Source organism: Larus michahellis, chromosome 2 (assembly GCF_964199755.1).
Source record: "Larus michahellis chromosome 2, bLarMic1.1, whole genome shotgun sequence".
NCBI lineage: Eukaryota > Metazoa > Chordata > Aves > Charadriiformes > Laridae > Larus > Larus michahellis.
In genome coordinates this window covers 144,424,202-144,567,140 of record NC_133897.1, presented here as the reverse complement: position 1 = coordinate 144,567,140, position 142,939 = coordinate 144,424,202, and the positions used below count along the sequence as shown (strand labels likewise).

Here is a 142,939-nt window from a genome sequence, read left to right as displayed (position 1 = left end):
GATCCCAGAGGTACCGTGCAGCCCACACTCGTGCTGGGTAGCAGGGCAGGGATGCCATTCATTTTTCACAGTCTCTCAGCCCTCTGCGGCTCGCTCCGGTTCTGCCTTTGCTCAGCAATCGCTTTCACTGGATTTTGTTAACACGAACTGGAAGCTGGCGAAGAGCTAAAGCCTATTTCTGGCAGGCAAGCAGCAGTTGATGAAAAACGCAACTACTCCGTGCTTCTTCATGTATGCTTTTTGCAGGCCGTGTGTAAGACATGACGATAAGAAAGGAAGCGGTTTCCTTGCCCCGGGGTGTGGGTTAGAGCTGCGCGGAAGGCACAGTGCTTCAGACCTTGCTTCGGCGATAGCTCTTCCTCGCATGCCCGTGCTGCTGAACCTCTCCCTGCATCCCTCCTCCCTCACCATCCCTCCCCGTGCCTCCTGCAAAGGTCTCCGGTACCTTTTGCCAGCATTTCTCAGCAAAAAATCCTGCCCAGTGCTGGTAACATCCAAAAGCATGGGGTGAGCATCGTCGCTCCTCTGCTTCCAGCTGTGTTGAAGCACGTGGTGGCCGGTTGTCCTCTCTCCCGCAGCCCTGCTCCCCAAGGCAGGGGCACGTCGGGGAGGTATCAGAGCTTCATAGGAGATGACCGCAAAAACCTTGCCCAACTCAGAATCTCAGGCAGCCCAGAAAGGTCACAGCAGGCTGCCCTAGAAGTATTTCCTAGGTACCACACTCCGATTTTTCCATGCTAATAAAATGGTTGTTGCTGCGGGCTGTGGATACCTTGTCCTGGGGGGTGGTTAGCAGGGCAGCGTGTGAGCCCCCACCTATTTCTTCGTATGTATTTCTTATTCTTAAGCGGTCACGGAACTGCTTGGACAGAAGATTTGCAGATTACAGGTTGTACATAAAGGTTTTTTTTGTTTGTTTCAGCCAATGCCTACCCAGGACTTGTTTTGTGGGATTGGCAATTTAAGTGACACGGTGTCATTTCTGATCCCGGATTAGGCGGCTGAAGTATTTTAAAGAGAAGAGGCGAGAATGGCAGACAGAAAACAATGCCGTTCTGCTGCGAAGACACATTTCTTCTACAATTCATCATCAACTTCCCCGGGATTTTTGTAGGCACCAACAGGGGTCTAAACACTGTCAAAATGTCAGTAAGATAATTCCACCATTCGCAGCAAACTGAGCCCAGGGTATTAAAAAATATATTAAAAATGTAGATTTGTTTTACCAATGAGCCTTGAGTGTGTGCATACACATGTGCACGTTTGTGTAGGGGTGCATGCGGACACACAAACATAAAAAGAAAATATTAACCTTGTGCAAATACTGTGTGCACGGACAGCTTCTAGGCTTTTGCTGTGATTGCAACCCCTCTGCAGTGTTTGAAGAAAAGTTTGAAGAAATGTTTAGTGTCACCTGTTACGGTACCAAATCTCTGAATGCTGCCTTGATTTAGTGCTCGGTTAGCAGCCAAAAATCCTTGGCAGAAAAAATCAGAGCGCTGAATTTTTATTTGTCATTGATTTCCTTAATGTTGGTGCTCAAAATCAAACAACATTTAGACACTGCAATGGTACCTAATTATTTCTGCTTTAATTCAGGACTTTGGGGTGCTCTAGAGAGCTTGGATAATGAGAGTGAAGATTTGTGTTGTCATTTAAAGTTATTACCATCAACAGAAGCCCTGATATAACATAAAACCATAAAACATATTCATAAAAATGGATATTTCCAAAAAAGGGTGATATTGATCCCAGGCATTTTGGGGCAGGGCAGCAACGCACCGTGTTCCCTCAGTGCTTCACAACTCTTCCCACCAAGGGCTGGGCAGGTCTGGTGCCCAGCGGGATTTCGAGGCTGTGGAGAAGCAAAGCTCAGCCGCGCATCCATCCCACGAGTATGTCCGTCCCACACCAGCACGTTTCAGGGATAACAAAAAGCGGGGGTTTGGGCGTGTTTTCTTTTGAGGGTTCCTTTTCACCTCGTTGGTGATCTAATGATCACATTCATTTTACCAAACTAGGAAGGATGTGTTTAAAACAAGGAAAGTGAATGCCTTCACTGGAAAATTTAGATTCTGAAGAGTTATCAAAAATTTTTGTCACATGGGTGGGAGGATTTCCCCATACAGCTTATGAGATGATATTGCAGAGAGAGTACATATAAGGGTACTATTAAGCAATGGTCATATTTTTAGCAAAGTTTTAAGCAATTGACCAGCTGGAAGTAAGGAGGGAGAATCACTGCCATGTGATTCACGCCGTAGGATCTGCTTTGTAGGCCGCAGTTTGGGATGCTCTTTGCTACCAGTAGCTATTTCTGCAACAGGCCCCAGCGTGACACCGTGAATCATTGGGCACCAGCCTGTAGTACTTTCTCATCGGTGCGTATTGTTGTCACTACTTCCTTAGAAACCCAACTCCAACGGCAAAGCTTTCACAATAGGACCTTCAGACACGAGACTGTGTCTCAACCTGGAAAATACCCTTGTCCATAAATCTAACGGTGAGGAATTCCTTAACGACAGCTATTTCTCAGGCATTCCCATGGCACTGGGGGGACAGGAGAAAGGCTATGGCCCCGAACAACGACGATGGAGAAAGTTAAACAGTATCAGTTCCCCCACTGGAAGTCCTCTTGCAGGTTTTAAATCCTTCTTGCTTGGCTATTTTTATTTAAGTAAGTGCAATCTAAATTAACAAATAAGTTACTGAGCATTTTGAAACAGATTTCAAAACTTTATAACCGGCTGATATCATCAGTTATTTACTCAGTTATGATTCTCCCTGCATTTGTTGAGGAATGGAGGGCTGGGATACTTATGGAATTCATTTTCATCTTACCAAACCCAGGAGTACTCGATGTCAGTTGCTGGCAGCGCCGCCCCACATACTCTGTCCTCGCTGAGCAGGGCTGCAAGCAAGAGCTGCAAATGGGGCCGTGAGCCAAATTCAGCTCTTCTCCCGTTAGACCCAGCCCCTGGCCGCATCCAGGTCTTGCCTCTGCTCCTTCCCATGCATCCCCCTTGCCAAGCCTCCAGCCAGAAGCCCTCAGGTAGCGCTGGGGATATTGGCACGTCTCTGGGTGCCGTGGTGGAGAGCACCAGGTGGTGGGCAGGGGGAAACCCTCTTTGGTGGCCACGTGCTTTGCCCATGCAGCAGGATGAAGCCTGCAGGACCCCCCTGTCATGGCAGAGCTGTGACAATATGGTAAATTGATGTGCTGAGAGGTAAGGAGGATGGGAGGAGAAGGACCTATTGGGCCCCAGCAGGTGCTTTGGCTGCCTGTGCACAGGGTCCAGCCTGCTACCGTGACATGGTGAATTATCGCCTCAGGTCCTTTTTTCAGTGTGCAAATATTACACCCCTTGCATTCAGGTATTGCTCATGTATTTTATTTTTAGCTGAAAGCCTTGGTAGCGTAGGGATTGTACCACAGAGAGAGCACAGAAAATAAATGAAACCCTCCTTTTCCACAGCTGGATGCTGCAGCATCCGTAGTGCCCACCGCTGGGGCCTCCAGCCAAGCCCGGCAATTCATTGACATAATAGATCAGTCGTAGGCACCGGCAGCTAGTTAGGCACAGCGTGAAAGCTTCTAATTCCTGCCTTTTATCATTTTATCTCATCACCTGGACATCATTGAGGCAGCATTTTATCGGTAAGCTTTGGAAGCCAGTAAATAACAGCACGTAGAAAAGCGGTATGAGTTAAGCGCTGGTAATGCGAGTGGGCTGAGATTTCCAATACCTCCGCAGACGGTAGATAGAGGCAGGAGATGGTCACAGGGATGCTTGCTTTTTTGTTTGTTTAAACTGCTGCAGGTTGTGTAGTTCATTTGCAACTAAAATACCAAAGACCGAGCGGCCCCGGGAATACAGTCATTTTCGACTGCAGCAGGGAAAGACGAGAACGTTGAAATTTCAGTGAATGTCGTTCGCAGCCTCTTACTTATCAAAAGAACCCTGCTATTTAAAGGTAACTAATGGATAAAATATGAATAAAGATTAAACTACAAAGGCTAAAAAGGATTATTTAGAGCACTTCCATTATGCAGCGTCCTGACATTAATATTTAGGCACTCATGAACACTTACATAACCGCAGCTTATTTTTAATGGTCTTCTATCTTGCTTTGTTAACGGGCTGACAAAATGTAATTTAGGACTATAAGCTGTGAGCCCCACATGGAGAAGAAAAGCCTATAATTCACATCGTGCTCTGGCTTTTAAGACTTAGGAGACGCTGGCGATTGTATGGCAGAATGCAGCTTGCAGGGCAATATCCATTTATGTGCCATTCCGGACCCTCAGGCTAGGCGAAGCACTGCAGAGTGCATCATAAAAAAATAAAAAAAAAAAATTAAAAAAAAAGGAAGAAAAGAAGCCAGGTTAGTTACAATTGAACTGACATGATGGCAAACTAATTCATAAGGTAAGGGGAAGAAAAGAAGCCCCGGTTCCGTCAGCACGGCCGTGCAGCCGCTGACTTGGCCATGTGTCTGACTTCACTTTGCATCATTGATTCATCACTCCAGGTTTTCTGTCCTTCCCTCGCTATAAAACTGCAGGAAGGAGGCAAAGCATCCGATCGGCGTTTCCCAGGCAAATAGAAAGTCAAGCGGAGCCAGCATTAAAAAAACACTCTGGTTTTGTGTATACTAGGAAATCAAGGTTATTAGTTAACGTTTGTTTTCTCCTCCTCCAGCCTGAGGTTAATAATTATTAAGCCTGTTTTGAGAAAGGCAGGGCTAGGGCTTGACCCGTGTTAAGCGCAGATGTCACCAGTAATTAGCCAGGACCGTACCTGACGTGCTCCCCAGGGACCCGGTGTGGGTGACACGCCGCGGAGGTGCAGCTGCAGCACCTGAGTGGCTGATCCGCCTCTAATGTGCAGTGCTGCAGCTATTTTCCTCTTGGAGGCACCCGTTAATGTCATTAGCGGTTCCTTGAGGGAGACCCTCAACACCCTGTGTGTGCTCGGGCTCTGAAGCGTGAAGGCGAAGTGCTGCCCCTGCTGCCTGTGCTCAGGGGCAAGGAGCTGGGCACATGGGGCTGAGGACACTGGGGCCGGGTGGCTGCTGCAAGGACAGGAGCCCCAGCCAGCCTGGGGTAAGGGCTGACGCTGTCACCAGTCCTGGGACACATGCAGATGGTGGCACATCTGGAGGGTGGCGGGAGGGGCGTGCCGCCTCCCTCTCAGTGCCCTCAGGAGCCAGTGGCCTCTAAGGAGATGAGTGGGGGCGTTTCGTCTCTTTTCTTGTTCCATTCATCTCCAATTTCATGGCCACACTCCTTGGCCTTAAATTTATATGCATGAAAATATGTGTTTATATTCCCAGTCTAGCAGAGGTTGGCTCTATTCACCTATTATAAGAAGAGAGAGTGAATGTAAAAGTAAGTTGAAGACAAAAGAGATGACCACGTTTTACGCTCAGTCAACGTATCTGCTGCCATTAGAGTCAGTGTCTATCACTGCACCACATCCTAGTTTCCAACCTCCTTCTCAACTGAACTGCCAGTGAAGACCCACAGAGTCATGTAGGTCTGGCTCTTGGATACTGTCGTTGGGGAGACCTCAGACATTGTTCCTCTCATCCTCCTCCAGGAGCTCCTCAGGGATCAGAGCAAAGCTCTGATTTCTTACCAGTCTTTCCTTAGCCAAGCCCTGGAGCCTGGGCTGCTGGGACAGCCTCTGCCGTACGGATGACCACCAGTGGCCAGCACCTTCTCCTCCTTGTCCCATTTCACAGTTGTTCTCAGATGGGTAGCTTGCTTTATGTTGTCTTTGCAATAACTGCTTTAGTCAACATCTTCACCCACTGTGTCTGGTTCCAAGGAGGTCACAGGCACAGAATCATAGAATCATAGAATGGTTTAGGTTGGAAGGGACCTTAAAGACCATCTAGTTCCAACCCCCCTGCCATGGCCAGGGACACCTCCCGCTAGACCAGGTTGCTCAAAGCCCCATCCAGCCTGGGCTTGAACACTTCCAGGGAAGGGGCATCCATAGCTTCCCTGGGCAATCCGTTCCAGTGTCTCACCACCTCACAGTAAAGAATTTCTTCCTTATATCTAATCTAAATTTCCCCTCTTTCAGTTTAAAACCATTACCCCTCATGCTATCGCTCCATTCCCTGATAAAGACTTCCTCCCCATCTTTCATGTAAGGCCCCTTTAGGTACTGGAAGGGGCTAAAATATCTCCCTGGAGCCTTCTCTTCTCCAGGCTGAACAACCCCAACTCTCTCAGCCTGTCTTCAGAGGAGAGGTGCTTCACCCCTCTGATGATTGTGGCCCTCCTCTGGACCCACTCCAACAGGTCCATGCCCTTCCTGTGCTGAGGGCTCCAGAGCTGGACACAGTGCTCCAGGTGGGGTCTCACCAGAGCAGAGTAGCGGGGCAGAATCACCTCCGTCTAACTGCTGGCCATGCTTCTTTTGATGCAGCCCAGGATATGGCTAGCTTTCTGGGGTGCAAATACATGTTGCCAGCTCATGTTGATGTTCTCACCAACGAACACTTCCAAGTCCTTCTCCTTAGGGCTATTCTCAATCCATTCTCTGCTCAGCCCCTATTTGTGCTTGGGACTGCCCTAACCCAGGTGCAGGACCTTGCACTTGGCCTTGTTGAACTTCATGAAGTTCACACAGGCCCACCGCTCAAACCTGTCCAGGTCCCTCTGGATGGCATCCCTTCCCTCCAGTGTGTCAACCACGCCACACAGCTTGGTGCCATCAGACAACTTGCTGAGGGTGCACTCAATCCCACTCCATGTCACCGACAAAGATGTTAAACAGCACCGGTCCCAGTACTGACCCCTGAGGAAGAACGCCACACATTTATGATCCTCATCACCTTTACTGAGAGGACCCGTGTCTTGAAGACATTTGTAATAGGGAGCTGGAAGCCCCAGGTTTATCTTGTCAAAGGCAAAAGAAATCATTCAATGCAGAATTAGCTTTACAGAGGAAAGGCGTTGCCCCGGTCCTGCAACCAGAGCAGGTGCCCCTACGGCTCTGTCAGAAAGAGGCATCAGGCAGAAAAGTCTGGAAAACCTGAAGTGGGATTACAGACAGAAATGTCACCAAATGGTGCCATTCCCATTCTGGGAAAAGCCACGTTGCCCTACACAGAACCGTGGAAAGCACAAGGGCGGAACAGGTTCTCCACAAATCAAGGACATTGTGAAGAGCATGACATGAGCCTGGGGCATGGCTGTCATGCACCCATTCTGAGGTCTGCTGGCTTCAACCAACAGATAATGGTGCAAGACAAGATGAACAAACCATTGGCTGAAAAGAAAATTAACATCTCCTGCACCAAAGCTGGAGAACGTGCTTGGGGGACCTTGCTCAGACTATATGAGGATGTCACTTTGGGTGGGCAAAGTGGCAACTTCTCCAGACCCCAAGAGGTGGAGGAAATGCTGCTGAGACAGCCACTCTATCTGAGAAGGCTTCAGAGACAGCTGTGGCCGCTGGTGTCCTTGTGCCTGGGAACATGATGCGATGTGACGTTACAGAATGGAGCTCATGAACTCCTTCCCTGATGACACTGGGGAAACCTCGCAGGCCCAAGCCATGGCAGAGGACTGCAGAAGGCAGCAGCGCTGATGCAGGACTGGGACAGCCGCTGCCTGCCCTTGGACCATGAACCTGAATCACACCAGAAATGCCGATGTTGGGGAGGAAGAGGCAAGAAACTCCTGAGCCTGCACTGACATCTTGGGCAAATATGGCAAATCATAATGTTTTTCATGTGTGCTAGGACTTCTGTTGTGCTAACAGCAATGTTAGTGGCCTTTAGGTTTGGATGGGAAGGGCAAGGAAGAGATTGGTGACAGCCCTACAAGAGTCACACCAGAGCTAGTTGCCACCTTGTGCAGCAGCTCATGTTAGCCTTCATGAAGTAGTTATGAATCGGCCTCAGCAGAAGCAGATCTCTGCCAATTCTGTTGCTAAAGGAGGTTTCTGAGCAACAGCTCTACAACCTGCCTGTATTTTTATAGATGGAAATACATAAAGGTATCACTCCAGCTCAGGACAAACTATGCAAAAGTCACAGGTAGAGCCCAGGTTAGCCCAGGCACTTCAACAGAGTTGGAAAAAGGACGTGACAAGAAATGCTGGGGACTCCACTCATTTTACACGAGCTTTTAGGAAGCTGGTTGTCGGTGCTGTTTGTGAAGACAAGCTTGCTCATTAAAAGCTTGATGCTGCTGTTAATGGGTAAACCTAAAATTTCTTTCTAATCTACTGATGTCTGAAGAAGCAACATGGGTTAGCTGATGTAGGGAGGTCATACTTCTAACATGGCAGTATCACGTACTCACCTGATAAATTCAACTGAGGAATCTTATAAGCAACACTGTACAAAATTAAACATATTCCTGTTACTGAACATTTCTGTTGCTTGGGTAGTGTTAAACAGGAGAATTGTTTAGGCTTTGAAAAGAAACAGTTATAAAGAACACAAAAAAAACTTGCTGCAGCTCTTTTCCTGTGGTTCTTCAGGGGCTCTGGAAATCCATGGTAAATAATAATATTTATTAATAATATTTAACATTCACCACATGGTAAATAATAGCAATGAGTTGGGCATGCTGTTCAATAATGTTCTGCTACTGCTTTGAATTCTTGTAACATAGCGTGCCCCCAAAGCTTTAAAGTATCATCATTTTAAAGAAATGCCTACTAGTGCCATGGACGGAGGCTTTGCTGTGCAGGCTTGTACCAAAGTCAGCAGATGCCAATGGAAACAATCCCATATCACAGAATCACAGAATCGTAGGGTTGGAAGGGACCTCTGGAGATCACCTAGTCCAACCCCCTGCCAGAGCAGGGTCACCCAGAGCAGGTTGCACAGGAACGCGTCCAGGCGGGTTTGGAATGTCTCCAGAGATGGACAGTCCACCACCTCTCTGGGCAGCCTGTTCCAGTGCTCTGCCACCCTCAAAGTAAAGAAGTTCCTCCTCATGTTTAGGTGGAACTTCCTATGCTCAAGTTTGTGCCCATTACCTCTTGTCCTGTCCCTGGGCACCACTGAAAAGAGCCTGGCCCCATCCTCCTGACACCCACCCTTTAAGTATTTATAAGTGTTGATAAGGTCCCCCCTCATTTGTCTTTTTTCCAGACTGAAGAGACCCAAATCCCTCAGTCTTTCTTCATGAGAGAGGTGTTCCAGTCCCCTAATCATCTTTGTAGCCCTTTGCTGTCAGCTAATGGACTTTGGAACAGCCAAGGCACGGCTGGAACAAGCACCTTTGGTCAGAGAAAAGACTAATTCTGCCCTGGTAGCCAGTGCTGGACACTGTCATTCACTCAGTTTCCCTTTTTGTTTTCTATCTTCTTGATGCAAGGTAGTCCATTAAATATCAGATGACAAATCAATGATTTGTAAATGCTGTGTGCCGCAGAGAGACTTGCTCATTTCCTGTGTGAAACTGTTTATTTATTTCCTACAAAAACTGTAGACTGGAAATTCAGGCTTTTAAATTGAACATAATTCTTCCATCACAGCAGGATAGCCATCATATTCCACACAAAACCATCTGTAGTAATAAAAATACAACATAAAACCCAGACCTCACAATGAAAAAGCGCTCTTCTTTTCATTTTTTAAACCTTCTTCTTCTCAACAGTGATAGTCTTCACTTCCCTCTTGCCTACTGATACTGCGAGACCAGATGGGTCTGCCCCACTGGTTTAATTTTCTTCTTAGGTTGTGAAAAAAAATTCACTACCGAAGATACGTTGTTATCAACCTGCCAAAGAAGGGCTTTTCCGTGGTACGATGGCTGCTGCTTTCTCCTGTCAATCTGAATTTTTAACTCCTCTCTTTATGACAGAGGGGGCACCAAAGGGTGGGGATTATTTTGGGGTGCTGCAGAGTAAGAGGTTTCAAGGATGTTCGGGTTTATATATTTCTTTCCTTGATGAACTCTCAGCTCCCAGGCCACAGGGCAGCATGAGGAGCAAGGAAGACCCTCAGGACTCCTGTCCCCACTGTGAACGGCAGAGCAGCCCGAATGACCGCTCAAAGGTGAGAGCCCGCACAGTCTGCAGGCAGCCCAAACGCCTGAAACCTCCCTCCTCCTGAGGTCCTGATCCCAGCTGGAGCATCCCCACAGCATAGGCTCGAAGCTTCACTGAGTGTTGATGGAAAGTGAGTCTTCTCTGGGGAATAAAACACAGGTTTGGGGTCCATGAACATCCTCTGTGTCCAGTTCTTCAGGCTTCTGGTAGGCAATTTTGCCTTGAATTTCATCAGGGTTTTGTCTTGATGCTCTCTGGGTCATTTCCTTGGCTTTACCCGCCGGCGTAAGGACTGTGGCTAGAGGCAAAATTATTGTCTGATGTCCTTGCAAATGAATTAAAAAATCATTTCAAGTGGAGTTGAGAAAGGTTGTTCAGGCTCCCGTGAACAGCTACCTTTCAATGCTAGATGATTCTGGCTCCAGATCTTTTGTCTTGAAAATACCTTGAAAATAAACATGCAGAATCCCATAAAATCGGTTGAGTAAGGCTGAATGCATTATTGCTGTTCATAATAAATGATGAATCTAATGAAGGAAATCTTAGCATTACCTCTGTTTTAATATCCAAAATAGAAAATTAGATCCAAGAAGAGAATGGAATGACTTTTCTAACACAGAAATTACAGGAGCGGGATTCCCCCTCCTTTGCGCAGACATGGAGTCCCTCCCGCCAGGGGAGTGAGGTATCAATTAAGAGAAGAGCCCAACTTACAGATTCAGGTGCAACCAGACCCTGGACTGTTGCAGTAGGATGCTTCAGGATGTGTAGGCTCTGACTTTTAGATGCCTATTTTCCTTTAAAGTAATTGCACGCCAGCTAATTGTTTGTGTGTGTGTGTGTATGTATGTGTATGTGGACCAGATGCACAGATTTGTGGACCCCAGAGAATTTCAGCACTTTCAAAGGATGTGATGTAAAATTCTGTGCACTAAATTTATTTCTTCCCATGCAACTGTGTACAATCAGTTCTAATAGGAACTAGACACTTCCTGCACGTCTGTTTTTTAATGGAATCTGCTAAGTTTTATAAGGGCCATATTTAGCTGTACATCCTCTCAACTGTTAACTGTATTATCCTTTTAAGGAAGTCATTAACTGTTCACTAAACACTCTTCCTATAGTGGTTTTACAATGCATGCATGTTGAAATGTGGGTCTCTGTGGGCTAAATAGCTCTTCATAGTAAAAGAATCGGTGTGTACGTATGTGACTAGAATAAATGAGGAGAACCTCTAAAATGTATGGCAAGATTAGCAAATAATTTCTGCTCGTCTGCCCTCCAACAGCTCCTAATACAAACTTCATATTTAAAGAATTTCCTTTTTTTACAACTGATCCCTGGACTATTGCTCATGTCGCCCAAAGATGATATTTTCAGTTACATTTTTGTTTCAGCTTGAAGGAGAGAAATGATTTTCACATCCTGACTGGTTCAGCATTTGCAGCTGAAGCTGTTTTCTTCCTTGCGTCATTCTGGACTAGCTCCTACATTTCATCTCACCCTGTTCTGTTATGCTTTCCATGTACAAAGTGGAACCATCAACTTTCAGCCCAAAAGGTCTATTTTAAGACGAAGGGGAAATCAAATGAGGAAGATCGTAAGTGAAGTCTCCATGAAGAAGTTCACTGCACTTCCTCTATATGAAAACAAACTGGAGGCTGCCCCTGGCAAATGTGAGGTTTGTTTTAATGTAACTGTACAGTTAAGACCTTAATCCTTGAACCCGCCACAGTCCTGCTCTGTGAAGTCTGCATAGCATTTACATGGGAGTTGTAAATCAGAAAGACATGGCACTGAAATAAATGGTCTATACTTCCTATGGGGTAATGGTATTGTGCTCTGCCAAGCTGCAGGTTAGTTTTTTGCTGTACCTCTTATGCACTTGAGTAATCAAATGTCAAGAAATTAGAAACTGCATTCCTTTCTTCACTTACCTGCACCCGCTTCCTTTGCAAAAGCAAAAAGAATCCAGCAATTCTTACTTTCCAATGTATATGTTTTCTTCCTGTGGCTTGTGGTTCTTTCTCCCCCTAACCGAGACTCGTGGAAGTATGCGAGCAGGTGCCCAAAAAATTTCAGGCATTCCCACGTCAGGAAAACTTCCCTTTCCGATTCTGTGGGACTCTGCAGCCCCCAGAGGTGGGTTGGCAGTAATGGGAACTGAACACAGGATCTCATAATCCACCTACTTTGCCGTCCGCTTCTGCGGGCTTCTCCTCCCACAGCAGTGGTTGACTGACGACAAAAATAAATGGCAGAAAGTTAATTATTCTACCTTATATTTTTGAGAATGTTGAGAATCTTTTCTCCTCTCCGATTCTGTCAAGGGGAAGGCAGGAGTAGATGGGGTCACAACCCCAGGGCAGTATGGACTCACAAATAAGACCTGCTACCCCAGCTGGCTGCCAACGTGTATTTGAAGACAAAGAATCATAGAATCATAGAATGGTTCGGGTTGGAAGAGACCAAGGGACCAAGATCATTTAGTTCCAAGCCCCCTGCCGTGGGCAGGGCCATCTCCCACTGGAACAGGCTGCTCAAAGCCTCATCCAGCCTGGTCTTGAACACTTCCAGGGATGGGGCATCGACAGCTTCCCTGGGCAACGAGATGGCTGGGGAAGATGAAACCTTGACAGTGTATGTGCTCAGACCAGGCTAGTAACAAGCCTTGGGAAGGTATTTGCATGTGTCTACATATGGCAGAGGAAAAGAAGAGAAACATGAGCAACGACATCAGCTGAGACCAGCCCAGCAGGGCCGTGTTTCCCAGGCAGTTCCCCAGCCTATCCACACAGGTACTTACAGTCAGTGCCAGGATTTCTCGGCTCATCCCTGGAAGCTGGTGGCATCATGACCTCAGCTGTGGTCACTCTGCCATGCTCTGCCCAGCCGAGGGGGTGGGGGAGTGGGAAGGAGGTGGTAGGTCTTGTCTTCAGTCTGGCAAAAGGACACCTCATGCGCTCTCAGGCTCTGCAAAGCCAAGGGGCCACACCACATCCTTCTTCCCAAAACTGCAAATCCCAGGGGTCTGATAACTGGGAAAACCCAAAGTAAAACATGGGGAAACTTCTTAGAGAGTTTTCCCTTCATCTGCTTTTTTAGGAGGCATGACCAAGCTCTCAAGGTTGTTAGCCTAACATTTGGTATCCATTTAAAAAGTATTTATTTTCAATGTCCACATAAACAGAATCCTCCCTTCTGAAAGAAAATAAAATATTGGGTGATATGTTTCTAGGAAGCTAACAGGGAGTGACAGTACGAAGCTGTATGTGTCTGCTTCCTATAACACTTGGTCCTTTATGAATGAAAACAAGAGAAATTCATTGAACTCAACACGCCTCAAAACAAAGATCCCTGGAGGAATAATGTAAGAACAATGGAAACAAAATACTTCAATTTTTACAGAAACTAATGGAAAAAACTACTTTTCCAAAAAAAAAACCCAACACCCTTTTCAAGAAATAGTCAGAGCTTAATTTTTCAAAAATTCTCCTACATTTTGTTTTGCTGGTTGGGGACTACATCCCTCTATGGAGCAAGGAAAATGTGGGGATGGCAATGTGTGCAGCAGACGCGATCTGAGTCACACAGAAGGGCTGTCATCTGCTTGGTAGGCTTTCAGGGGGATCCCAGAGGCCTCATTCACAGCTTGGACCCCACTGAACAAGGCCCTGTGTAAACTCCCTGAGACATGCACAGCCAATTTACTTTTAAGAGCAGAAGTATACAATGAGTCGTTATTATTATACCATAGGAAATGGATGCGGAGGGTACGGTTTTGATTAAGGAGCAGTTTACGTCTATTACGTGCAGGAATAAATGACTACTCAGAGAGTGGGGTGGTTGGGAGAACAGTCTTTTTGATGGAGAACTTCAGTCTAAAAGCTGAAGTCTGGTGTTTGGGGTAAAGGCAGTTCCCTGCATGGTGGAGCCGGTGGAGGAAGCGCTGCGCACTGACTCTTGGCAGATGCAGAGAATCAGACCTTCTTGACCAAGGGCTTCTGACAAAACCCCTCACCAGTGCCTGGGGGAAACTGCAGGCTTGGTTACAAGAGCAAACAAAACATAACTTTTGGAGGAAGGTGGCCAAGAGACTTTTGCAATTTGTGCCGGGACCTGCTGCTCAGTAGGTTGGCACAAGGAGGTGGCCAGCAAGGTGAAAGCGTTTTCCGATGAGAGCAAGTATTCCGATTGCAAGGCGGCCTGCATTCCCCAGGGCAGAGTAGCAAAGTTCAACCCGATGCTTAAAACTTAGGAGGTAAACTCCTGAACATGTATCTCCTAGTGGCAATGCTGGTAGCTCTAGACTGCCAATGGCGCGTCATCTGTATAACTACACTGTAAATAGATTTATTTCAGTTTATCTTTTAATTAAATTCATATCTGTAAGCTGCAAAAACCAAACACTTCCTGGGGACTCAGAAGAGCTGTGCCGGATGGAATGACGTTCCTCAGCTTTGAATCAGATCTTGCAGCTAGTGAGAAAGTATGATTAAGAAAGACTAAAACATCTGGAAAACAGCTGATGATGATGTCCCCCCAAGAGACATAATCAAAATATCCTGAAAGAATATTTTTGTTGCAGAAGCAAGGCCAGTATTGCACACAGAAAAGTAATTTTTCTTGGGAAAATATAAAAGTGTCCTTGTCCAAAAGGCTTTTTTTTCCTCTCTCCATTAAAATTTAGAAGAAAAAAAAAATGGAAACAGTAATTCCTCCTTTTTCGGACAATGAAAACAAATGCTTACTAATATCTCCATATTTAGACAGGCCAGCATACTTGGGGGATATAGTCATTCATTTAGTACCAAGGGCTCCTTTGTTTGCCAAAGCAAAAATAGCATTTGAACAGCCCTCGTGGACACTTCTGCCTTCAAGCGTAACGTGGCTGTAATACAAAATTGTAAGTGATTCAAACCTCCTTTGAAATCAATGTCAAGATCCGGCTCTTTAAAAAGTGGCTGTAAGAGGCTGACTCCGTAGGGGTTTGCGGGGCGTTTAGGTAAACGTCAGCCAAGTCCCATCGGGTTCGTCCCCAAAGCTGCGCTTCTGGGCTCTGCAGATGGACAGAAGCCTTCTGGCAGGGCAGTCCTCATTAGCCTTGCTTCTTAATTGGACAGAGAGATAGCTGCACATCAAAGCTCCTTTCCGCCAAGGAAGAGTGACCTGCCACTGTCATCTTTAAGGCCTGAACTCATTTCCTCTTTGGCAGAGCCAGAGACTTGGTCTCGTTCGGCAGCACAGGGCTCGGCTCTGCCCTCCGTGGCCACGTGCTTCACAGGACGGCACGCAGATGGGTGCGTTGGTCTCCATCACAGCTTAGACCAGGATGATGAGCAGAATCAGTGGAAGCCTGAAGGTGACCAGGGACAGCCTCTTGGCTGGCCCTGTGCCATCCTGGCAGAGCCATGCCCTTTCCCACCCGCTCTGTGCCTTGTCTTCTCCCTGCAGGGTGTAGATATCCCCTCCAAGTTTTGATCGAAGATGCTCGGTCAACCCACCTTTTGCATCGTTTAGCCACCCGTGATGTCAGGAGGAGAAGCAGTACGCGGAGAGCTCAGTCTGCTCAAGTTCTCTTCCAAGACCTGCCCTGCAAAAGTGATGATTTGATAGTTTGAGGAAGAGGAGGCTGGGGAGAGACCTCATCACTCTCTACAACTACTTGAAAGGGCACTGGGCGGCTGGAGAATTAAGAGAATGAAAGCCCTATATTTAAAAAGGGACCAGAGGGGAAAACAATCGAGGTAGTCCCCAGGCTATTTCCCTAACCCCCATTAAGTCCAGTTCTGGAAGGCTCTGCACGATCTAAAACACTTTTTGCAAGGAAAGGTATTTACAAGCATGGAGGTAACTGGAAAATGGGATGAAATGGTAGATGCTGACAATCTTCTTTAATAAGGAGCCGACCATATGGATGATGGAATTTTTACGGATCACAGATCTCATCTGTCTGAACTTCAGTGAACCAGTTGATGGGAGGACACAAGGGGAATTATTTGTTGAATACAAGGGGAAGAGGGAATCTCAGTGAGAAATCTCAACGACAAAGAAAAAGAAATAGGTAATGGAAAAGCATGAATGGTGAATTAAGACATGTGACTGAGAGCTGACTTTTTAATTATTTCTTTAATATCTTCATGAATGTTCTTGACACAAAACACAGAATTGGCTTTAAAAAGCCTGATTGTGACATAGAGCCCCAGAATATTGCCAAGTTGGAATGGGGTATTGGATGGGGAGAACGAGGTGACTTTGAAGGCACAGGTAATAGATGGGACTTAAAGAAATGGAATGAAAGGTGCAAATTCAGGATTTTAGGGATAACAAATGAGGATTTGTACAATAAACCAGGAATTAAATGGAATAGGGGAAGGGAGAGATGTAGGTGTCTCAGTTATCAGCAGGTTGTAAATCACAAGTGCAATGTGAATGACAAAGCAGTAAGGAGTGAGACACCAGTAGAGACCAGTAGAAATGGGAATTGTTGATACTATTTTTCAGGGTGTTGGTAAGATGTAACCCAGAGGTGTGTGTCCAATTCTGTCTACCAGCAGTCAGAAACGATGAACTAAGCCTGGAAAAAGTGCAAGGAAGGAGCAACGGGCCACATCTAACTTGTCCAAACCAGGAGGACTTCAGCTCCTGGCTTCGGTGCATGTGCCAGGCACATCCCGACCCACAGCAGGGCGGGAGCTGGCAGCACGCACCCCTCCTTTCCACACTGTGGGTTTTGGAGGAATGAGATGGGGGAGTTGCAGCAGAGCCGGGCAGCTCCTTGACCTGGGTAATGAGGGGAATGACACCTCAAGAGCTTCCTGAAGAGCATTTCCACCATTCTGGCTTTCTGGCTGCCTGAGTCTCCTCACTAGACAGGACCGCATGGGACTGGCTCCTCCAACCCACCAAAGCAAGGCCTTGACATCTGCTGCCTGTAAATCCTTTTCTAGCCAAGGACATGGAGGCTGTGGGTCAGCTTCCTAGTCAGGGCAGTGGGGACAAAAGACGCTGATGAGTTTTAACATGGAGCTTGATCCATTTAGTAAAGGACTTTAATGAGTTGTTGAATCACTTCTCAGTGACTTGGGAGCCTCAAGGTCCATATTTTCCAAGCTTTAGGGTCCATATTTTTCCCATCAGTACAGTACCAGCTGTACTCCCAGTGGACCACAGCGGCATCAAACAGCCAACTCCTGGAGTGTTGTGCAGAGCTACAGAAACGCTGGTCAGTGCTGTTTTCAGATATTAACCTTTGATGATGGCATTTAGTCAATCCTTGCTCACACTATGGCACCAAAAGGTTCCTTCTTATTCCTGAACTTAAGTATTGCCTAGTTCTGTTCTATTTCTAGGTTATTTTTCTCCACTTCTTTCACATTTCCAAGGAAGAAACGAATGAATCAAATGGCTTTAAAAGAACATTTTTTCAGCATGATATTTTTCCAATATGTCTTGTGGGCAGCAGTTGCTTTTACCAGCCTCTTGTGCCTGTCTCCCTGGGATTCGTTTTTCCCCTCATGGCAGGACTAAGTTAATACAATCCTGCCGTTACCTGCAGTGTTTCCAAGGTGAGTCAAGTCGTTTCGGTGGGATCTCAGAAGCAGGCATGCTCACTTGCAGCAATTTCTGGCACATGACAAGCACCGCATTCCAACGTGCCAGCAGCAATTAGCTCCGCAGTGTGAAGTTAGCCTCGGTAACAAGTGAGAAAATGGCGAGGGAATGGGAGAGTTGCAATTTAAAATTTTGGGTAGTCAGAGCCGTGTGAGATCCCACGCTGTGAAGGTTGGGCGAGATATCTATTAGTAAGGCTGCATGACTCAACGCTTCCGTCCCTCCTCACGTCCTCGTGCAGCTGTGCTGAAGTTGGGGACAGTCCACATGGCTCCAGCTACTTGGAGTTTGAGGATTTTTGCCTGAGTTTCAAACAGTTACCAGAACGTAATGGGAAATGTGATCACAGGGAGCCCGGACTTGGTAGCTTTCCTATTTAGTTAATAAGCCATTTATCTAGACTTAGCAATTTCCTGGAGTCTACTGCATATTTACAGAGAGGAAACTCAAGTGCCGCTGTACCACTGCTGTCTATAAGTACCACCGAAGAGAGATAATATACAATCCACTTTCATTTATTTCACAAGTCGGAAGCAATCACCCTCCTTTGTAGTCATGTGCCTTTTACTCAAAGTTCTCGGTGTACTTCCGCTTAGCACGAAGTCACTTTCTGTTGCTAAAATTGATGCTTCCTAGATACTGATCTCCTGCCTGAAGAGCCAGCGATACCACTGACTCAGCACCACCCACATGCGTCGCTCTCCCCAGTGATGCTGTGGAGATCCTCCTTGCCAGAAGGAGTCAAACCTGTCCCCGGGTGCAAGGGAGCCCGGCACAGAGTCCATTCCCCAGCACCCTACACGTGGCTCCTAATGACCTGCTTTACCTCAAACTCCTTAGCGCTGTGCTCGCACTGTCTTACGCCACATAGAGCCACCCAAAAGAAGAACTGACTCAGCCTGTCCAGCCAAGCTGGGTGTAGGACTGATGGCCTCTTGATTTCCAACCGTGAGTTAAATTCCCATCTGGCACTACAGTGATGTTCATTAAAAACAATAACAAACTCCCAAAACCGTGTAGCATCCTGGTGCTGTCCAAAAACCCTCTGTTTAGGAAGAAGAGTACCATTGCTCAACAATATGGAAATAAATAGAAAAGGAAAATTAAGTGGGGTACGTTACGACTGGTTGCCAGCTCCAGGCAACTCACATTATACCATCAGACTCTCCCAGAGTTCATCCCGATTAAATCAGTTGTCAATATTCTGGCTAAAGATGGCCCATGGGGCCAAGTTAAAATGGAGAAAAGAAAATCAGTAAAGGAAAGTGAATCCAAGATAACATGCATAACAGCAAACAGTGAGAAATGTAGTTCCTCTTTTTGACACCATTAACAGTTATTAAATTTCTATGTGATCATTACAGGCGTGTGTGCAGGATGCATCAAACAGTTATAACCCAAGTTCTTGCAGGAGGTTTCAGCTGTTAATGCAGGGACTGGTGGCCGTAACCCAAAATGCCGCGCTGTCCTCCTGCGCTGCTGGCCCCGCGTGAGCCTACGCCCTCCAAAATACCGGGTGGTTTGGTGTGGGTAGGTCTGGAGAGGGATCTGGAAAACAAACATGTTCACAAAGATGTTATTTAAGGGACAGAATTTCTAACCAGCAAATTTGTGGTCAGATTCGATCGTAACATGTGTATTTATTGTTTACCCAGAAAATTGACTAATTAACAGTTCTTCTTATAGCCACAGCAACTGAAAGCATTTGGACTGCTCAGGGTATGTACAGCGACTCCAAAGCCAAGCTACAGTTTGCATTTCTAGCCCAGGCTCTTCACCGAGTCCTTTGCCAATGGAGCTTTTGGAGTGAAACAATCTCCCTGTCCTTCCTTTAGAAAGACGATCTCATAAGCCCTCAAAATCTTTCCCCTCTTGTTCCCACACCGTCTCTGCGCATGCTGCCACCAAGACTGGTGGTCCCTTGCCCGTGGCAGACCAATGGATGTGAGCGGAGCAGTCCCCAGATGATGGGGAAAAGATTGCTTAGGCCCAAGCACCTGAGGCCAGCCCCAGCCTTACCCATGCCGTTGTAAGCAAACAAGATGCCTCATTCAGGTTCGTTAGCAGTGGGGTAGGAGTGGTTTAGCCACCCAGAAACTTCAGCGGGCTGGTGGGGATGGCGCCCAGCCCAGCAGGTCCTGCCTCCGTCCATCCTGGTAGCCCTACACAGCATGTGCTCGCCTGCAGTGGCCGGTGTGGCGGTGGGGATAGGCGAGCACGCTGGTGGCCTAGAACTTGGAGGAACATTGACAGATGGATGGACTTTAATTTGTGCAGGCAAACTCTTGTGCCGCTGTATGGAGGGTGATTGTGTACTGTTCCCGCTTTTCCAGCGAGTCCAAGGTCATTTAATTGGAAAGCGCTTGTTTTCTCACGTGTGGTTTTTTCGGGTTTTCTTTGAAGCATGGACTGTGAGTGACTTTTTTCTGGCTTTTAAAGGTTTCCCAAAGGGAGCTCCATGGGCGGAGAGTCCAAAGGCTGTTGAGCAGGGCTGTACGGATGCTGTTTTATACACATGTGGTGTTAGCAATGCTATCCCACCACATGCAACAGAGCAGGCTGTCTTTCATCTGCCCTTCCAAGCCATCACAGCATTTTTTTTCTGCTTTTAGCCAAGGAAAAGGCTGGAATAGTTTCTCCCGGGAGCAGCCGGTGGGCCTGGAGGCTGGGCTACAGATCTAAACCTAAAGCTTCATTCAATCTCCAAAGCAACTTGGTCAGGAGGGGAACGACCCATCTAGTCTCAGTTTCACAGTGATTTCTGGAGCAGTCAGTCGCACACATGAAAATACGAGTGTAAAATGCTGCAGAGCACTGCTGATTCTGGAACTCTTCATCTAATGTATGTCACGAAAAGTAGGTTTGTATTAGGAATGTTAAATATATATATAAAAATATAACATATATATAATACATATATTTTTATGTTTATGTATCAGGCCGTTATTAACGCCCAGAATGTTAAAAAGGGGCTCATTGTCCATTTTATGCAACAGAAAAACTGACCTGTGATTGCTACTAGCTTCCTAACGCTTAAGTCTGAAATCGCCTCTGCTGTGTTTGCAAATGCCTTGGGAGACTTTACTTGAGAAAAGAAGGTGTGAAACAAAGCCCTGCTTGTAAGACGTTAGCAGGTATTGGCTCCAGAAGAGAAACTACAATGACAATTAGATTTGGCCATTGACAATGGAGCAGCTAATCACCGAAGCTAAAATCAGATTACCCGAAATGAAAGTCTGTTGCCTGGCTGCCGCCGAGTTTCAGGTGTTCTTATTGTAAGTGTACGGAGAGGAATTGCAATCCCATTATCCAAACAAGGACCAAAAGCCCAAATCAAACGCCAGACACATTAAACAGTGACTTCCCATGTCCCCTCTGCCACGTGCACTCGTCTCGATGCTGAGCCCAGAGCCAGGCACTGCCCCTCCTCGGACATCTCCAGCCTTCGGGTCTCCTGCCTTTGGGTCTCCACCACCAGCATCTCAGTTAATTCACCCAGCCTTCAGCTCCCATTTAAAAGAGCATGTAGATGTCAACTGAAAAGTCTGGGTATCTTGCCTCGCTGGTCTCTGGAGATTTCCCACTCTTTGCGTTCACATATTGGTCACAGGATTGCACTTAAATTCAATGACAAAGTTTATCCTCTGCTGGACACGCGAGCCGCGGTCAGAGGTGGTGCAATATCATGTTGGCAAACATTTGGGCTCCTTGGTATTTTTGTAAATTTACTCATATTCAGCCGAAGTTTGCAGAAGAGTTTAACTGAAAGGTCAATGAAAGAATATCTGCATATTGTAAATCTAATAATCGGGGAAGATGTAATTTGTTTAAATTTAGGAAAAAGCCAAAGTAAACCCTTTAAAGAAATTGCTCATATATTTGAGGCTAGCAGTGGGGTAATAAAAATAGAAATTATGTACATAGGACCTATTGTGGTATAGAAACTTAACCTCAACATATTGATTGAGGCAGTTCTTGTCCCTGAATTAATATACGCCTACGAGTGAGTATTTGTTTTAGGAAAGTTAAATAGAAAGGCCATGAATAAATATAAAGGCTGAGATGAAATAGCCATCTGGACTACATTAGAGCAAAATGCGTAATTGAAGCAAAGAGAGCATACATCCTTTGATCCAGTCACGCACAACTGAAATGAAAGTAAATGGGCAATTCCTCTTATCTAATCATTGAAGAAGAGTTTGCAGCACATGTGAGTGAGAAGGACCCCGGTGGAGGGCTGCAGTTGGGGCCCCCTCTGCGGCAGGAGGACCCCAAGTATGCCAGCCGCAGGTGTCCTCGTGTTGGGTGCTACGTCAGGGCCAGGACTTCAGCATAAGCCCTAGCTGGGCTTATGTTTAAACTGCTAAAACCACAGGTCCAGCCTCAGCTTCTCCACCGTTTCCACGGGATTAGCAGCAGAGCCATATGGCAAGGCAAGCTTGAGCTCGGCTCTTTGTGCAGCTGGAAGAGACGGGGCGGCTTCGCCGTGCCCTGTTCTGCCACAGCGGGGACACCCACGCAGCGAGCCAGGGCGGGCAGCCAACCAGGGAAACACTGGGCCCTTTTCATCCACATCGGTCTTGCAAACAATGGCACAGAGAGGGAACATCCATCGTCGTCCCACTGCCTTGAAGTGCCCTCCATTTGCTTAAAGGTGAGGACAGGGGTTGGGATTGCCAGAAAACACTAATGGGAGTGAGAGCTCATACTTCAAAAGCCTCAATTCTGCCTCAGCCTTTGAACCCAGGGCTGCCCTGGGGCTGGCACTGATCTTCAGGGTGTGCAGCCATACCTAACACTAAGGCAAAGGAGCAGGCAGAACTGACGTCTTCTGAATAGGTTTTGTAACCTACTGTTGAAATCCCAGCCAGCTCCTGAATGAGATAAAAATAATCAGAAACTGCCTTCAGTAAGCTCTGCTTTCCTGAGCACCGCCACCTCCTCGCCCAGGTAATACGCTGCCCATCATCAGATCAAAGCCTGGAGCAGGTGGCTCTGCCTCCTGCCCCTTGGTCTCTTGGACAAAGATGTACCACTGGTCAGGTCTGCAAACAGCCCTGGTCCTAGATCAATAGTCTTGTGATGGCAGAAATCTAGTGAGTAAACCAAGGAATATCAGAAAGTTTTCACTGATGAAGATGACTTGGCTCACACTCATGTTACCAGCCTAGCAGAACACCAAGCTTTTCCAATAGAGCTGTGCCAATATCAGAAGAGCTTTCCTGGCTGAATAAAGGTACTCCTGGAGAGGCACCCTCAGATTAGACATCTCCTCCAGCTTTCCAGCTGCACCCGTCACGTCTATGGTGCTTTTGAGAATGGTGCCCTAGACCTGACATACATCCTAAAGGTTGCATCAGGACCTCAAGGGTTGACCTGCTGAAGTCTGATATAGTGCTGATACAAAACTCCCAGCATCCCTTGATCATCCCACCTCAAAGAGAGCTCATCAAACTAGTAGGTGTGATTCTACCAGCATGGTAAGTTCCCCATGCTGAGGGACAACGACATTTGGAGGTACGGGCGTGCTGCATGGGTGTGCAATCAGGGCATAGCATGGGGCCAGGAGGCAGAGGCATCTGCTTGAGACCCAAGGAGGAATAAGCTACCTATTGATTTGGTGATGGGCAGCACATTGCCCAGGTGAGGAGATGGCGGTGCTCAGGAAAGCAGAACTTGCTGAAGGCAGCTTCTGATTAGTTTTTCGCTCACTCAGGAGCTGGCTGGGGTTCCAACAGCTGGTTCAACCACAGTGGACCTAGCTGTCTCCTAGCCGAGCCCTGTCTGGAGCAGGGGAAGAAGAAATTCTGTTGCATCCGAGGAAATAATTTTTCAAGATCCTGCTGTCAACTGCCAGCTTCTTGAATAGCTTTTCCATGTCTCCCATGCTCCTCAGTTCTGAGCCTGTGGTTTAGTCCTGTGTTTAACGTGACGGGTTTGGGAACAGGCAGAATGTAAAGTCAGCTCTTCTGTGCCGAGGGCAACAGGCTGGATAATAACCTCAAAACAGCTCTGTGGCCAACAGCATAATATTATCTAATCATTTTTCTTCATTATTTTCCCAGCTCACAGAGCAAGGGAAATGATTTGCAAATGTTCATATATATATATATACACACAGACACACATATATATATATGCATTTTTTGACATTACAACATAAAATATTCATGTGGAGAGTTTTTCCATTATTTCCCAAGCTCGAGCAGAAATTTCTTAGAACAGTTTTTCTGATTGACATTATGTAGGTCATTTCATAGTTTTTACAGGATAGAGATGATAACTCCAGAAAAAGAGGGTGCCAGAGCCAGCCGATTTTGAGAGAGAGTGGGAAGCTTTTAAAAACTAAATTTTCAAATCCTTGACAAATTCTTCATTGAGTGGCTTCCAGACTGAGAAAGACCCATTTCAACTAGCTCTGTCATGCAGTAGCAAAGCTGGCTGAGTAACTGAGAGAGGTGCCTGAGATGCCTCCCTTAATGCTACCAAAAATTCCTGTGAGTCCTGTGACATGCTGGTCACGATGGATGCTCTTTGGTAACAACCATCCATTGAGTGAAAGTGGGTGCTTCCTTCCAGTTAGTTAGGAAAGTCTGCACGCCAAGCCCTTACATCCAGAACAAAGTCACAGCGATACAGGGAGGGCAGCTGAAAAAATACACTGTGCCTTAGAATAACAGCTCTAAGTCCTGACAGCTCCCTTATTTAAATCCAATCTCCAAGCTGGAAAATGACTTGAAACAAGTTTTCTGTCACGGGCTGTATCCACCACTGTCCTGTCCATCTTCTCACTGGAGAACATCTTCCCTTTGCGCTCAACGGTTTGGAAGAAGATTTTTTTTTTCCCCATTTGCATTTCACCAAGTTAAATGAGTAAAACTTGCACATAAGTTCAAAGGAAAAGAGGATTCTCCATATCCTGGGCACTCACTCTTTCTCATGTAGCCTGGCCACCCTCCTGCACCATCCATCTGCCAAACACAATTCAACATCTCAGAGACAAGTGGCAAGGGGAAAGATTTTGCATGAGAAATGGTGAATTTTTGGAGCAAATACCATATCCATATTTGTCAGGAGCAAAAAGTACAGTTTACAACCACATGCAGCTGAATATAAATCAGTTTGCGCAGCTGAGTTAACCTTCATCCCTGCTGGGGAGGAAGAAATTTAGCTTAAACGGGAAACCCCAGGTCAGGCTTCTCCAGCAGTAGCCCCATGCTATCCCGTACTGGCCCTTTAGGTCACATCACTGCAACCTGCCACCGGCCACCTCCGTAACAGAGAGATTTGTAAAGAAAATGCCATACTCCAGGACCAGGGGAAAGAAATGCAGTTGAGGACTTTTCCCACCATGTTGTTCTCCAGACCTGAATCCAAGCCTGCCGACATTTGCAAACCCACTAGGAAAGCCCTCTGTGCTCTTACTTATCCAGATTTCATCGTGGCTCTGTGAAATCCAAAAATATTGTCTGAAAATTATGTCAGGGTGACCCATCTGAAACAGGAAGGGTGAAGTCAGAGGGTGAGGCAGATCATTACAACGATAAACAAACACAATTGCTACCTTTTGTCCCATTTCCGAATCAGTCTCTCAAGGTCTGTAGTTTCTCGTCTGGAGATGTGGCTTCAAGTTCCGGCTCCATCCTGACTGTTCACGTAGGCTTTTCTGATGGAGCTGGTGTCCTCTTTGGCTTCTCTAGGCTTATCCAGCACTCAGAGCATGACTGCCCACCCCTGGAGGTAGCTGGCTCCGTGCTTCTTTCCTGCAGTCTCCGGCCGACCTGGAGAATATGTCAAGCATGGTTTGGGGCTCCCTGATGGGACTTCCCATTACTGCCATGGTGCTGCGTGTGCTGTGCTGGGGAGAGCCTCTCCGCCTCTGACAGAGGCTGAGTGTCCCGCTTGCTGCCTCCATCCCCTCGTAGGGAAGCCCAGGGGGGCCCAGGGGTCTCTGTGATGAAGTCCAAGCTCCACAATTTCCTTCACCATTTGGTGAGGACCAGCTGGAGATACTCAGGGCACACAGCGAGAGCTGATTAGCTGATGTGGACCTGCTAGTGGTCAAACACAGGCTGCCAGAGGAAAGATTAGGGGATAGAAAAGAGGGGGAATGCCATATGTCTGGGATTTGTCTGCTTTCCACCCCCATGTTTGTTGTCTGAGTTGAGTTTCAAGGCTCCATACATGTGCCTGGCTGTCAGCGGAGAGCAGGAGTGGCAGCTGGGCTGTGACATCCCGCAGTGCTGGTGACATGCAATATCCAGGGCAGCACGGGAAGAGCAGGTCCTATGTTTTCCCAGCACGTCTGACTCCTGTGTTCCAGCCAGGCCAGCTCAGGAAGGCAGTGGCTGCTCTGCAAGGAAAAGGCGTTTATGTGGCTGTAGGCTGGGGGAGCTGATGTAGTCGTCCCTGTTGAGCTGGTGGGTTTGCTCTTGCTGGAGATACTGAGCTGTGAGATCAGTCAAGTGTCACAGGGGCCAGCTGCCAGCTTTGCATTAAACAACTCCCTCCTGGTGGGAAGCTGGGATTTAAAAGAGTTGGGTACCCAGATCATCTCCAGGACAGCCAATTTTTTAGTTCATTGTTTGAAGCAAACCTAGTAAATCATAGGTGTAAATAAGTAACCTGAGTAACTTGGCCTTAGATTCACTTAAATGGATGGATGGATCCACCTTTGGCAAAACTCCCCCAGCTTTGGTGGCCTTAACCTAGATCAGCACCTGCCCACATCTCGTTCCAGCTTGGCGACAGCTGGAAAGGCTGAAGCAGGATGTGATGGAGGAGCTTCTCCAGATCTTTAGTCTGTCCAAGGCCACTTGAACATCAACCTGTTGCTTAAAGTATGTGCAGTTCCTGGAGGGAAGATGGAGTCCTGGGCTCAGCAGGGGAGCCGGCAGGTGGATGTTCAGTCCTCGATGCCTAAGCCAGAGAATAAATACAGGAAGGCAAAGAAAAGTTTTTCATAGGGGAAAAAAAAACGGGGGAAAAAAGTCAGCTTGCACACATGATTTTTATATTGAGATGCACTTGTCAGGAGCCACGAAACCAACACTTCACTAAGAAAGCAGAAGCCACGAAGGGCTCGTTTGCTGACAGGCTCAGTCTCCTGTGGCTGTTGAACTCGAGACCTACAGGGAAGTACAATCATTTCTACTGTGCAAAAAACCACTGGGCTTTATCATAGCCTGCCAGGGGAATACAGACGCCTACGGATCTGGGGGTGTAGCTCTGATCAGTGGGCAAGACTAGAAAGGCGGGAAAACTTCCTCGGGAGAACTGAAAGCAAAACAACCCCACAACCTTCAAAGGCAGCTTAGCAAGAGAAACAGATCCCACAAGCTGATTTCTGTAGGCACTGCTTATCATTTCAAGTGCTGGAGGTTTCACACTTTAAAGGCTCACTTCCTCTACAGTGCTCACACAACATCAGTATAATAATATTTCCCCCTCCTCCTCGGTGTCAGTCATTATCTTCCAGCCTCCCATATGTCTTCTCCAGATCATAAATGCTAACCGTTTGTGGGCTCTTCTGCAGAGTCACCCGTTCACATGCAACATCAGAACAATAAATAATTGCAAATCATTCCCAAGGTTTGTTTTCCCAGTGCTGTCAGATTTTTTTAAGACACTTTATAAAAAACAAGTGAAATGAATGGTCCTGACCCATGGGCAGCGATGCCTACAGCTGATGGCGAGGGAGCTGTTAACTGCAACCTGTATCTGCCATTCTTTCCTCTCCCCTTCTGTCTGCTCATCTCTCTGTCTGTCTGTCCTGCCACAGTTTGTCAACTGGCATCCTCTGGCTTTCAGGCAGCCAGCGAGCTGGCAGAGGTGGTGTCATGGTTTAACCCCAGCCATGCAGGCACTCGCTCACTCCCTCCAGTTGGGATGGGGGAGAGAACTGGAAGGGAGGAAAAACTCATGAGTTGAGACGAAGACAGTGTAATAGGTAAAGCAAAAGCTGCACACGCAAGCAAAGTAAAACAAGGAATTCATTCACTGCTTCCTGTTGGCAGGCAGGTGTTCAGCCATCTCCAAGAAAGCCGGGCTCCATCATGCATAACGGTTACTTACAAAGACAAATGCCATCACTCCAAACGTCCCCGCTTCCTTCTTCTTCCCTCAGCTTTATATGCTGAGCATGACATTACATGGTTGGAATATCCCTGTGGTTAGCTGGGGTCAGGTGTCCCGGCTGTGTCCCCTTCAAGCTTCCTGTACCCTACCAGCCTGCTCGCTGGTGGGGCGGTGTGAGGAGCAGAAAAGGCCTTGAGAGGTTAGCAACAACTAAGAACATTAGTGCACTATCAACACGGCTCTCATCCCAAACACAAAACCCAGCCACACACCAGGTGCCAGCCAGAAAGTCAACCCCATCCCAGCCAAAGCCATGACAAGTGGCATGTGAAACCAGGCCAAAATCATAGAATCATGGAATGGTTTAGGTTGGAAGGGACCTTAAAGATCATGTAGCTCCAACCCCCCTGCCATGGCCGGGGATACCTCCCACCAGACCAGGCTGCTCAAAGCCCCATCCAGCCTGGCCTTGAACACTTCCAGGGATGGGGCATCCACAACTTCTCTGGGCAACCTGTTCCAGTGTCTCACCACCCTCACAGTAAAGAATTTCTTCCTTATATCTAATTTAAATCTCCCCTCTTTCAGTTTAAAACTGTTACCCCTCGTCTTATCACTACACTCCCTGATAAAGAGTCCTCCCCCCATCTTTCATATAGGTCCCCTATAGGTACTGGAAGGCTGCTATAAGGTCTCCCCGGAGCCTTCTCTTCTCCAGGCTGAACAGCTCCAACTCTCTCAGCCTGTCTTCATGGGAGAAGTTCTCCAGCCCTCTGGTCATCTTCATGGCCCTCCTCTGGACCTGCTCCAACAGGTCCATGTCTTTCCTGTGCTGAGGACTCCAGAGCTGGATGCAGTACTCCAGATGGGGTCTCACCAGAGCAGAGCAAAGGAGGAGAATCACTTCCTTCGACCTGCTGGCCACGCTTCTTCCGATGCAGCCCAGGATGTGGTGCACTTTCTGGGCTGCAAGCACACGTTGCCTGCTCATATTGAGCTTCTCGTCCACCAGCACCCCCAAGTCCTTCTCCTCAGGGCTGCTCTCAATCCATTCTTCGCCCAACCTGTATTTGTGCCTGGGATTGCCATGACCCAGGTGCAAGACCTTGCAGTTGGCCTGGTTGAACTTCATGAGGTTGGCACGGGCCCACCTCTCAAGCCTGTCCAGGTCCCTCTGGATGGCATCCCTTCCCTCCAGCGAGCTGACCGCAGCACACAGCTTGGTGTCATTTTCTCTTTGCCCCCTTCACACACATCCCTGTGCATGCACACAAACAAAACGGGACCAAACACAAATAGTATATGAAGCCTCATAATTTCAGGATGGTTTTTATCTGGTAGTGCAGGTAGGAGCCCTCATATGTTCCCTCTTCAAAATGTCCATGTGGGAGTGCGCAGCTCTGCCTGTCTGTAAGTCACCCTTCCATTCGAGCAGTTGAAAACCCACTGCTTTGTACGTTACGTGCAGAGACAGGCAGAGCAGGCCGGCTCCTCTGTAGAAGAAAAATAATTCAAGAAAAATAATAACATTCAGGGTGATTTTACCCAACCTATTAAGAACTATACTTCTGACAAAAGATAGTCATCATCTGCAGATGGCATAACAAGGAGGACCTGAAACGCCATATATTAGCATGTATGTTGGCTTAGTAAATTATTCTTTTGCTATTTTTCTATCTTTGGTCCCTGCATATCCACCTCATTACCTTGTGCAACAACAAAATGTTTTCTAAATAAAGCCCAAAGACCCCACACTAGGTAAATTAACTGAAGTAAACAAGCAATCAGCTAACTGGAGCTAATTATATATCTTCCAGTAGCCTTGCTTTTAAGCACCTTACAGGTGAACATTTTAATTACTTAATGTGCTCTGTTGTTCTTGAATTAGATATGAGAAAAATAACATTGATCCAATCCTTTTTTATTTTTACGCACTGGAGTTGGAAGGCAAGTGGCTTTGTAAGGGGATTATGCGTGCGTTAATCCTCCTTAGCTATGATAAAGTTCTCTGCTTCCCAGTGAGATTGTTTAACCCTCTTCTAACAGCTGTAGCTGGCTCCTGGAGAAAGAAGATGGGGAATAAGAATTACAGCTTGGGAGAGGGGAAGAAGGGAGGGAGGAAGGGAGGAAGGGAGGAAGAAAACCTGCCTCAAATCTTGTGGCTCCCATAAGAAAGCAGGTGACCAACAGGCTCATTCCAGCATGGAGCCATTGGTTTCCTCTCTGACCCTGTACGGGCTCAGAGTATCAGCGGCATCCTAGAAGCCCACAGTGGCATCGGGAAGAGGGGTGGCTGAAATAATTGCCATCCCATCAGATGGGGATTATCCATCACCGGACTACAGCACTTCGGCATTTGGAAAACAGTGTCACACTGTGAGGACCAACAGGGGAAAGAGATGGATGGCTCAAACCAGTGGAGCAACGTGGGACAAGGGCCCGGACTCATCCTTTGTCATTTAGGCGCTTCCAGGAGGTGCTGCAATGGGAAGGCTGGTGTAGCTGCACGCCTGCTGCTGGCAGCGGAAGCTCCTTCGGAGGTCACCTACGACTCCGGAGGGTGGTTAAACCATCTACAACCTGCCTTGCTCTTTGAAGGTGCCTACTGAATATTATTGACTGTCAAGGAAGCCTACGGGGACTCTGCACGTCATTTAGGCTCTTCCATCAATTGTCCCAAGTGAAGATGAATCCAGGCATCCTGTCCTGCTGCTGAAAGGGGAAAGGCTGGCTGCTGTGTTAGGGAAAGCGACGTGGCTGCTGAGGGAGAGGGGTAAAAAATAACTGTGAGCGAAGCAGCACAGAATCAGACTGTCACCAGGACACCTCTGTCCCCCACTGAAAGCTGAAGCCTTGTGGGATCACATTAGATGGAAGGATAGAGACGAGCCAGGAACCCAGCTCAGAAACAAAAGCTGTATTTTTGGTTCCTTTTTCTTTTCACTTCAAAATTGTTGGCATCCTCCTATCAAGTACAAAAAGTAATTAGTCCTTGATGAAAGATCTCTGACATGTCAAGGCAGAAGAGCGTGGCTGATGGAAGCAAACACCAGGGCCTGGACTGGTTTGAGAACAGTATTTAAAGAGCAGAAATTGAAACTTTTTAGCCTGGTACAAACTCACTTGGGTCATCATCTCCTTTAGTCTTGCTCTAACAAGTGAAACCAGCATGATGCAAAGGAGATCAGCTCACCCAGCAATTTTGATAATTGCAAAGCCAAAACCACGAGGGCCTTAAGGTCCTGGTATGAGTGGCAAGACTATGCCAAATCACCCACTTTTGCAAATTACAGTTTCCTCGTGCAGGTGCAAGAAGGCAATGCGTGCCTGGGCACACAAACCCACAGCAAACAGGTTTCTCTGCAGCAATGTGGAGCCGTTCATCAAAAAAAAAAAAAACAAAAAACAAATTTACATTCACATGGTGGCCAGACTCCTACCTTATCCCAGCTTTGGGCTCTGCAGACAGCAAGGTCTTCAGAGACGTGACTGATGTTTCAGTGCTTGGTGCTCCAAGTGATTTATAGTAGTGTATTTTTGAGTCAGCAGTTGCTTGGAAATACCGTGGTTATTTGGCCTGGAATCGTGGCCCGTGCCAGTTTTAACAGCCAGTGGTGCACGAGGAATATTCATAGTCATCTCCATAACCAAGCTAACGAGAGCTAAATTTGAAAGATTCACTGTTGAGAGAGACACAGGAGGAATGTGCCATCAGCTAATCACAGCAGCCTTTCTCAGAAAGATCCTCTGGGAACTTGCTAGGGGTCAGATAAGCAAGAAGCAAACGATGGTCACTGTGGAGGCCCTCAATAAGGACAATCTTGCAGTAAGCTGAGAGAGAAAACCGATTCAGGCTCATGAGAAATGAACACAGCCAAGAGAAGCAAAAGGTCCAAAATAATCTCACACCCCAAGACAGATGTGGAGCACCTCAGTAGGGAGTATGGTTCTGCAGGGGGAATGGGTGCAGCCCTGTATGTGCCCAAACAAGCAGCAAGGAGCCCGTGAGATCAAAACACCGCTTGCCATGTTATTTTAGAACAGTTCCAGCTGCTATTTTTCCACGTACGTGGGGGAAGAGTCTTCCAAAGAACTGATTCAAACACAGGATGAGAACCCCACTCCCAACCTCTGTTGTCCCTTCTACAGCCCTGGTTCAACCAGGATGGCTGGACTTGGTGCACTGTGAAGAAAGCAAACCAGCCTGCCTGTATCATCCCTTGGGAAGTCAAACGTATTGGGTACAAGCGCTAGCAAGACAAGCACAGAGCCCCTAGGTTGGTTCAGAACCACAGTGCCCCAGCATGCCCTGGAGATCCAAAGATCTTCTACTTTGCCCTACACGTGTTGACCTACCTTTAGCAATACATGATTTTAAATCAGAAGAGGTAGGCAAATTGAAGTAACTCAACAAAATAAAATGAAGACCAGAACATATGAAGAGAGGGAAGGTAACAGAGTACGTTTTCATTTTTAGGGATTAAGGGATGCAGATAACATTCTTGGATTTACTACAGAAGCCCTTTTTTAGCAAGTCCCACAAAAATTTTCTGGTAACAGCATGGGAACTGAAGGTCTGGGATCTTACTCTTCTCTTTGTCTTCGGCTTCCTGAGGAAACACAGACAAATCACTTACCCTTTGTCCCATGTTACTACCCCTGTGAGAAGCACCAGGACTGAATGAACGGTGTGTGCTGCCGAAACCTGAAGTCAACAAGTGGAACACTTCACCCTGAGAGATATTTTGGGATTTTTAGAGAACATGTCAACAGGAAATTGCCATTCAGCTCTATCTGGTTTCTCCGCCCCAATCTCTGTCCTGCTATTATAAATGCATTTTAAATGTGGGCAAAAGGAATGTGCAGATCCGGATTTGGCAAAGTCAGCAGATCCGGAAATATGGCAAAGTCAGCAAATGGGCAGAAATAAGAATATTTAAAAAGTTGTAAGCATCCTTTTGTGTCACCTACAGCTCTTACAGCACATACATAAGGGAAAAAACCAGCTAATTTAATAAAAGGTCTTGGTTTTCTTCCAGGTTATTTATTTGATTAATGGAAATGTGTCCTTTTGTGGTATTTTTCACTGCATTCTTTTTCCTCTCCATTAAGTACTGAAGCCAGGCTACAACAAAACCAATACAGGTTTCTACCAGTGGCCACCCTGTACAGAATTGGATTGAGAAGAGCAAGGACACTGTGTTTCCTCCTGTAAGGAATGAAGGCTGTGATTTCTTCACTCAGCTGACCACATACGAGTTAAATGAGGGCTTTTTTCTTAAGCCAATAGGAACATCTCAGTGTTAACAGACAGAAGTCACAGAATCACAGAATGTTAGGGGTTGGAAGGGACCTCTGGAGATCATCTAGTCCAACCCCCCTGTCAGAGCAGGGTCACCCAGAGCAGGTTGCACAGGAACGTGTCCAGGCGGGTTTTGAATGTCTCCAGAGACGGAGACTCCACCACCTCTCTGGGCAGCCTGTGCCAGTGCTCTGCCACCCTCAGAGTAAAGAAGTTCCTCCTCATGTTTAGGTGGAACTTCCTATGTTCAAGTTTGTGCCCATTGCCTCTTGTCCTGTCCCCGGGCACCACTGAAAAGAGCCTGGCCCCATCCTCCTGACACCCACCCTTTACGTATTTATAAGTGTTGATAAGATCCCCCCTCAGCCGTCTTTTTTCCAGACTGAAGAGACCCAAATCCCTCAGTCTTTCTTCATAAGAGAGGTGTTCCAGTCCCCTAATCATCTTGGTAGCCCTTTGCTGCTCCCTCTCCAGCAGTTCCCTGTCCCTCTTGAACCGGGGAGCCCAGAACTGGACACAGTACTCCAGGTGTGGCCTCACCAGCGCAGAGGAGACGGGGAAGATGACCTCCCTCGATCACAGTAATTGGTACAAGTCGGGTGCCCTGCTGAGGTTTGTGACTAACAGGATTTTCCAAATCTTTAGAAAAAGTGCTCAGTGGCCCTTAGTGGAAAAAATGGGAATTCTTTGCAGGTGGTATGAAGTTGTGAATGCTTCCTGAAGTACACTGAGCCATCCCCAAATTCTGAGCCACATAAAGACATGAAGCGATAATAATCCGCACACAGGGGCTTCCCTTTCCAAACAAGGATGGCAGTGATGAGGGACAGGCTCATCTGAGGAAGTGGACAAACTCACAGCTTCATTGCTACCACCAGAATTTCAGGCGAGCGGGCAGCGCTGGAGCCCGTGGCATGCTCCAGCTGAGTTCCTGTAAGCAAAAACCAAACACCGCTTTCAAACAGCGGTCACCTTGTCCCAGCCTGATGCCCTACAAAAAGGGCAGTGGGAACAGGAGGAAAGCCAGAAGAACCCTGCCCAGAGCTTCGTCCCGAAGATGCGTTGGAGAGAGTCGTGCTCCCTTCAAATGGGGAAGGTACTTAGATGATGAATTGGTAGTCTGTGTGTTTGGTAGAAACCAAAATAGAAGTCTCTCGCTCTTGCTCTCCAAAGACTAGAGGTATCATTTAACATTTTAATTAAAAGCCTCCTCAAAGCTACTCATTTGATTTTATTTTGCTTTGGTTGTTCTGTAGCAAGTTTGACAACATGGTCACTTTGCAGGCCTGTGTGTACAGCACATGTAATTAAAGTCAACAGGAGATATGAAGTCTTTAAAACTGAGCCAGGGTGGCCAAAGCCAGTAGCCCAAAATTAGAAGCAACATTTGAAAATCCAGGTCACGGTCTCCGTGTGTTTGTGTTATAGCATCACCTAGGGGCTGCAACTGAGATTAAAGCCTAATTGTCCCAGACATTATAGAGGAACATACAGACTTGGACGCTTCCAAATGTCCAGGCGCACAGCACTCCTTGTCACAGAGACTACACTCAACGAGGCCCTGAGCATTTTCATGAGAAAGTCCATCTGGTAGACTTATATGTATCTATACATACACACAAGTATTCCATGCATTTTTTTAAGCAAGAACCACTAAAATACTGAACTGGAGGGTACAGCAGTTGTAGAACATACTTTGGATAACGTCCACAGGAATGCTACTGCTGTGAATTCTCCTACTCCAAAAAACATTAAATAAGCCATCCATTTATTTCATGATCATCTGCAAACTGAGATCCATGAAAACTATGAAAATTAAACCCATATGTATGCTCAGTATAGTCTGGCACTTAGTTTGCTGCTGATTATAGGAATTTGATGTTTACAATTTACATTCTTTCCCAGACTTTTTTCTTCTGAATGGAAGTTAAAACTCACTTGGTCCCACCATAACAGAATTTAGACTGTTGAGGGCAGCGGGACTGCTCCTTTGGGAGGCACACCTGAGGCTACAGCACTGATAGATGAGTGACCAGGAATACAGGTAGCAGACCACAAGGTTGCCCTTGTGCTTTCAGCTCAGGGTGTGAAAAGCTTGTGGCTTTCTAGTCCCGCTTTCCTTGAAAAACAATCTATGTTCTCAATTCCTGACCAGTCACACAAAAAGCAAAAGCAAAGTCAGTAATTAGGGGGGCGTGTGTGTGTGTGTTTGTCCAAAACACATACATTTTTGCCCAATTGTGAAACTGCACCTGTAGGGAACTACCTTAATTTGTTCAAGTAGGACCAGCCCCCGCCAGGGCTCCAGAGACCAAAACTATGTGGTGACAACAGGTAGATAAGAATGCAAAGCAGACCTAGAAGAGAGGGAGACAGAATATTGCAGGATGTATTTTGTGCATACAAGGCTTAAAATCAGCTCAGAAACCTCTGGTTAAACCCCAGCCCATGACTGTCCATTCCTTAGTGCTCCAGCATGGTCAGATGGAGGAACAACCAGTGGAAAAACAGTGGCACGGCAAAGCACGGGCATGTTCTCAGGACATAGTTGAATGCAAGCACTCAGACACCTGAAAAAAAGAGCACTGTGCTCCTCTCCTGTTTCCAAGGGAAAAAGTAAGCCGAAGCAGCAGTTCCTCAAGCACACCATACAGGGGAGAACTGGTTTAGTGCTTCTGGGGTAAATTTCCATGCCAGTGACAAAAACTGAATGAACTGCAGATATCAATGTAGGCATGGACACCAATACCTATTTCCATCAGTAACAAGCCAGCTTTTGGCTCTAGCTTCCAGTCAGCGCCAAATCACATTATCAAAATAGCGTGCAAGTTCTGCCACAGCATGACGGAGCAGAAACGTAGCCAGACAAATCGCTTGACCCTACCCTGACATTGCTGATTACAGCTCTGCTCACAACAGCTACTACCAAGGTACAAAAGAAGGAATGACCCTTCAAAAGTTGTAGAGCCCCGTGCTTACAAAGCAGCACATTTTTTAAGTGTTGCTTCTTAAAGGAAGCTTCTTCAGGGTTGGTTTCCCCCCCCCCCCCCAGTATTTTAAACTACAACCTCAGAATTTATGGGCTCTCTATAAATTAGTATTCAAAAAGATAAGTAACATTGAAGAAAAGCTCTTCCCAGCAAGGCAGAAAGTCCCGGTATTCAATGCCTGTAGAGAGAAGGAACTGAGGAAACCAGGGAAAGCCACGCTCTTTACATAACAGACCACGCTAGCGCCAACGGCAGAAGAGCAATCACCAGCTCACAATTGGTTTTCAGTACAAAAACAGCTAGAAACTGTCATTGCGGAAACTGTGGCAGCAGTGGAGGCCTAACCAAAGTGTTTCTGATACTCAGTGACACCTTCACACAGGCAGAAGCTCACTTACTAGTAGCCTGTCTTACAGTTCTTCTACAGGAAGTCTCATTTCTTCTTTGAAGGTCTGCCATGAGACTATCTTGCAACTCAGCACATTGGGTTTGCATGACAAGGTTTTGGTAGCAGGGGGGCTACAGGGGTGACTTCTCTGAGAAGCTGCTAAAAGCTTCCCCTATGTCCAAGGGAGCCAACGCCAGCCGGCTCCAAGACAGACCCACTGCTGGCCGAGGCCAAGCCAATTAGCAACAGCAGGAGCACCTCTGGGATAATGTATTTCAGAACGGGAAAAAAAAAGCCCATGGAGGACCCCATGCTGGAGCAGGCAGATGCGCTTGAAGGAGGCTGTGATCCCATGGGAAACCTGCAACGGAGCAGCCTCCTGGCAGAACCTGTGGAGAAGGAGCCCATGCTGGAAGGACTTGTGACCCCATGAGGGACACACCCTGGAGCAGTCTGTTCCTGAAGGACTGCACCCCATGGAAGGGATCCACGCTAGAGCAGTTCATGAAGAACCGTAGCTTGCAGGAAGGACACATGTTGGAGAAGTTCATGGAGCACTGTCTCCTGTTGGAGGGACCCCAGGCTGGAGCAGGGGAAGAGTGTGAGGAGGAAGGAGCAGCAGCAACGTGTGCTGAATTGACCCCAGTCCCAATTCTACATGCCACTGCCCCTCTTGGGGTGGGGAGGAGGGAGGGAAATTGGGAGTCAAGTTGAGCCCAGGAAGAAGGAAGGGGTGGGGAAAAGGTGTTTTAAGATTTGGGTTTATTTCTCATTATCCTACTCTGATTCTGATAGGCAATAAACTAATTTCCCCAAGTTGAGTCTTATCTTGCCTGTGACAGTAATTGCTGAGTGATATCCTTATCTTGTGGTATTTTCTCTCCCCTGTCCAGCTGAGGAGGGCAGTGACCAAGCAGCTTTGGTGGGCACCTGGCATCTGGCCAGGGTCAACCCACCACACTCAGCTCTCCCATCCAATACTAAAACAAATGCAAAAAGAATAGTTAAGTTTAAGACAAGAGTTATCCTGTATACTACAGAAACTTCAGAAGGCATAATATAAACTGTTCATATTATCAGATCTGCTGCTCTGAAATAATAAATTCCAGCAAGACCTTAATGTGCACTGTAGGCTGCTCAGGAACCACTGCATTTGTCAGCATGCAATTATATAGAATAAAATGTAATAGCTTCTAAAGGCAGTATGTAATCATTTCCTATGCCTTGCAGGTACAGACAAACACACATACTGGTGACACCGGTTGATTTACTGAGTTATTGCAAAATACAATACTTTGCAATCAATACAGAGCAAGTCTATTCAAAAACTATTAAATACATGGTAACATCTGTGTCCTCTTGTGATAACAAAGTGAAAAATATTGACGTTTTAACAACTGGAACATCAAATGATGATCTTCACAGAAGAGTAACAAAAGCACTGGTTGAAATCACACTGCAAATGTTTAATTAGATGGGCTGTATGATCTACACAGCAACTTTAATACTGGAATCCAGTACTCAAGGCTAGCTCTGGTTCACTGTATACCTGCACTTTAAAACTTTCCATTTTTGTTTAATCCACTACTTAAAAGTTCTTGCCACTACCCTCTGCTTACACCATGCTGCCCTGAATCAGCCTCCCTTCAATGACTGACACTGATGGACAGCCTCTGGAGGGCCAATTCAGATCTCTCCACAGCAGCAGGGGAGATCACTAGAGGACAGAGAAAGGAAAGAACATCAGAAGCAGGGAAGTAGGAATGAGAGGCTGTGACAGAACAAGTAGTTAAAAACAGGACAGTGCATCCGTGACTGTTGCAAAATACTGTTCAAGCAGCAGAATTCATACATGGATGCTTGTTGCTAAACAGCTCAGTGATTTGTCACTGTAGGTGTTAGACACATACAGAATTCAGCAATAGTGCAGGAAATGACAAAATTGGGATCGCTAATTTTACAGCAGTGATCGATAGCACCTTTCCAATGCCTGCCAGTGCAAAGCTCACACCCAAAGATGATGGGGCTGAAAATACAATTGTCAGTCAGCGGAGAACTTGTGAGAACACATGTGAATTCCAGCCAGAACCGCTGACGGAGGACAAAAAGTGCCATTTTCTAAGCAGCACTTGAATAGTTCCTCTGCCTAGCCATCTCTCTTTCAAAGTAGGAAACGAACCAAACCCAAACACCCAAAACAAAACAAAAACCTAACACAAAAAAAATTAAAGTAAAAAGACTTCATGGGAAATATTTTTAAAGGTGTTGTCAAACAACATTTCTTCAAGGCCAAGCTGTTGTAACAGTATACAGAAGTCAGCTTCCAACAAGATGACCCTTCATATTTGCCTTTCCAATATTTTTAGGGTGCAATTCAGCAGTGGGAGCACCAGGTCTGCATTTACAAAACGTGTGCTTGTTCCCACAGGCAAGTAGATAACGTACTTCAGCATCTGCTTACACGTGTAAGTTTTGTGTACATAGTTGGTGTGTATACACCTAGCAGGTACAAAACAGGCTCTCACTTTTGAAAATGACAGTACTTAAAATACCTAAACCATCAGACTTCCAACCTCTTGCTTTGGTGTTGAATCAACAGAAAATTTACAATGCCATTCTTCAGTCTTACAAAGACTGAGTTATTAACCAAGAAAATAAAAAAGTAACAAGTCTGAGTATCCAAAGAAATCTACAAATACATTCATCAATATGTAGTACATTGTGAATAAGGAGACAATACATAGAATTGCTATAGTATGAAAAAAACCCAAGTAGTTGTAGGAAAGCCTGAAAGTCTTCTTAACGTTTTTTCTCATGTAACATTTAATGTCACTGTAGCAATGATGATATAGCGGCTTCTACTATGCTACTGCCCAAGTTGGACACTTTATGTTTGATTGAAAAGGGGGGTGGGAAATGAAGGCCCTCTGAGGAGTTCAGCAGCAACACTTAAGTGCATTGAAAACATGGATAATCTGTGGCACATCGGAATTAATGTATTACACAGGATACTTTTTTCTATTTACAGTATCATACACTTGCATAAAGCCTCTGCTGCATTTTTTTTTTTTTTAGTACTTAGTCTGTGGCAAATCACAGTAACATTATTCATAGAAAAAGGAAATCCCATTTTCTAATGAAGACTAAGTGACTAATGGGTATTACTTATCCTTGCTTAAGCTATCTAGCCCTCTGAACCCCATGAATCTCAAAATCTAATTGGCACAAAAACATTGGATAACTTAATACAGGAACTGATTGCTCTTGATTGTTTACCTCTTGGCTTAATCATTATGTTCACTGCTAGGGAATTATCCACTTTGCTAGATGTCAGAATTAATACATTAAAAAAAAAAAACCCACACCAACCAAAAAACCAACAAAAAAACAACACACAAAAAAAACCTGCAAGAAAAAGTGACTTTGCTGTTGGGTATGTGAGTGCATGATAGGAAATACCAAAGCAATGGGGTATATCACAGTAATATCATGCTGTCTCTCAGACACCAAAGACTACAGCAAGCCTTCACAAGTAATTATGCTTACAGAAGTAGTAAGCAACTCAACTTCAGCAAAAACTGCCGTATCACCAGGCTTAGTACGGCATCAGAGCCTTCAAAGCAGTTTCTGGTATCAGTCTGAAGACACTGGGATTTCTGGTTCCAGCTGAGGCAAAGGCAAATTAGAGGGGAGTGGGAAGGAACATTGTACACAACGTGAAACAGCTGAAAAATTACATATTTGCACTTGAAGATGCAAAACACACTGCAGTAAAGGAAGGAAAAACAACTAAATGGCACGACATCTGTCTCTGAGGGCAGGAGGCACGGCCCTCTATTTTGCAACAGGTTTTGTATAAGTATTTTAAAAACTTCGAAGAAATCAAATACATTTTCTTAGAAAAAAATCAAAAACAGTCAAGCAGAAGGACAATGCAGAAAAAAGAACCGTGTTTGAAGGTCAATTTCACATCCTTTCCAAGAAGCCTGGACCCATTTCTTTGCTGGTAAAACTCTGTCACCAGGTCTAAAGAGCCTCTACATAAAAGCAAGCAGATGGATACAAGTATGGAAATTTTAAATACTTACTAACTGTTGTATAGAAAAGTTTAGTTGTCAGACTAAGAAGGGCAGAGCTGCTTTTAGTCAAAGGATTGCATACTCTTCTGGAAAACAACAAAAATGTAGTAAAACAAAACAACAAAAAAAATCCAACCAACTACACCAACTGATTATCAGTTTACTAACCTTTGTGTTTAAGTCCTCAACTAAGATATTAAAAATGCACTTGCAATACCTGAACACAAAACAGGGTGCACCTGCTATGACAAAATTATTTTTCCTTCTAGCATACTCTTCATTAGCTTTCGTGCCACGCGCGGAAGAAACTAGATTTAAATCAGTGAATGGCAAGTGTCAGCAGGCAATGATTTGCACTACACTGGTGGCTCCATCTTGATAATGCTTTTCTTCAACACCTCCTTTTTTTAAATTTTAAATTTAAAAATCATTCTTCCATTTGGAAATTCAGAGCCAGGTCTGATTTTCTTTGTCACCTCTGCTCACACTGTAGGATATCTTCAGAGACTATTCTTATTTCTTGCCGATTCCATTTGTTACTTTTGATTTGGAGTGCCGATTCCTCCTTCTAGATGAATGGCTTTCACTGTTGACTGAATGCTTTGGTGGACTATTGTCAGCACCTGCTGAGAAATAAGTATTTTTTGACTATATATACTTGACATTGTCAAGCTCTTGTCTAAAAGACAGTAAGGTTTTCTAGAGCTACAACGTTTACAGCATGGATCATTTCAGGCTAATACAAACTGGTTGATACTTGTACTCCATCTAGTGGCCTATTTTTATTTTTTTTTTTTAAAAAAGCAATTCTTAAGACATCTGTAAAATTCTTCCTCCTACAGAAAAATTCAGAAATTTGCTACAGCAGAATATAGTAGTGAAACATCATCCATTTTAAACGACAACAATAATTAAACCTCCACATTTTTATTACCGGCAGGTACTGCTAACAGAAATTAAGAACTGTGGAAGCAAGGTCACAGATGATTGTAGGAGTACATTTCTTGTTTTCACTTTTTCATATGACAGACTACGTTTGACTGAGAAAGCAGAGGGAGACAATGGGGACTGAACCAAGAATTCAAGAACAAAACATGAAAGAGGCTGAAGTTTGTAATTAATGAAAGTCAGAGAAAGATTTACTTGGCCAGATTTCTCCGGCATATATAAATGGGAAAAACATTTTGAGTGCAAGCAACTTTTCTTTAAAATATTAAAATCCACAAATTTACTAAACTACAAATAAATTAATTTCAGCATCCATAAAAGTCATGTATGAAATATAAAGAAGCTCTGCTGTATCAAGCATATGATAAATAAGAAATATTTTTAATGATACAAACACCTGGAGCATAAACTCCAACAGACATAACTTCCAGGTGTGAATCTTCATATTTTTTCAATAAGAAAGACCACACTAAAGAGTTAAACGGAGGAAGCAGGTTACTTAACTGATGTCTAGTGCAGGGAAAAGAGTCAGAGAAGGAGGCTGCTTTTGCTTAGGACAGAGAAAGCTGTTTATGACCACAAGCACTGCATCGACTAGGCAAGTGTCAGTAAGAACACAAGCTCCAGGGCACATTCTTGACTGTTTCTTAACAAGCAGGAATAAAAGCACATTCACTTTCATATGTTTCAAATCAAACATGCAATGTCCAGAGAGAAAACCTGTCCACAACAGTTATGAAATGCGTAACGCCCTAAGCCTACAAGAATGGCCTGGAACAACAGCAGAAAAATTAAGTTACTTCATTTAAAATAAATAAATAAATAAATAAATAAATTTCCAAGAGTTAGAAGAAAAAACGCAGTAAAGCCAAATAGCTTTGCAGATGATTTATCTGTATAGCTCCTGCAGGGATGCTTAAATAAGTCCAGTTATCTCCAAGGTAAGTTTCTCAAGTCTCATTTCCTAGTGCTGAGCCTTAATGCTACCGCTTCGAGAATATAGGTGTAAAAGTGCCAATACCTCTACTGAATTTAGAATGAAGCCAGGAAGCATCTGGACTGTATGGGCTGTCTTCACTTTCTGATAAGGTCTGCAAAGACAAGAAGGACACATGTCATTGGGATGCTGGTTCTTGTGATCAGCACTTTTGCCTGCAATTAGACTTGTAAATTTAAACTGTGGCAGAAGTCCTCATAAACTATTCAGCTAGTACTTAGGACTTTTCCCTTCCTAGTTAGGAGGTACAACAAAGACAATACAATAAGAACTCACCACTTGCCACATGATCTGTTGTGTAATCAAGCATTCTTAATATTCCCCTAGCATTCCACCTGTACAATGGGAACATTAGCTAACCATTCATCCCTGAACGCTTTGCTAAAATTACGGCCTCATTTTGAGTAACTAAGAGGACAGCATTCTTTAGAAACCACAGCGTAATTTGGGATCTGTCCAAGGCCTGCTGAATTCAGAGTTCTTTCTATTGACTTCAGTTAGACTCTGAACCCCCTCACCCCCCTTTATACTAGCTCTGGTAAAGAATTCTAATATCTAGGAGTTTTGCAGTTTTAACTCTGGTATACAACAAAAACAGCCTTCCTAATGAAGTACCTTTTCTCGGTGGCCGTAGTATTCTGCGTACCAAACCATTCCATACAAACACAGGAAAGTCGTAAAGGCCTAAACAAGGGAGGAGAAGAAAAAAAAATAAGCTATAAAACTTTTTCCAAGTTCCTTGCTGGTTCAAGGTCTCAGAGTCCCTGGAGATTTCGCATTTAGAGACTTTCATGCTCTGTTTCTACCTGCATCTTTTGTCAAGATGAGTAAGACTTATGCTTCAACTTCGAGGTCCATGTACGTTGTGCCACCATGGGATAGGCAGAACAACTGCCAATGGGGGCATGAGAATACATACAGATCACCCACATACATGCAGGATACACTGTAAATATGATTTTTGTCCTCACCCTTTACAGTCATCATACAAAGGCAGCTGATAGGCACTTGTAGGTATATTACCAGGAACAACCAGTCTGAGAGAAAAAGAATTCTCCTTCTCCCTGCCACATGCTTCAGGCTGGGCTACATGTTTGGTTTTGTAGTGCTCTGATCCGGGAAGCAATTCAACACTTTTCTCCTCTGAAGTTTCAAGAATAAAATCGTTATGCCAAATAAGAGAACAATAAATTCTGACTCCCTATCACCTGTTCAAACTGTGTTCCCAACTAGAACGGAGAATTATTTATCTATCAGCCCATTATAAATGCCTTATTTTTTGCTGACCATTAAAAATGTGTTTGGCATCGGAGTTACAAGTCTGGCAAGACAAACATCCATTTACTGTTATAAAATGGGCATTTCATGCTGCATTTGCAGCAATCACACTGAAGTACAGAAAGCTGCAGGCTGAGTGAGAATGATTTGGCTGATAAAGCAGGGTTGTTTATGTAGTTGTAAGACTTCAGCGTGAAACAACCTCCATTACTTATTAACGCTACTTATTAACTCCTGTTCCTTTCCAGTGGGCACTATAGGAAGCACCTCCAAAGTTAGCCTCAATCGAACTGACGTTTTCTCTCATAAAGATAAAAAGCCTTATAACTACACTGTTTGTTTCATTGTTAAGCACTGGTTAAATGGCTATATTCTGCTATGTCAAGAAATAAAAAAAAAGTTATTCTAGTTCCTTCAAAGTGTGTTCTAAACGATCTCACATTTGCTTTTCCGAGGACGTGCATAGAGCTCTTTACCAGCATTCCCCACAATGATCCCCTGCTGCCAATGTTCCAGAGAGGAAGCTATTTACATGTTTTCAACGCTTTTGCCGTGCTTTATGTTTCACATGAGAAATCTCACTTACCACACAGAGAAGCCAAAACACAACATACAGTATTTGTGTTTTGGAAAAAAGATCCTGTCCAAACTTTATGCACACAATAGCTTCAAGGAAAGCAATAACCCTGTGGGTAAATGAAAGGCGGGGTGGGGGGGGCAGGAAGAAAGAGGTTACAAACACGAAGAATTTAATTCACATGTTCACAATCCAGACCCCGGACTGTCAGCTCTAAACAAGCACTACTCTCTAGTGAGCACACACCTACCTAACACCACTACTAACTGAAATTCTTCGGGAAATGTATTTTTTTTCCCCTGTACTTTTCTTTAGCATAAACAGCATACAAAAAGCAATTGACTGGCAGTTCACGATTACACAAGCCTCTGCTTGTCCAGGGAACAAACAGGAGTGTGCGCCAACAGCAGAGAATTTCTCTTTATACCTACACCACTGTGCTTCAGCCCTCACCAGATGTAAGTTCCTTTTCAATGCTGAACAACCAATAGCGTTCCCGTTGGATGAACTAGAACTGTGCTTTGGGTATTTCTCTACTGGATGTAAATTTACTACAATTCTAAATAGGCTAGTTTGCTTGCTTCAGATGGATTTTAATGAGAAAATTAACACGAAACAGCATTTCAAATTCTCTGAGAATCTAAGCATTTGTTTTGATTTATGTGCAAATCCAGGTCCACACTACAGTATCAGAGAATTTGGGGAGAAATGCGAGAGGAAAAACTGCAGTATTACTCTGTTGGGTCATTAACTATTTCCTTCTTGGCTTTATATCTTGCTGATCCAGCTGCAGATTAAAAAGATAGTTAAACTGAACCACAGCAGTGGGAACAGAAAGACCACCATCAGTAAACAAACATGAGGGTACAATATACTCGAAGGTGTAAACAAAACAATAGGCTATTTTCAACAAGGACTCAGAAAATGATACAGCTGCTTGTGCTGCATTTATACGTTCTTTCCGTTATACTTGTCAAGAATGCTTGGGTTAAGCACATTGTACAATAAGACAGCTATTACAGTTAAAGAAGTGGTAAATCAAAAGACAGAAGAATGATACAAGTGAAAAGTGTTAGTGTTCTACTGAAGGGTGATGAAAACACTCAAAAGAGCTAAAGACACTAAGTTTTCATTCAACCAAAACGGTCTTGTAACATCCTAACATGTATTCCTTTTTGAAAGGCTTCATCTTAATTAAAATGATGCAATTTCCAGCAGGCCTATTGCAATGGCCTTGTCCATGCCTTGTATCACTTACTGTCCATCTCTTCAGAGCGATGCTACAGCATACATCAAGTTGCAGAGAACACAGATTCATGTTAATGCAAAGCACTGGTTTTTAATTGTTCCCATGGTTAGGCTGTTGCCAATTCAATCCATGCCTTTAGCACTGTTTCTTGATCACTGCAGATATGAGTATTCTATGTATTTGCTTTTAATTACTTCAGAAATTACATTCTGAATTATATTCTGGAAATTTAAAGTACTGGAAGAGTGCAGCTTTTCCAACAAACAGGAACTCCTAGTGTTGCTCTATTTTTTCTAGCAGATCACAGAAGCAAGCAGTATCAAAGGTGAATACTTACTCCACGCACATTTCCCACGACTAGATCGGACTGTAGATGAATAATCTATTGCGTTTCTTATTATGCAATCATAAATAGAGATTTGAGTACCTATTTATTGACATAAATTACACTAATGTGTTCAGTGAGAGTTTTGAACCAAGGGTGATGGTGGCTCTAATCCTTAACAATTTTTCAGAGCCAGAAGGCAAACATTCAGCACCATATTTCCCTTCAGCTTGCTAAAGAATGTGTTTACGTTCTTTCTCTTGGATGAAACAGGGAGAAGTTCATCTTTCTTTCTTTCTGCATAATGCAGAACTTCAAGATTATTCCACCAAAATTATAAAGTTGTTTAAAATGTGTCGTCTTTAAGACTCTAAAATTACCATCTACAGTTGAGAAAATTTCATTTTTTAATATATAAACATCTCAATTCTTAAAACATTTAAATACAGATTTCAGCAGCATATCTGTATTCAAATGCTTACCTACAAAATAGCAGTTACAGATCAACTGTATTGTTAAGATGTTTATGCACAAACAGAGCAAGGTTATTTGATTCTAATTGTAAATTAAGTAGTCATATTAGCTGTGTAATTAATTAGTTACCTTCAATACTAAAGCACCATCCACACCAAACCCAGAAAGACAGGTTACTCTGCCAGGATCATTACAACATCTAATGCCTTTTTAAAGACTGAATATATTACAGCCTGTCTTTAGGAATCACAATACATGTTTCAAGGACTGAGATCCTGCTTAAATAAGGAGGTTTAGGGTTACAGAAAGTATTACCAACTCCTACTCTGTACCAGTAAAACTAAACAAGAACAGAGTTACTACCTTCTGTATGTCTATTGGATGTTACAGTCATGAGTTGAAGACAGTAACAGATCCATCCAAGAAGGTGACAAGACAGTGGAAGAGGTGAATATTTAAGCCCAGCCGAGGAGACATGTGTAACGTTCTCCAGGGTACATTTAAAACAAGAGCAGAAATCCCTTCAATTACATTGCAGCATGCTCTGCTCTCACCTCAATTAAATGTTGAGAAAGGGGTATTCTTTACAGTGGTGTAGCGTACCTGGAAACATGTCTTCCAGTCCAGCACTGTTCCTAAAAGTCTGTAACACCCCTAGGACTAACAGTGAAGGTAAGTTTGCCAGAGGACTGTCTCTAAATTAGATCTGAGTATTTTATGGCTCATTGAAATGCTATTGAAATGTAAAATAATAATAGATTATTTTATTAAACATGAAAATCGTTCAGACAATTCTGGAAATAAGACATATACTAATCTTGGCAAAGTGAACGAAAACCCTGTTTTAATTTAAAATCATTGCCATCAAAAATTAGCTTCTTGAACAGTTTCTTAAAATATTTTTTCCTCTGTAAGACATAATTTAGGATCTTTTATGTTTTCCCATTTGTAAGCTTCCAAGTCATAAATCAAAAGGGACGCTACTCCGCTGCTTATTTACAAGAAGCATTTAGAATGCTACAATACCATATGCTTCTGGTTTCCAGAACAGCACATTTTAGTCAAGCCTTCTAGAGAAGGAAGTTGCCACCAGAAGCAATCATGCAAACTCTTCATTTAAAGATTGCCTCCAAGAGACATGTTGAAAGAGACTGTAGCCAAGGTAACCAACATTCATAGTGTTATTCCTTTCCCTCTTTGAGAATACAATAGAAATAGCTGATAATCGTAGTTTGTTTCACTGCCTTCTGTTGTGATTCCGCTAACAGTGGCAATGCTCACCTTGACGTCCAGGTAAACATTGATTGCTCTGATGACAGGCAAGCAGTAGAGGGAAAAGCTTTATCCTTCTCACCTGACTGAGAATATGGGCAGCAAGGCTAATGCTACTTTGAAGGAGCCTAGCTTTATCCAGCAGTTTCTAGTTCTCCCTTCTGTTCTTCTCCTTACTCATTCCATAACTTCCCACGTTCTACCTCCAAACCCAGGATTTTCCTTTCCTCTGAACTTGCAAAAAAAGAAAATCTCTCCATACCGCTCTTCGTACTAAAAACAACACAAGACAAGGACCAGCTTCATGCAAAGCCTGTTCCTCTGCTGGACTCATACTTCACACTTGTCCAAGTGCTTCCAGAATGCAGCGAGAACACTTACCCGAACACCCAGCACTGAGTTCCCACCCTCTTGCACTGTGTATCTGTCAGGTATGCATAGTATTGCCTGAAAAGGGAAACAAGGAAATTCTTCAGTGAAGCCAAAAGTCCTTAGAATATTTACATTTAGAAAATGAGTTTATGCTATAAATGTATCTATACTGAAAATGAAGTGCTGATGGTTGAAATCACATGCAATCATGCTGGATGTCTACCAGATGGCTTCAATTCTACTAGGACCGATTATCACTAAGATCAAATAGCTTGAAACAACACAGAAAACAATTCTGAGAGTAAGGACTGGGAAAGTACCCAACCCAGTAGACTAACAAAGCTACATATTTGTCTCCTGTCTCTCCACTGAATCTCCAATCCTTTTAGGCAAAGTACAACAGCTTCAAAAGAATTAGAGAACACCCCACTTTTTCAACAGTTTGTCTTTAATTTATTAACAATTGCATTTTCTTGAGAGATGTGGGTTTGAATCTTGAAAGAAACTGATTCTGACTGTTCCATATCCTGGATGAGTGCTCTAACCACTGGCATGTTTTCTTCTCAAGAACAGAGTAGAATTTTTCACTATTTTGAAAAAGTCTGGAGATCAAACTGCTCTGTTCTTTATGCTCCTAAGTTTTAAGAGTTTAGAGAGGGGACTTCCAAAGAAGTGGGACCAAAGTTCCTTTTTTGAGTCTCTGTTTCTGATTTGCACTGACAGATGGGGAAGACGAGTGTTATTAATCCAACAATACAAGGATTGTTTAAGAATGAAGACTTCTTCTACAGGTTGGCAAGTGCTGCAAAAATACTTAAAAGCTCATCTATACAGGAGATTGTAGGATGTTTAAGGTGATTTAATTAACAACGTGAAATCACTGCACATAACTTGAGACACTAACAGCTGTATTGGTTATCTAGGAATAAATCAATGCATGGCTGTTAACATGGCATACATAGAATCATAGAATGGTTTAGGTTGGAAGGGACCTTAAAGATCATATAGTTCCAACCCCCCTGCCATGGGCAGGGACACCTCCCACTAGACCAGGTTGCTCAAAGCCCCATCCAGCCTGGTCTTGAACACTTCCAGGGATGGGGCCTCAACAACTATTCTGTTACTCGGAATATATTCTATCTTTTCTTATAACATGCTAATATTTCCTGTAGACAAACAGGAAGCTCAGTTAGAAAAACCAATAGCTCCATTTTTCCTCATCCACACTTTTGTGAGCATCTGACTCATCAACTTGGATACTTTCACATGCAGTCCTCAAGGATAACCTATGCAGCTAACTCAAACACACGCAGATGCTACATAAACAGAAGATGGAACAGAGTGGTTCTGCATCCCTGTGGAAACACAGATGTTTACATACATTTTACCTTATTAGTTTACTTGGCAGAAAATACATTTTATTGAAAGTGAAGATTCTTTTGTTTTTCATTCTGGCAAAAGCAGGATGAAAGCAGTTTTTCTTGAAACATGCTGTACTTATTGACAAACTACATTCAGTTCTTGGGTGCCTAGAAGTTAAGATACTTTAAACTTAAGAAAAAACACCATAGCAACAAAATTACCTTACAGTGGGTGCTGTAATGATTCCTATGAAGAGAATTCTCCCCCAGCTTAAAGGGTGGCTTGCTTGGAACACAAAGATATGTTTCAAAAAGAATGTGTTCAACTCAGTCAGCTAAAAAAAAAAATAGAAGTTAGTTAATAATGTTCAGCTTACATAACCCTTAACAAATTACTACAGAAAATGTGCAAGATTAATATGGTAACTAAAACACAGAAGGAAAACTATTTATGTTCTAGTATAGCCCTGCTGGTTAGATTGAGGATTTAAAGAGTCTAACATTCCCACTCTAGGACAAGCAAGGAATATGCGAGTATAACAGAGAATTCTCCCCTAGACACCTCTGTGTAAGTATTTCCTCTCTTTCCGGAAAACCATTAAAGGGACCAGACACTAATTCACACTGCAGAGATCTTCTGATAACTTCTATATCCTAAATCAGGTTTGAATGACTGAGGGAAATTTGGTAGAGAATTACAGAGATCATATAAAAAAAATACATATATATATATATATATATATATATATACACACACACACACATATATACACACACACACACCAAACACTTCTGGTCCTCTTTTTAAAAACTAATGTCAGCAAATTAAAAAAAAAATTAAAAAAGGTTTAGTGAAGTCTGCAAGCATTTGCATGATAAAGTACCAAGGCAGTTGGGAGATATTATGGAATCTTACTGGATCAAGGCCAGAATCCTAAGTATCAGTGATCCACCTCCAACAGTCAATGGGAAAGCAAAAAAAAAAAAAACAAACAAAACAAAACAAAAAACCAAAAAACACGACAACCCCCAAACAAAATGAACAAAATGAAACCACACAACAAAACGAACAAAAAAATCAAATCCAAAACTCCACTGTCCAGCAATTTTTTTAAACTGTATCAATTGCAAAGAGCAATCTGATGACCAGTATAGCAATCTGTAACATTTGGGTTTTTTCCACAGATTCTGTAATTACACTCCTGAACTATCATGTAACTCCCATAAATAATGCCCTGACCAATTCTGTATTATCAATTCATTTAACTGTGTATTTCAATGACAGGCATACATCGCATTACAATATCATCTAGCCAAACACAGCCAATAAGTAACTGAACTGATGGCAGCTTTGATTTCACAGAATTTATTTCTTACCTGCCAAATGATCATGAAAAGGTAGATTCCAGCTACTCTTTGAAATGAAGACTTAGGGTCAAACCAGCGGACATAGGTCCAGCTGGCTGGGGTGAACTGTAATACAGCTCTTTTGATTTTCCCTGTGGTTGTGTGAATGTCCCTAGAAAGAGAGAATGGCTGAAGTAAATACAAGGAATAGACAAAGAAAAAAAGAAAGCAACAGCCATGTTACTGATATTACAGAACAATCACACTTTTTTGCTGGACAGCAAAGATCTTCACAGACCCAACTGTGTACCAGGCAATGGTGAATTAAGAAATATACTCTATAAAGCATTTAAGCCAGGATGCATTCTGCTATGAAAGCCCACCATCCTCTATCCTCAGTCAGCAACTAACTACAAAACGTATCTATCATTCTCTCCATGAAGGAAAGAAACAAGGACTGCAATTCTGCAACCCCTTGGAAAATCTAAAGGACATTTCTTCCTAGTTTATGCTGCCACTGCTCTTATCCCAAAGGCTTCTTGCTCTAGAGCTCACTGACATCAACCCTTCAAGAACTGGTCAGATTCATTATTTATTAATTGTATAAGAGGCTGGCTCCACAGGTTTGAAAATACTGCCCTTCCAGCACACACAACCCCAGCTGTTGTGATAATAGATGCATGCAAAACTTCTGGAGCGATGCAATAGCACTGTTAAAAGCTAGAAGGCTTTTAAATTCCCTTTTGAAAGGGAATGTGAATGGAGGTTCATCTGACAGATGTGTTACTGGTTCTTGCTTTTGATAGCATTAATTCAGATGAGCAGCAGCATCCAAGGAACATGGAATCTAAGAAAAACTCTGCATTTTCTTTTCTGAAAGAGGACTAGCAGGGCTAGAAGTCAGTTTTCACCCTATTATTTCCCTCGTCCTTCTGGACAAAAAAGGAGATTCAGATTTGATATTTCTGATACTTGTGTTCTTTCAGGCTAGTGGGATCTTAGGTTAGGGAGAACCTTCTAAGCTTTAATATGCATGTTTATGCAACAAAAAAATAAAAAGAAAACAAAAGAGCACAAGCAAAAGCTTCTCATTCTGTGCAGCTCCTCTTCATATTAAAGGTCAAAAAAACCCCAAAACAACCTACTCATCTATTTAAAAGACCATGAGGAAAAAATATTCTACGAAGACAGGGAAGACTACCCCTGCCACAGATATTCTGCTATTTTAATTTTCAGTGAACTTCCTAAAAAGAGAGGGACCATCAACTTTATAATGCTCATTATTCCTCCTGAATAGAAATGCAGGAAAATTGAACTGAAACTAAAGGCTGGATGGTTTTCAGAGCAATCAACAAATTTGTGAGTAAGAAAATAAAAGCAGTACAGAAGTACAAACTTCGAAGTCAAGATCTGAGCTCTGTTTCCATCTCTAAAGGCAATATCCTTTGGCAATTCATAGCACTTGATTCTGTTTCATCTATACCATTGGTAACATGCAGATAACCATGATTTCTACCAACTGGAGGGGAACAACAACAGCAAAAAAAAAAACTATGGAAGAAACCATATCTGGACAGCCACGAACTGACATTTACTAAGCCACAAGCTGTTGCCTTTTCGCACAGTAAATGCTGATTTATTTTGCAATTACTCCTTTTATTTTAGAGGGTCAGCAAGCGGATAAGGCAGTTCACAACACAGGTACAGCCTGATTTCTCTTCTGCAATTACAACCAATGCTGACAGATTGCCACACTAATGCCTCATCAAGCTGAGCCCAAATCTAATTTAAAAACATTGTATAATGAGAAAACAATTACAATTAGTTTTATTCACTGCCTTCTTCAAAGTTTAACTTGTATAGAATAAATTGAAAATGCAAATAGCTTTACTAGCTTGTATTTTCATTTGGCACCAATGCTTGTAACGTAGACTGCAAATGAAAATTATATATACATCATCATATTTACAAATATACTCTGTACAGTAGCATTACTATGAGATGGATTTTAAGCATTTAAAATAAATTTACAGCATTGTTAGCACATGCAGATTGCATGCTATTTCTATACAAAATGCATTTTACATATACAAAGAAGAAGGTCTACTACCCAAGGAAATGAATTTACTATTATAACATCAGATATAATGTTTATCAAGCTTTAATTTAGACCTACTTGAAGCTTGCCCAGTGATAGGTCCTCATCTCCAAGAAACGACAAACTACCATGCCCAACCAGATGCCACCCCCGTTACAAAGCAGGATGTCCAAAATGACTTGATCCCACCAGCATTCAGCAAAATTAGGCAGAAGATGCATGAAGAAGAGCTACAGAATACAGCAAAAAGATTCTGGGTGAGGAACAGCACAGAATTCACATAAATAAACTTTTTAAGTACACATTTAAAAATCAGCTTATTGGTACATGTCATACTTCAGGGACATGAGCCACAACCACTGAAATTTGGTGGGCATCCTTCCATCACCTTCAGAAGGCCTTGGACAGAACCACACAGAACATCAGAGGTTTCTTTCTAACTGTTCCCTGTTGGGGCTATGATGTACATAAGGATATCACACAGCTCTTGGCCTCTCAAAGATGATACACAGCACATTCATAGAGATGCATGATATAAGCAAAACTGCATTTCTTAGAGAAAATAAGGTGTTTTGTGCTTTAAAAAAAAATGAATTCAAGAGAATCTTTGTTTTATTTTTGCTAACTAGTTTTAAGAGCTAGGTTTTCTAAACCATCAACAAGATGCAGTAAGTAAAATGGATGCATTTGTAACGACTGTCAGTACTAAAGCATGTTGGAGTTCAGGAGTTAAACTTGTGCTATTTCAAAACTCTTTCTTTCATTTGCTTTTTTTAGGTGACTGTAAAAAGATTAAGAGTTCACCAATATTTCAGACACTACAAGCTTTGCTGCTATACTTGATCCAGAATGGCTCAAGAAATCAAGGGCGTATTCCACTCTCCCTTCCTACTTGGTCTCTGCTAAGCACTAATGATGAAGCTACTTTTATGATGAAGATACTGGAAAATAGTCCAGAAACAACCAACGTCAAAGAGAAAAGCTGACACCATCTGGACATATCAAGGACATACCCAGTCCTTTAAAGATTTCCCCTGGAAAGTGCACAAATCAGTCACCTCTGAAGCAATCTTTTCCTTTCTGAATACTCAACTGAAGACCACTATGAGGCATGAGTAAGGCAATTAAATGTATTTACAGATACATTTGGTGACTTCACACTTTTGATAGCGTGAAGGAGGACAACTAGCCAGAGTTAAGGCAAGATAGAAACAAAATTTACTGAGAGCTAGAAATGGATTCAGCGCCTCTCATTCTTCTTTAAGAGAAAATAATTGTATTCTATATTTTACAAGTCACAGCAACCCAAAAAATAGATTTTAAAAAAGTTAGCTGTGGACTGGAAATCCAAACAGCCATGTATTAAGCAGTTCCTTTGGAATGCTCAACAAAACGCTTAACAAGACACATAGCAAACTAAAGAATATTCTTACCTCCACAAAAACAGTACAATTTTTGTCAGTTAACATTCATACACTGTGTCTGTGGAAGACTGGTATGATTTTGTAATAAAGTATCTTTTGGTAACAGATGTATAAATAAAATATTGAAAAAAATCAGATGTGGGAAAATGAACAAGAAGAAAGTTTTCTGTATATAGCAAGAATGAATACTGGTCCGTTTATAATAAATTACGGCAACTGATATTGACAATAACAGTTCCTTTGAAAACTCTTGCAAAAGTCTATCAAAGCAACTTGTTTTTCTTTGACAAGGCTATGGGAATTTCGACCTGTAGAAAAGAAAATTCAGGACCCAAGCTATACAATGTTGCTCATTATCCTGCTACATTTTCCTTTTCATGTTTTAAACTGATTCAACCTGAAAGGGGCACCAGGCTAGGAATCTCAATCTGCAATAATCCAGCCAAAACCACCAGAAGTTACAGATAATAAGGCAGTAAAAACCAGAGCACAGGTGTTAGCCAGACCACCTCTAAGGTGCTAGATGTTTTCTCAGAATGAGAGACCAAGGTCTGCCTGCATCCCAACTTTAATGCAACAGAAAGGAGCGTAAGCCAAGTGTCCCATTTCAGAATGGGGAGCCAGCTGAAATCCATTAATGCTAACAGGAGATGCATAGCTAAATCGCTATGTAACCGCCCTGATAACTTCTGTAGGTTTCTAGTGACTTTGCTGAATTAACTAATTCATTAAAAATCCATTTGAGTGGTGATAACCTCTCTATATGTTGAACGTTACCCAACACATTGTCTGTTCCAATAATCTGCCTTTCAACAACAGGGAACACTAGACACCACATGCGGTGTCAAATTGAAGATGATGGTTGTGTAATGATCAACTGAACAATAAGTGTGTGTGAAACAAATCCAAATTTATTCTTTTTCAGAGGGAAAAAAATAAGTACAAAGCACAATAACTACCAAAATTGTTTTTAGTGGATGGGTACTTCCGAAATCCCAATCTTAAACAGTTTCAAAATATCTTAGAAAACAGCATATCTTTCAATGCCACAGAACAAAAGCATGTTTTGAAAAGGAACTCACGGTGCCAGTATGTTCAAACCCAGAAGTTCAATTTTAGAAAACTAAATCCTTATCTCTGTTTCTGAATTATAAATCCCTTGTCAGATGAGCCAAGCATTCTTAAGACAGCAAACTCTACAGAAAACCATGCTTTTAAAGACTGAAGTCGTGTGTTTACATCTACACTTAGTATTTTAAGTGTGATAGGTTAGACTATGCTGTTTCAAAAGCTGATAAAAATTGGATTTTAATTTTTTTTTCCTCTGAATTGTCCAATCAAAGAATATAATGAAATTAAATTCATTTTTATAGAAACATATCCTTGGATTTTAGGCAACATATATTCTACTAATCAAGCTCTAGGTTACATGCAAATGCAGATATTTAGAGTAGCAATTAATCAGCTTGAATTCTTAAAACAGATCTAACAGTAAGGACCAGTAGACCAAGCAACAGTCAACTGACTGAATCAAGTCAAGTATCTGGGGTTTTTTTTTGTGGGTTTTTTTTTTGTTTTTTTTTGAAAATGGCATTTGAAAGTGCCAACAGTCAAATGACTTAAGTATGTGCTTGGGAGAACTGTGGTAAAGCTAGATAACAAAAATAAGACAGTGGTCATCCAAACCATGGTGCAGGGGACTACACTGCATGTGAACTAGCTTAGATCCAGGTCTAGTAAAATCCCATTTTCATGTCAGTGAACATGATTAAACTGGGCTTGTGGGGTACGAAAGAAGGGCTATGCACTCAAGCCTCACGACAGAAAACAAAACATTGAATGTTGTCTTGCTATTCCATACAGACTTCTCCTCATGGGTCCTCATACCTTCTCTTCATGGATCCTTCAACTCCATTTCACTGTACAGTATGCACGATGATAAGCAATGTGTAATACCGTTGTATTTGCGGTAAGGGGATCATGACAGTATATCACAGATATTGCAAGGTGAAAAAGAAGAACACTTGCTCTAAATCAGGGATTATCAGTCAACATCTAAAGTAGCATGAGTGTTGACTCCCATAACAGCAGAATGGCACCAACAGGCTGGCGTAGACTTCCCTCCTAATCAAGTAGTAGTAAGTCACTTACCTAAACTACAGCTTGCTGTTGTCATTTACTAATGCAACTGCATCAATTGCTCAGCATCTGGTTTATAAGGCTTAAAACGTAAATCTATACTGAGAACTAGTGAGTCTTCCTTCTAGTAACATTCACACTTCCCCCCAAGAACAATTCAAATCTCATACATTTGCTTAAGGTAAACGGGTGGCCTACCTCAGTGAGCTCCCAGGTGATGCTAATAGTCCAGCACAGCCCATAGCTGCGGATCAGCAATGCCTTCATAGCCCAGCCCCAGAAATGCCCAAAAGCAAATATATCGAAGTGGCTGAGGATTCTCTCCCAGGTGATAACATGACAGTTCACAGCATACTCCTGTTAATGAGAGGGGGGAAAAAAAAAAACAAAACTAAAACCAACTAAATCCTCAGTGAACAGGTAACTTCAGCAACACTAGAATGAAGGAACTTCTTTGTAACCAGTGCAACAAGCCTGAAATTACAAGGATATTAAAATACGCATTATTCCACTTTATTGTCCTTCTAAACTCTGCAAGAAAACTTTCAGTATTAAGATTCAGTGTCAACAGAGTAAAGCTCTAATTTAAAGGGAGTTAAATAGACCTTGGCTCCTGAAGGATCACGTATTTCTTATGTGACAGAGGAACAGCAGGAGCAATAAAATCAATAATAATAAAGCCAGCAAACAATACTACAAAAAACAGTTATTTGCTTTTCTTTGGAGTCTTGATTTGAAATAACCACCTTTCCCCATTTTCATGCTGTCTGGTGTTCTGATGTGGCTCATCAGGGGCTAATTCTCACCAGTTTGTGATGTTATGTTACTCAGTGTTCGGTTGATTATCTTTTGTGTCTTATTTTCCTCACCAAAGCAATCTCCCAGAACACAATCATATTGAGTAAGTTTGGTCACAGGGCTGAAGGAACAAAAAAAACCAACCAAACAAAAAACCCCAAAAACCAAACTACCAAAAAAAAAAAAAATCAAAGGGAACTTGCAATTGTTCTGTCTCAGATGAGTGGCAGATCCCTTAAGAATATTAATTAATATTCTAGTCATCAATAACAAAGGAAGTGTGTTCATAATGTTGTACAGCAATTACTAGAAATCACTGCCCAATTAAAAAAACATCTGTATGCCATCAGGAGGCTGCATCTGTGGGGTTCTGTCTCATCACTGGGCATAAAGTGAACTACTCCCAACTAGAAACACATATTTAAAAAAAAAAATCCCTCCTAAAATATACATTGCCACCTGCAGGTGACAACACAGCACTGCTCAATGCTGTTGAATTAAGAAAGGATTCTCTTTCAGGCCAGAGTTATTGCTAATCCTGCACAAATGAACCATGATCAAGTTGAAAAGGGGATGGCAGAGAAAGATTTAAATCCTGGTTTCCAAAAAAGGGAACCCTTTTTTTCAGGGCTCTTGCTTTTTTGTTTTTATTTTTACTGGGTCTTTTTTCACCTCTAACTGATCTTTCCAGCTGCAGCTTTGCCAATCATACACTGAAATGTGTTGAATTTTCTTTTATACTCAAGCAACTTTGCCAGCCCTGTGCAAGAGACCAAGCTGCAGTTTTCATTATAGTTCCACTTTAAAAATTTACTCCAACATTAAGTGACAGTATCAGGATCGCAAAGTAGCACAGAGTAAGTTTCCACTGACTGCTACCGTCAGGGAATCTGCTGTACTGTGGATCCGTGCCAGTAGTAATACTAGTCCTCCCCTGACTTGAACCTATTTATTTCTAACTTAAATGACAGGACAGCCAGGTGAATCTGACTTACTAACAGACTCCTGGTGTCAGATCCCTTTTGTTGCTCAGCAACATCACTAACCCCCATGCTCATGCTCCATTTAGCGATGTGTCTTCCCACCACCTTAACAGCAGGCTGCCTACACCCCATCACCACCACACATCTCCTGCAGAATGGAAAGCCACGGCCCCACTCTGGATGTTGGAGTTGCACAATGCATACTGCTGAGCAGCTGAGGTGCAACACCTGAAGCATCCAGAGTTTTCCAGTTAAGGAGCCTGTATGCAGTCCTCACCATTGATCAATTAATGTAAGCTTACTGCACTATAAAGATTTCCATTCCCTTTTATGTGCTACAGGGCAGGAGTTGGCAACCACTGTTGATTAGGTGCTGTACAGTAAGTAGTCTGCATATGCAGTAAATTGTTATTTGCCAAAGACAATCAGTGCATTTCTTTACTCTTAAGGCATGAGTCCAATAACAGCACCTACTAAACCACAGGTGACCACGGTGCGCTGATGCGCAAACCCAAGGGCAAGGAAACATACTGGTCAGGTGGTGGGCAGTAATTTGATGCAATAGTGAAGGGGACAAGACTGGAAACTCTTTCCCCTCCATGCAGTAATGCTCTTCTGCTTAGGGCTCAACTGCTTACACCCTCTTCCATCTGCCTCCCAACATACCTCACATACTCTTCTCAGGCCTCCTTTTGCTATCTCAGCTCCCTGTCTTAGCTCCCTTTCACCTGAAGGGGAAAGTTCTCTGTATTGACAACTCTTTGCAAGCTGCTCAACAGGCAGAAGAACAAGCCTGGCTTTCCATGCCACTCCAGACCATGGTCTATGGAAGTAATTTCGCAACAGTAACAGCACCAGTGCTTAGCTGGCTGACTGGAAAGCAGCAGAGCCCTGCAGGTGCTATAGCTGGATTTCTACGTACTCAGTAGCATGCCAGTCATGTACTAAGCTCAGAGCAATAAGGCAAAACCAAAGTTCTTTGCGTGCAGCATTGTGGCATGAAAAAAACGGACGTGGGGGACACATACCATACAGGCCTCATTTAGATACTACCTTGCTAAATCTATTTTCAGTATCCAGGCTCATATCTATTATTTAAAGGAATCCAAAGCCACCCCAGTGCAAACATCTCCCATGCTCCCTACTGCACACTCATCTGAACGTCTGCATTAGAAAAAATGCATTTCCACAGCAATGGATTTCAATGTAAAGAAATAGCAGTTGATACAAAAGGGTTTTGGACTCTGTCAAGTATAGCCACAAACTTGCACTGCTCATGCCAGCAAATTCAGATTCATCCCCTCCCACTCATGTAAAACATGCCTGAAGAGGCCAAAATGTCTAATAAAGTGCCATGGATACATACCATAATATCTGCTTCCCTTGTGGCATATCGAAGATTAGGATCCAGCCAGTACATCACTGCTTTTACCTGCTCAAAGTTAAGGAAGAGCACGAACACCAGGAACAGAAAATAGAGCACACTGAGACCTGCAAAAAGACTCAGTTTTAAAGTCATGTTCACTTACAAAAAGCTGCTTTCAAACTGTTGCTCTATATGTGCCTAGTTTGCACAAATGAGTTTTCTACATACAGTGGCTACAGGCAAAAAAGGTTGAGAGACACAAGTCAGATGGTAATCTCTGAGCACTCAGACCTTCATACCACCTTCTGTTTTCAAGTGATGTAACATATGCTCAACTGCATGAACTCAACCAAAACAAAAATCAGACTAATCAGTTTAGACACAAGTAGTACAAGGCTGTGATCAGGAAGCTCTTTAGTAAGAGATACATTAGGACCCCAGGATTGGATTAGCTCTGTCCCTTTGCTTTAAGTATTCTTGGTCTCACTAATGCAGGTCCCTAAGCCTATGTGCCGATTTCAACATGATCGATTTAATAATCCCACCTGGCAATTCTGAGCTATGCTGGCAATAAAGAGTAGTTATAAATATAAACTAATGCATGCTTGAGTTACTTTTGTGTGCCGGAATATCTGCTGTTGAAGCTTTTAAAGATGATTATGATTTGTTTTCACACCATTATAAATTATGAAACACTACTGCATTTGGGACTACCACCTCCCTCTTTCCAATGTCTGAATACGGATTTTTTTAAAAAAAAAAACAAAACTTGTAAGAAGTTAAGAGTCCTAGGCGTAGATCTATGGGTAGCTGAAGCAGCTGTTGGGAGCATATCCTTAAATTATTCACAAGTTCATAGATATCTAAGATCACATTTGGAAGAGGCATAAAAATACTAACACCATTTCCATAGTCCAGCACTCAAACTTACTTGTGTCCTGCAGCAGTGTCATAGAAGGCAGAAAGATTAATGTGAATAAACATAGCATCTGCCATCCAAAATAAACTATAGCAATTCTTAAAAGATATTTAAACTATAACCAGAACGCACGTGTTTTTAAATCCCAATGTATGCTAAAGAACAACTTCCGTTCAAGCACACACACAGGAACAGAAAGTATATATACACTGTCCTCTGCAGTACGTCCTAAAAATACATCAGGCAAACAGATGCCAAACTACTACAAGTAGAGCCTGCAGGCGAGGGTGCATCCTGAAATGTTGAGGACCCCTGCCTTTCATCTACTGAACAGGTCTGAGACCTCAAGCATGATTAAATAAGCCAATGCCAGATGCATCAGAATTACACAGGGAAAAATGTTGCTCTTGGTTTTGCGTGCAAACCTATTCCCAAAAGGGGGTCAAGCTCTGACAGTATCAACATTGAGAATGACCTTTTAATTTACATTTGCTGAAACATGAAGTGAGCAGTAGGACCCGTGTTCCCCAAACTTCACAAGGAGCAGGATTCTTTAACGACTACTATCTAATTAGCAGTATCCTCTCAATGTCAACAGACAGGTAATCAGCTACTTTGGGAGGCTACTTATTTTTAGCTAAATAAGGTGGTGGAAGAGAGAAATATTCAGTCCTCTTAAAAAGAAGTCGATCAGCTTTTAAATCAAATATGCCTAATTCTCCGCAAGTGTGCTTAAAGTCTAGGATATGCTCTGTGAACCCTGAATTATCTCAAAATAAGATTCCCTATGTTTTTGCGACGTAGTTCAGATGTTTAAGAAACCAGATCTCACTCAGCAAGTTCTGTAGTTAATACAATTATTTTCCAAAATATGAATGCAACTGATATTTACAGGTACTTTTGCTGAAATTATGAGTTAAGCATATTAATAAATGCACATTAAGTAAATGATACAATTTAATAAACATATAAAGTAATAGCATATTTTGACAACAATGAAAAGAAGCACTCTACTAAAACGGTCTTAGTTAGAAGTCACATAGTATATGCACTAGCTATAAAAACCCCAAACCTTTTTGGGGCAGGAAGAGATGGCAGTACAAAGGGTAGGGAAGAAGGAGATTAGGAATCACAAACACAAAACAGGATTAAAACAGAGTGTCAGAATGAAATGATCCCTTTCTGGTGATTTAATTTACACCATCCTGACACAGAGTAACTACAAGGACAATTACAAGATTATTATCTTATAATTAAGAATAGATTATAAGGAACTGCTCAGAAGTGGGAGGGAAGTGACATTCACACAAGTCTGATGCACAATTATGTTTCATGACAATTCCATTCATCTGAAAGTTAAAATGGCTGGTCCTGCAGAAGCGCTGAAAAAGTCAGAAACACAAAACTTACCAAAAACCATTCTCCATATTGCAGGGTGAGGACGTGTAAAGGGTCCTGTGGACAGTAAACAAAAGGCCTATTAGAAGACATGTAAATAAGAACCACATAATCTATTTTAGAGTATATTTTATATGTGGATTTGGCACGAGCACGGATGGATCAGTTCTCCATCAAACTACGTAATATACCCGAAAGTTGGTGCTGATTTCAGAGAGGAAAAGGATACTGACAATTAGTAGGGTGTAAATATAATTTTCAATTATTTTTATGGAGCTGTTTCCAGAACAGTAATACACTGTTTGCTCAGTGGACACCACATCTCAGAGGATCTCTTGATCTGGTTTCTAGACCACAGCTTACACATGGCTTGCTCCCAATAAAGTCATCAAATTTTTGTGTGTTAGCAAAGAAACATGGTGCTTAGCCTTCAGATGACCACGAAATGTTAGCAAACAGGCCTCCTAAAACTTCCAAACTGAGTATTGTATATCAGACAAGAAATAAGATACCTATGCTCTTTACCAGTGTCAATATTATTTACCTTAGAGCAAGTGATTAAACTGACTTCATTAAAAACCTCTCAGTTAACGTGAAGAGCAGAGAAAGAAAAGTCTGGTGAAACTGGAAAACCTCTAAACATGAATCATATATTTAGGTAGCAAAAAGTGGATGAACAAGTATTTTCAGCACACACTGCTGACCGCTATTTCACCACTGTATGCATAAAGCTCATTTTTTCTCTGGCATTCAGTTTTTCAGGGAGTGCTTTGTAAAAAGTATGGATTAATGATTTTTAAAATATGAGAAAAATACATCCCAAATCTGAACTACAAAGTTGCCCTGAGCACAATCACTGTTTTTTCCTGAACATTACCAATCCTGAGACAGTTTAGACTTGATCCAAGAATTATGCTCTTGCTGACAGCAAAAAGTAAAAATTAAAAATAAATAAATAATAAATAATTTTTAAAAATCACCACACCAGGAAGACAGCATTTCCTTCACAGAATAAAGTGTCACACAAATGTTTTTACCTTTTTGTACTTTCTACTCCTCACAGAATCAGGAAAATTTTTGTCCAACTTAAATTTCTACTGAGCAACTGTGGGTTTATGTTGTAGTGTGATTTTGACCATTTCTAACTGTCACTAGCTTCTGGTAAGGTCATTTACACAAGGTGCTGTATCTCTGCGAATTTGTAGAATGACACTTCTGTTAAAACACATTGAGGCAGACTTCTTTTAAACTTAATTTAAGGATCTGGCAGCATCATTACCTAGCAGTCTGAGCTGCAACTGTGCACCTCCAAATAGAGACACTGATTTTGAAAACCTGACTTCCTTGTTAGATTCAGAGAAGCTATAAATAACTTGCATTTTACCGTTATCTTCGCTCAGTATGATTGCAATCCATTTTTAGACTGTTCCTTAACATAAAGGAATTCAAAAGAGTTAAAAAAAATACATTTAAAAGTGTCACTTTAATAAAAATCAAAATAAATATAGTGGCAATAAAGAGAAATTCACATGTTACAAAAAGTGAAATATAAACAGTATAAACCTTACTCACCATTAGGAAAAGCTAGAACACTGATGATTAGAAAGAAGAAAATCACAGAGAGGATACCCCTCCAAATATTATCCTCTGGGACAGAATCATCCCTGAAGAGACAGATAACATCAAAGTGTTAAAGTACGTTATAAGGATGAAGTTGAAAGGCTCTGAAAATATCACATTACTTAAATCAAGACTACATGGAAATAAGTATAAGCATGCTGGTTATATAGCAGGTCAAGACAGTAATGCACCGAATGATTTTCACTCTGCATTTCTGGGAAACCCTTTCTCACAAGAGTTAAGCATATAATCAATACATGTGAGCCATAAGCATTGTTAGAAGCCAATGCAGAAGCAATGACTAAATTTAACACAAGGTGAAAAAATCTCCCTGTTTTAATGTTCACAGAAAACATCATCAAAAGTACTTTTACGCAGCAAACAAAGATCTAGAGCAAAACCCCTGGAAGCCTGGATGCAGTTCCTAGGTTTCCCTGAGGAGGTTCAACAAGGCCAAGTGCAGGGTCCTGCACCTGGGTTGGGGCAACCCCTGGTAACAACACAGGGTGGGGAATGAAGGGATTGAGAGCAGCCCTGAGGAGAAGGACTGGGGGATGAAAAGCTGGACATGAGCTGACAATGTGCGCTTACAGACCAGAAAGCCAACCGTATCCTGGGCTACATCAAAAGAAGAGTGTCCAGCAGGTCGAGGGAGGTGATTCTGCCCCTCTGCTCTGCTCTCGTGAGACCCCACTTGGAGTACCGTGTCCAGCTCTGGAGCTCTCAACACAGGAAAGACATGGACCTGTTGGAGCACACCCAGAGGAGGGCCACAAAAACAATCAGAGGGCTGGAGCACCTCTCCTCTGAAGACAGGCTGAGAGAGTTGGGGTTGTTCAGCATGAAGAAGAGAAGGCTACGGGGAGACCTTATTGCAGCTTACAGGAAAGATGGGGAGGGACTTTTTAATAGGGCATGTTGTGATAGGACAAGAGGTAATGGTTTTAAACTAAAAGACAGCAGATTTAGACTAGATACAAGGAAGACGTTTTTCACAATGAGGGTGGTGAAAGCCTGGAACAGGTTGCCCAGAGAGGTGGTAGATGCCCCATCCCTGGAAACATTCAAGGTCAGGTTGGACGGGGCTCTGAGCAACCTGATCTAGTTGAAGATGTCCCTGCTCATTGCAGGGGGGTTGGACTAGATGACCTTTAAGAGTCCCTTCCAACACAAGCTATGCTATGATTCCCTCTGCTGTTTTGGTGCTGCTCGCAATCCCTTTTACTTCCCTTGGCCTGTTCCCAATGCCAACCACCTGAGCTGAGTGCAGAGAGGGGAGAAATAATGATTACAATCAACCTTGGAAATAACTATTATACAGCTTAGAATCCGTGTATAACAGAGAGACAGCAAAATTTAAAAGAACCAGGGAAACATACCAACTTGCTTTTAGATCTATTAAGCCAAAACTCTGAACAAAATACCAAGTATTATTTGTACTACTGTCATATTACCACCAGAAGAGAGACCTAAGAATTCAGTTTGGAATGCCAAGGCAAACTTGATTCAGTTCTTCTTTCTTTTCAGACAGGTAGAACACAGTGTACAGCAGCAAGATTAACAAAAAAAAAGAAAAGCCCATCCAAGTCTTCTAACCAGCAGTCAGCTTCTAGGATACTTAAGTAATACAAACAGAAACAATCTTCAGACTATCATGATATGTACAGCTAATAATTCATAATGTATCACCCACTACAACTCAAATTAAACTTTTACTATCTGGGTAATTTTCACGTACTTAGGAACAGTTTATTTATTTACATATATTCCTTTTTTTCTTCCCAACCCATGATACCAAAAATTCACGCCAAACTTTAGAAGGATAAAGCTCTTCCTGGCAAGGCATCAGTCACATTTCTGGATAGCTCAGTAAAGAATCTGTGACAGCATAAATGCGCTTCACATTAGATATTTGCTGCAGTTATAAAATATTTCTCACTTTGCCAAATTATTTCCCTTTCCCTCAATATTGAGCCTTAGCAACTCCACAGCAGACTTTCATCATTGTGAGGCACTTAAGCACAGTGTTAGTTTAACTGTATGGCAGGAAAAAGTATATTAAACATAAATGGTTTCTCTGCAGGCCTTCAGGACTCCCCACAGCATTTGTTTTTAAACCAGCTCAGTACAGATTTACCAGTCATTTTCCAGCAGGTGTGCTGCACAGGCTGACACTTTACACCAGCTACAAACCCCAAGTTCCCAAGCTTAATTCTGGCTCCCTTGGCAATCTGAAGAGCCTCATGCCATCCAGCACACTTCCCAGCCAGAGCCTCAGGCTCCAATGGCTCAGGCAGCAAAGCCATATAGCCATATTTCTCTTTAAACATATGCAAATAACACACATGCTGTCATGGGTGCCACTAAATGAGGGAATTTCTTTTTTTTTTTTTTTTTTTTTTTTTTTTTTTTTTTAAGAGAGAACAGATTACTGGAGTCACATCACTGTACAATTTGGCGTGGCCAAGAAAGAAGTCAAAGACACTGTGATCACATCACTTAATAGTCACACCAGCTGGGCTGAAGGGTCCTCGCCTTTGCATATCAGAATTCAGAGTACTACTCAGCTTCAGAAAAGCTGTCCTAGTTATGTTGGCACCCCTTCCCTCAAAAATCAACAAAGATGTATGCAGCATTTCATTCCAATTGAGTGGTAGAGGCATTTCATTTTGGCTTGCAGACACCTTTCTAAAGGTACCTGCTTCTTACCAGAGCAGGTAAAAACAGGTGGGAGCAAGAGACTCACTACTGTACACTAGTTAGGATAAAAAGATTGGAAGAATGATTTTAGGAAATGTCAAAAGAAACAGGGAAGCAAAATAACTGCTGCAGGAAAGACACAATCACAACAAGCGACAATCAAGAAAATATGCTAAATCATCTCCTTATTTAGCTTAAGGAACTTTGAAGCTGACTTTGAAATATAAGCATTCATGCAGCAAAAACAAGATTTCTAATGCTTGTGTGGGAGGACAGATGAAAATTCTCTCAATTTAAACCCACTTTACCAGCGCATTTGTCAATTCTGTGGCTTTTTGGAAAAGAAATAACAAAAAAAAAAACAAAAACAAAAAAACCCAAACCAAAGCACATAATACCCGCATAATCTTTTTCTCTCTCCTGCTCTTCTCCAGAGCGCTAGATTACCCTGGCACATTAAAAAAAAAAAATGTAAACTAGTAAGTTATTACATCACGAAGAAAAAAATTATACTCAACTGAGGAAAAAATAGCTAGTACACTAAATTTAGAACGCGTGGGAAGAAAATATCTTCCATAAACTCCCCAAACCAAACCTGAATGCACAATAATACAGTTTAATCAACTCCACTGATGAAGGGATGTGAAATACAACAGCACTACACCCTCATAGTTCTTACTGCTGCTTCCATAAACCCTTGCAACTTCACAGCTACCAATCTGTCACCTTCCTCAATGATGCTGCTGTGCTCCACAAAATATCCCCTCCAGCACCCACCTGCTGGTTGCCTCCAGGCCCAGAGAAGGCCACATCTCTCTCTCCAGGGAGGAAGAGGACAGGGAAAGCTAGAGCCACTCCATGCCTCTGCTCCAGGGAGCAGCCTGGAAGCAGAGGAGCCTGTGTCTGGATCATTCAGCAGGAAATAACCAAGGCAGCTGCAGCCATTGTCAGAAGCACTAGAAATATGTGCTTTAAAAAACAGAATACCCTGTAGTCCCCACTTTAACATGGGGAAGTTAAACACACTCACATTTCTTTTTCTGGATTATGATTACTATTGCTACCTGAAGATTACTGCTATCTGAAATTCATCTTCACCTTTATCTGTCAGGTCAAAGATAGTATCAACTGCTCTCAGTGATCCCAAGGGATACACCACATTATGGTTTGGTATACCCAAGGGAAAAGCATTTTCTAAGTTTGTTTGAACCCCCACATATTTCTGATATAACAGAATTATAGAAGAGACAAAAAAGACTAAGGGAAGCAGAATTTCCTCTGCCTGCACTGAAGTTCCTGAAAAAATAAATTTTACTTAACAACATTAGTATGAATGTATCATAGAAAATCCCCTGCTTAACAAAATAACCAGGAGCGCTATGGAACAATTGACAGCACAGGGGAAGCAGAGAATCACTTGTCACACCATACTGGGAAGATCTACGGCACCTTGTGCCCCAAAGGAGGAAATATGAATGCTGTCACTGGAGATTCAATGCAATAAACTGATATGAACTGGGAATTAGAAAGACCAGACCTGGGAGCACATACTGTAAGCACGTGGGGAACTATCTCCTCCCTCACAGCTTCTCAGAGAGTACATATGGTTTGGGTAGTGCCTCAAATAAGGCAACAAAGGCAGCACTCTCGTGCTGGAAACTCACTCAATAGTTGGAAATAGCAGAAGGTGAGGGAAGAAAAAAAAAAGTAGCTTCCACAGCCCGAGAAGAGGAGAAAGAGAGAAGAGTTAAAGAGAAGTTAACAGGTATTCAAACACAGGAAGTGAGGCAGAGACAGACAGGGGGAAGAAAATTAAACCGATGAAGTTGGAGTTAGAAAGCTGGCAGGACAAATAGAAAGAAAAAGCTAGCAATCCCCTTGGAAAAACGCAAACAAACATCCCAGAAGGGAAGCAATATTCTTTGGGCCCAGAAGACTCCATAGTTCTGAAATTGCTGCTTGGCTCATCCTCTGCTTGAAAGAATTAAGAACAAAATTCCTTCCTCCCCCAAAGGTGAGCAATCAACTCCATTAATCCTTCAGAACGATGTCTAGATGAGAATCCCTCAGTAACTCATAAGTTTGACCTAAATTAGCCCTTTAGTGAGAAAAGCGATCAGGCAGGGGGAAACAGGGCAAGAGGAGAACTTGTAGCACGCCAAAGCACAGAAACATGTCTCCAATTTAAGAGTTAAGAAGGGATCCCTGCGATATTCTACCTTAGCTTAGATCTTGTTACCTAAGTAAAACAAGGGATGTGTTCACCAAAAATATCTTCCTTAGGGCCACAGACAAGTTGAAACAAGAAAAGGCACTCCTCAGACCATTTGCAGCTACACTATTTTATGTTTCCTTATACTCCTTTCTCAGCCCAACCCAGGCTTGACCATTATTTTCATAGCTGATAAAAACTATACAATTGGATTCTTAGAATAAGACACAAGATTACATGTGGAAACGTAAGTCAGGCCTAGGGACAAATAATGTTCTCCTGTCAAATGCAGATTTTCATCAACAAGGCCACTGAAGTCCATGTGTACGCGCAATGCCACAAAAGTGTAAATGAGCCCAAAACACGATGCACCTCTCAGGAATCACCGTTTGCCCAGAGACTGCATGATTTAACCTAAAGGAGGATTATGTTACCATTTTCACAGTCCCATTTAGTAGGAGGCAATAAAAAGTATGTACAACTTCGAAAAATACTGCAAGATACCCTTCAGACTGCACTGCTATACCCTTTGCCTACAAATAAGGCTCCTGAAAATAACTGTGTCCATTCTTAGCTTTATTTCCATGCATGACTGCAGTGGCGAACTCCAGAGAGCTGTTCCTGCGGTGGGGAAAGGACGTGGCTGAGCACACCAGTACCGGGGCCTAAACCAACCTGTGACTGGCCACAAAGTGCGTTGTATGAAAATGAGGACACAGAACAGTCACTCCTGCCCCAGTACGCTTGGTAAGTTATCTACTTGAGTGATGTCATTGCTGGGCTTCTCCACAGTCTAATAAAAGCCATTTTTGGCAACTACCTGAAAAGGCTATTAACTATGTAAAGGCTTTAACAGAGAGCCTCAAAATAATCAACATGTTCCCAACAGACGCATCAGAGGAGAAGAACCGCTCTCCCGAAGGGCCTCCCGAGCAGGGTGCTCGCTCTCCAGCCAGCTCCCGATGCAACTGCCCTGCCCGCAGAGCCCACGGCGAGTCACGGCCCGATACCAAGGCTCCCATTCACCCGCCCACACCAGGAACCACGGCCCGGCGGAGCCGCGCTGCCCGTTCTCGCCCCCGGGGGACCGGCCCCCTCCACGCCCTAGGAACCCCCTGAGCGCCGGGGCCGGGTAGGCGCAGCGGGGCGGGGGATCCCCGCGGCGGCCGCACACCTGGTGAAGGCGAAGGCCATGAGGCTGAGGATGGTGAAGCTGAGGAGGGTGATGGTGTGCGGCCGGTAGAAGAACTCCAGAGTGATGTCCTCCACCTGCTGCTCGTTGATCATGCGGAAATGCAGGCGGTAGTTCACGTCGTCCTTGCTCAGGGTCCGGCTCCCCACGCACGACGCCATCTCACCCCCTTCTCCCCTCGCCTCAGCGCAGCGCTGGTTCTCCCGGGGCGGGGCGGGGCGGTCGCGGCCCGAACCGGCGCGGCACAGCGCGGAGCGGCGCGGCCGCCCGCGCCGCCTCCCGCTGAGGCGACGCCGCCGTGGGCAGACGCGCCGCGCCCGCCTGGCTGAGGGGCGGAGCTCGTCCCGCGCCCACACAGTGGGGGAGGAAGGAAGGACCGGAGCGGGGAGGGGAGGCGGAGCCGCACCGCCCACCTTCAAATGAACGGTGGGAAGGACCTTTTTCTGCCTGCCCCCCCTCTCCCTGCTACAGAATGGTCTCGCCTGGGGGGGGTGGGGAGGAGGCACGCACGTGGGCTGGGCCGAGCGCGAGAGCGGCGTGAGGGGAAGGTGAGGCTTCGGTGGGTCTCAGTGGCCGCCGGGCCGGGCCGGCGCGGCGCGGCGGCCGCCGTCGCCGTCGTTCCTCTGCCTCGGCTTCCCGCGGGCCGGGCTCGCTGGGTGTGGAGCGGCCTGTCCTCCCGCAGGCTGTGCGCAGAGGCTGCCAGCCTAGGGAGGCCTGCAAGGGGCGGCGAGCGCGGCGCGGTCCGGCATTCTCTGCGTCTGTGAGGTGAGGGCTCCGGGCGGAGGGCCCCGTCGCTTGGGGAGTGTTTAGGCCCCGGCTGGGCTTTTCCCTCGCTCCCATGGCAATGGCTGTTGTACAGCATTCAGAGCCGGCTCCTCTCCTCAGTTCAGCCTCCATTTGTCACGCATTTACAGCCTCAAAGCAGCTACTCGGTGCTTTGCAGCAAGTAATTTTTGCTGCAATGCTCAGGGGCACTGGTGAGGCCCTACCTCGAGTACTGTGTCCAGTTTTGTGCCCCTCACCACAAGAAAGACGTTGAGATGCTGAAGTGTGTCCAGAGAAGGGCAACGGAGCTGGTGAGGGGTCTGCAGCACAAGTCTTCTGAGGAGTGGCTGAGGGAGCTGGGGTTGTTCAGCCTGGAGAAAAGGAGGCTGAGGGGAGACCTTATCGCTCTCTATAGATTGTAGCGAGGTGGGGGTCAGTCTCCTCTCCCGAGTAACAGGCGATAGGACAAGAGGAAACGGCCTCAAGTTGCACCAAGGGAGTTTTAGATTGGATATTAGGAAAACTTTTAAACTGAAAGGGTTATTAAGCATTGGAACGGGCTGCCCGGGGAAGTGGTTGAGTCATCATCCCTGAAGGCATTTGAAAGATGGGTAGTCATAGTGCTTAGAGCTATAGCTTAGTGATGGTTTTTGTCAGTGTTAGGTTGATGGTTGGACTAGATGATCTGAAAGGTCCTTTCCAATCTAAGAGATTCTATGATTTAGTGAATTAATGGTCCTGGCTCTGTGGCCAGGGTGAAGTGTGCCTGTGTTGTTCTTCAACCCTTTTTCTCCCAGCAGGATGCTGTGCTGAGGTGGAAGATGGCTCTGTGGGCTCGGCAGGCCTCCCGCTGGTGTCACCTGCTGAAAGCCGCCTGTGCTGCTGAATTTCCTGGGAAGCTGAGGGGCTGCAGCAGCACCGCACAGGCATGTCACGGGTTTGCCCCTCGGGCTCTGCTGTCCTCTCCAAATGACGTTCTTCTGTGGAGATTGCAGGCATACAGGCATGTATCTGTAGGAAGCTATTCTCCACCTGACAGTGCCAAGGATGGATCCTTTTCTTCTCCCAAAAGTAACTTGCCTTTACCAGTAAAACAGGAACAAGCAAAACCAGAAACATTACCTGATCTGAATGAAAAAACACTGTATGAAGGTAAGAGGCCTTAGGGATACCATTTCTCCCAAATCTCCAGATCATGCTTTCAGGATTTTTTTGGCCTGTTTGTGTAGAATACTTATCTGAAGTTCCTGACTTTCACTTGGTTTTAGCCCCATAGTTAATGCATAATTCCTGTGGTCACTCTAGCATATACAGAATACTTTTAAGGCAAGATAAAGGTACAATGATTTGGGTAGAAACGTCGGTCTGAAGCTGCTGTTTGAAGAGCTTTTCTTTTCGCAACTCTACCTGCAGCAGCTGAGCTGCCTTTCTGTCATAGTTCTGCTGGTACAAAATAAACGGTTTTGTTTGTTGATTTTGGGTTTAGGGGTTTTTTTTGAGCAAGGGTGGGGGAGGCCACCCCTGAAGCAGCTGACACAACACAGCCTTTTGAATGATCAGGGATGAACAACAGGAGGCAGCAGAGTGCGAAGCCTGCTTAAGTACTGCCCTGATGAGAAATGCTAGTCAAACTTTCTCCTGAGGAAAGGAGATAGATATAAGGTCACCTTGGTGTTGTTACCCGAATAAATTGCCTCATTTTTCTCTACTTTTGTATCTAAGTGTGGATAAAAAAAATACCACCCTCTGAAAATAATTCTAGTATACTGAGGAAACTTGCTCTGGATTACTAAGCAGTCTTGTATGTTCAGATTCAGCTTTGAGCCCAGCCAACTTGGATCCTACAGAGCTTATTTTTGGGGTGGCTCAGAGCTGCAACTGAGATCTGTGTGTTTTTGCAGCTGGTTCTGGAAACAGTGCTGCACCAGAACTGGCAGGTCAGCCAGCTTGTATGTGTCTGCACCTGCGGTGCAGTTTATCTACATGCCAGATTTTTATCTGCCAGCAGACTTACTGTTGCGTGTATGGAGCATTTTGCCCATTTGGCAGTGCATATAATGGAATAAATGTAATTGCTAACTTTTTTTTTTAATGGTAGCTTGAGGTGTATTAAATCCTCCTGATTGGAGGTTTAAAGAACTTAGAGTGGCAAAAGGAGGTCATCTATGCTTCCGGAATGGACCTTGGTGTGTATTGGTTTGGTCCTCAACAAGTTGAAAGGAAATACTTGATACCCACGTAGATTCCTAGCGAGGTCTTATTACTGCTTTATGGTGCTTTTATTTTCTGAGGCTTTGAAAAAAAGAAGTGGCAAGACATTCAACAACTATTGAGCTAGTCTATGCAACTTTTCCTGGAACATTACGATCATCCTGCTTATTTTTGAACCTGTCTTGGTAGTTCTGGTGTGGCTTTGTTTTCTTGACATGGAAGAGTGTTACCCCAGTCTCTAGGAAGTTGTTGTGCGAAGGTATAGGACACAGAAAATCCCCATCATGAAGAGTTTATAATTAGGGCTGTTGATCAGTAATCAGTTTGATAATTGAGGTGGATGCTAGCAGTCAGCCTGCAAAATAGTAATCTTGATGTAGCTGCTGTGAGCTCCTGTCAGTGGAAAAATAGATCAGTTTAGAGAAATATTTTTTAAAAAGACACTGAGCTCTGTGACTTGGAGCACTTAAGGGGAAACAAGGATAATGGTATTCACTTGGAAACCTTAATGAGCAGGAAATGGAGCTTGATTTCTTTAGTTGTTAGAGGTGGTGGCAGTCAGCAGCCATTCTGTAATGGGTAAGAGGATAGTTTGGTTGAAGTTGGCTGTGAAATACCTTGAAAATTAAAACAACTACAGTTCAGGCGTCAGATTCAGAAGAGGCACAAAGTTGCAGGCTTGTTAGGTTATGAAAAATAATCTCTGTAGTAGCCTTTGATCTGGATGTGATCAGGCAAGAATTCATTTGTGAAGACATGAAAGAAGATTCTTTTTCAAGAAGGTGATGTGATCTGTTGTCTGCAGTGATCAAGGCAGCAGAACAAAGGCAGGCTTGCTGTGTACCATGCTCACATTTGGCCACATGAGCAAGAGTTGATGAGCAGTGCCAAGGAGTTGGAATAGAGACAAAAACTGTGAATAGAGTCTATATTTTCATATGTTTTCAAATAATAATAGATTGTCTGTGTTCATCTCGTGCAGTGTTCTTACATTTTGAAATGGATTTTAAGAGATCTGTATAGCATTTGGTGGGACCAGCTTTGTCTTTCACAAAACGCATTGGGTCTTCCATATTTGTTTCTTAGATTGGGATGACGTCCCACCTTCGTCTGCTTTGGAGGAGATTTCTGAGGAAGAAGCCATGCAGATCATTGCAGAACCTCTTCTTCCCCTTCATTCTTCCACGCTCCGAGATTATGTTGACCACTCGGAAACCCTGGCAAAACTTGTCCACCTAGGTATGTGTGATTTTGTTTATGTGGTTTGTCTATATCTGGAGCTTTGGAGAGTCTATAATTTGTGTTTTGATCTTACTGGTTGCCTCGTAAACTCAAAAATAGGAAGGCTAAACCAGTGGCTAAGGGCAGAGTAAATCCAGGGTAAATGGAAAAAGAGAGGGGACTGCATGACTTAGTAGTAGTGCTGTATGAGTTGAAGACAAGGCTGGCTAGCTTAGTCCCTTAGTGCTGTGGATGCTAGAAGGAGGCATCTTACACAGCTTCTGGAGGTGAGGAGTACTTTGTGTAACTTGATTGGTCTCTCTTCTTTCGGGATGGTTAAGGATAGTTTAATTTGCTGTGAAAGAAACTGCAACTCTCCGTCCTTGGAAGGAAGGAAGGAGAGTGGTTGCTGTGCAGAACCTTAAAAGTGGGGCACAGTAAACTGGAGAGGGAAGGAGGAAGGGATGGAAGAGAACCTTAGTTCTTATCAAAAAGCACTTGACAGTGCAAGGATAGCTGAGTTCAAGGTTGCTGGCTGCCTCCTTGGTTCCCAAAAGTGCAAGGAACACCAGAAGGAGATTGGAGAAATAAATATTTGAGGGGGGAAGATCTGGCCCTGTGCAGTAATAAATTGCTATGCGTAAGCCAGTATCCAGACACTTCATTGCAAAATTGTCTCCCTCCCTTGTATAATGGAGTTGAGAATTCCTTGCACACTTACTGCTGTGCCACAAGAGTAGGTGTCTGCATGTGGCGTGTGCTAGTGTACTTGATTCTTCACATGCAGGATTTGCTGCAAATGGTCTTCCTTCAAAAAATAAACTTAGCAAAGGCGTCTAAAATGACTGCTTATTTTATCTGGAATCCTTCCACGATATACAAGGTGTTGTGACCTTGCTGTCTTGAGCAATTGAAGTATGCTAAATCAGTGCAAAAAAGGAGGAGTCATAAATTTTAACATGCCTTTCTGAAACATTTATAGGAAGTAGGGTCTGTGTTTAATTAATACAGTTAAAACAATATCTAATTAAATTAAAACAATATCTATTTTTGTTTGTTGTAGGAGTTGACTTATCCCAAGTGGAGAAACGTCAAAAGGCAGGTCAACTGTTACTGACCTTGGACTTTGAAAAAGATATAAGAAAAATACTTCTGTTTCTTAAGGATGTGGGTGTAGAGGACAATCAGTTGGGACCATTCCTGACCAAAAATCCATACATCCTTGGTGAAGACCTGGAAGCTTTGGAAACCAGGTGAGCCTTTCAAATAGCAGCAGGGTGTTAAGCGCCTTGGCTTGAACATCTCATTTCCCAATTGGCTTAGCTGTGCCTGAACCTGTGTTGTTGCTGCTTCCTTTCTCACTCGATCCCTGGCTCCATGTTCCTGTGCCTTCCCATCAGTAAGCGTTAACATGTGGTGGTGGTGTCGTAAGTGGATCAGGGTGTCAACTCGACTTGAAAACTTACAGTTAACAAATTTTACTGCTCATCCCTGTTTCTGCCACAGAGAAAGGAGCTTGCCCTTCTAGGCCACTTGCTTTACTTATGTCAGCTTAGATTACAAAATGTTGGTCCCTGAGGCTTTACCTAAATTTGTAGAACAATATTAACCTCTTCAGTCATGCTTTGAAACATGCTTCTAGAGGGATGTCTAGCCATACCTTGTAAATTCTGCAGTAAAAAAAGCAGACGATATCTCTTCGCTGTTTACTTCTAATAGCAGCAGAAGGTTTTGGTGACTTTTTTTTTTTTCCTGTTGTCCAGCTCAAACTGAGCACAAGACTACAATGAACTAATTTTTGTGTGTGTTCACACTTGTATGGCTCTAGACTGTTGCCTCAGTGTCACTCAGCTTGTCTGTGCATAAGGGTACATACCAGTCTCTGTAGAAGACTTCATATCTTGGGCCAAAGCTGATTTTGTTAGCTGCTTTGTGGAGTGGGGTTTTTTTAAGCTTATTTGTGTATGCCAAAAACACCAAAGGCAGATTTTTTTTTATTATTTTTTTAGAAAAGCCATTGTGTTTATCGGCCTTCCTTCTGTGACTGTAGGGGGAAACAAGCTGTTTTCTCCATTCACTGTCAAACTTTTGTTCTCTGTATCACCCTCTCCTACTCCTCTCTGCGCTCTCTAATGTCCTAAATGTAGATGCTGTGTACTGCGAACTGTACTTCATGGGGTCTAGCTTATTAGAGAACGCTAACTTTGGAAAATGCTGCGTTCTGAATATAAGGGCTACTTTAATTCAAGTAAGCACCGAAGAAACAACATAACTATATACGCATACTCCTTTTTCTCCAGCAGCATGAATTGGAAAGTGATGGGATTTTGTCAGAAGCTGACTGAAGTCTGCTGTTTTCAGTAATTTCAGTGTTTTTCAAATCAAACTGTGTAACTATATCTCTTGTTCTCCGCCAATAGTGGGACTTCCTCTTTAATGGCAGTTGTTATTTCATTAACAAATCTTTGGTCAGCTTTAGAGCCTTAATGTGATAATACTGGAATTTAAAGTAGTTTTAAAAACCTGTAGCTGAGTTAAAGAGATAAGGGTGGTCAAAACAGGAATATTGAGGAGCTGCGGCAGATCTACCCAACATGGTATAAGATCTGACAGCTGCTGTTCACTCTCCCTGTGTTGGAAATCAATCATCATTGTGCTGTTTTGTCACATGTGTGTTCATCTTGGCCACATGAGTGCAGATTTCAACTCTTCCTTCAGTGGGCTTAAGCTAGGATGCTGGACTTCATCCTGCCATAACAGGTATTTGCGCTGATGCGAGTCGAGCTTAGGTCTTATGGTTGTAACTGTTAATATCTACTCACAGAAGCCTGTCCTTAGTGTTTTAGCACTGTTAACTTTGGAGAACTAGTTCTAGAGCTTTAAAGATGAGGTTTGTATTTGTGGCAGAAAGCCCTTCACTTCTAAAGAAAAATCTTCCTAAAGTTAAATAACTGTAATTAAAATATTCAAGATCTTTGAAATAATGTATTGTAGTAATATAAATAATCTATTTTTTAAAAAAGAAGTTATTCTTAATTCATCATTTATCTGAAATAACTGAATATTGGGTTTAAGCCCATATTTTCATGAATCCACAGCCACTTTTTGCAAAGGTGCTTTGCCCTAGGGATGGTGTGGTGGCTTGTAACTGCATTCCATTCTTCCTCCTTTTTGGTTTATGGATACAAACAGCTTGTCTATATTCCTTTGCTTTAGTACTTTCTTCCAGATTTTTGCAGGTGGGATCCCATTAAGATATGAGAGACTTGAGAGACTTAAGGTACCAGCACCAGACTAAGGGGTTATACTTCCCCTCCCTCCCCAACCCCCCCCACCCCTTAAGGCAACTTACCTGTGTCTTACAGTCATAAAGATCCTAGCTATCTTTACTCAGCTGTATTTGTTTGGTGTGTACCTGTAAGAAGTTTTTTTCCTTCAGATTCATCCTTCCATTAGGTGTGTTGATTATAGGAAAAATTCCAGGAAAATGGACTTTTATTCTTAAAATTACTCCAGATGGGCTTGCATTAATTCAGTATTTCTTTTACAGAACAACTTCTGTGTGTGTGCATTTTGTAATGAACTTAAAACATCTTGGTCTTTAAAAATTCCGTAAAAGAAAGTCTTTCTGCTTGGCTGTTGCATGTAGTAGCTGTCCAAGGCAGAAATCTGAAAATACAGCTTTTTGGAAACAAGCACATTAATAGACTCATGTCGAACATAGACCTGACTTTTCTTCTTTCTCCTCTGTTCTGCCATCCTCCTGTTCAGTAAGCGGCCTTTGAGAAACAATATCCAAGATGAACCTCTGTCATTTTTCAACAGTAGCTTTGAGTCTAGATGTCAGAGTTGTCTATACTCTTCTAAAGGGACTATTTTTTGCTCTGATAATCATTCTAACTCTCCTGTGAAGTCAGATTTGCTTTTCTGTGACTGTCCTGTGGCACTGCTTGGTTACTGAAGTAGGGGCTGAACTGGGCAATCCAATTTCTTCTTCATTTTCTGCAGCTTGATTTTTTTCAGTAAGTCTATCTCTGTTTGGCATTGGTGAATGCTTTCCTTCAAGCTTTAAAGTAATTGTGCCGCAGAGGGTGTATGGCAGGCTGTGAAGTGAATGTGTCTCAGATAGCTGTCTTTTGAAAGCTGAGTATCACCTTTGCATAAACACTTTGGTGCAGATGGACATGGTATTGGTTACATCACTCTGGAATGTTTTATTGCTATGGATTCCCTGTTGCCAGGAAACAAAACACAAATTTCAATAGATTTGGCATTTGACTTCAGATAAACACTGTAAAAGTCAAAACATTCCATAATTCATAACAATTCTGACAGTTGCAAATCAGTGTCTGTACTGCAGCTGCACCAGATGCTTTGTTTTATGGTATTGTTAATGATGACTTAAAACTGTTAACATGCTACATAGAACTGCTGACCCCTGTACTACGGGGGCTAAACATGGTGCCAACACTCACAAAGTTATCTCAAACCTTGGTCAGGTTGGAAAATTGTGCTTCTTTAATATACGAGTTTCTAGAGTCAGGTTATTAAAATCTTGCCATCCCTCTTTTAAGCTTTTTGCCTTTCCAGGATGTGAAGAAATGCTTCAGGTGTGAGTCTTAATGACTTTTTAACAGAAAACAAGTGAAGGGGGAGTCAGGACAACCAAAAGGTTCTACTTTTAATCTGTTCATTTATCTATGTTTCTAGGATGCTTGGCAGTTATGTCCTTGAAAAAATGAATGGAAGAAGTATAGTGTAGTCAAAATATAATGGGATAATTTTTGAAGGGCCAATTATTTACTGTTGTGTTCTGCATTTCTCCCCTTCCTAACCTCTCCTTGTCTCTGAGGCTCCTGCAGCCAGTTCCATCATTATCTGGAGCCTAGCCTGCTACCTTCTGTATTGGGGTGTCTGCTCAGTTAGGAATTGGTCCTTTAGAGATTGTTCTTAGATCTTCTGTCTAGAGGTTTTTGGCTTGTGATGACTTCGTTTTTGAGGATTTGTGGATAGAGAGAGAGGTTGTAGTGACTGGAAGGTTTTTTTATTTTTTTTTCTCTCTACAATACATGATTTAACACACAGACCATCTTTTGCTCGGTATCTGCTTTCTGCAGAATCTTCTACAGTCTATTTAGTATCTTAATTACTGCCAGATAAAATCAGTTCTGGTATTCTGTAAGCTCATCTGACAGCAAGTACTTCTGTATATGCTCATCTATAACCAAAGGAAACCTTCTTAAATTGTTGTTTAGTTTTTTTGTAAATTGTGGCACGTGGGTTAATCATGTCTCTATTTTGTGTGCTGTATTTCCCTCCACCCCATTACTTTTTCTGGGAGCAAGTAGTACTTGAAATAGGATTTCACTTTCACTGAATTCAAGAAAGTTTGGAAAAAGTTTTGAGTTGGAAAGAAAGCAAGCTCTGTTAAACATAAAACCTTTAGTCAGCTCCTTCTCTTTTCTGACAACCAGATGTCTTGTAACTAAATCCTTGGACCAGTGACTGAAAGCAGGGACCTATTGTAACAAAAGTAACTTCAGCTGATTTAGAAATGTCTTTTTGGACAATGTCTCTACAGATAGCATTGTTGTATGATATTTCTACTCCAGTGCTATTGGCAAAACAGGGATGTATGAGGTATAGTCCTCTGTTCTTTCAGCAGTAGAAATGGAATTCATTAAAATAGCAAAAGGCTGTATATATCTTCTTGTCCATACTCTATGATGATCTATTAATGTGTTTGCAATCTAGGAGACAGGCTGGTAGTTAAGCGTAGGTTAACATAGTTATCTGCTTAAGTACAGCTGGAAGGAATTAAAATCTGTCTTCAGTATTGACATTCTGCTCTGAGGTTTATTTTACTTCTAATTAATTGGAAGGGATGGTATTTTGCTTTTATGATAACTGCAGATTTCCCCCTAATTATTTTTGGCAGGGTTGCATGTTAATGCTAGAACATCTGTCCGTTTATAAGATATCACTGAGGAATTTAAGCAAGTACTGAATAAATGGAGGCAATAAAATTTTCATCACTGGATTTTATTTTGTTTTTGTTCTCTTTCTAGAGTGGCTTACCTAAAATCAAAAAAATTTGGTAAGGCAGAAATTGCTCAGATGGTCTCAAGAGCTCCATATTTGCTGTTGTTTTCAGTGGAAAGACTGGATAACAGACTGGGTTTCTTCAAAAATGAACTTGGTCTCAGTGTAAAAAAGGTAAAGACTATACACTGAAGTATTTAGGCACTTTGTTAGTGACAAGTTTAAGGCCTTGGAACATGAATGCTTCAAGTGCTTGAAGGTTATCCACAAACATTAGTGACATTACCAATGGTAACACACAGGATTACAGAAGGATGACATGATTTTAACTGTCTATAGAAGTAATATGGACATCTGACATTCAAAGGTCCTGAAGTACAGTTCTTGAAAATGATCTGCTGCAGCTTATTGTCAAACAAGCATATGCGTGTCCAGTTTTATTTTCTGAGGTGGGTCAGAGAACTGAATCCATTGTTGAAACAGCAAGCAGCTTTTTTAACTGCTAGAAAATTGACTGGCTCTCTTCATCTCTTCGCGATACTGTAACAGACTATTTTTCACTGATGAGTTAATCTGCGAATATGATATCAAACTAAATGCCAAATCATGTTCTCACCTCAACAAGAGTAATGCCTGGGTTCAGTCATAAGCGCTTACCACGTTATATGCTTAGCCGTTATTTTGCACCATGCTTTAGGATCTTCAGAAGAGGTAGTAGCTGGACTTCCCTGGAGTAAGTGGGCAGTGTTAGTTGTTTCCTGCAGTAGCTGGAGATTGCAATAAATGTCAATTTCCAAGTGGAGTCTGGTGTTCTTCTATTGGCTTCTATTTGCTGAACAGTCATAGCTGTCACAGTGCGTGTTCCTGGCCTTTCCATGCTTGAGGTAAAATCTCTAGAAAAGGGTTTAGTCACTGCCTTGTACTCAGGGCGGATTACAAGTAATCACATGGCTTAGGGGATGTGGAGTAATTTCTTGTATTGATATAATACTATGGTCTAACCAGATCCTGAGGTAGACAAATGCCACTGCAGCTGAAAAATCCTTTTATAGCCTCTGTCAGGTAGTGTTTTGGTTACTTTTTTTTTTTTAAAAGGTGGGAAGAAACAACTTGAGCACTGAGGGAGATTGGGCACTTAAGCATGCTTTCTACTTTTGGGATATGCTTTTACTCCCTCTTCCTGTCTGTTTTACAACAGCTATGTTGTGGTTTTGTTTTCTGAACAAACAAATTTGAGTAAGTTGTTGCATCTTAATATACTGCTGCTTCATGCAAACTCTTCTTTGGTGAGGAGAGAAAATGAAATGCAAGTGAAAGTGCATCCCTCTTCCAACTGGGGAAAAAAAAATTGATATAAGATCTCTATCTTTCTTTTATAGAGGGATTCACAAACAAGCTTTCAGTAATAATCTCTCCTTTGTGTGTTTTCCCTAATTGTAGACAAAAGATCTGGTAATTCGTCTTCCAAGGCTACTGACTGGCAAATTAGAGCCTGTAAAAGAAAATCTTCAGGTGAGCTTATTAGTAGTATTAAGTGTGTTGTGTATTTGTCTATCCACATAGTTTATGAGTTGTCAGAAGACAGAATTCCTGGAGGAGAATCCTGCACAGAAAGAATTTAATGAAATATTTTAGTGGAGATATAAAATAACTGAGGATTTTGTTAAACGATTTCCTTTCTTCTATGGCTTGCAAGCTTACAGCGTACGTGGAGCAGTATCCCGTTCTGTCTTCTACTCTGGTGTAGGTTAGAAACTTCATCTGGGTCCCTTTCTGCCAAAAGTTGCAATCTGATGACACAAATTGTTACCCTTTTCTTTACAAGGAGTGAAAAATAGGGCCTGCTCCCTCTCTCCCCCCCACCCCGCCCCTTAATTATTATGTTTTTTTGCTAACTTGGATTGTCCATGAGGATTTAGGAGCAAGAAATGTGCGGTTGATTATTTTCCTCTTGGCAGGTAGCTAGTCTGCCAAAATGTGCATTTGACACCTATTGTCTGATAGCAGATGGTCGTTATTAACAACTGTTGGGTAAATAACTTCAAACCCACAGGGACTCCTTTCCCTTTTGAAAATGTAACTATGTATTGGTTTAATTATTGTGCTGTAAAGCCATCTAGGCCAAACAGCATGATGTAGTGTAACAATTTGAGAAAACCCATTAACCTATAATGCATAACTATGAATTAAAATATATAATTTTCAGACAGACTCACTGCTCTGAAACTATTAAACACTGGGAATCTTGCAATCTGAAATGTGTGTGTGGTAAGGGAGGAGACTGGAAAGTAGCAGACTGTTCCAATTAATAGTGCTTTCTTTTTAATGAACATTGTTTCCACAGGCTAGGGATTCAGTATATTATAATGAATGTGTTTTTAAGATCCTCAGTTCTATGTGACTGTCTTGTCTGTCTACCAAAAAGTGTATAGTGTAGCATCCTTATTTTTAATATGTTCTAGAGAGAGTGAAAGAATTTTTAGGTACTCACTGTTAGAATCTACTGATACTTAGAAGCTCTAGCCTTTCAGGAGGTTGGATGTCCCATATTCAGAATGTGGGTTCAGGCCTGCATGACCTAAACTGGTGACGGGCAAGCAGTACTTGGAAAGCGAAACCATATACCAGCAGTTCAGAAGTGATCTGATGGTATCCCTCATTCTGAGCGGGCCGTTATTTAGAAACAACTGCTGCAGCTGATACTGGTTGTCAAAAGTGTGCAAAAAGATACCAGTCATGGACTAAATGAGCTGAAGGATGGCTTATTCCATCCTCTGAAGGTTTCATCAAGCACAATTAGAGATTCACTGGTAGGGTAGAACTGGACAGCTTGCATTACCACTGCCTGTTGTGGGAATCATACAGAGTACATTGAATATTGCTGGGTCTTACACAGTAAGGATATTGGCATATGTGGTCTAGAGATTTACTGAATATTAAGTATATGTGCTGTCAAACTGAGTACAGTTAAAGCGACTTACACTTGAGCTCACTGTTCATGTCAAGAGAAAGCCATTCCATTTCACAGAGTACAAAAGCAAAGCTCCAAGATTCTTGACAGTTACCTCTACAGTGGGGACAGCTATACATCTCCACTATTTAATATCAGGTGTTATTTTTGGTTGTGTATCTTAATTCAGTAAGTTACCCCTGCCAACTCAGATCCGTGGAAGATGTCACTAAAGTGCAAATACATCTCTTCATATGTGAATGCTCTCTTAGTTGATTAGTATTCCTTGTGATCTGCAAATATATACATAAAGCAGATAAGGAAGAACCAGGAGCTGAAAGACCGGATTATAGTCACCTCTAGAAACAATTCCCTGTAAAGATCTGGAAGTCCTAAGGTAACTTCAAAACCCAGAGTCTAAGCCCTTCCCTTTGTATTTGCCAGGCAGTTTTGGCAAAGAGCTGCAGTCTTGGCACATCAAACTGGAAAAACAAAAAGCACCACCTTTTTGCCAACTGAAGAAGTACCTGAGTTGGATCTGAAAGTCTGCTTATGTAGACTGGCAAGCATACCCACTTCATGACTGAAAACAAGCTGCTTGTAAATGTCACTGGAGGACAGAAGAAATGGCTGAGTTACCAGACACTCTTGTATGCTGAATTCCTTTCTCAACAACTCAATGAACTGCTTGCCATTCTGCACTTCGGGAGGAGTGCTCATGATTTTATTGAAAAAATGTGTTTTGTTTTCCTTTTGGGAAACCATAATTGAAGTCAAGGCAGTCTCTGAAAAAGATATATTACTTTAGACATTAACTAACTGTAAAATAAATTGAATGCACTGCATATTCTACACATCTCTTTCGGGTTCAACAGACTTCATTGAAGGCTACAGGACTGAAATTATACTCCCTAATATAAAAATATAACTTGGATACATTAGCAAAAGAAAATACTACGTTAACAAAAGTAGTCACTAGCCATTTGATTGCTGTATTTTACAGAGCTACACAACTAGAAAGTCAGTCTCTTTTGACAGCTTGGTATTGAAACTGATAACTCTTATGGGAGAACTTCTATGCTCATAACTGCCATGCATACTGAGACACAGCTTTTTTTATTCATATCTCAGACAAGCTGAAAAATACATAGCATTCACAGAAGTTACCTTTACTTCAGGGATACTCTATAATCAAATCTCACTTTAATCCAGAATGATAAATAATTTGCACTGCTGTTTTGAGAAGAACTGGAGTGGCAGATATTATTGTGGGTTGCATTCTTGTTGCTGTGTGACAAAGGGTGGAAGAATTTCACATTAGTTTATTTCAGTGGCACATTAAAATAAGTTAAGTTTGCTGTAGCTGACTTTTGAAGATAAAATTGTGCTCTTTTTCAGGTTTGTCAGATTGAACTTGGTTTTCAACGTAATGAAATTCAACAGATTGTGTTTAAAACCCCCAAGATTTTAACTGCAAGTAAAAAGAGACTCAGACAGACATTTGACTACTTACACAACATAATGGGCATTCCCCACCACATGCTTACTCGCTTTCCTCAGGTGAGCTGTTAATCTGGGAGTAAACTGTAGGTGCTTTGCACAGAGGCTTCACTAATTTGGTGCTCAAGGTGGAGCCTCATTGTAAGCAGGACACGTGAATTGTTCAACTTGTCTGCGGCTTTTACTCTAATTGGGATAACTTTTATTAGCAATTCAGTAACCATTGAGGATTCCAGTGTGGAAGTGCCCTTCTCCTCCTGGCACATGTGATACCATCACCACCACCCTCCTCAGTCTTGTCAGTTTTTAAGTTTTCAACAGAAGTAATCATGCTCATCTCTTCTGGATTAATGCAAGAGAGATTACTGCCTGCTTAGGGATTCCTTGTCCTGAAATCTTATCTAGCTAAGAGACACAAGGGAAGACAGATCATGCAGAAGATCTGTTCATTAGATAACTTATCTATAAAAGCATTTATTTTGGATTTGTCTAGTTAAAAAATAAATTTTATAGATTCTATGATCTGAAAATATAGTCTAAAGCTAAGAGAAGTACTGTCCGTTAGGCAATCAGATTCTCATTGATCTTCCTATTGCTGTGGCAATAGCTAAAAAATCACAGGAGTGAAAATAGATTAATTTCTTGAAAGAAGTTGAAAGCATTAGTCACTTCATCCAATGCTGACATGCAGTCACACTAGCTTCTTACAAAGAAAATAAGAAAGCACAAATTACAACTTCTGAACCGCAATAATTTTCTTCCTAAAGCAAGTCTAGAAAGGAATCTGTCCAGTCTAACTGGATAAAAAGCCAAAATTATATGGAGAAATAAAACTACTCCCCAGGATTTTGATTATTTAACTTGCTACTTAAGATATCTTTACTTAACAAGGAGGCTTGCCATAACTGCAGTCCGTGTGTCACTGTTGCCCTCCTTGACCACGAGTCTTGCTCACTTCTTAATTGTCTTATTGTTAGCTTTGTGGTGGTTCACCTCGTTATTTCTCTTCCCTTTGTTTGGAAGGATAAGTGGAGTTTCCTCTGTTCCTTGTTCTTGGCGCAGTCAGCTTCTCTCTTCCCTGTTCTTCCTTTCCATCCTCAAAAACTGTGAGTTACAGGATATGGCTAGTGCAGCTCAGTCTGTATGCGGTCTGGCCATTAACTTGTGCATTCACAAATGCATACTTGTTTCCATCTGTTCTTGCTTCTATCCTGAATGACGGTAATGCTGAAAATAAGAGGTATACAGGATTTTTTTTTTTTTGTCAAAGCCTCTGATGTTACAGCTGCTGTTCTGACCATCCTTCCTGTCAGCTAGCCCCATCAACAGTGGTTAAGGTGTTTTTCCCCTGTCTTCTGACTTCCTCTTAAAATTCAAGGAAGGCACAGAAGGAACAGTAGTTTTGCTTTCTGTCCTAGTTCAAATTAGTTTGCATCCTCATGAAATCCTTCAGTAGCGTAGTCTTTCCTTTTTAGTAAAAACTCTGCTTGCTTTCGTTGCTGTAGCATTCATGTTTTCACTGTTTCGTTCTCTAAAGCAGCATCTCTCTCTTCAGTTGTACTGCTCAGAAATGCAGTTAGATCTCTAAGACTTCTTAACTGTCCATCTCTTGTCTTTCCCACTTCTCTCTCTTTTTAGATGTTCCACTTATTCTTTTGTGTTTCTCTTATGATTGTTCTCATCTTTGACTGTCTAGAATTCTTTTTGTGACAAATATCTTCAAAGGCAGGCGTTGCCATGCAGCAGAAGACAAGCAGTTGTTTTGAACCACTGCACTGTGCCTTTTGGCTCTGTTACGACAGGAGGCACAGCCGCTCACCTCGTCCATTGCATAGTGCAATTCACTCATTTGTATTATGCCATGTGGTCACCTCTTCATTTCTTCCTTATAATAAGGCTCATCTGAACCTGGCTCTATAAATATATGCTTCTGATAGTACAGGGAAAATGCTTTAGGTATTCTTGCTCCCTGTTTCTGAATGTCTCCTCTCCACTTTCTTGTCTGTGATTACACAAGTGTAATATAGTTATATATAAACAAAAAACCTAACATGCTCTAGAGTTCTGTCACTCCCTGATTTCCCTTGTGTGTGTACCTCAGCATATTGTATTGAAGCATGAATTTAGATAATTTATATATAATGTAACCTACCTGGTGTTTGACATAAATGAGAAGACGCAGAGTATTTGTTTTCTTCCTAGATCTTCAGTTTGTCTAAAAAATGCTCTTATTTTAGATTCGTCAACAAAAACTTCTTCTCTTTCTTAGGTTTTCAACTCAAAGCTATTACGAATCAGAGAGAGACATATGTTTCTTACATTCTTGGGAAGAGCCCAGTATGACCCAGCACAACCCAGCTACATCTCTCTGGACCAGCTCGTATCCTTGCCCGATGAGGTGTTTTGTATAGAGATTGCCAAAGCTTCTATACAGGACTTTGAAAAATTCTTAAAAACACTTTAATTAGTAACACATGTAAAAAGGAATAGAATAAAGTTATGAAATAAATATATTTTATAAAACTGCTCCCTTTTATGGTCTCTCAACTTCTTCATTACTGATTTAAGAAGTTTTTGCTTATGAAACCTTTGTAGGATTTAAAGGCTTACAGTGATACTCTTTATGGTGACTTAAAAATATATTTCAGAAGGATTGAGTGAATATATGTTGATTGCTACTGATGCAATCCTTGCAATTAATTGCTAACTTAATTCGGAGTGAATGATGCAGCATACTAACAGAAAAGTAAATTAAAGTGGATTCTTCTTTTTTTTTTTTCTTTCAATAATTTCAGAGTTTTAGGAGAGGGAAAAACTGGCTAGTGATTTATTCCCTGTTCTTCTCCCCTTACATTCCCTCCCCAAAAGTTAGAATAACAACTACTGCAGTAACGAAGAAATTATGTGTTTACCTGCTTTTATCTGAAAAGCTAATAATGTTCTTTTCCTTGCATGGTAGAAAGTAGTACACCATTACACATGTGAAGCCCCTCATGCAAAAAGGCATTTTCTAACATTACAAAGGTGTTTCTTTGTGAAGCTGGCTACTGAAGTTCATATCCTAAAATCTAAGCAGTGAAACTTGGTTTGAAATACCAAAGAAAATCAAAGAAAAAACTGAATCTAGGCAAATTACAGAAAGAAAATAAAACTATATATGTCCCTGAAATCTAGAAGGAGCTTATTTTAAGTCACTTTTCACCTTGTTGATGGGAAAAAGCAGTTCTTCCCTACCCCAATGAGGTTTGTGTGGCTTTAGTATACAAGTAACCATATGAAAAGAGGTTGTAGTATGTAATTAGCTGACAGAGTTATCTTGCTCACTTATAACAAGTGAAGTAAATGTCAACATTAGGAATTGTGGGAGTATTAAAAGTACTTAATCTTACAGTAAAAAAAATGTGTTAATATGGAATTATCAAATGCTTCACAGTGTATTTGAGCAAAGTGAAGAAACTGACTGAACCCAAATGCTAGCTGTCTGATAGTTCATTGTTTAGAAGTTTCCATTCTTTCAGTTAGAACAGTTCAGGAAACTGAAATCCAGATGTTTTCATTTGGATTTAAGCTTATTTAATGAAAAATGTTTTAGAAGCTCACTGTTGGAGCTTAAAATACCAATTTGTATGCAGATAGCAGAATAAAATCCAAAAGGTTAAATTCCCCTAATAGGTGGGAAATAAATAGGTTAAAGACACATTTAAAGAATGACAATAGTAGCGATCTCTGGATTAGGACTTGGGTCTTTTATCCAAAATAAAAATTTGGAATTTGAATTACAACACCCAAGAAAAGGAGCGTTGTCAGAACAAGCAGGGTGCAAGATGATTTACTGGGGCATCTTCACTTAAAACACAGTAAAAAGCCACATTCATTGTCTGCAATATATATCTGAGATGCTTTCTTTTGTCTTTTGGTCTCTTGTTTCCCACTCCATGGGCATGGGAAGATCACTTGAAATCCTCTATTAAGTAGACAGTTCTTGGTGGAGATGCATAACAAATTTAATCTTAAGTGGTGGCTGAAATGTGATGGCTAAAACTTTCCCCCACTCCCTGCTTTTAAATAAAAATATCTAAGTACAATATACTTACTTAGATTTTGACTATTAAATGCTAATAATAAACTACAGTCTTCAAACAACCTAGTAAAAATTGTTTATAGTAAACATTAATGTTAATATAAAGTATGTGGGTTCATAATGCCAAAGTAGAGTTTGCTTTTGCAGATTTACTCTGCTGTCCTTATCATGATCTATATTACCATGTGACAAAACATTATAAATTATATTATAGAATGTGTATATTTTGAACGTCTCCAAGTTTGAGCTTTTAATTCCTTTAATATTTTTAAATGTAGAAATGATTGCTGCCAGAGTTAAACCAGTTTCTTTGAAATGTTAAATGCATGACCATATGCCAAAATAGCTTCCCAGAAATACCATGAAGAAAGGAAGCAAAAGATTTTATGGGAGTGCTAAAAGGAAAGGGGAGAGAGGATAGAACTTTTTGAGGATTGTGCCAAATACTTTTTGGCTTTAAGATGAAAAAAAAAATCTTTAGAAGAAATGTTTGGCCTAGAATTACCGAACTTATTGTAGTCTGCTGTTCTTGATAAGGACAAGCAGCCTTTGATTGAGCGTGTTGATTAATTGAGGCTTGCTGGGTACAATATGCCAAAGACCCTTTGCGGTCTGCTGACACACACTCTGAGCTGTGCCATTTGCCTGCTTACCACATTCAGCCGTGTGCTTTTCTGACTGAAACTGGCTACTGTAGCGCTATTTCTAGAATAATTCCAAGTATTTATTTTATTTCTTTAAAAATGCAGTGGTCTTTGAAGGAATTGCTGGGGGGAGGCAGTGACCTGTGCCTCAGAAAACAGAGCCACTCACCTGGCAGCTGCCATACCTGCGCAGAGGGAAGTTTCTGCTCCTTTCTGTGATGGGCTTCATGCTTTGCCTACTGTGTTTTACAAACATAAACATTATTTTTAGCTAATATTCACCTTTACCCCTCAGTTCGCAGTTGTCGGTCTACAGAATCTTCACAGGGCCCAGTTACACCAGTTCAGTTGCCTTCACAGGCAGCGGGATAGCCGAACGCGGAAGCCAGCGCTTGTCCACATCAATTCTCCAGGCCCTGAGCTACGGCTGTGGCCGTGCAGATGAAGACGCGGGTGTTGCTAGCAAAGGCTCGGACTACGCTGGCAAAATACTGCGATTTTTGAGTCGCTGCCCGTTTGCAGAGAGGCTGCAGTACACATGCAATGCGAGGGGACTGCGTCGTGTTCCTCCTCCTGAGCAAGCACTGATTAATCTTGGCTTAATTACCGATTCTCCAACACCGTTATTTAAAACCATGGTGGGAGTCACGGCCTTAACGCCTTGGACTCCTGTTGCTCGTTCCGCCCCTCAGCGTAGCCGGGCGCCCCGCGGCGCTTACGGCGGGGCTTCCGCGCCCGAAGGCGGCCTAGCGGGAGCCCGATGGACAGTGTCCGTCCTCGGGGGTGTTCGCCACCCGCCCGGGCAGAGCCGCGGACAACCGTGCCCCGCAGCGGTCCTGGGCCCGGGCCCGGGCCCGGGCCCGGGCCGTGCCCCCGGCGCGGCGGGGCGCATGCGCCAGCGCTGAGGCGGCATTGGCGGGCCCGCCCCCGCCCCCTGGGGACGCGGCGGGTTACCCAGAAGGCAGCGCGCCGCGCCGAGGTCAAGATGGCGGCGAGGGCATCAGGTGAGGCGTTGGGCGGCTGGGGGTGGTGGTGTGGGGCTGTACCCTCCCCCCACTCCGCTGGCTGTTGTGGTGCTGTGCTCGCTCCGTGCCGCCCCGGGAGGCGAGGCGGGCCGTGAGGGGGAGATGGGCAGCCGGTGGGCGCCGGCCGCCCTGTGCCCTTGACGGGGGGCAGCGCCCGCAGCGGGTGTACCGCTGGCGCGGCCCTGGCCGGCGGGTCTCCTCGTCGTCCCCTCGGTTTGGGCTTCAGCGGAGGGAGCCTGGCAGCGATGCCGAGGTTTTCCAGAAGCGGTGGGGCAGAGGGTGCCCGGGAGCACTGGAGGAGCCCTTGGGCTGCCCCCGAGGGGCCGTGGGCATTGGTGTCCTGCCGGGTTACTGACTCCAGGCTTAGTTGGTCTGGCGTTGTTCCTTCTCAAGGCCTAAAGTGCGAAAGAATAAGGCCTGATGAGGTAGTGTGCCAGTGCTGTACTGGCGTCACACATAGCACTGGTTTTATGGGGTGACTTAATAAGGCAACTGACTTAAAGTCATGAAAGATAGCTTGCCCTGGCAGCATTGGGCTGCATTGCCCATATTGTGCTGTTCCTGGATTTCTGGGCCCCTTGTTGAGTGACTTTAATGGTGTGTGGTACTGTATCATACTCTTGATTACATGTAAAAAACACTTTTGCTATCCAAAATCACAGTTAAGGAAAGATGAACATTCTACATGTGGCGTGTTTTATTTTTTCTCTTTCAAGTAAATGGTCTTTTTTTGAGGTTTCAGTGTTGACTTTCCAGTTGACTTTGGCAGCTCTTTGAAAAAGGAGGCTCTGGAATGGTATTTAAGTAACTAAAGGGGAGAGCAGAAAGTTAACAACATAATAGTATGACGTCCTTGAAAGCAAATTAACCCATGATGAGAGCTGGGAAACTTAAAGTATTTGAAAAGCATGAAGTTTTTGCTTTTTGTACAACATTATGTTTTTAGTTTAAGTAAGAGTTATGGAGCCTAAAAGTGTTGGTGCTGTCTTTGACAATGAGCTGTTAGCATTGTTCCAAGTCTTAAAGCAGTCTAATATTCAAATTTAGTGAAACAGGTCAAACTTTTGTACGTAAAAGCACTCATTCCATGTAGTCAGTGTCAATTAAGGGATACTAAAAAGCAGAGAGGCCAAGTCATATATGTTCAGATTCAAACCTGATGTAGTGTTGCATTGCTGCATGTGAAAGAGGCCAGCAAATATTTGTGTACTGTCATAGTAGTGTGTAAAAGTTGAATTTTATCTTGCTGTGCAACTGATGATGGTCACATTCAGTTGCAGGAGGTGGTCGCCTGATAGACAGGATTCGCAAGTGGTATTATAATGCAGCTGGATTCAACAAACTCGGTAAGTGTTTCATTGAGTTTTAAAAACTCTGTAAATGTAACAATCCTCAAACTAGTTATTGTATGTACATGCAGTTTGGCATAAGTCTTTTTGATCAAAATTATGTAATATTTCTGTGGGGAAAAAGTTAGCGATAGCTTCAGTCATCATGTTTGTTACCTTGTAATGAATCAGTGACTTCTTTATTGCTATGTTTGCTCTTGTTTTCAGTGACATAACTTGTAACAGCTAAGGTTAAGCTGGAGCACTTGAAAAAAGTTGCACAAAGCAGTCCTGAAAGCTTGATTACTTATTGTTTCCCACCAAGTCACTCTCCCTAGCCAGTATTTTCTAACCTGAAGGCTGCCCTTGAAGCTGGAGAGGTTCCTGCTGGTAGCCGGCAGTTTGTCTGGGATCCTTATGTAAAGTATCCAAAGTGCAAAAAAGGATTTAGTTCGTTCTGCCCTCTGTATCACCATAACTTCACTTAGTGTCTCTCTAGCCTGCACAATGGTGAAGTAGTAAAAATAGCCTATCCTTAAGTAGAGGAGGTTGCCTTGATGGTATTGTCGTCAATTTGTTCAAAGTTGTTCCCAAGTTTGTTTCAACTATTTACATGTCAGAACTGTTCTTGAATGACAAGAGAATCTGAATATTCAGAGGCTGTAATTTACTGCTGACCACAATATGACAAAATAATTTAAAGGAAGTTAACATAACTGCCCTGGGGAAATTAGAAAAAAAAATTGCAGGACAACTGTAGAGGAATAAGCTTAGGTCTTTCCTCCAGAGATGCGGTGCTTAGCCCCTCTTTTTATATCTGTCTGCTGAAATTCTTAAAGGCACTAATCCTTTTTGCCCCTTTTCTGGGAAGGTGAATGAAAACTGAGGAGAAACAGCAAATTTAATCTAGTGATTAAACTAGCAGCCATGTTCCCTGTGCCTTTGAAATAAATTACGAAACTGTATTCAAAAATACGTAGCTCAAAAGAAATTTCTGTTTTATCAGGAGTCATGTAAGATCAAAACCTTTAATCACAAGTCAGTAGGTATACTCTTGCAATCTGTATCAATCTTGGAATGTTACAGAAGTAACATTTTGTCCTATGTTGTTAATACTGAAACTTAAAGCAGGGTTGGTTGAATTTCAGGAGTCCTTTTTTCCACAAACAGTGTGAGGGTCCTCTTGGCTTTGAGAAGACTTGGTCCTTCTCCCCAATTTAACTTCTGATTTGGGGTGGGGGACCAACTTGGCCACAAACATAACTTAATATAGTAGATGGAGATCTAGTCAGTATGGACAGTGGAGTTCAGAGAATAATTCTTCAGTGCTGAAGTAGTCACATCTGGGGTTGGCTGGCTCTAATGGATCCAGAGCTCTTAAACCCTTTACCTAGACAGTCATCTTAAATACAGATAGAAAATCAGGTGAGCATAAGTCCACCTCTCAGATCCAGAATACTTATTGTTCTATGTATATACATACTCTTATGAAACACATTGAATCAAATACCGATTTCCCCCATTTCTTCTTAAGAAAAGGACTAAAAACAAATAGAGTATGTGTAAGCCAGTGTTTAGAGTTTGTTTGCTGTGAGCAATTAGTCGTTCTCTTCTAGACTGGTTTAGTTTTTCTTCATAATTTTACATTTGGAAATGTTTTGCCCATGTTATGTAGAAACACCTGTGTCAATCTTAAATCTTACTTAAGATCATTTATTCAGTGATATTGTAAAATCTTTTTGGTACAGGATTAATGCGAGACGATACATTGTATGAAGATGATGATGTAAAAGAAGCACTGAAGAGACTTCCAGAACATCTTTACAATGAAAGAATATTTCGCATAAAGCGAGCACTCGACTTAAGCCTGAAACATCAAATCCTTCCAAAAGACCAGTGGGTGAAGTATGAAGAGGTATGTGTACAGAGTGTTTCCAAGGTGGAGGATTTAAATGGCACTGCTATGAGTGGTCTTTGGGATTTTCAATCTCTAAGACCTACACACTTCCATGTTTTTTATAGTGAGTAAATGAGTGTGTATCTCGTAGGATACCTCTGGAAAACAACACTTTTGATCGCTGTTTAAAAATCTCTTTTTTTCAGTGGAAATTAGGTTTTTTTTCTCAAGAAGACAAAAGCTTAAACTACAACTCAGAGCCATAACACGTTGTTTGTATTCAGTCAAAATATTTATTCTAAGCTATCAGATAAAGTAGTACACTGTAACTAGTTTGAAATTCTTATAAAAGGTCTCTTGCTTTTCTGATTAATTTCTTAATTTTATAGAAAATCTCAAGCCAAAGCTTTTATTCATAAAGATGCCAAGGAAGAATAATTTCATAGAATCATAAATGGTTTAGATTTTAAATTCAAGAATGTTGAGTCCAATTGTTAACCTAGCACTGCCAAGTCCATCGCTAAACCATATCCCTAAGCACCAGATCTGTATGTCTCTGAAATACCTCCAGGGATGGTGACTCAACCACTTCTCTGGGCAGCCTGTTCCAATGCTTGACAACCCTTTTGGAGAAGAATTTTTTCCTAATATCCGGTCTAAACCTCCCCTGGCTCAACTTGAGGCCATTTCCTCTAGTATCGTCTGTTACTTGGGAAAAGAGACCGACCCCCACCTCTCTACAACTGCCTTTCGGGTAGTTGTAGAGAGCAATAAGATGTCCCCTCAGCCTCCTTTTCTGCAGGCTAAACAACCCCAGTTTAAAAGGAAATCTTGTATTAAATAAGTTGTTGTCTTGTAATTTGATAAACAAACTACATCTTTCTTTTCAGATGTAACTGACTTCCTTTTTGTAGTGGATTGATTCATAGATTTTGCATTACTGTCCATCTCGGCTTTCTCCAAATTACCAGACAGAGAGGAATGTTATCACTAAACTTTTGACTATAGGATGGTACAAGGGTATTACGTTTCTCTATATAAGCAGCGGCTTATTCTTGTGATCTTATTGTTCATATTTAGGTAACTGCTGCATTGAATAACTGGTTGTGTAGTTCCTTAAGCAGCAGTTTGGTTTCTAAGTGTTAAACACGGTTGAGATGTTTCATTGAATCCAAGTTTACAGTGCTATTTAGAAGTTAAGCACAAAATGAGTTTCTCCAGAGTATTATAGTTGGACTTTGAACTAATTAAAGTGGATCTTGTACATTTGGGTATCTGCCAAAAGAACATTGTTTCTAAAGGTATAGCTGGAAGTGTGACTTTGCTTGTTAATGTTGGCGAGGCATTAGGAATTAGTGGTTGCTGCAGTGAAGAACTTGTCATTGTGGACTTGGCAGATACGAAGTTTACCTTTTCAGAGTAAGCAATGTTTGATGTCTCTTTTTTTTTTTTTTTTTTTCTTGTTAGGTTGTGTTTTAGTCAAATTTGAGGAGGAATGAGGGACAAGTAATCTGTAGGAACGGCTTGAGATGTTTCTGGACCTCCCTATAAGCTTAAATATATTCTCTTCTTTTTCAGGATAAGCACTATCTTGAACCATACCTAAAAGAAGTAATCCGTGAAAGACTTGAAAGAGAAGCATGGAACAAGAAATAACTATTGAACTACTTCATGCAAATATCCACATATTTCTGATATTTTTAAACATTTGGTTATAGGAGTCTACAGGGAGGCAAATGTGAGGCTGAGGAATACTGTTTCAGCTTGTTCATTGAATCTGTTCATCCAACTAAAATAAACATGTCAAAGTATAAAATCTACTTGGAAGAGTTCTTTGTAAATGTTAACAAGCTAATGTTCAGATCTTTCCTATGAGTATATACATTACATATTAACTTAGTGGTATGCAGTCTTCATTCCAGCGTTTTGATTCTTACCCTTTTCATAATACAGCTGTTTTCTGCAGTTGTAGGGTTAAGTAAGATACACACAAGGTTGTTGGTGCTCTTTGCTCTGTTAAATTAAAAAGGCGTTGCTTATTTCCTTCGTCACTTCTCCCCAGAGACAATACTGGACCAGTACTTGATATTACAGTGGCATCATGAGATAGCAGAATGTAATCTGTGCATCTGAGCATATACATATTACAATAATGGAAAATGTAGATGATTTCTTTATCACAAAATCTTGAAATGTTTCACTAGCTTTTTATACCATATACATTGTTAATCCTTAAAAGATATAAACCATTTCACATAAACCGTAATGACTGTCTCACTTGAGCTTCATGAGACTTCTTGTCCTTCTAAAGGGTAAAAGTAGTATGCTGATGTGCTTTCATCAGCATAATTAACTTCCTGTATATTTTTTTCATGGCCTAAAGCATACTGCTGTTCCAGTGATTGGTATGAAGTATTTTAAACTATCAGGCTTAATGATATTAGAGATACCAGTGGAATTCAGGCTTTGCTTAACAACACAAGGAATTCAGTTTTATCCATAAAATACCAGCTCTTGCTGGCTGAAGACCTTGAGTTTAGTCTTCCATAGTTTAATGGTAGTGTTCATTTGAGACAGATATTAGTATTACATGTGCAATTCAAAGCCTATCATGTAGTTCTCTCTGTGAAGTACACAAACTTGTGTGATAGTCCCAAGGTTGGTTTGGTTGTTTTTTTGTTGTTTTTTTGTCACGAATGCTTGTCTGCCAAATGCAAGAATCCATTGACCAAAAGCTAGAGCAGTTCAGGAAAAAAAAAAAAAATTACATAAATATGGAGTAAACCACATCTGTAATTGTGATACTTATGACCAGATAAATGCAATACCTGATTAGATGTTAGAGTGGAAACTGTCTTTTAGCTTTGCCCATCACTGTTATTAACCTTCATCTGCTTGCCTCAGTTGCTTACATCTGTAGGATGGGTACAGTGATCCCTGGGTGAAATACTTATTTCAAAAATTCACTGCCTGATGCGGTAAAATAAAATGCTGCAAAAATATCTGCATCACTGATACTTCTTGAAGTGGGGTGATGATATTAAGAATGTGAGGCTTCTTTTATCTCCTATAGTAAAATCTTACGATTGAAGCATACATAATTTGATGTATTTTTGAGAACTTCTTAACTTTCTTCCAAGAGACAAACAGGGCCTGAAGTTTCACACTTATTATTAGAATACTTTTTTTTTTCTAATGGAATTAGAACTATTTCATTATCTGTTAGAATAATATTAGAAGACTTAATTATCTAATGGACGTAGCATTTGGAAGGCACAGCTGGTCAAACTTCTACAAAAACTAGGATTTTGTAGAAAGACAGTGTCTGCTTCTTTGACCATAGGTTTGGATTAGGGTGGTTCAATAGTCTTTCAAAAATTACTTGGTTTAGAGAAAAGGGGTTTTTTGGCATCAGGCATTTAAAAATAAGCTGACCTTTGAATGGAGCACAAAGCAGCTGTGCCGCAATTGGCCTAACACATCTGAAATCACTGACCTCTTTACACTCAAATTCAACATTTTAAGAGTCAAAGTCAAGTATAGAAGTTAACAAAAGATTCTTTCCAAATGATCTTCGTAGGAGTTCAAGGGGAGGAGTGAAAAGGAAGCCATGTTAAAAGTTTGTCAGTTCACTGAGGCTGAGGTGGTTTGACATCTCTCATTTAGACGTGTTTTCCGATGCTTCTGACTTGGATTGGTCATTTTTAATTTTAAGTTCCCATAATGATGTGCAGTGGTCTCCTGTTGAAGTATTTTGAAAAAGCTCGATGAATACTGTTTAGTTGTAACTTAGAATGATACTTGTAAGGAAAATGTATTTGTCGCTTTTTGGCAGAGATGGGTGTGCATTCTTTGAGAAGAATCTGAAAATAGTGAGAAAGAGGGAGGAAGGAGGTGGGTGTAAGACAGGGATATCTGTTGCCTGGGAACCAAGATCTGTAGCAGCTTTGTGTTAGAGACTGTAAACTCGCCTAGAATGTGTGATGTGAGATTTGGATGCTTGTGCTGCTGGCTAATCGATGAGTAAATTGGAAGACATTTTGTATTTCACCCTGTTGTGTTCCCCCTGTGCACACTGAGCTACTAGCGTTACTCTGTAGCTAGAGGAAATGGGAGTTTTCTTGTATGAATGGGCTGAATCCTGCTGGTGACAAGTTGGAGGGTCGGTGTGATTCCCGTTTTTGAATCCTTACGTTTATCCTTAAAAATATCTGGGATGGGAAGGAATGGAATTGCAAAAATTAGGGATTTTCAGATCTGTAATTTCCTTCTAATTCTTCCATCCCACTTGTGCAGCTCCCTGGGATCCTGCCGTATTCCTTGTGCAGGCTTTGTGCTCCTCCGTGAGTGACGCAGGACTGTGCAGCCACAAGCTTGCTATCTGCAAAATTACTTCATTTTAAGGAAAAACTTGGTAACAGTAAAGGGAGTCAAATTGCCAGAGGTTGAAAGATGGTCTGATGATGAAGGAAAGAGCATTCGGATTTGGAGAACTGGTTTTTCTTTCTGCTGCTGTCACAAGGTTCTTCTGTAACGCCGAGCAAGACGCTTGGTTCACAGAAACTCACTAAGTATTTTGGTAAATGCTTAATATGTGGCGCTTGGGGCTACCTCTGCAGAAGTGCAGAGAAGGCGCATCTATGTCTAGGGTCAGTAGATCTGGTCTGAAAATATTAGGTGGAAGTGTCAGTATTCATCCGTACACACAGTGGATACTACAGGTGGTGATGCCAAGAGCAAATCTCACAGGGATTCTCACAGGTTTGAAAAAGACCTCACAATCCTTATTTGTCTGATGGGAAGTGCAGAAATATTTATAAAGAAGCTGACACATTTGTGGCCTGTACGGAGTGCAGAAAGCAAGGTTGAGCCGTGCGCTCGAGAAGATTGAAAAGCATTCGGGAATGAGAAGGGTTCATACTGGCAAAAATGTGAACCTGCCATTTAAGGTCATATCATAACGCACAGGGCAATGGTGCATCTTGCATTTCCTAACTTCACTTTGAAACCTTCATCTTCATGAATGTAGTTTTTTGGATATAAATTCTATACAGATTCTATAAATTACTTGAGGTCTTTTTGTAGTTTGAGCTCACAACATCTTTGGCATGTCTAAATTATGTGTGTCAAATTAAGAGGGAGTCCAAGTTGATATTGCTAATCCTGCAGTTTGATGACAGTTTTAATTAATTTTCATCATTTTTAAGCCAACCTGTGCTTCATTTAAAGTTCTTTTATTAAATACATGGTGAAATATAAGAATGCGTTTTGATTGCTGAAGATCATGTTTGTTATGGCAGACTGATTTCTTTAAATTTTGAATTCAGTCAACCCAGAAACAATGGATTTTTTGCGGCACTGTAACAAGAAACATATGTTTGTTTTACATCCAACTTCCATCCAAAGGAGAGCTACAGCAGATATAAATCTCATGAGAATTTTGATGAAACATCATGCTTGTCATTTTAATGGAACTGTTTTAGCATTAATATGGTAAACACATTCCTACTTGAAGCGTTTTCTCTCTAGATAGCAAAGGTCAAAGATTATCTTCAGGATTTCCCCACAGTGCTGCTGCGCCCTTGCGGTCAGTTTTCGTGGACTGAAACTTTGGCTGGGGTAAGGGCTGCCCTCGCGGTGTGGAGCAGGCAGAGAGGAACCAGAGCCACCGCTGCTCTGGGGTGAGACCGGGGCTGGAACTCGGTGTCCCACCTGGTATGCAGCTGACTTGAATGCCTTGAGTGACTTCGCTTCTCTTAGCCTCTTTTAGCTGGTCTAAGGCCCAAAGGAATAAGATCTTGAAGAATCTGTAGGCAGCTATCTCCATTGTAAACAGTCTGGGTTAGCATCTAAGCACCCTTGAAGAACTGGCCCTGGTCCCAAAACTCTGTTTCCTCAAAGTCCTCCGCAGGCCATGTGGAGCTGCAAACTTCCTTTGATGCAGTTTTTTAAATCCTTCAGTGTGAAACAGTTCCCAGCTCATCCAGGACCTCAGCAGTGGTGGTGCTGGGACTAGGTGACAAGCTGGTCTGATGCCCCAAGGTGCCAGAAATTGTGCGTGCTTCTGCTTCCCCGGCAAGGTGGGCGTTCTCATGGCGTGTCAGGAGAAGGAGCCCTCAACGCCTCCTGCTCGCTGGTGATTTAATGCTAGCTTATGCCGGTGGGCTGTGGGCTCAATTCCATTTTCTTCACAAAAAGGTGTGGATTCAGTTCCCTTCTCCGCAAATGCTTTAGTTCTCTAATGAAAATCTTTCTTGTAGTGCAAGTGGGGCTGTTAGTCCCTTTGGCTGATGCTGTTCTGCTTTGAAAGGTTCAATTAACTGCGCCAGGAGAGACCTTGACTTGAGTAAGTTGGTTAGAGCTGTTTCCTAAGCTGGTTTAAAAACTGCTTCAAAATAAGGGCAATGCCTGACTCCACCTGCCTAGAGGCACTTGCCAGCTCAGGCAATTACTGCCCACCAGCTGATTGTCTTCAGTCATAGCTTCTGCCCTGCCTGGCTCTCTCCTGTGGTACCTGAACCCTGAGCCAGCCCTGGCACCTGTACCAAGGAGATAAGACAAGGGCTTGAGCAAGGAACAGAGCGTGGGTGAGGCGTTAGGGTAGATGCAAGATTAGGAAACCATGTGCAGGGATTTGGAAGAAGTGTAGGGAAAATAAGTTCACCTTGATGCCCTTCGCCTGCTTTGGCCATGCAAGGTGAGGATGAGATGAGGTTGGGGCATTTATGTGTGGACTAAATATGGCCACTGGGAAGGGGGAGAAAGAAAAATGTGGTTGAACATATTTTGGGAAAAGGGACCATTGAGTAGGACAGTGAGGAGAGGTGTGTGGTGGTTTGGCAAAGGCTGCTTTGCAGGCCACTACAGAGAGTGACTGCCATATGTCCTAACTTTGGGAACCCCAGGGTCACGGCACTCACTGAGGCACAAATTTACCCTAAGGAATATTTAAGTATCATCAATTGAACCAGATCATGAGTGGAGCCCAAGCTCTCCCTGTCCTGCTTGCAGAGTGCTTGGACGTGACCTAAGTGTCCATCTCCTCTGGCCCAACCTCATCTGTTTCTTTCCATGAAAACCAGAACGGTTACAAGAGGTTGTCCCAACAGCGCCGGGGCAGCTCTGGGTTTGGGGTGCTTGCATCTCTGCAGAGGAGCACTGGATCTTTCTCTTCCAAAGCCCAAGCAATTCCAAAGGAATTGCTGTTGCTGTTTTATGAGAGTGTGCTGCTTCAGTTCCTGTGCTGAGAAGGGATCTGGGGCTTGAAACCCGATCAGAAAGAGGTACCTCAGCACAGCTGGGCTGTGCTCTCCTCGGCGGTTCCTAAAGTGGTTCCCCGCTGGCCTGTGCGGATCTGGTTCTTTGTGTCTAAATCTTCTGGATTGCACGGGGAGGCTGGATAGCGAGACGTGGAGTTAAACGCTGCTGCGCTCGGTATTATAACACCTAAGCCCTTTTATGAAGCCTCATACTCCCGCTGCGGCCCAGCAGATTGAAATGATTGTTTATAAGCAGCAAAGTTCAGAGTCCAAAGCTCAGATCTCTTCGAGGCACTTCAGAGGGTTTTTTTTGTCTGCAAGTTGTGCTCCCCAGTGGAGTATTAGCTTAAAAAGATGCTATTATGAAATAGCCATAAAAGCAGCTAGATATGTTTGGTTTACTTCAATTAACTAAAAATTCTTCAAATCCTAAACGTTTCTCAGCTGCAGCCTCTCACTCTGAAGAAGGCGACGGAAGAAAACTCCTTTAATTTTCCATCAGTGCATAAGCAGGCCTCCGCCGATGCTCGGCACCCAGCCTGCCGGCTGGAAATCACCAGACTGTCACGGCAGCGTGGAGGTGGCTCTGATAAAAAGCAAAATATATTCTGCTGCCAGGTGAGGTTTGGCTCAGCTCTGCTCTGCGCCTTGCAAGAGCCGAGGTACCAGAGGAGGGGTGAGATCAGCATTTCGGAGCTTTATGGAGGCAGTCGTCCCCGCCTAGGAGCACTTAGGCTGTAGCAGGGCAAAGGCAGGACCAGGATCTGCACTAGGAGCAGCCAGAGATGCTTTATTATTCTCAAAAAAACCCCAAAAACCAGCAACAAAAAAAAACCAAACCAAAAACAGAATAAAAGAAATTCCAGGGAAAAAGTAACAGACCGTATTTCCTTTCAGAAGTACAGCTGTCTTATGGACAGACTGCTATTTCCATTGTAGGACTGGTGATGTGATTATGACATATCAGACGTTTAGATCTGTAGTTTAATGTTTGCAAAAGGTAGCCCAGGCTCACCTGGCTTACCCCAAGGAGCACTGTTATCTGGCCAGTCCGTTCCCCAGGTCTTGAGGACAACTTCTGCTGCAAACAGCATCTTCTGCTGGACAACTGGTAGGTTTGTCAGCCATTCATTTGTGCTGGTTCTTGGGGTAGAGAGTGCCTGGCTTCGCACAGCCTCGTTCATATCTGATCACAGGCTTCTGCTGTTTCTCATGGAAAGGAGGGGTGTAGCCACCTCCACCCCTAGAGCTTTCAGGGATTTCTTTGATTCATTTCTATACTTAGCTTTTTATATGTGTATCAAACTCATTGGTGTGGCTGGACACCTCCAAAACAGCCATTAAAGCCTTAATACTTTATAGCGATTCGGCGAGCTACTCCAAAAAGAACATGAGGAGGTGTGCTTTGAAAGGGGACTTCTCCTCCAGCTGCTTCCATCCAGCACTTTAAAAACACATAAGACACAATAAAGCACGTGTTGACATAAGTGAGCTTCAAAAAAACCATTGGATTATTTTGAAGGAGTATAAACACACGTGGGGAGAGTTATCATCCTTCACCCAGCAAAACAATTACATCAGTGCAGCTTGGACTGGGATCTGCCTTAAGATCTCCCAGATGTTGCAAACAGCACAGTTGCCGATCAGTTGCTCTGGGTAATTATAAACTGTCAAATGGAGGAGGGGAGGTTGGTTCTCAAAGGATAAAAACATAAAAGCCTTTCGGGGAGCTGAAGAGAAGATCCACTGTTCATAGCTGACAGCCAGAGCCACAACAGCCTTTGCTGGCTTTGCCAGGCCGGTGCCATGGACATGTCTCAGAGCCTACCTTATGCCTGAGCTCTGGCGAGCTGCATGGAGGGGTTGAGATCCCCCACAAGGATCTTTCTGTGGGGCGATCCTAGGGCTGCTCAGAAATCATGTTGGCAGTATCTCCCAGCCTGGGGTGAGGGACCTGCTGCCCACCTCACTAGCAGAAGCCCATCTGGTCCTGAGGCAGGAGATGCCAGCCCTGACACTGAAATGGGAAGGAGAACCTGGGGAAAATCTGCAACCTTGCTGGCCCTGGGGAGAAGCAACTTGTCCAGCACCAGGGCTGGTCCCCTGCTCGGACCTGGGCTGTGCAGCTGGAGGGAGCCCCAGGTGTGGTGTTGGTGCTGTGCTGCAGGACAACAAGAGTTCAAGACCTTGGGGACTGCAAGAAGATGGAGACCAGGTCCCTAAGGCTGTAGCTGGGTGGCTTAAACACTTACCAGAGTCTGTCCCCAGCTCAAAGATGCATTTTTGTGCAGTTTCTGTGAAAGATTTGCTATTTGTAGCACAGAGGAGCCATGAGCAAGAGGCCTGGTGAGCTTGTGTCAGGAATGAGTCCCAGCTCCTCTCCTCCCCGAGGGTGGGTCCTACCCCCTCAGACCCACAAACAGGGCAGCGATGGAGCAGGGTGTCAATCAGGAAGGTGCACTCACCTATTGCCCATCACCCTCATGGGAGCTCCCCAGTGCCGGAGATGGATGTGAGTTCATCAGCACACAGGGGTGACGAGCTCAGCAGCAGGTTGGCTACATAAAAATGAACCGCTGGCAATGCCAGTCCCCCACATCAAGGGACAGTTTTGTCCTGGACATGGTGGCAGCAATGGGGAGAAACACGTTGCCCGTCCCTGGCGTTGCCCGTCCCTGGCATTGCCCATCAAGGCCAGCTCACCTCGACACCAGGTGGGGCTGTGCTGTAACAGTATGAGCACCAACGTAACGTCCTGGCATTGTCTTCTTCTCTTTTTTAATTTCATTTTTCAGGATGACAACACTTTAGAGGTTTATGACCAACAGGAGAATTTACTACTAAGTCATATACTGATGTAATGAAATCTAATATATGCTGTGTAATGAGTTATGAGATGTTATTTAGTTTCAGGGTTTTATTACTTCAATCAGTTATGACCATATTTCCTTTTATATGATTGCTCACTCTTTAAACATACCAGATGACTGTATAAAGAACACCTAATAAAGTCTGGAGATGTTAAAATATAAATGTTTTAATTTTTGCCATAAATTTGTTTTAATTCTACCAATGGTGGGTTTTGCGCTGAAAGTGGTGCCGTCCTTGTTAGCAGTGCAGACCTTGATAGTGTTGTCTCAGAACCTTTGTGGGAAGGAGCTGACAGACCCTGCTTCATAGTAAAGCATGGTTAGTCAACAATGCTCACCCTTGGTGATTACACACAGAAATTGAAAGGTTTTTAGAATAAAACTAGAAAGACGGAAAGCATCGATCTGTGGTATAAGTCATTGTCTTAATTATCCTCTCATATTTACCAGCGTAACTGCAATATGCTCGTCCTGGTTTCTACCAGTCTTCAAGAGAGGAGAATCAGGCTTATGGTCTTCAGCATCAAAACCAAATATATAAATGTTCTGCCCATGCGCCCTTTGGCAATCCTCCTAATTTTTCCACATTTATGCATTGTATTTTAAAGTCATTTAGGATAACGTCATAGCAGTGGAATTATATAGCTGTGAAATAAGATCAGAATCAAGTCTTTAATAAATCAATGTTTAAGCGAGAGAAGGACTTCAGCTGCAGGACAATTGCAGGAACTAAGCACTGTAGAGTCCTGGTCGTGATACATTTGTAGTGAGTGTTGAGTTCTCAAAAATTATTGTAGAACACATTTTATGATGGTTAACAACTCTGCAGTTAGAGCTTGTGTCCACATTAATACAGATTGTGGCTGTTGCGAGGCTTTACCATGCTGCTGCTATCTAGCAAGCCACCCGCTGTGGGCACACAGAGGTCTCCAGCGCTGCTGGCTGGGGTCCTGCATCAGTGTCATCTGTCTGGGTGGCCCCAGATTCATCTACTTACAGCTTTCTAATTTCCTCCCCATCTCTGTAACAGGCGACACTCACGTGATTTGCTCAGCGTGATTGAAATCCCCACCGCCTCTGTAGCAGGGACTTGCTTTCTCCTGCTTCAGGTTGCCCAGGCCAGATGCTGGTCCCGGCATAAGGATGAAGTAGCATCACAGAGTTTAGGGTGGGGGAGCGGGGAATCAGAATTGACTAGGTTGGAAGGGACCTTTTAGATCAAGTCCAACCATCAACCTAACACTGACAAAATCACCACTAAATCATGTTGCTAAGCACCACGTCTATCCGTCTTTTAAATACCTCCAGGCATGGTGATTCCACCACCACTCTGGGCAAGTCGTTCCAGTGTTTGATAACCCTTTTGGTGTAGAAATTTTTCCTAATATCCAACCTAAACCTCCCCTGGCGCAACTTGAGGCCATTTCCTCTTGTCCTATCACTTGTTACCTGGGACAAGAGAGACTGCCACCCAACTACCTACAACCTCCTTTCAGGTAGTTGTAGAGAGCGATAAGGTCTCCCCTCAGCCTCCTTTTCTCCAGGCTGAACATCCCCAGCTCCCTCAGACGCTCCTCATGGTCCCCTCTGTCCACAAGCTGTTGTTACTGGGTCTCAAAACCAACAGTCAACAAATTATTTTGTATGAGACCTCAAAACCAGTTTTTGCAGCAGAGTGTGTGTTTCTGCTGTGCTTACGCAAGGCGCAGGGCTCCGGTGCCTGGGCTCGCTCCAGCTGCTCAGCAGGACACGGGCAACCATCCTGTGCTGCGCTGGGATGGGGGGCTGAGCTGCTGCTGTCGTTGGGAGAGAGGTGGGAGGAGAGGAGCCTGGTAAACCTGAGCGTGCTGTGGACATTCGTCTGGCCAGCTTCAAGGGAGGGAACACTGCCGTCCCTTCAATTTCATCCAGAATTACAATTTCATAATACAATTTCATAGGGCATAGTTACAATTTCATCTAGAATTTGCAGCAACCAGAAATATTTTCATCACTTTTGGCGTGCTGTGGCTGCCACCTGTACCACTGCCCAAGGATGACTTTGGAGAGATGATCCCTGCTGCTCTATTGCCTGCGGCAGAAAGATGCCAAAGGCCCAGTTTGGCAGAATTTCCCTCCTCCCCCTGTCCCCATCCCCATCCTCATGCCCATCCCAGCCTCCAAACCCTGTCCCTGACAAGCCTGTGCCTTGTTTTGGCTGTGGTTGGTATTGCTGCCATCTGTAAACCCCTCCTTCTGGTTCTGCGAGGCAGGGTGTCATCTCAGGATAGTCCCTCTGGACAGTTATTTATCAGTTCAGTTGGGTTTTTTTTTAATTGTACATACATCAAGATGCTGTACTTCTCCTAGTATTTATTCAATTATTGATAGTGACACTAACAGAAGGGAAAAAATTCTAAATGACCCATCTTGCTTCTCCATTCTATTAATATCTCTATCATTAATTGGATAAATTTTAGGAGAAGAATTACAGCAAGTAATGAAATAAAGACTTTACTATTCACAAACCCAGAATAATAATTCAGCCAAGGAGAATCATACATCAAATAAATGGCCAAGCATACTTAAAATATGTCTTTGTAGTGTAACAACGCACAATTTAATCCCATTAAGAAAATGTTGGCAGTGATTCAGTGTTTGGGAACATGCCTCTGAACTGTCCTGCTGTAACCTTGGATGTAGGAAAAGTTGAGACAAAGCAGAGTACTCAGTTTGACACGTCTTTGCCCTTTAGTTCCTTAATGATGCAATGAATTACTAAAACATTTAATATTGTTTAGCTGCAGAAACCGTCTTATATGCAGAAGCTAAGCGATAACATCGCTGCTGAATGTGCCCTATCTGCTGCTTTGTATGCAAAGTTTATTTGCCTCTCCATAAAACACAGATTTCTGAGCTATCTCAAAAGAGCAAGTCCACATATTATTTTAATTTGCAAGAAACAAAATCTTTGTTCCATATATCTTACTTAAAGAATAAAAAAAACAGGTAGGTTAGTTTCTCACTAACTAAAAATATAAGAAAAACATTGGGTTTTTTTCATGGGTTTTATTTTTCACCTGGGTTACCCTGCTTTTACTTTGTTCCCGGTATTTGCAGCAGAGTACTTTTCTTTTATCCCGGTACTTTGTATGTGGCACTCAGCTGCCAAAACAATTGACTTCTCTTATTTCTAATTAAGAAGGATTTAATAAGTACCATAGAAAAGATAGTATGGCCTGATGCATTTCTCATGGCCACATATTATATCCTTGGAGTTTCAGCTATAGATCTTGGGAAAAAAAAATGCGTGGAGAGTTTAAAGCATTAGATTTTCAAGATGAAATCACGGCCGATTCAGCGTAACCTGAGCCCGGTGGTGCACTAGGGGGTCAGCACGATGGGGTGGGTTGCGCTGATGTGGGGCGCTCCTCACTTCTCCGCAGCTCAGTGTCGGTGCCGCTCCTCCCCACGCACGCCGCTTCCTTCCGATGGAGTGGTATAGCGCTTCCCGGATTTCTGTAAGCACGGAAGGAGAATGGATACTTTGACTGTTATTAAAATACACAAACTAAAATATTAAGAGTCAAAGGAATTCATATCCAGCACTGTCCACTGATTCCCTGGGAAGGCCTTGCCCTCAAAAAAGCAGCTGTGTGGTTTTCCTCCGCTGTTACTCGCAATATCATGTTGTGCTGAATGAATTGCTTGACACAGCTTTGCGTCTCTTTGTACTGTAACAGCTTCTAGAAAAATTGAAGCTGACAGTTCCTATAGTAAGGCATGAGGAAATATATTTGAATAGTGGATGTGTTTTATAGTGTGAGGTCAGAGAGTACACATACATCACAGGGTACAATAGGGAATAAGAGGGTAACTATAGATATATGCACAACACACAAACCTGAGTGATTATCTTTTAGCTCTTGATCCATCCTCTGGCATTCACTGCCAAACCGAAGGAAAAAAAAATGCTGTCCCCTTTCCGAGTGATTGCAGAACAAGTCTTTGCTGCACAGAATGAGCTTTGGAAACCACAAAAAGCAAACAGCCCGGCCCATAGCAATGGGATGGCCCCCTTTTTCTTGCATGAGTCGCGGTGCTGAGCTGGCATGGATGCCCAAAGGGGTTGTGGTCCCATACCAGCGGTCCCACTGTCACGGCCAGGGTGGGGTGACCGTGTGGCTTCCAACAGGTCTTCTTCAAGGAGCTTTCGGAGCAGGATGGCTCGGTGGGTCGATGTACCCTAGGTGGGCTCAGCACCGGCACTGGCTCCTAAGCAGCTCTCTGCCACTGACAACCTCACATCGATGTTTTAAGGGCAGCTTGTTGACAGCCAAAGCAATATGACAAAAATTAGGTAGGCAAGAGGGATTAAAACGTGTACAATTGTGCAGAATCTGTTAGGCTCAATTACATGAGTCAGGAACTAGTGAAGTGTTTGAAGACCTGGAAATAATTCCAATTTGTCATATCGGGAGTCTCCTTCCCAGAAACAGGCCGTGGAAACAGAGGCAAATCCGCCATATGGAGAGCAGATGTCTCAAGGGAGCTGAAAAGAAGATACTTTGCTAGTACTAAAAATATTCAGTATGAGGAGGTGATAACAAGTGCTTCTAAAGAAGAAGCAATTATTTATCATTGAGTGGACAATTTTTACTGTTTCCTAGAACACAAACCTATATGCTCAAATAACCCCGGACTGTCGCAGTGAAGAGACACTGATTCACAGCTCAGGGCAGAAGCTATAATAGTAAGCAGATTGCACATCTTGTTTAACCATCTGCTCTTTAAAGCTCATTTTATCACAGGCTGTATGACACTGAAAAGAGGAAGGGAAATAGGAAGGCAATGAGTTACCAATGTACAATCGGTTTGACGTACAAAGCAGTATGGTTGCCTTTGCCATTTGCAGCACTGATGTTTTACTTTTTAGCACTTTAATTAGGAACTGTGTTGTAGAGATTGACTCAATTTATAACCTGAGTACTCTGGTGTTAGATGGTTCCTGTGAGTACCCCTCTGAGTACCAAACCTCCTTAAACGTCAGGAATGAGACTTGAGAGAACTTCATGGCTGCCTTCAGGCGCCTTAGGAGAGGTTTTAAGGAAGGATCCCATTAAGCGAGGAAGCTCAAGGACTGCTTGAAGTGAAAAGAAGCTCTGCCTGCTCTGTAAGCAAAGACATGCAGCTGTGGCTAATGCCTGTGTAAGTACCAGCCACCACGTGCTCATGTCACTCATGTCCCAAGTAGATGTTTGGATTTTCCTCCTGCTGGAGCTGCACTGCTTCCCAAGCAGCGGACCAAGAGCTATTGACACAACTCCCTCAGCTCCTGCAAAACCCCAGCAAATTACTGCAGGGAAAGACAAACCAATTCCAGCGAGGTAGGGCCATGTGGCTTATTGCCTGGTGCTGAGGTGAGCTGAGCTGTTATAGACTGTCTCCGACACATGTTCATCTAATCTGTTCTTTAAAACCTCTAATGACTACATTCCCCCAGCCCACAAAGGTAGCCTGCTCCTGAGCTTATCTTTGATTGTAGCTGGGAAGTTTGTCCTAATATCTAATCTAAATCTCCTTTGCTTGCAGTTAAACCTATTACTCCTTGTCCCACTCCCAGTGAACATCAAGGCAACAGATTTTCATCCTCTTTACAGTAATCTCTGAAGGCTGTTATCCTGCTCCCTCCAGACCCATCCGTCTTCTCTTCACTAGACTAAACAACCTCAGGCTCTTTCAGCCTTTCCTCACAGGTCAGGTTTTATAAACCTCTTAACACCCTTGTTGGTCTCTTGGGGCTTTCCATTTCATTTACGTCTTTCTTAAAAGGTGATGCCCAGTGCTGGATGCAGCACTTGAGCTGAGATGTTCCCAGTGCCATGAAGTTACCACGCATCCCTTGGGCTTCCCATCCGCATGGGTACACTTGTAGGTGTCACTGTGGTCACTCGGTCTGTGTTTACTCCCAGGTCTCTTCTGGCATCTGGTCAGTCACCCCCTGTTTCAATTGAAGTCTGTTTGACCTCCTTGCACTTTGCACGTGTCTCTCTTTGGTTCCATTTGTTGATTCTGGAAAACCTCTCCGATTTTTCATAGCTATTTTGAATTTTAATCCTGGGCCCCAATATGCTCACAATCCTCCTGGCTTAGTGTGATGGGCCGATTTTATAAGCATACTTTATTCCATTATCCGAGTTACTAATGAAAATATCAAACAGAAACAGGCCCCGGACAGACCCTGGGTGACCCCATTAAAAATGAATTTTCAGTTTGATGGCAAACTGTGATAAGTTCAGCATGTTTTTCAACCACTTGTGCACCCACGGACTAATGATTTCATCTGGCCTGGATTTCCTTAGCTGGCCTTACAAGAACGTCACGGGGGACACATTCAAATGCCCTGCTCTAGTCAAGGTATGTATTGCTGCTGTTGCCAAGAGAGAGGAAACGTCTTTGTTCTTGCAAATCAGGTTTGCCTTGGCCATGCTGTGCCAGGCTGTGAGGAGGAGGACTCCTGCCCAGCCAGTTACAAGGCATCAGCTGGGGTCAGGGAAGTTTTTGGCAATTGCTATTTTAAAACTGTAAAAAACCACATTGTTAAATGCAGCGTTTCTTACTGCTGATGAATGCTGGAGTCTGCAATGATCACGAGTCTGTAATGCCACTACAAAGCGCCACAGAAAGAGCTCAGTGGGGATGGAGGAGAGCAAGGCAGCATCCCACACCTGCAGCAGCCTGTCCTGAGGCTCCTTCCCTTATCCTGCATCCGCACCTGGGTTCATCCATAGCCCGCTCCAAACCAAACCCCAACACCTCTGGCAGCCAGCAGTGAGAACAGCAGCATCCACAGCCCCAGAAAGGCTGAGGGGTGTCATACTGTTGTTTTCAAGGCAAAAATCATACTCCTTGATTGAAGACAGGTTTGACATTTCCATGCAGCCCTTGCAGGGAGTTCAGAAAATGGAGACACGTTGTTTTACCCAGACCAAGAAAGGTGACGGCCACAGGGAAGGAAAGCCTGGGGAGAATCTCCTTCGGTGGAAGGTTCCCCAGAGGGAGGAGAAACATCCTCCTGGGAGAAGACAGGAGAAGGCTGGCTGTGCTCCTCAGCCACAAGCTTGAAGAAGATGCTCCAGGAGCGACAGGACTTTGTTATTCATCACAAGGAAAGAGGCAAATAATTTTTAACACATATTTTGGTTGCCTGGGGCTGGGTGCACACTGGGTGCCACGGTGGCCTCCACCGCTGTGGGATCCGGGGCAGAGCCTTTTGTGCTGGTAGCTCTGGGCTATGTATATTGCACCTTTACATTCAACTTGATACTGCCTTTAGCCTGCTGGCCCACTGCCAGCACAGCTGCAGAAAGGTTGGGGAAATTTGCCATAATATGCTTGGGAATTCTTGTGGAAGGCAAGTTTCACCTACTGCAGTGGACGTGGATAGGTTTAAGGGGTTTGGGTTTCTTTTTGTCCTGAAATGCTCATCCTCACTTAAAATCAGAAGTAAGGTGAAGCTTAATGTTAAAATATTCCAGCTTGAACATACAGGACCACTGGAAATCAGTGTTTAAGACTGTTTAGAAAAATGCACTGAACTCATGCCCTGGATTAAAACCTGTGGAACCAAAATATTACTTCAAGCAGGATCCAGCCAATGTTCGTAACACCATACTTTGGTGAACACCTTCAGAAAGCTCAGAGATGGGTGTCCCAGCCACTGCTCAGCCAGCGGCACAACCCCAGCCTGCTGGGGGGCTTTGGGCAGCCTTGCCCCTGCGCTGCCCAGCCTGCAGCCAGCCTTCCCTGCCTTCCCCTGCCTTCGAGGAGTGAAATGCCGGCACAAAAATCTCTGATGGCACCAAGGTGGCACCAAGCATCCCAACCACTACACCCTTCAACTGCAAGAGGGCTTTATAGACCCTGGAGGAAGACGATTGCAAGGGCACGAATGATTAAAGATAGAGACACGGCAGACTTCTATCTGTTTCCTATCAGGAAAAGCATAAGTGATGTTTTAGGTTTTCAAGAATACCCTAATTCAGCATTTTGCTGCAGCAGGGTGGTCACTGGGCTTTGGACCGCAGCCCAGCCAAACAGAATGGAGCTTTTCATCAGTTAAAATCCAAGAAGGGAATAATGATCTCAGAGTTTTGTATTTATCATTGGATTTGGCCCGCTGACCCGCCTAAGGAAAGGCAATGGCTTGAAACGGTTTTCACAAAGCCAAGACCTAAACGGCTGCAGTAAAAATTAATTTTATCCTGATCTCTTTTATTTTTTTTTTTCCCAGATACACATTTTTCTGTCATGTTTGGATAAATCCTGCCCCCACAGTTCCCTCAGAATGGTCAATGCAACTCTCCATGCTGTGAAAGTCTACGCTGGCCCGAAGATGTCACTGTCTTGGCAGTGACTCGCACAGCCCCAAACCGGGCTATATGGAGTTCTGTGGAGTTATGTATGATTCAGCAGCAACAAGTGTGAAAAGGCTGAGGCTGCTGGCGCTTGCCCTTCATCAACCTTTTCCCATTCCTGGTACTCACCGTGAGCATTGCTGGCTGCAGATATTTAAAGAGCAAAAAGAGCGAATACTGCTTTTAGCTTTTTTTTTTTTTTCATTTCGTGTTTTTCCTTCCTCTTTGTTCATTTAAGCAGATATTTGTGCTTTTATGGACATGAAAATCTTCCCCCAGCCCTCTTAGCACCAGTATGGGCCATTCTCCCAGCAAATGCTGTGCAGTGACGAGCAATACTCCTTGTCCTGGCAGCCTTTCTCCTTGGCGTAGGCACTTTTTCCCCTCATCCAACAAAACACGTGGGGTTTGGGTGGTGAAAGCACAGGGGTTTTCCTAAAGGTGGAAACCTAAAGACCTTTACATAAAAAAAACCCATAAAGTAAAAAAACCCCATAAAGTAAAAAAACCCCACTCTTAGAAAAGACTATGGGATTTCCGTGCTTTCAATACACCTATGGAAAATGAAGACAAAATCCCTTTCAGGCTACGCATAGAAAAGCATGCTACGAAATCCCTTTATACCTGCTACAATCCCAAAGCCCCATGTTTCTTTCTTCCAATAGAATTCTTCTGGTATGAAATAGGGGCAAGATCTAGGGCAAGATCCCTAAAATTGGGTCTTCAGACTTGAAAATCCACCTAGATCCTAGGCTGTGATTTCGTCTCCAGGGTTGTCTCCTCCCAAGAGGTACCTACATTCATTGGGCACTTTCCAGGTCCCTGACACCTAAATTCTGCCATCCATGTGTCCCTCAGGCGTAATGTTAATTGTTAATTGATGTTAAGTTGATTTGGTGGTGGGTGGGGGTTTTGAGGAGGAGTGTTCGGAGCTGAAACCGCCACGACAGGCAGCATTACTTTACATCTGTTTTGGCTGCCTCAGCAGAGCTGCTAGTAATTAAACAAATGGAGCTTGATTTACCGTCCAAAGACGATCTCTCCAGGTTCACTGTGAGCAGCATTGCTTGCTGCTAAATCCAGAGCCGAATTTGCTTTCAGATTAAAAAAAAAAGCTTTTTTTTTCAGAAAGCAAATTCACCTATGACGATTAGGGGACTGGAACCCCTCTCTTATGAAGAAAGACTGAGGGATTTGGGTCTCTTCAGTCTGGAAAAAAAACGGCTGAGGGGGAACTTATCAACGCTTACAAATACTTAAAGGGTGGGTGTCAGGAGGATGGGGCCAGGCTCTTTTCAGTGGTGCCCGGGGACAGGACAAGAGGTAATGGGCACAAACTTGAACATAGGAAGTTCCACCTAAACATGAGGAGGAACTTCTTTACTTTGAGGGCGGCAGACCCCTGGAACAGGCTGCCCAGAGAGGTGGTGGAGTCTCCGTCTCTGGAGACGTTCAAAACCCGCCTGGATGCGTTCTTGTGCAGCCTGCTCTGGGTGACCCTGCTCTGGCAGGGGGGTTGGACTAGATGATCTCCAGAGGTCCCTTCCAACCCTATGGTTCTATGATTCTATGGTTCTGACAGCAAGAGAAATCACATGCTTAAAGACAAATGAGATGCATATTTGATTTTATTCTTCTTTCCCACAACATACATGATTGCTGGAAATTCTTTCTTTCCTGTGCACAATCTTTTTTCTTTTTTCTGTTTATTTGCCCTGATTCGGAGCTAACAGCTGGTTTTACCTATGAGGACCAGCTTGCAGATGCACTTCAGGATATAAAGCACATTTATGATAAGACACCTGATAAATCCCTTTACATTCCGAATCTTTCCTGTAAAGCTGGGCAGGGGGGTGGGGAGTGGAGAAGGAGAAGGAGAAAAGACCTGCTTTAGGGTGATGTCATAGCTGTTGGGCACATCTGCCCCAAATTAAATTACCATCTAAAGGGCTTATTTCCCAACCATATTTCTTTTCAGCTTGGAAGGAGACATAAAGCAGCGTATCCCTTCAGTTTGCATTTGGGGAGTCTCCGAAAATTTGGGATCACCCTTCACAGTATGCCAGCAAGATTTACTAGGGCCGAGTCTCTCAGGTGATGATGCTGTGCAAGTTGCATGAAAAATGAATCTTTCTTGGTGCCTTGATTAAGTTATGACTCATAATAAATCTTCCGGAGACATCCAGCCTGTCTCGTTAAGAGCATGAGGGACCTTTACAAAGCCCTCTAAGAAGGTGTGAGAAAGGGATCTCACCTGTAAAGAAGAAAGCTTGCAAAAGTGAACCTGTTTGGATTTTAAAATATCCCTTCTCCATCTTTCACAGCAAACTCTGCATGCATGACAGAATTCGAAGACAAAAATGCAAAAGGTGTAGAAATAAACAACATTTAAACACACCAAGGATAAAACACTTGCACATAGGCTGCTTTGCCTACTGCAGTACCAAAAAAAAAGTAACAGGGAAAAAAAAAAAAAGGGAAGAGGAGAAAATGCAGGAAAACTAATTTTTTTTAATACTTTTTATGTGATCTTTCTCTGTGAAGGCACTCAGACTGTATGGCTGCCAGGTGATAAAGAAGAGGGAAATGCTGCACCAGACAAAAAACCCCGTCCTCTTGCTGCCTACAAGTGCAAACTGCAGGTGTCCCCGTTGGCAAAGCCCCATGTGACAAGGGAGCCACCTCTTTTGCCTTTGGCATATGTTCCCTGGGCCTGGTGGCCGTGACAAAGCTGTGCCCGTGTGTGGCATGTGCTGCATCGGTGGGAAAGAGCCCGGTACTGTCTGGGCAGCCCAGCCAGCTCCGGCAACCTGGACGCTGAACACAGTCATACCGGCATCGTTTTGTAGGAGCTCCACTAAAATCCATGGTAAGTACTTAGAAATGGAGTGAAAATACCCCAAAATGCCTCTTTCAAATCACCTGACAAGTAGTATCCAAAGACAGCAAAACCCTTCAGCCCATCTAGAAACCACAGCCCCGGTTTTGTGCCGAAGTAAACCAGCGTGGTCGGTGGAGGTGTGCTGATTTGCACCAGCTGAGGAACTGTTCCTATATTTTCACCTGGTTCATGAAGATTTATATACTAATTCCCTGCAAAGCATTATACTGAAAAAAAAAAAAAGAAAAAAAGAATCTTTTAGCTGGGTCCGCAAGTCCTATTTCATAAGTAAGTTGTCTCAGCCTTGCTGCGTCGGATCTTACTGAGAGGACGATACATCCAGGGCTGTCATGTAAATCATTTCCTTTTGAATACTTACGTCTAATCAACTTCAGACCTTGTTTTGGACACATTGTACATTTCATAAGCTGAAGAACTCTCTCTGATGAAATCCTTGCCTCCTGACCCCAAAATACATCTGAACAAAATTGTCCCATCAGGAGTTCAGATAATTGCTTGGCCTTTCCTGTCAGTCATAAACCAGACCGATCCAACTTTTTTGGACACTTCCCCACACTTTAATGTGCTTTTCAAACACATTCCGAACAGCATAACAGAATAGGAATGGTTGCTTTTATAAATGTGTGGTACTTTATATGCTTAAGCAAAGAAATCAGAGACTCTCTTTGCTGGTGCCATATGTATTATTGTGTGATAAAAATTTACCAGCATGTAGTTCTGCAATTATTGTTCTTACAGCTCCATTAGTCTTAAATCTTATTTATGTACCGTGGGCTCTTTTTTCTTGCACTGGAACTCCCAGGCTCTCCCTTTTCTTGCGCCAAAGCTTATGAAGCAGCGAATAGTCCAGGCACAATTTGAAGATTTGATCTTTCTCCTGCCCAGAGCGAGTGCGTTTAAGGGTGATGCCTTTCTGCTCCCACCCACAAACTCCTTCAGGGTGCACAGCTCCTTGGACCTCACAGAGGTGGCCACTGGCTGATGCAGCAGGAGACCAGCACCGAGCAAGGTTCACGCTTGCTGCCTGGCCACGGCAGCATCCACGGTGCGAGGATGCAGCTTACAACAGGGACAAGCCAAAGTCCTCGTTGGGGGCCGAGCTGGGACACTGCCCAAGCGCTGCTGGGGGCAGCAGGGCCAGATGTCTGCGTGGAAGCCACGGTGTGGACTCAGCAAAAGCCGTCGGCTGGTATCCTATTGACTGCTGAGGGGGCCATGATTTTCTGCCCCCATCCCTCCTTGCCAGCCTGACAGTGTGCACAGGAGAGCTTGGGGAGGTGAGGAAGATTTGCTGGAGGAAGCCCAGCACATTTCTGACAGTGAATGGCAAGCCGCCCCATGGACTTGGACGGTGCTAAATCCCAAACAATGAGAAGCATTACAAATATTCAGACATCACAGACAAGGGTTTACCGAGATCACAGTCTCGAGTTGAAAGCCTGGGAATTCCTCAAGGAGAAGGTGTGGTCTGGGGCAGCGCATGTGAGCTGAGAGCTTTCCAAGTGCCTCTGCAGCTCTCAACATCTGATGAGAAGATTAAGTTCATGGGCAAAACACACCGTGAAAAAGGAAAGCAGGCTGCTGCGGTTATCAGTAAGTTGAAAGGACAAAACATATGGGAATGTTAGAAAGGAAAAATCTTTAAAAGGCCATTCTACATCAAGAAGAAACCCCTCCAAGGAGTGGAAAAGGGGGACCTGCAGGGCTTGGGTCCCATGGAGGAACTTCACTTCTGCACCTGAGTCCTGGACGCATGAGCGGAGGTGCAAAGCCGTATGTTTCCTGACAGACTGTTAGGATGCTAAACCTGCATATCTCATAGGTTCTGTGGACAGGACAGGCTCCATTAGACATCACAGATCCTCTTTGAGGTGTCAGGCTCTTGGCAGTTTTCCTGGGAGTCATTGCTACCTAGCAGGGGTGACAAAACTCTGCCTGCCACAATTTAGCACTTTATACCATCAACGAAGAGTAATCTGGAAACACGAGTAGTGTTTCTGACACTGGTGAGTGACACACAGGGCAGGGTTTTGGCTCCAGCACATATGTGCTCATGGGTTTCAGGTCTGTACGCGCTACAGAACCGCTCCTGAAGCTCACTCTGGCTTTATCATTTTGCAGTGTACCTTTGTGAGCCTGTAGTCTCAGGCAGAGATCTCACAGGGTTTATAAACTGTCCTTTGAGGACATGCAAAAAAGCACGAAACCTCAGCAAGTTTGTATTCTCTGTGAGCGCACCTGCAGCAAAGGCCACAGGAGTCCCTTGGGTAACTGTTGCACCCATCAGGGTGACAATGCACATGGACCAGCACATAATGAGCTGCTTTCCCTCAAACTTTTCATGATTTCAGGAGTTAACGCTAAGTGTGGGAAAATAACTTTCATTTTTTTCATAGCCTTGCACTTCTCCATTACTGTGAGAAAGGCCCTTAGCTCGTCATTCCCCTGCACTGTGAATGGCGTGTGTGATTTCCAGGTTGGATGCCTGCTGTTTCAACCTTTATCTTCTTGTTTCCTCCCCTCACATTCTCTCTGTGACTGCTTCACGTCTCCGCTGTCGTCCCTGTTTGATCGTTGCAGTGTGCAAGGCAAGCGTCCTGTGGAAAAACCAGTCGGCGGGCTGCTGCTCTGGGGACAGAAATGAGCATATAGAACAAAAGAACACAGAAGTGAGGTCAGAGATTTGCGTGAAGTCAGGGCACTGCCGCATCCCGGGAAATAGGAACAAAATGAAGTGGACTGTCCCCCAAAAGACCTGCGTGACTGTCACAGAGGCATTTAGGAATTCAGGAGACGCTCAGGATGGCGTGTGCCCGTGTGTCAGAAGTGGGCTGAGAACAGGGAAAACACATCGCAGGGCGGGGGCGGGGGGGGTCCCCCCGCCGCCCCGGGGCCCGATCCGGCCGCAGCGGGGCGGTGGCGCGGCTGCCTCTGGCCGCCAGGTGGCGCTGTCGCCCCGGGCACGGCCCGGCCGCCCCTCTCCCCCCCCCGCCGGGCGCGGGGGCGGGGAGGGACGGAGGGACGGACGGACAGATGGACGGAGGGACGGACGGAGGGACCGAGGGACGCTGCCCCGGGCGGGTTTATTCACAGGTTGCCCAGGTTTTCCCCAGGGGTTGTGTCAGTTCATTCTGAGCGCTGCACGGCAAGGCTCAGTGATTTTCCCAAGGACCCTCTCAGATAGTTTCTCCGGGAATAGAAGAAAAAGCCTTTCTCACTGCCCGGTGCCTCTAAATTACATCACGTAGTTCAGCCACTGTGGTTTGGTCCTTCTATGAACTGGTCTTCTACAGAAGTGCCCTTCCCTCTGATCATTTTATCCTGTGCTGGTGGCTCCGAGCTCCCATCTCTGCCCGAGACACTTGCAGCAGCTTCACAACGTCACTCGGCAGCGGCTCGCTTTTAGTTCAGAGACACTTGCTATTGAAGCAAGCGCACAATTTAGAATTCCATCACGGTTCAGAAATGTTCCCCCAAATTCAGAGCCCAGATCCCCATCCTGGTTCTCAACAGTCACCGAGTCCTGCCAGTGTTTCGTCACCCACCAGTCATTTTCTCCGTGGCTCACAGCCACAGGCGCTGCCAGGTGTCCCTGTGATGTGCTCCGCTCTCTTCCCAGGCACCTGGGCAAAGGGCAGCCCATGACATTTTCTGATCACCATCTGCTGATGTTTATTTTGGCCCTCCTACAGCTGTTTCCAAATGACTTTTGTGGGAGAAACATGGAAAACAAGATTTAGGGCAACTCGCCAAAGGAATTGGAAGGTGAAAACTCCCTGGGCTGACATCTACTCTTTTTGCAGGTCACCCTGATGGGTGCCTTAGCAGAGCATCGGTGCTCCATCCTGCCTTGCTCTGAGGACCCAGTACAAGTGCACAGCGCCAAGTCCCTTGGGAGAGGCAAGAAGCCCCCACAGTTCTCAAAACTGGGGCTTAGGAGTTTATCCAGAACCCAACCTCTGCACTGGAAAACCTGTGACTTCAGAGACAAGTGGGGTTTGGACGGGCTGAAAATGCAGCGAGAGCACCAGATTTTCTTCAGATGTGTGGATGCTGTTGTAGGCTTCATGAAGCATTGGCAAATGAAAAATGAAGTTATTTTAATAAACAAACATTCACATGTAACCACTGGAAGGTGAAGTCAGAAGTTTGGAGTTGGTTTGCATTTTAACGGGCACGGAAACAACAACAAACTGAGGAAACATGCTTGTTTGCAAGGCTGCCTGAGCAAAGCCATACGAGTCAGACTGAGAGCCATCAAACTTACGTACACTGAATAATATCCCATTACTGTCTGAATGAATAAGGCAGCCCTCGATGGAGCTACCAGGAAACATGATTCCAGTAAGTTATATACAATTCTGGCCTTGTTTTTTAAACATATGTATTAATTATTTTTTGGAAGAAAGAAACCCATTGCATTATTTTTGGCCAATGCTCTCCTTTTCTATAGCTTTGATAAAGCTCGGTCTGTGAAATATTTCTTCAGCTACCTCAAAGCAAGTGTTGACACCGCCAAGAAGGAAGGAAGCAGTGCTAGAGCAAAAGAAATATATATAAGGGAAAGCCTGGGCTGTGGCTTCATGTGATTAAGTAGAAGATGCCCTGCCAGACAGTGAAGTGCTTCTATTGACTTGCCCTGGAACTTAGTCCTTTTGCTGAAGAAATAGTGTGGGATTTCAGGCGCAAATGACACTTGGTGAATTTTGAGGCAAAAATTGATGTCGATTAATTATTCGGTGAGATTTAAAAATTGTATTCACGCTGGGGAACTCTCTCTACAACATGCATCTCTCCGTTTTACATTCCTTGTCATGCTGCTGTTGAAGATATTGAACACCTTCTGCTGTGGAATCCTTGCCCCGGGAAGGGGATGGCATCGGCCAAGGGCAGGCAGTGCTGAGATTTATGGAGAAGTAAAGACAACTTCTGATATTAAGCAAAGAAAGCTCAGCTGGATAAAGAGCTTGCTCGAGTAAAATGAAGCTTTTCTTTTTTTATTTCCACACCGCCCCCCCCCGCTTTCTTCCTTAAGCTTAACGAAAAAGAAAAAGGGAAAATCCCTACTGATTGCATCCAGCTGTTAAAATTTTATGATACCAAGATCCCCAGTTGTCATGAGCACTTCGCGTAGTTTAATATGCAGTCGTATTCTTTTCAGTTTCATTTTCTCCCCCAACTTAAGTTAATAAAACACCTTTCAGACAGCCTGTTCATAGCAGTTATAGAGTGCCTGGTCTTCTTTTATAAAGAGGAGAAATGCGTGCAGCTTTAAGAACTAATTCATACACCCACACCCGTTACCTGTGGGATACCTTGGCATGTGAGGAAGTTAAACTGCAACCATAATTCCCATTAATGTCAGCGGGAGCAACGTTTACGCGTTTCCCTGTGCAAAGGAGATGCGGACTGAATGGCAGCAGCTCTTTTCTGGTCACTGTAGAGCAGCCCTGCCACAAAAAGGTCGACCCTCCGCCCCAGCCAAGACTCCCCTTGCCTGCGGATGGCTTTGGGCTCCAGCCCGGAATGGATATATCTCTCCAGACTTTGGAAATTCAGAGGCAAACCAGCACCTCCAAAAGAATGGCACGTTTATTCTCTGTCTCACCCACAGCGAGCACAGTGTTATCTGCAGTGTTTGCACAGCTTCAGCTTGGCTTTCCCAAAGGGTTTTTTTTTTCCTGCTCGATTGGCATAGGCAAAACACCCAGGATAAAAGCAATGCCCACATTTTCTGCTTTTAAATGCACTAGTATTTTTAGTCCGCCGTTGATCCCTGTTCCCTCCTGCCGTGCTGGCGCTCGGCCACGACAGCGGCTGTGCGCGTGTGGGGGTAGGAGGAGCAGGAGCGGGATTCCCTGTGCCAGGGCAGCCTTGGCATCGGCAGGGAGGAGCGATGCTCCAACATCCACTTCTGCTTTAGAGCTCTTTGTTCACTGCGGCACACTGGGGTTGTGCTGGCTGGCTACCACTCTTCCTATATATAGGAGAAGAAAAGAAAAAAAAAAAAGTTAAAAAAGAATAAAGGCTGTGCTTACATACCAGTCAGTAGCTCAAGGATCGGAACCGGCGGATTTAATTAATCCCAGAACAATCATTTCAAATAAGGGAATCCAGAATTATGGTGAAGCTGCAAAAGAATCAAAATATGCTATAGGCAAGAGGTTTTTGCTGTGCTCTGACTGTCAAGCGCTTCTTTTTCAGCCTCGGCATTCCTTTGTATGTCTTTTGCCTTTGTGGTGTTGGAAATCGTTTGGGGAATCTATTTAACGATGCAGTTTTATGTAAAAGGTAACCACATTACTGCACTAAATATAAGGCAGCCGGAGGAACTGAAAATAAACCGGCTTGGTTTCCTAAGAGGTAGAGCTGACAAACATTTTGGTCAGCCAATGCATTTTGTGGACGATGTTTAAGGAAACATTAGCTGCTAACATGCTTAGCTTGAGGAAGCTTTATGCTCCCGGTGCCAGTATTTATAGTCATAGTTTAATAGGAAGCCTCTAACGATAACATCTTACTGCTTGTTTAATCATCTTTTACTCAGCAGAACAACTGAGTTAATTTGGGAGGGAGAAAGGATGCGGACAGGGGTTCAGTGTGGGGCTGTGTGCCGTGGCACTGCACCCTTGGAGAAAGAGTTTAACTGTTTCCCCGGGGAAAGTCAGCGGCTTCCCCTCACTGTGCCCATCTCTCACACCATAGAGATTTTAATTACAGAGATTTTAACAAGCAAAAATGGAAATGCAGAGGGAAAGGAGCACTTGCAGCGTGTGCGATGGAGGTTTTCAGAGTTTTCTGAGATGGAGGTGAATTTGCACTAAGGGTGCCCCTCTATTTACTGATCTTCTCAGCAACAGGGAAGATCCAGCCGACAGCTGACCTTGTGATATAAAACCTCTGCCAGCCTGTCTTTTCCTCTCTTTCCCTGATACGCTCCTCTTTCCCTCTGCACTTCACTCCCTCCTCTGTAAACCCAACGAAATAAAAGAATAGAGGGAAAAAAAGTGGAATTAACGTGACGGCTGTCGCCATCGCACAGTTCAGCCTGTGCCTCCCCTTGCCCTGTGACCGTCTTCAGGCATAACCTCCACAGATCAGGAAGCGTCCCCAGCCTGGGGACTGCTGCAGCACGGCTCCTTCTGACACCAAAACATTAACAAGGATCAATGTGAATTTTGTACTTCCCAGGAGTGGGTTCCTTTTGCCAGAGGCTGCTCAATTGGCACTCCCTGGTTTGCGTCAGTGTGCGGCCAGGCTCCTACGCTGCTCCTAAAGGGATTTCTTTAGGGGAAACGGCTGCAGGGAACCACAGAGGCCCTTGACCAGGAGGGCAATAAACAACACCCAGCAGGCTTGGCAGAGCTGGCACTGGCGGACTGCTTTGAACTGAAGAAATATAAGGGAAAACTAAATTTGCCTTACCAAGAAAAAAATTAAATAGCAGTGCTATGGTGGGAAGCAGCCCCTGTCCTGAAGAATTTGGAGCTGAAACAAAGAATGAGGTAGAAACAGCGGCAAGGGGAGATGGAGTGAAACTCCTGAGGTAGTGTGAGTACAGCTGAGATTGGTACCCGCATCGTCGGGGTCTCAGGTAAGCCACTCGCCTGCATCCCAACACCCGTAGCAGAACAGTAACTGAGACGCCTTAAAGTCACCTCAGGGCTTGCAAGAAAACCCAGCTGCCATGCTCAAAGAGCCCGTGCAGTGCTGAAGGGATGAGAGGGAAGCAAGGGAAATGAGAGGACGCAGTAGGGAATTGTAAAATAAAAGGATGCAACTGAACTCCTTCGTGCCGTTAGGCCAAACTGTGGTGATGCCGTGCTTTGTACAGACACCTTCATTTTTTTAAAAAAACAAATTTGTTGTTATGTCCCTGTCCCCCTCTAGGCAGAAGGGGCGGTTGTGATCACGACAGAACATCGTTTCACAGCACCAGGCTGGGCAAAGCCAACACCGGACGCCTGAGTTGGGGTATTCACCCTCAAAAAACCCGCAAAACCCACAGTTAAATCTAGCTCATCGAAACTTCAAGTATCCCTACGTAGAATGTAAAAGTGCAAGAAATGTCTGGAAATTATTCCACAGTTTTTTCTAAGATCAGAAGTCACTATTCGCATGTGAGTTCCTGCACTCACTGCACTGAAGCAAAGAGCAGCCCTGGAAGTATGGCCACTAAGTATTAAAGACAACAAATGGTATAATTCAGCCCAAAAACGGAGGGCTGGATCCTGCTGGGGCTGAGGTCCTTTTATGTCCTACAAAATTAGGAATTGTGGATACTCGGCACCGAAGAAGAAATGCTGAGTATCCTCCGCAGCTGGGTTTGCAGCCTAGCGGAAAGTCAGATTAAAAAGAAAACAATAAATTAAAGTGCCACCAAATTCCTCAGAAGAGAGAAAGCTGCATTGAAGCAACAGCCTTTCGCTTTCCGCCCCCCCAAGAGCTGAAATGAGCAGGCGCTGAGGTGCCAAGCGATTCCCATCCTGCCACCGGCAGGAGAATATACATTATTCAGAAACGACAGAAATTGTCTGAGTTAGCAGCATAGCTGAACAAATTAGAAATGATAGTAAAACCGGGGGTTCGGTTTATATAGCTGGAGCTCCGAGACAGAAACACAGATTATGACAGGTTAATGGGGACTGTGACATTCCCTATACATGTAAATAAACACTAAATTTGAGAACCTCTGTTTTCCCCAAGCACTAGTAAATAAAAGTATAACAGAGACCTCATGTAAAGTAACCATATGCTTATAATTATACAAACATTGTAGATCCCCTGTGTGAAATTTCACATCTTTATTACTTCTATTTTAATGTTTACAAAGTTAGCAGTAATTTTTCAAACCCAGGTCTATTCTAAACAGGAAGGACAATTTCCTACATCGTTTTAATTTTCTATGCCAGAGCGAGCGCAAGCCGAACTGCTCTTGCAAACCCCTTCCCTTTCTCGCGCTCTATACGCTGCAGTTTCTTTCCCTGACGTCAGGATGTGTTTTGACGCACCAAGAATGCAGGAGTGGCTTCACTCTTCGTGCCCATATATTAAGTTTTTTTAACTGTGAGCGAGAGACAATATGTTTCTAATCGAAGGCAGTGACAAAAATGCAGAGAGCTCGCAGAGAAGCAACATTGCCACTGGTTCATGGCAAAATAAAACGCCGTAAAAAGCAACAGTGGCGCGTAGGGTTAGCCCTGCTACTTCTCCCGACTTTTCTTGTGAAAAGACTCACTGCCAAAAGCAGGAGGAAAAGTAAGAGAAATGGGAAAGCCCGTCCCTGCGCTGTGGGGCTGCAGAAGCCTCCGCCAAGCCGGAGCACAGGGGACTCCCCTGGATGAGCCCCGCGGGCCTTGGGGTGCCAGGAAAGGCACAGATCCCTCGCGGGATGCTTGGAAAACGAAACAGAACTTTCTTTGGAGGACCCCAATAAGGGAGCTGGTTCAGACTCTCCTAAAGCAACCCTATTTGTTAGGGTACACTCCTTCACCTCCTGTTACTTCACACGCAATAGTTTTGACAGTTAAAATTCTCGGTACACTCAGACTTTCAAGTTTTACGTTAACAGTTTGGGGAGCGGGCAGGCTGAAACAAATACACCAGGAAAAAAAAATAAAATGATGGTTTGCTGTATTAAGCAAAAAATATATATGTTTGGCTAATGTGATTGTCCAGGATGCAGGCAGCAGAGAAGGGAGCTCAGTGCTTCTTCCCTGAGGATGCTCCCAGCTGAGAGCAGGGCAGCCCAGTCGGGAGGGAGGCAGGGAGAGGAGCTTAATGCCTCAGATTTGGAGCCTCGGAAAGACAAGTCCCGTTTTCAAAACTGAGGCTTGTGGAGGCTGAAAACCAACACATACGGACTACAAGGGCACTTCAGAAAATGTTGTGCTAACTGCTCTGCCAGTAGGAATCCCTACCCCCGATTATGTGGTGTGACCACGGCCTTTTCGGAGCTTTTTGTGGTAAAGGGGGAAGAAGCCCATACTTTCAGTGGGTACATTTCCTAGTCATCCTAATAAAGAATGATTTTGGTTTGCAGAAATAAAAACCCTACAAAAGATCGTTCATGTTAAAATAAGCCACAACCTAGCTGTAAAAGAATAAAGGAGATTAAGAGGGACCGTCTACAAACTGATCGGCTCTGTACTGATGTCACTTATGCACTGCAGTAAGTCTTCCAAAAGGCTAGAAAACAGAGTTCAAACTAGGGTTGCTTAGGCCTTGGCTTGACCACTTGTGCAGGGATGAATTTTAACCTCTGACACTAGTCCTTAACATTGCTGCTCATTTTACGGTTCCAATAGGAGAAATTTCCATTAAACTTCCAGGGTGAAAAAAATGACATTTTATTTTCACTGTAGCCTGTCTTTCAAATTTTGCCTCTGGTATTTCCCGCACACCCTGCCCAGAATATCAAATTCACAGAAAGAAATAAATTTGAAAGATGTGAAATCTGTGTGTTCCAGTGCAATGAAATTCATGAAACTCTTTCTAAAACTGCAGCTTAGAAAGCGTCCCCAAATTGCTTTAGTTTGGAAAAATGTATTGGAAATAAAAAAAAAAAAATTGTTACAAAATATTTATAATGCAATTATAAACTGAAATCCAGCCAACTTTTATTGTTGAGAAAACCGGAAAGGAAATAATTTTAAAAAATGCTATTCTTCTTTTCTGGTGGCCGCTATTATTTTATTCTTCTTATTGTTGTTGCTGCTGTTATTACACCCTTTGCCGAGCTCCAAAGCCGAGATCCCAAGTGTTTTGCAGGCACTGACTCATTCACGTGCTGCCCCACAAGGTGCCCGCTCCTGACTGTGGTTCCCAGGTCCGGTTCCACACGGTTCCCTCAATGCCAATCACAACCAAAACTTCTTAAGATGGCTTGATATATTCGAGTCCCTCGCGGTGGTCTGACTGCGTAGCTGCATAAGGCACCACGATTGCTACATCTCCTCAGTTCCCTATGCTCTGTCATTCCCTTAAGTGACTGTCCTGGCAATTAGCTATATTGAACAATGGCATTGTCTTCCGAAGTGGCAAAGGGACACCCTGAGCAATGGGGCCCAACGCTGTGAGAAACAGGCAGGAGAGCAGCACTGCCTACTTTATGGCTGTTACTGCTACCTGTGTAGGCTGTCACCCGGTAAGCATCGCTGTCCCGGGGTGATAACAACAGGGTGTGAGCTTCCCCCGGCCTCTGTGCTGCCCGAAAGGTCCCCGGAGATGGGGGAATGGCCCCCGTTTTCTGCAGAGGGCTTCGGGTCAGCCCCCCGATAAAGAAGCGGGGGTGGAAAGCAGCCGTCTGAGTCAATTTTAGAGAACGTGTTAAAACACACAAAAGCAGCAGGTAGAAATGAAATGGGGCTGATGGAAGTTGCTCTGGAGACCACTCGACCCTTGCAGCTTTGCATTAGTATGAAACCACCTTCCCTTGGGAGAGGAGGAGGCCAAGGGAGGAAAAAGCTGAGAACAAAGAGGGAAGAGGAGAGACAGACCGAGAGACAAAGGCAGGAAGGGAACAGACACTCCGGGAGCGGCGAGGGGACCCTGGAAACCAGCAGGGTGGGAGTAGGAAAGGGCAGCCGTGCAGCAGCAGCACTGGGGACCACAAGGAGGGGATGTGGGAAGTGGAAACAATATCAGAAAAGGAAAATAGGACAATGAAATGCAGCAGGATAGAAAAGAAAGAGCCTGGGGGACTAGGGTTGGGCAGAAGTTGGCGGAGAAGAAACTGGAGCCGGGCAGCTGATTGGAGATAGCAGACAGGAGCGCGGAATAAGTGAAGAGGGCACAAAAGGGGCAGAAGGAAACAAAAAAGTGATGATAAGGCTCCGGAAGGAACTGGGTCATGGCAAACAAAAAAAAAATAGCCAAAATGCTAAGTACAGAGCAGAAAGGATGGGAGCGGCAAAGGGGACCAGAAGTAACAAAAGTGAAGCATCAGAAAAGTGAAGCCGAAGGGACAGACAGAGGAGGGGAAGGTCCCAGCGCAGAAAGCAGCTGATGAAAAGGGAGGCAAACGGTCAGGAGGGCAGCTGTGAAAGCCAGGGGTTAGACAGGAGGAGTGAAGGCACAATAAATAAAAGGGGATGAAAAAAACGGGAGGGAGAAATGTGGAAATTGGTTTTGCAGAACACTTGCCTCATTTCTGCGCTGTCACTGATACTCTTTTGTAGCACTGTTTCTTCACAGTTCATCTGCCAGCACCTCGCAGTACATCTATCCTACTAAAAAGAAGCCAAGGCAATGATGGGCCCCATTCTCTAATCCAAGCTACCCGATGCGTCCCACATCCACATGGTCACATCCAAATGGCTGTCTAGGGACAGGCCCTGGCACAAGCCCTAACTTGTAACAGGCCTGGGCACTAGCTGGGAAAATGCTAGCTGGCATGGGTGAAAACCACGCCAGGGAACTCACTAAGCCATGTGTGGAGGGTTGTGAGCCCCAGCCTTGGAGTTATCTTCTTCCCTAGTGCAGATGCAGCCTGGGTCACTTGGAATCTGAGACGCTCTTTTGATCTGAATGTCCCCTTCACCATCCTTATCTCCCCTAACATCTCTGCCCAAGAGCTGGGGAGCACGGTGGGACTGAGCTTGCCACAGGCCAACTAGGACCTACCAGGATAGATGCCTGCTCCATATGCCCTGGCTGGGTCTGCCAGGAGCAGGCACACACTGATGTGTGCGTTGCACTGGAAGTGGCGCCAAAAGTCCTGCATGAGTTGCCCTCTCTTGATGGAAAATGAGAAGGGGGAAGAAAAAGACAAGAAAGTTCGATGTACAACTGCACGGTCCACAAAGAACAGCTGCTGATGAAGGAGTGTGGTCAGAGATGTCAGATTCAACCCGGGGTGAAAGACAAATTCCCTTTATTTGCTATAGACTAAGCTTTCACTGCTAAACGCATGTGACCTTCAGGCTGCAGCACCTCTGGCTGGAATGAGCGGTAAATCCACCAGTGGCAGAGCTGGGACAGGTAGGAGAAGTAGGAAGACATGGAGAATGGGGGACAGCGGGGGAAGATCAAGAGAGAACAGCAGAGAAGCTCAGCGCAGGGCAAAGGAACACTTCTGCAGCCCTGGAAGTGTTCAAGGCCAGGTTGGATGGGACTTTGAGCAACCTGGTCTAGAGGGAGGTGTCCCTGCCCATGGCAGGAGGGTTGGAAGTAGATGATCTTTAAAGCCCCTTCCAACCCAAACCATTCTATGATTCTACGATTCTATGATTCTATGAAAGAATGTGGGGAAGTAGAAGAGGTTGGCTGCCAGCAGCAGCAGTGCAATGGTTGAGGCAGGAGCACGAGAAGGAGGTCGGGAAGAAGCAAGGAGGGGACAGGACAGGTAGGGTAACAGAAGCTTGTTGCCATGCTTTCTCCATGGCTGTGAATCATAGTAGGTAGTTGCATGAAACCATTTGGAGAGCTGGCACAAGTCTTATATTGGGGAGTGTTCCTCTGAAAAGCCAAATGAAAAGGGATGGATAAATCCTCTTGCAGAAGACAGCAGTGGAGCGCTGGAGGACCAGCGCAAGGAGGATCTGTGCCTTGCTTAGCCTCTTTGCTCCTACGCTTTCCCTTCTCTCTCTGATGAGCGGCAGGGCCTGCCCCAAAGCTGCCTGCTACCTGGGCCCTGGTGCATCCCATGGTGAGACTCCCACTTTCTGCCAAATTCTCCTTGAGAGACCCCTGCTTTGGGCCAAGCTCTCGGCAGGCACGTAGTGGTGGGAATAGAGAGAGGCTTAAGCAAGATCATTTGCGTTGCCGGAGCCTGCCCACACGCGAACCCACAGCACCCGCAGCACCTAAATGCTCCCATGGGTTGCTCGGTCGGTGACACGCGGCACCCGACGGGTGGCAGCGAGACCTGCAGCATCTCTCCCGTCCCCCGTGTCCACTTCCCGCGTGGAGCCCGCAGCGAGGGGGGAGCAAAGGGACCCCCGAGCACCCGACGGCGGGGTGTCCCGCCCCGCCGCGCACCGCCCCGCGGGGGCGGGCTGGGTGCCCCCACGGGGCGGTCCGCGGCGGGGCGGTACCCACGGGGCGGGGCGGGCTGCTGCGGGCCGAGCCCGCCCGGGTGCAGTCCCCGCTCCGCGCCACGCCGCCGCGCAGTCCCCGCGCCGCTCCGTGGGCCGCCGGAGCCGCACGTCGGGCCGCCCTCCTCTTCCTCCCCACCGCCGCCGCCTCTCGCTATGAATGCACGCCGGGCCCTGCTCTCCGCCGCCTTGCTCGCCAGCCTCCTCTGGGATTTACCTTGCTGCCTCCCGGCTTCCCTCCCCGCCGCCTCGGAGCTCGCCGCCTCCTCCAAGGGCGGACGGGGCCGCAGGGTGCCGCGGTCCCCACGGGAGAACCGCCCACGGCAAGGGGGACACGCCGTGGGCCGGGCGCTGCCGCGGGCGGAACCCCACGAGTACATGCTGTCTCTGTTCAGGACTTACTCCATCGCGGAGAAACTGGGCATCAACGCCAGCTTTTTTCAGTCGTCCAAATCCGCCAACACCATCACTAGTTTTGTAGACAGGGGACGAGGTAAGTTCTGCCCCCCCCTTTCCCCCCCAGCCCCTCACCGTCCCCCCGGGGCTGCGGGCGCCCCTTCCCGCGGCGCTCCGCGGTGCGCGGCTGCCGTCCCGCGGAGCCTGGCCCTGGGGAGGCGAGGAAGGCGTTGCATCGGTCACTGGTGTTTCCCCCCGCGCCCCCCCGGTATTGCGGAAAAGCGGATCTTTCGGTAAATTGTGGATCACGTTGTTTTATTTTAAAACAATCTGCCCCGCGGCGCTAAACCCGGACCGTAAATGCTGCGTGCGAGAAACACGCGTGTTCGTCCCCGAATCATCACGGGGTGGTGGGAAACACGCCCCAGCTTTGCAGGCGCACTGTGGGTGTAAAAGCAACCTTGAAAAAAAAAATAAAAAAATCGCTCTTCTAGTTTCTTTCCGACTGCCGAGGAAAGGATCGCTCTTATCGCTGCGGCTGTAAGGCAAATAGAAAGTTCAAACTGACCGAGGGCAAACATTTGCTGCCTCAGGCTGCTCTCGCCTAGGGTCGCTTTATCGGGGTTACCTGGAAGAGCACCAGCCCCGTTTGAAAGCGCCGGGGCTGGGACGCAGCCGGCTCCGCTTGCGGGGATGGGTGGGGGGGCAGCCTGAAGCCCAGGTAACTCCCGGCCCCGGGGCTCAGCGGGGGGCGGCCCGGACTCTCTTCGGGGCCGCATCCTACCTCCTTCCCGCCCGGTGCGTGCGGGACTGGCCCTCACCCATTGCCGGGCCGGGGATGGCGGTGGGTCCGCTCCCCCAGGCCCTCGGCTGCCCCGGGGCGGAGAGCCCGGAGTCGGGGAGAGGACGGGGCGGGCGGCGGAGCCCCAGGGCCAGCCACGCTCTCCCCGGGCGGCACCGGTGCCGCGGGGCTCCCGGGACCCTCTCGCGACCTGCAGCCCCGGCCGGGGCCCTGCTTTGCTTTTCTCTCGTTGTTTTATAGCTCGTACCCCGGGCAGCGGGTGGAGGTTTCTCGGCGATCCAGAGGAAAAGAGAAGTTCCTCTCCCTCAAAATGCCCTCTTTTTTTTTTTTTTTAATATTACCCTGATTTGTGAGCCATTAACGACAAACTAATTAATGAAGGTTATGCATTCTTTCCTTCTCCCCCTCCCCGATTTGAAGACCCTCCCCTCTCTCCGCGCCCCCCGCGGGACCCTGCCCGTGTACCTGCCGGCGGCTGGCAGCGGCGTCCCGCAGCTGCCGGGAGCCGGGGAAGGTCGCCGACCTCCCCACTTCCCAGCCCTTCCAGGGCGAAACGCAGCGCCGGGAAAACCTCCCGCTTCCCTGGAGCTACAGGAGCCGCTCGCTCCCTAAACCAAACCCAAACCAACCCTCTCCTCCTCCCGGCACCCACGGCTCAGCCCCCTGCCCCATCGCCTCGGGGGTTCGGGGGGCACTCCCCCGCTGAGGGGCTCCGGGGGGCTCTTCCCCTCCCGCCCCGGTGCCCGTCCCGCCCCTCTGGGCTCGAGTGGGTGCGTGGAAGCGCCCACGGTGGGTGCCCCCCGCGCTCGGCAGCGCCCAGCCGTTTCCGAGGGGAGGGGGGACACCGGGTTTTTGCTTTCCGCCTTCGCCCTACGGGGGTTGTTTTCTTCGTCGCTGTGAAAAAGGGGGGGGAAGGAGGGCGGGGAGTGGGAGAGGAGTCGCTTTCTAGAAATACGGTTTCAAAAGTTCAGCCCTCAGAAAGGCGCCGGCCCGCTCTCCCCGCCGGAGAGGAAACAAACGGGGTGCTAAGTCTGCCAGCCGCGGGGAAATAGAGCCGCGCTCCAGATCATCTTATTCTTGATAACCAGAAGAAAGACAGTTAATTTAACAAATTTATCTCATCTTGCTGCATGGGAGATTCTACTCCCGGGGAAGTGATTTGCTAACAGAAGTCCTGGTTTGATTAAGGAAAAGCCTCACTTTTCCCCATTGATTTTGATTTGATGTGTCACAGGCTGTGACCTTCTGCTGGACCTTCTGAGGGTTGCTTAGCATCAAGCCACTGATTGGAGTATTTCAACTCAGTGATCTAATTGAGTGTTCATGTCATAACATATCAAATATTGTCTAGTCTCCCATAATGAAGCGGACCAGCCAATGGCACATCACCAAAAAACTTCAAGAGAGCTTCCGTTCCTCTGAAGTGGTAGCTATTTTACTGCCCACCTCCCCGTGGGCTCCTAGCCCAGTTAATTGGCGAGCTGGAGTTGTGCTGATGATGAACAGCTTTTGCTCGGGGAAAGCGGGGGGGGGGGGGGGGGGGGGCGGAATTTCTGTCAATTCATTTGCAGACAATATAGCCGCCCAAATTGACCCAATTAGATGGGCTGCTCTTTACCTAAGCGGCAGCTCCGGGGGAGACGGCGGTGGCCCTCGCTCCTGCCCGCACGGCATCCCTCAGCGCAGCATTTCGGGGGGACCGGCAGCCAGGAGAGGAGCCCGAAGCAGCTTTTAATCCCGCCGAGAAAGGCCCTTCCCGCACGGCGTGGGGCTGCTGTGGTGTCCGTGGAAGCGTCCCGCGGGAAAGGCAGCTGAGCGGCCGCCTCCTGTCGGCAGCAGCCCCCGGCCGCCCGGCCCCGGAGCCAGCCCGTCCCACCGCCCGCCGCAGCCCAGAGGGGCACAGCGCTTCGGGGCGGACACCAGCAACGGCTCCTCTTCGCCTGCTGTGTCTTTCCTTCCCTCTCGAAGCTAATAAGATCGCTTTCAGGCTAGCTCGAGGGGGAGAAAGCCACACTACTGCTTTATATATATGTGTATATATATATATTTCCCCCCCCAGTGGTAGAAAAAGGGCGCAGAAAGTGGGGAAAGGGTTTGCGATTCCCCCTTCTCCATCCCCTCCCGCCCCCCACTCGCTCCCCCTTGTTACGGTCGCAAGATCAGACAGGACCTAGCTGAATGTAGGAAAATTACTGTTGGCACATGAAGTAACTCATTAAAACGCAGATGGTGCTCTCGCTGGCCTCAGGACCCCCAGCATTGGAGCTCCACAGTTAGGCAGGACAATTAGGAGCTGCAAGGACTCCACCAGGCAGAGGGGGGAAAAAAAATGAGGAAAAAAAAAAAAGAGAGAAAAGAGAGAGAGCAGGAGGGAGCTGGAGAAAGGAGCTATAAACAAGCAAATCCACAGCCAGCAAGAAACGCGGCGCGTCTCGGAACAAACCGAAAACAAAAAAGAAATAGCCGGGGTGCGAGGGAGCGCGATTTTCAAAGGGATCTCCCGTGGGAAGGGAATGCCACAGGGGCCGGCTGCCGTGGGTTCACCTCGCCTTTCCCTTTTGTGTCCGCAGAGCTGCCCGCAGCCGCTGTACCACGGCCGGGCTCCCGCATACGGAATGCTGAGCTCCGCGCCTAAGGGACGGGGAGACCGAAATGGGTCGAGATCGTCTCCTTTTTCCCTCACCGTCAACTTTCTGCAGTTTCGTGTTCCCGTCGAAAGGCAGCTGATTCAGATGGGCAGGGGTCCTACCGTCGTTATTTGGCTATTGCCGTTAGGGTCGGGAGTGGGGTGCGGAGAGGGGACAGGAGGAAGGAGGGGGGTCCCGTGTGCTGAAGCTGGAAATGGCCCGGCTGTGCCTGTGGCAGAAGAAAAGAGCGTAAATCCCACTTGAAGTTCATCTAGTGCAACATGTTTATGCAAAACAGCGGGTTTCTGGGTGGACCGAAAGCTGCAATACAGTGTAATCTGTGCAGCGCCTTTGCCCAGGCAGTGTTGTCGTTGGCAGAAGGAAAATGAAATATAAGCAGGGAAGTATTTTAATGGGGAAGGAGGGAATTCACAACTGTTAATTATTTGGTGACCTTGTATTCGATTTGTTTGAGCCCCTTATAAAAACACTAATGCAGACCAGACGGCCGGAGCGCGGCAGCGAGCAGCCGCTTCCCATCCCCGCCGTGCGGCCGCGGAAGGAGTGAGCGGCCCGGCCCGGCGGAGCCTCCGCGCCCGCGGATCCGGCAGCGCGGGGGCCGGTGGCGGCCGGGGAGCGGGCTGCGGCTCCGCGCTGCCTGCGCCTGAGGGATATTTGGTTTTTTGGGGGGTTCCCCCATCCACCCCCCACCCCCCGCGCTGCCCGGAGGTGCGGAAGGGAGCGGATCGGAGCGCGGGGCTGGGGCGCGGAGCGCAGGGACGCACTGCTCGTCCCTCTCCGTTGAAAATCCGGGATTTCGGAGGGTTTGTTGTTTGTTGGGGTTTTTTTTTAATTTATTTTTGTTGTTTGCTTTCTTTTTCGAAGGCGCGGGGGTTTGCGCAGAGCAGCGCAGCGGGCCGCGGAGGGCGGTGTGGGGAGAGCGGAGCCCGCGAGCGCCGGGCGACGCGGCCCCGCGGCCGCTCCGCGGCACAGGTAGCTCGGCGGGGCGGCGCGCGGCCGCGGAGCCGCTGTGCCAACGGGAAGGAGAAATTAAAGCCTATCAAGCCATTCCGGTGGCTGATTTCGAACACGACCCTGTTTTTTTATTTTTAATTTTTAAATCCAGAAGCCCCCCCTGCGGGGCTTGCTAAGAGGGCCCCGGTTTTTTTTTGTTTGTTTGTTTTTTTTTTTTTTTTTTTTCCTTTTGGGGACGGTAGGACCGAGCTCTCCGCTTCGGGGCTGCTCAGTTTCCGCCCCCGGCGGGGCGATGCCGTGGCGCAGCTCGGACTGGCCACAACCGGGAACCTAGCGGCCCGCGGGGAGAAAACGCGGCGTAGCCCGGGGCCAGCCCGGCGCTGGGCACAGCAGCCGGGCGCCTCGCCCTCCACATTTTCCTCCTCGCTTCGTAGTCCTACAGGAAAAAAAGCGGCCGATCGGAGAAATGCTCGTTTCTTTGCGATTTCGGGGCAGGCTGGAACTGAGATTGGGCGTCCTGGCGTGCCTGAAGTCTGGTGTCTGAGCGAAAGGGGACGTTTCAGTCCTTGCTAGCTGTGGCCAGATCTGTATGTTGTGTTGCTGTATCACAGCGCTTCCACATATATCGCTCAGAAGTATCCTCCAAAGCGTCCCCTCGCTCCGCTCCTTAGCTCCGAGCGCTGGGAATATTCAGTCCGATTTTCTCAACAAGAATAACCTCGCAGAAATGATTTCTCCTCCCTCGATCGAAGTATTTCGGGTAGCGAAACGGCCGCAAACGGGGAAAGGGAAGGGGACTCTGTTAACTTCTGTTACAGCAGGTAGAACCCCCCCAAGGGAGCCCCTTTCCGCCTCGGCCATCTCCTGGGGCGATGGCGGCGGACGAGGGGGACGGAGACTTGCGGGATGCCCCGGGGGTGTTGCGGCGGTCCCACTGCGTCCGAGGGCCGAGCGTCGCTCGTGGGAACGACGGGCGGCGGGAGGCGGCCGTCGGCAGCGGCGAGCCGGGGAGCGGTGCGAGGGCGGGCAGCCTTCCCGGCGCAGGTAGGGTAAAGCGGTGATCAAAGGTACATCGCAGCCAGGTGCCTCCCCGCTCCAGGGAATATATAAAAAAAATAATAATAAAAAAAAGGAAACAGCCCTCCATCAGCTCGGTGGGGTTTTGGCAGGACTGGGAGCTCGTCCGAAGAAGGTGTGGTCTTTCCCAGTTACCCGATAGCGAAGCGAACGAAACATTTAAATCTAATCACCCGGTGTAATAAAAAACCGCGGCGAGGCAGGCGCTGGGAGATGCGGAATTGAAACCGGGAGAAATACCACACATGGAGAGTCAGCCCCTTGTTTCCACAGCTCGGGTAATGCTCCGAAAGAAATACCTGTCAGCCTTGCGACTCTGCAGACAACGTGTGGGCAGCCCCTCGCAATTACGAGGGATATATGTTTTAATTTCCAGATTATTGTTGAGCGAGCGCCTGCAAAGGGTCTTTAAACTGCAAATGTGCTTTTGGTTTGCGAGTTTAAATACGGCTTGAAAGAGAATTTGGGAATGGGAAAATTCTTCTTGAATGTGGTTTGGGTATAATTTGCAGTGATGTAAAGTTAAGATCTGAGCCCTGATGAATTGGCTGGGAGCCCAGTACCTGATCTGCCATGAAAAGGGAAACTTTGTGTAGCCTTCGTTAACCCCCGGCTCGCCTCAAAGCCCCGGCTGCCGGCGAGAAAGCGAAGCCGAGGAGCGGGAGAGGGTTCACACAGGGAGTTAAAGGAAACGTCCCGACCCAGTCATTCATTTAACCTCGGAGATGATAAAACCGCCGCCACCGCAAAGCAGAGGAAAGCAGGGCAGGAGGCGTGCGGGGGCTCGGCGCAGCCCCCCCGGCCCGCGCCCCTCCCGGTCCCCGCCCGCCCCGCCGGTGCACAGGGGCACTCCGACTGCCCCGGCGTTTTGGGAAGGGCAGAGCGGAGCAGGGCTCCCCACCGTTGACACATGCTTAAATCACAGATAGATCTGCTCCCTTCCTCTCCCCCGCCTTTCCGCTCCCAATATTTGATCTCCGCTCGAAAAAATAAACCACGGAGAGTCGAAACAATACGCATACTTACTGCGTAACTAACATTAATCGAAATTAACGTTACAAATATAAACCCACCCCTTCAGTGCATTTTCTGCAGTGTGGCTTTCCCCAGCCCGTCTGGATGTGAGGCGACTTTGCTGCTCTCTCCGAATATTTCCGTAACGGGAATAACGATTATGACAACCTCAACTGGCCCGAGAAAAAAGGCAGATCTCGAGCTGGCTGTTAGAAACCTCGGGTTTCACCCCAGCCGCTCCTTGTGTTTAAAGGAAAACCGAAGAGGAAGAGCCCCCAGGACGCGTGTGCTCCTCACACGGAGGCAGAGGACAGCCAGGGTGCCCCCACGCCATCCCTGCTGCCGCTCTTTGTGTGCTGGGAAGGCGGCAGCTTCGCTGGAACAAAAGGGTCCTCAAACCAGACCCGTCTCTCCCCGGTTTGCGGAGACTCCCGAGGTGCCGCTTTCCCTCCCCGCCTGCCGCTGCTTTTCCCACCCTCTCGACTGCGCTGGGAACGAGCCAGTACTGGTTTAGGATTATGTATTCATCTGGAATTATTAGGTTACAAGAGTGAATAAATAGCGTTTATCTGATGGGATTCAAAGCTGCTTATTTGAAACAACCGTCAGCCCTGCCCCTCTCCGGGAGAGGAGCGGGAGCCGGCAGCTGCATGAACCGGCGGAGTTTTCCAGCGCGGAATCGGTGCTGCCTAAACCCGGCTGGGAGACCCGCTTGCCCGGGGACATATTTCTCTGCCTTTTGGCCGTGTCACCAACCTGTCATGCCACCGAGCCAGCCGGAGCGGCCGCGCAACGCCTTCAACCTCCTCCAAGCTGGAGCTTCGGAGGATGCTGCTGGGGAGTGCGTTGTAGGCGCACGCCCTGAGCAAGCCCCCGACACCCGCAGGACCGGAGCTGGTTCCCCCCAGCTCCGCCGCATGACAGGGCTCTGCAGACCCTTTATAAACCGCTGTATAAACCATGAAGATTCTATGATTCTATGATTCAGCAGCGGGGACCCGCGGGGAATCCACCCCACTTCCCTCCCGTCTAACCCGCACGCCTGGATGTCACCCCCGCGGGGGACGAGTCCCCGCGCCGTAGCCGCCCGCCTGCGTGAGGGTTCCCGGAGGGGCCGCCGTGTCCCCCCAGCCCCTGGAAAGAGCTGCCCTCCCCCCCCCCCTACCCTGCTCCCGCACCCCGGCAGGGATGCGGGGCCCCCAGGGCGGGGGAACCGGACAGGATTAGCACCGGGAGAGGGGAGGGGGGGCATGTCTGCTCCGGAGGGACAGGGGGCTGGAGGCAGCGCTCCCCCCACTTTCAACCCATCGCGACAGGGGACTACCAAACAGGGCGAGCATCTTCCTTTGAAACCAAGCCTGAGTCGTCGTCCCGTCTGTCCCCCTCCGCACAGACAGAGAGATGGCTTAAAAGCAGAGCTGTGCCCAGGCCCGGCTCGGCCCAGCAGGGGAAGGCGCTGATCTGGTTTCCTCGACGGTCGCTGGATCGTTGGAGGCAGCTTGGCGGGGCCAGGAGACTCGTCTGCGCCGTGTCGGATGCTCGGGCATCTGATAGATGCTGGGCGCAGCGAAAGCCAAAGAGGAGAAAGAGGAGGGGAAGGAGGAAGGGGACCCGGGCGTTTTTGCCCGCGGGATGCACATCTCCTGTCTGAAGCCCCCAGTCCTGGCCGGGACCACCTTGAAGAAGGAACAATGGCCCCAGAGCTCTCCCGAGCTGCCAGACCCTCGTCCCGCTACCCAGGCGCATCTAATCCCCTGGCCACAAATGTGTGAAGGGCGCAAAAACACCCCCAAACCTACAAGCGACCCATGGGCCAAATCCTTCTCATTCCTTGCAGTGCTGCCCAGACCGTCCAGCGCTTGTCGGCAGCTCCCGCTGGATTTCACTTTTCAGCTGATCGTCAGAGCAGCTGTTGTCGTCACCTGGGGCTATGACGACATTTTTCGGGCTCTGTGTGCGTCTTTTTGCAGACTGCCCCCCGGGATGTCCCCGAGAGGGGTGCGCGGCCGGCCGGGCTGCCGCTGGCCCCCGGCTCTGCGCTCCTCACCGGGGAAGGGGCAGCCTCCCCGCGGGGAAACCGCCGAGCCTGCAGCGGGCGGCGGGGGCAGGGATGCGGCGGGCCTGGCTCCAAATTCTCCGGGATGCCTTGGAAGGACTGACCTATTTTTCGCACCGCTCCCCCCCGGCGCGTAGCTCCAGCTCCGCAGCCGGGGACACGCGTGGGTGCGGGAGGGGTGCGCTCCGCCGTGGGCTCCCGTGGCCTGGAGTGGACTCCTTGTCCACGCTCCATCTCCCTCGTGGCGTCCCTGTTGCAGCGACGCAGGGCGACTTTCGAGTATGCTAATCCACACTGATTAACTGCACGTTAATCCGCATTGAGTTTTACATTGCCGTGGCGCCTCTGAAGGTCTTGGTTTGCATAAATCATCCCGTTGTCCCTCCTGCCACCCGGGAGGCTCCCCCAGACCTGTCAGGTAGAGCCGAGGTTGTGAAATACACTGATTAGGAATCGCTATGACCTTTGATATCAATAAATAACAGGGGGCTGTATATTTCTTCAGTCTCCATTTCTACCCCTGGAGCGGGCTGAGCTTGGAAAAGCGGCGAGGGGCTGCTGAACAGAGGCTCCAGTGACACTTTTACTATTGAAATCTACACAAGCTTTACTAGCTTCTGGGGAAACCCAGGGGCTTTGGGAATTTTTGTATTTGCTGGGTTGTAAACATTTTATTGGAAAGCAGCTCAGGGGAATCTGGTTTGCTTTCTGCACTGCACTTCGTACACCAATGTGTCAAAAAAGAAGTCCAGGTTTTTCTCTTGGAGGAGAATATATATATATGTGTATATGTATGTATGTGTGCGTAAGGTACATGAGCAGACGCACAGACATTGCCAGTCCTACATTGCTGGCGAGGATGATGGGCAGAGGCTGTGCGTGGAGCAAGGGCTGCCTCTGGTGTGGGATAGCAGTCTCCTGTCTGGTGTGGGTCCTTCCATACCTACTCTCCTTTTCCTCTTTTTCCTCCTGCTCTTTTTTCTTCCTCTTCCTCTTCCTCTTCCTCTTCCTCTTCCTCTTCCTCTCTCTCTCCTCTCCTTCTCCCTTCTCCTTTTCTCATTCTCCTTTTCTCATTCTTCTTTTCTCCATCTCCTTCTCCATCTGCCTTCCCTTTCCCTTCCTCTTCCCCTTATCGTTCTCCATCTCCTCTCCCCGCCCTCCCCCCGTCCCAGCTCCCTGCGGAGCCCCCGGTCCCGCTGCGGGGACGGTCCCGGCTGGGGGGTGGGGGCGAGCCGGGCGGGAGCAGCGCTGGCGGGGCAGCCGGCGGCCCTGCCCGCCCTTCCCCTCCTCGGAGACCTCTCGGCAGATCCCCCCCCCCCCCAAGCGCAACTGACTGTAATTATTTTTTATCTCGCAGACGATCTCTCGCCCGCTCCCTTGAGGCGGCAGCAGTATGTGTTTGATGTATCGACCCTCTCCGAGACGGAGGAGCTGGTGGGGGCCGAGCTGCGGCTTTTCCGCCGCCCCCCCCGCGGCCGCCCGCCGCCCGCCGCCCCGCTGCACATGCAGCTCTTCCCCTGCCTCTCGCCGCGCCCGCTGGACTCCCGCGTCCTGGACCCGCGGGAGGCGCCGGCCGCCGGCTGGGAGGTGTTCGACGTGCGGCAGGGCCTGCGGGAGCAGCGGCCCGGGAAGCGGCTGTGCCTGGAGCTGCGGGCCTGGGCGGACCGCGGGCCGCCGCGCTGGCTGGACCTGCGGAGCCTGGGCTTCGGTCGCCGGCCGCGGCCGCCGCAGGAGCGGGGGCTGCTGGTGGTCTTCACCCGCGCCCGGCGGCGGAGCCTCCTCGGGGAGCTGCGGGCCGAGCTGGGCGCGCCCCCGCCGCCGCCGCCGCCGCCGCCCCGGCGCCAGCGTCGCACCGCCTTCGCCAGCCGGCACGGCAAGCGGCACGGCAAGAAGTCCCGCCTGCGCTGCAGCAAGAAGCCGCTGCACGTCAACTTCAAGGAGCTGGGCTGGGACGACTGGATTATCGCCCCGCTGGAGTACGAGGCCCACCACTGCGAGGGGGTCTGCGACTTCCCGCTGCGCTCCCACCTGGAGCCGACGAACCACGCCATCATCCAGACACTCATGAACTCCATGGACCCCGGCTCCACGCCGCCCAGCTGCTGCGTCCCCACCAAATTGACTCCCATCAGCATCCTCTACATCGACGCGGGCAACAACGTGGTGTACAAGCAGTACGAGGACATGGTGGTGGAGTCTTGCGGCTGCAGGTAGCGGGCGGGATCCTCCCCCTCGACGGCAGCCCGGGCCTGCGCCTGGCGGAGATGCGCCGGCGGCGAGCGGGGACGGTCCGCGCCCGCCCGCAGCGTGGCTGGGGCGAAGGGGACCGGCGGGCGGCAGCGCGGAGCGGCGGCGGCCCCGGTGCCCGTGTTCCGCGGCAGCGGGGGGCTCGGGGGGCTCGGGCAGCGCCGTGGCGAGCGGGCAGGGCAGGGCAGGCGGCGAGGCCCCCGCCGGGTCCCTTCCCCACTTCCCTTCCCTCCTCCCCTTCCCCCCCACCCCCCCCGGGTTTATCTGGCGATCTGTCCTCCTCCCGCCGAAGGTGAAGTCAATTTACCAAGTACAAAAAGAGTCGGGGGAGGGAGAGGGAGCAGACCGAGCCCTCTCTCTGAAGTTGCTCTGAAAAGGGCTGTTTCATTTCTGCCCTCTCTCTTTCACATTCCTGCAAGATTACCAGCCAGAAATAGCCTACGGCCCCCCACCACCCCACCCCCCCAAAGGAAAAAAAAAAAAAAAAAGAAAGAGAAAAGAAGGAAAAAAAAAAGAATTACTCGAGATTGTAATTACCAGTTAGGTTTCATTTTAAAACAGCAATGACAAACTGTGAAGAGCGAAGTGTTACAGAAAGCGCAACCTGGGTGGATTGGAAAGGAGATTCCTTCGGATTTCCCGAACGGTGCAAGGATGCCATTGCCAGCATCTCTAGGTCGCTCTAGCTCGGCAGCCCTCGCAACCTGCAGCAGTATTATACGCAAATGTTGTGCTGGAAAAGGCGTTTTGTGTAAGATTTCTGTTCCTTTCCCACCTTTGGTCTCAGCTGTGGCTTCACCTGAGGAAAGTGCACTTCGAAGCATGCCTAGCCCTTTCTTAATGTAACTATTATGTTCGTAGTTCCAGGCTTCGCCCCACTGATTTCTAGAATTGTTGGCTTATCTGGTTCCGCAGAGCTACAAACTGGTGAAAAAAAAATTAAAAAAAGAGAAGAGAATAATAATATAAAATGCTAATAAAAAGACTCGACCAGGAGCAATAATTTAAAATGCACATTTTGCTTTGGATGCACTGTTGTTCATATAAAAGTTGTAAATATTTGTTTATTTAAACAGACTGAAAAGTGCAAAATGGAGATGAACAACATGCATTTCTTTTTTTAATGTACAAAACATTATATGCACTCGAAATGTTATAATTTCTAATATTTTTTAAAAGTTTATATTTGAGTTGTACAGAATTAAGCATTAATCAAATATTTCATCCTTACTTAACATTATCATTTCCTTAAGATATTATTACAAGATTTAAATTCTGTGCTAATAATGGAGAAAAGAACTTTTTTTTTTTTACTGTCTACCTCACTATAATGCAAGTATTTACAACTCTAAAGTTATCTGAGGTAAATTAATATTCAGAACATTTTTACAATACACCTTTACTGGACGATACTACAACTATTACTGTATTATTAAACATTTTTTTTTCCAAAAAGTCAGCTTGCTTTTATATGTTCTATTATTTGGTTAAGTAATTCTGAGTTCTCAAGTAAACGTTGGCTCCAGTTCTAAAATGCTGCAGAGTTGAGTTGGAGCAAGTGCCACTTTAAGACGTACCTAAAGCCATTCCTCCGATCTGAAGACTTTTTGTACTCTCACAAGATCTTTACTTTCGTCTTTGGTTTATGCCGGTGGCATAAAGCTGCATTGTGTTTTTATGCATTTTATGCGATGATTACTGTAAGTGGGAGAATGCGTTAAGGGACAAAATTCAGGCAAACCTTTGTAAATCTCATCTGTACTGGGCACATTTATATACACTGTATGATGATGATGATGACAAGCAAAAGACAATGAATGTTTTATAAATGATATTTATTTTGATGCAATGGGTAATATATTTATTAAATATTTCCTGGCTATCTCTTAGATAATGAAGAACTATTCAATGAGTAGGTGTTTCACCAAGGGAAGGATTCCCCTCCTCTCTCGCAGCGATGCGTGGGGAGAAGGTGGTGCAGGCAGCGTGGGGGCTGTGAGCCCCACTCTTGGGTCAGGGGTGGGGGGGGGGCAGCGGGAGGGGAAAGCCTCATCTTATATGTAGAAGGGCTGAAAGAGCTGCTCACCTTGTGGAATGTGTTTGAAAACAAGGTTCTTTTCATGGAAAGTGGATTTTTTTTTTCCCCATTATCACAAGATCTGATCTCACACGTCTTTCTCTGGCCAACTTTCACCACCCCCACCGCCCCCCCCCCCCCGACTGCTGCTTGAACAAAGGATTGCAGAATCGGGCCCAAGTGTTTGACTAGCAGCCGCTGAGAGACCCATAGAAGAGTCCAGCCTTAGAGCTCGTACAACTTCCAGGGGAGTATTTCTTTTTTAGTGCTTAATAATGTTTCAGGTTCATGACTAAGAGTAGATGCGGAAATAGAAGCTTTAGAAAGAGCTTTAATTTTAAAGCTGGGTTCACTGTTGGCAGCTAGAGGTGTTCTGACTGGTTTGAACTTTGGTTGCTGCTCTGACTGTGCCAGTTCAGTCTTCTGCTGTGGATCAAGCTCCCACTCTCTTTACAGGGGAAAGTAATGGAAAGGTGGTGTCTGAAAAGGCTGGAATATTCTCTCCAAGGAAAAGTAACCAGGATACATAAGGTGCTGTCAACTGGGAATGAACATGATGTAAAAAACAGAAATTTTACAAAATTTGCAGATAGCAAAGGCTGAATGAATCATGTCTTTATTTGGATGTCCAGTGAGCAAATGAATTATCGCGTGTACAGATGATGCGTCAGCTAAAACCATACACTGAGATTTTCAATCCAATTTCTTTTCTGTGTAAAAGCCAATATCGCTTCTGTTGCAAGCCCATACCTCGCACACTTGGTAGCAAGCTGTACTGTCACTCAGCTGTCCTTTCTGCTCCGCCTCTGACGTGGCTTTGGGGAGCTTCAGCAGACAAAGTTCTACTGTGGGAGGCCTAAGAAATCTCTCCTCAAAGGAAGTCCTCGAAGAAGCAACGGAGAAGATTTTGCTGTCTTGGATGTACAGTGTAGAGCGGTTTTGTACCTTCTCCTACAGTAGCTGGATTTTTGGTGACACCTTTAACGGCCAGAAGAGGTTTGAAAGCCCTTC

The 142,939-nt window shown here is 45.0% G+C and overlaps 4 protein-coding genes across 9 annotated transcripts; 3 read left to right on the top strand and 1 right to left on the bottom strand.

Annotated features, from left to right (window-relative positions):
• Nucleotides 1–37,652: 37,652 nt before the first annotated feature.
• Nucleotides 37,653–69,906, bottom strand: PTDSS1 (phosphatidylserine synthase 1). 2 transcript variants are annotated; one of them, XM_074577480.1, is made up of 13 exons: nt 69,513–69,906; nt 63,379–63,470; nt 61,819–61,863; nt 59,490–59,614; nt 56,541–56,699; nt 52,858–53,009; nt 50,712–50,853; nt 49,557–49,669; nt 47,983–48,048; nt 44,291–44,390; nt 43,042–43,110; nt 42,451–42,520; nt 37,653–41,107 (listed from the first exon to the last, which is right to left on the bottom strand). In XM_074577480.1, the coding sequence occupies exons 1-13, from the start codon at nt 69,689–69,691 to the stop codon at nt 40,995–40,997; spliced, it is 1,425 nt and encodes a 474-aa protein (XP_074433581.1). In that variant the 5' UTR covers nt 69,692–69,906; the 3' UTR covers nt 37,653–40,994. The 2 variants fall into 2 exon arrangements, with proteins under 2 accessions (XP_074433581.1, XP_074433580.1); XM_074577479.1 differs by having other exon boundaries at nt 37,653–41,104; nt 69,513–69,878.
• Nucleotides 69,762–86,746, top strand: MTERF3 (mitochondrial transcription termination factor 3). 5 transcript variants are annotated; one of them, XM_074577485.1, is made up of 8 exons: nt 69,762–69,956; nt 71,096–71,447; nt 73,593–73,745; nt 74,791–74,980; nt 79,796–79,943; nt 81,210–81,281; nt 84,118–84,279; nt 86,489–86,746. In XM_074577485.1, the coding sequence occupies exons 2-8, from the start codon at nt 71,117–71,119 to the stop codon at nt 86,681–86,683; spliced, it is 1,251 nt and encodes a 416-aa protein (XP_074433586.1). In that variant the 5' UTR covers nt 69,762–69,956; nt 71,096–71,116; the 3' UTR covers nt 86,684–86,746. The 5 variants fall into 5 exon arrangements, with proteins under 5 accessions (XP_074433586.1, XP_074433587.1, XP_074433582.1 ...); XM_074577486.1 differs by lacking the exon at nt 69,762–69,956 and adding an exon at nt 69,959–70,078; XM_074577481.1 differs by lacking the exon at nt 69,762–69,956 and adding an exon at nt 70,039–70,295.
• A 3,115-nt stretch (nt 86,747–89,861) lies between these two features.
• Nucleotides 89,862–95,014, top strand: UQCRB (ubiquinol-cytochrome c reductase binding protein). Its single transcript, XM_074577477.1, has 4 exons — nt 89,862–89,948; nt 91,244–91,315; nt 93,046–93,212; nt 94,773–95,014. The coding sequence occupies exons 1-4, from the start codon at nt 89,930–89,932 to the stop codon at nt 94,848–94,850; spliced, it is 336 nt and encodes a 111-aa protein (XP_074433578.1). The 5' UTR covers nt 89,862–89,929; the 3' UTR covers nt 94,851–95,014.
• Nucleotides 95,015–128,728: 33,714 nt separating this feature from the next.
• Nucleotides 128,729–141,752, top strand: GDF6 (growth differentiation factor 6). Its single transcript, XM_074577476.1, has 2 exons — nt 128,729–129,150; nt 138,962–141,752. The coding sequence occupies exons 1-2, from the start codon at nt 128,814–128,816 to the stop codon at nt 139,816–139,818; spliced, it is 1,194 nt and encodes a 397-aa protein (XP_074433577.1). The 5' UTR covers nt 128,729–128,813; the 3' UTR covers nt 139,819–141,752.
• The last annotated feature ends 1,187 nt before the right edge of the window (nt 141,753–142,939 follow it).

Coding starts and splice junctions, on each gene's coding strand:
- UQCRB (XM_074577477.1), top strand. Junction 91,316..93,045: donor AGCTGGATTCAACAAACTCG/GTAAGTGTTTCA, acceptor TTTTTGGTACAG/GATTAATGCGAGACGATACA. Junction 93,213..94,772: donor AGTGGGTGAAGTATGAAGAG/GTATGTGTACAG, acceptor CTTCTTTTTCAG/GATAAGCACTATCTTGAACC.
- PTDSS1 (XM_074577480.1), bottom strand. CDS start 69,691: ATGGCGTCGTGCGTGGGGAGCCGGACCCTGAGCAAGGACGACGTGAAC. Junction 61,864..63,378: donor TGTTCTAGCTTTTCCTAATG/GTGAGTAAGGTT, acceptor TACTGTCCACAG/GACCCTTTACACGTCCTCAC. Junction 56,700..59,489: donor CAAGGGAAGCAGATATTATG/GTATGTATCCAT, acceptor TCTCATTAACAG/GAGTATGCTGTGAACTGTCA.
- GDF6 (XM_074577476.1), top strand. CDS start 128,814: ATGAATGCACGCCGGGCCCTGCTCTCCGCCGCCTTGCTCGCCAGCCTC. Junction 129,151..138,961: donor TTTTGTAGACAGGGGACGAG/GTAAGTTCTGCC, acceptor TTTATCTCGCAG/ACGATCTCTCGCCCGCTCCC.
- MTERF3 (XM_074577485.1), top strand. CDS start 71,117: ATGGCTCTGTGGGCTCGGCAGGCCTCCCGCTGGTGTCACCTGCTGAAA. Junction 81,282..84,117: donor CTGTAAAAGAAAATCTTCAG/GTGAGCTTATTA, acceptor GCTCTTTTTCAG/GTTTGTCAGATTGAACTTGG. Junction 84,280..86,488: donor TGCTTACTCGCTTTCCTCAG/GTGAGCTGTTAA, acceptor TCTCTTTCTTAG/GTTTTCAACTCAAAGCTATT.